Source organism: Mastacembelus armatus, chromosome 17 (genome assembly GCF_900324485.2).
Source record: "Mastacembelus armatus chromosome 17, fMasArm1.2, whole genome shotgun sequence".
NCBI classification, from domain to species: domain Eukaryota; kingdom Metazoa; phylum Chordata; class Actinopteri; order Synbranchiformes; family Mastacembelidae; genus Mastacembelus; species Mastacembelus armatus.
This window is the reverse complement of record NC_046649.1, coordinates 2,957,157-3,101,335: the sequence shown is the minus strand read 5'-3', so window position 1 is coordinate 3,101,335 and position 144,179 is coordinate 2,957,157. Positions and strand designations below refer to the sequence as shown.

The window sequence follows — 144,179 nt, the reverse complement described above, 5'->3', positions numbered from 1 at the left end:
AATTTTGGGAAAGCAACTCTTATGGCTGACGGAGGATCCAGTTGTGACGGTCGCCTATCACCTATTTCCACTGGCGGTAGTGCACATGACGTCAGGCACTCTATATTTAACTATATTATTTATAGGCTGTATTGTGTTGTTTCATTGACAGAAGTTCAAAAATAAGCATGCAGGTTTGTATGGATGTTATAGTATAATTTCTTTCTTTTTGTCATTTCTTAATTTTTACATAAAATTTAAATTAACTTAAGTAGGTTTGAGGGAAATTTACACCTTGACAGACATCACGTCTGTCAACTCCCTGTGTGAATGTGTGACCGTTGGGTTTCTGCGTTGAAGTGACGATGGTGACACTAGGATCGTGTTTGGAGGCGATCTCCATTTATTTTCTGACAATAAAAAGAAAAAAAGAAAAAAAACATGTAAATATTCTTCCCGCTCCAGCTCCTACACAAATAAATATAAACAGACAGGACGGGAGTTAGCACCGTAGCTTTAAAGCTAGCAACACTTGTCTATTATTTATTATTTAATTATTTATAAGCGCTCATGTGCCAACACATTCATATCAACAGGTAGTAACAAACATAATGATGGTGAGGATGATCTAAAAAAAATGCAAAACAATAACAAACAACAGGATGCATTACGATGTTAATTGAACTGAGAAAATGGCACCCACCTCTCCCACAGGAGAATTGTACAAAAGGGGAGAGGGGAAGTGAGCGCCCAGAATTTATAGGGGGGTACCACAGAAGAAGAAATTAATGAAAAGGGGCTCTGAACTCAAACTTTATCAACAAAAACAACAGGTTAGGAGGTCCTGACAGTCAGGTATAGAAATATTTGGGATAAAAACAGATTTTGTGTAATTATATTATTACAAATGCAACAGACATCATGTCTGCTACCTCCCTGTGTGACCTGTGTGAATTCAACAAAGACTTTTGACACCGCTTTGTACTTCATTAAGGAAGCAGACAAAGAGACAGGTAGTCACATGGAAACGATAATAATATTACATATGCCACCCTGCCAGCATGATTTACATGTGAGTGACTCTGATGTGTAAATTAATACTGCTGAGTGGATATAAAGTTGATCATTTTCTGTGTTCGGGGTCAGTCTGTATTGACCCGTTCTGCAATCATATACTCTGCTATGACTTTACTGCTTTTGCCTGTTAAACTTGCCATCCTATAACCTGAGATTTGCCTCCTAGGGTACTTGGTACAGAACATAAGCTCTAAAACGTTTAAACAGTGAGGAGTTAATATGATCATGAACACGAGTGTATGATAAATGCCGTTGTGTTGTGTGTCTGCGATCTTTTCTCTCTCAGTCCAGAGGTACAGTGAACTCGAGTTTCTGTCATACACATAACCTTTGTCATTTGTTGTAAAATGACATTTTTACCGGTGCTGGTTACAGTCGCGCGCGTTCAGTGAAACAATAACAGCACTTCGTATTCTGTCACCAATTATTTTATGGTGTCCTGTCGAGTTGTACTACTTATTGAGATTTGCTACTTTGCGATTTTGCATGGAGTTAAGTGTAGTAACATATAAGACAACACTCACTCCATCTATACGGTAAGAATGTGGGGAGCATGTTTTGATACTTTAGTACATTTAGTTAATATTACAGTGGTAGCATGTCTCAACAAACCATAATACCCTATCAAATTATGATCCAAATAGAAAATCTTCCACTCACTCCATCTGAACTGTAAGAATGTGGGGAGCATGTTTTGGTACTTTTTTAGTTAATATCCATCCATCCATCCATTCATTTTCTACCGCTTATCCGGGGCCGGGTCGCGGGGGCAGTAGCCGAATCAGGGATACCCAGACTTCCTTCTCCCTGGACACTTCCTCCAGCTCTCCCGGGGGGACACCGAGGCGTTCCCAGGCCAGCCGGGAGACAAAGTCCCTCCAGCGTGTCTTGGGTCTTCCCCGGGGCCTCCTCCCGGTGGGACATGCCCGGAACACCTCCCCAGGAAGGCGCCCAGGAGGCATCCGAAACAGATGCCCGAGCCACCTCAACTGACTCCTCTCGATGTGGAGGAGCAGCGGCTCTACTCCGAGCTCCTCCCGGGTGACCGAGCTCCTCACCCTATCTCTAAGGGAGCACCCGGCCACCCTGCGGAGGAAGCTCATTTCAGCCGCTTGTATCCGCGATCTCGTTCTTTCGGTCATGACCCAGAGCTCATGACCATAGGTGAGAGTAGGAACGTAGATTGACCGGTAAATCGAGAGCTTCGCCTTCTGGCTCAGCTCCTTCTTCACCACAACGGACCGGTACACCGACCGCATCACTGCTGCCGATGCCCCGATCCGTCTGTCAATCTCACGTTCCGTCCTTCCCTCACTCGTGAACAAGACCCCGAGATACTTAAACTCCTCCACTTGAGGCAGGATCTCTCCCCTGGCCTGGAGATGGAGTTAATATTACAGGGGTAAAATATAAGATGATTTTCTACTGGAAGCATAATTTGATAGAGTAAATTGGCCTGTCGAAATATGGTACCCCTGTAATATTAAGTACTTATGTTACAATCGAGTATCAAAATATGCCCCCAACACTCTAACAGTACTATTACCCTTTTTGAAGATTCAATTCAATTCAATTCAATTCAATTTTATTTGTATAGCGCCAAATCACAATACAAATCATCTCAAGGCACTTTACAAAAACTAAAACTAATGTTAAGGCCTGACACTGTCTGACTTGGTTTTCTGTTTAGTTCTCTGTTTTCCCTGGTATGCGTGTGTGTCTGTGGGTGTGGCTGTGTGGGTGTGTCTGCAATCTAGACAACCAGGAACACCTGAGGCCTGAGGAGCCGACCGTCTGCCAGCCCGTCATCTAGGACTACTTAAGCCTCGGCCTGACTGATGGCTGGCGTCAGAAGTTTCCCAGTCCCACTGGAAGGCGACGACTTTCTAACCTACGTATATCTAATAATCTGTGTAACCACTGTAGGCAAACTCCCTGTGTGGAGAATAAAAGTTTCAGCTCCGACCTCCTGGTACTGCCTCTCCTCTGCTCTTGGGTCCACGCTTACCTGGTCCTAACAGAAACTTCTGACCAACATGGACCCAGCGGAATGGGAGCAGTTTCGCTCTGCCCTCTCGGCACAGGGGGCAGCGGTTCAGCAACTGGGACAGGTGTTACAGAGCCTGGGGGATCAACTCCGCGAAACCCGGGACGCGGTTTCCCACTTGTCGATCCAGGTCGCCCCACCGCCGGAGGCTCCTCCTGCACCGGCCACGGCCGGCGCTGCACTCCCCGGCCGCGAGCCATACATCCCCACACCATCCCGCTACGCGGGCGACTTAGCCAAATGCAACGAATTCATTCACGCCTGCACCCTGGTAAAGGCTCTGCCTCCCAGTCTGCTTTTGGAAACTCTGGGAACCACAAGTAGACCTGCACTCTGAGAGCGAAGTGGTCGATTGGGATAATATGGTACTATGAGGTCTTTAAGGTATGAAGGAGCTTGATTATGAAGGGATTTGTATGTGAGAAGAAGGATTTTAAATTCTATTCTATATTTTACAGTGAGCCAATGAAGAGAAGCCAATATAGGAGAAATATGAGAAATATGAACCAGCCGTTCCTTTACGATGACTATGGCGGGTTCGTCCAGGAAATGCGTCAGGTCTTCGACCATCCCCGACGGGGACGGGAGGTGGAAGATCGACTACTCAACCTCCAACAAGGGCGCCGCTCCGCAGCAGACTATTCGGTCGCATTCCGGATCCTGGCGGCAGAGGTTGGCTGGGAGGACCGCGCGCTACAAGGTCTGTTTCGGCGTGGGCTACGAAGCGAGCTTCGGGCGGAGCTCGCCATCCGGGAGGGTTACCGCTCACTGAACGAGCTCATAGCCCTCACTATAACCTTGGACGACCAGCTCTCAGCCCAGCAGAGGGAACGGACGCTGGCGTATCAAGATCCGGCCCGGCTTGGGTACCCCCCAACCGGCCCTCGCTACTCCGACGCAACGCTCGGCCCACAGCTGTCTCCAGCCCAACCGGGAGCCTCGGCCGACCCGGCGCCGATGGACCGTCTCTCGTTGGCAGGGGAGGCCATGCAGCTGGGGCGAGCCCAGCTAACCCCCCAGGAGCGGAAACGCCGCCTCACCATGGGACTCTGCCTCTACTGCGGCCAGTCTGGACACTTTAGAGCAGGGTGTCGTTTACGACCAAGGGGCCTAGCCCCCCCGGGGGGAGGGGGACTTCGAGTGGGCCACGCACAGAGCTCCTCGCCGCCCTTGGGGCCAGTTACGCTGGATGCCACGGTGAGTTGGGACACCTTTCATATTAGCACTCATGCACTAGTTGATTCGGGTTCTGATGACAATTTTATTAGTTCGTTTTTAGTGGCTAAGCACCACATTCCCGAGGAGCCCCTCACAGTACCCCGTGAGGTTAGGGGACTAGACGGATCCACACTGACTGTAATCACTCGCCGCACAAGGCTCCTGGGCTTAAAAGTATCAGGCAACCACCACGAGCCCCTTCAGCCCTTCATTATGGACAGGGCCTCCGCCCCCGTACTTTTGGGTCTTCCCTGGCTCAAGGTACACAACCCCACCATTGACTGGCGATCGGGACTTAAAGACTCATGGAGCCCCTCATGCTATGCTCGCTGTTTAACGTCAGCGCGGCCAGCCCTGCCTAACCCGGAAGTTAAGAAGGACGAGGTGGAACTGTCTGCGGTCCCCAGCCAGTATCATGACCTAAGGTCGGTGTTCAGTAAAGATCGAGCCAAGGCGTTGCCGCCACACCGGCCGTACGACTGCGCCATCGACCTGCTGCCCGGATCCACACTGCCCTCCAGCCGGCTTTATAACCTGTCCAAACCAGAGGTCGATGCCCTGGAGCACTTCATTAATGAGTCCTTGGCTTCGGGTCTCATTAGGCCCTCTACATCAGCGGCCGGGGCAGGCATCTTCTTTGTTCCTAAGAAGGACAGTACACTGCACCCCTGTGTGGATTACCGGGGAATAAATAACATCTCGATTAAAAACAAATACCCGTTGCCCCTCATGGAGTCAGCCTTTCACCCCCTCCACTCGGCGAGATACTTCACGAAGTTGGACTTACGAAACGCCTACCATCTGATTAGGATAAGAGAAGGGGATGAATGGAAGACAGCTTTTAAATCCCCTTTTGGGTCTTTTGAATTTTTAGTTATGCCCTTTGGGTTGTCTAATGCTCCTGCTGTTTTCCAAGCATTGATCAATGATGTATTGCGGGATATGTTAAACCATTTTCTGTTTGTTTACCTAGATGACATTCTGATTTTCTCTGACACCATAGAACAACATGTGCAACATGTCCGGATGGTCCTAAAAAGACTGCTGGAGAACCGGCTCTTTGTGAAGGCTGAAAAATGCGAGTTTCACAAACACTCGGTTAGCTTCCTGGGTTACGTGGTGGAGGAAGGCCAGCTTAAGACCGATCCTGCCAAGGTTCAGGCAGTGGTCGACTGGCCGACTCCGACATCAAGGAAACAACTGCAGCGCTTCCTTGGGTTTGCTAACTTCTACCGAAGGTTTGTGCGCAACTATAGTTCAGTTGTTACACCTCTCACTGTGCTTACCTCTCCCAAGGTGCCGTTCGTCTGGTCAGCTGCCGCGGAGCGGGCGTTTCAAGGATTGAAGCACCGCTTTACCTCCGCCCCGGTGCTGAGACACCCGGACCCCTCCAGGTAGGTCGTGTTGGAGGTTGATGCATCAGACGTCGGGGTGGGGGCGGTCCTCTCCCAGCATGCAGAGCACACGGGTAAATTGCATCCCTGTGCTTTTTTTTCCAGGCGCCTGTCAGCCGCGGAGCGGAACTATGACGTGGGGAATCGAGAGTTACTGGCTCTCGTCCTAGCCTTGCAGCAGTGGAGGCACCATCTGGAAGGAGCAGCGCTCCCCTTTTTGGTATGGACAGATCACAAAAATTTAGAATACCTGCGCACCGCCAAGAGACTAAGTCCACGCCAGGCGCGATGGGCATTGTTCCTTACCCGGTTTAACTCCCAGCTCACCTACCGCCCGGGATCCCAGAACAAGAAACCAGATGCCTTGTCCCGAATCCCCGAACCGGATGGTCCCGAGTCATCCCTACCGGGGTCGATTCTCAAGCCCTCCTGCATCCTCGGCACCCTGGAGTGGGGAATCGAGGCAGAGGTTCGGCGTGCCTCCGAGGGGATCTCACTCCCAGACAACACACCCGAGGGGAGGGTGTTCGTTCCACCAGCAGCCCGCTCAGCCGTCATCTCTTGGGGACATCAGGCACGAGTGGCTTGTCACCCAGGGGCCAGACGCACCCTGCACCTCATTCGCCAGCGGTTCTGGTGTTCGGGAATGAAACAAGACGTGCAGAAGTTCGTCGCCGCCTGCCCTGTCTGTGCTCACAATAAACCCTCACACCGGCCCCCTACTGGACTCCTCCAACCGCTGCCCATTCCTCACCGCCCCTGGTCTCACATCGCACTGGATTTTGTTACCGGCCTTCCCCCTTCACAAGGTAACACGGTCATACTCACCATCGTTGACCGCTTTTCTAAATCCGTCTACTTTATTCCCTTACCTCAGTTACCCTCGGCGAGGGAGATGGCTGACCTTCTAGTCCAACATGTCTTCTGGCTGCACGGCATCCCTGTCGACATCGTTTCGGACCGAGGACCCCAGTTCACCTCGCGGGTGTGGAAGGGGTTCTGCAAGGTTCTGGGAGCCACTGCCAGCCTCTCCTCTGGCTACCATCCGCAGTCTAACGGTCAGACAGAGCGAGCCAACCAAAGCCTGGAAGCAGCCCTCCGTTGTGTGACGGAGAAAGACCCAGCTTCCTGGTCGCACCAGCTCCCCTGGGTAGAGTACGCTCAAAACTCCCTCGTCTCGGCGGCATCAGGGGTGTCCCCCTTTGAGGCAGCCATGGGGTTTCAGCCACCGCTATTCCCATCTTCGGAAGCCCACATCGCCGTTCCCTCCGTCATCGAACACATCCGCCGCGCCCGCCGGACCTGGGTGGAGACCCGGAGAGCTCTGGGGCGTACTGAGGCCCGAAACAGACTCATCGCCGACCGTCGGCGCATACCAGCGCCCACTTACCTGGTAGGCCAGAAGGTTTGGCTCAGCACACAGGGGTTGCCCCTCCGCTTCCCCAAGCGCAAGCTCTCTCCACGATTCATTGGTCCTTTTGAAGTGATACGGGTCATCAATCCCTCAGCAGTACAACTGAAGTTGCCCCCGACCATGAAGATCCACCCCACGTTCCACATCTCAGCGGTCAAACCGGTTACTACCAGCCCGCTTCATCCCCCGGCGGAGCCCCCACCACCTCCCCCACGCCTGGTTGATGGAGAACCAGTCTACTCCGTGCGTCGGCTCCTGCGGGTCCGGCGGTGGGGCAGGGGCTTCCAGTTCCTAGTTGATTGGGAGGGGTATGGCCCGGAAGAGAGGAGCTGGATCCCTAAATCTCAGATCCTGGATGACTCCCTCCTTAGGGACTTCTATGCCCGTAACCCAGAGGCGGTCGTTGAGGGGGGGGCTCTGTTAAGGCCTGACACTGTCTGACTTGGTTTTCTGTTTAGTTCTCTGTTTTCCCTGGTATGCGTGTGTGTCTGTGGGTGTGGCTGTGCGGGTGTGTCTGCAATCTAGACAACCAGGAACACCTGAGGCCTGAGGAGCCGACCGTCTGCCAGCCCGTCATCTAGGACTACTTAAGCCTCGGCCTGACTGATGGCTGGCGTCAGACGTTTCCCAGTCCCACTGGAAGGCGACGACTTTCTAACCTACGTATATCTAATAATCTGTGTAACCACTGTATGCAACCTCCCTGTGTGGAGAATAAAAGTTTCAGCTCCGACCTCCTGGTACTGCCTCTCCTCTGCTCTTGGGTCCACGCTTACCTGGTCCTAACAACTAAAAACCCAACAATTCCCTTATGAGCAAGCACTTGTCGACAGTGGAGAGGAAAAACTCCCTTTAACGGAAGAAAAAACCTCCAGCAGAACCAGGCTCAGTTTGGGCGGCCATCTGCCTCGACCGGTTGGGGTGAGTGGATAGAGCAGAGAGAAAAGAACAGCAACAATAAACAACAAATAGACACTGCAGGTTGGTGGGACCAGTAACTGCACATCAGTGATATACAGCTCCAGGACCAGGGACACCTGCAGAAGGTACAGAGAGAACAGAGAGAGAGGGAGAGAGAGCACAAACTAGGGGAGAGAGAGAGCACAAGGTTAGTGAAATTCAATGGTGGAATATACATGAGGTGGGAGGAGAGAAGGGGGGGGGGGTTAGGATAGGGGAGCTCAGTGCACCGATGGTCCTCGGGCAGTCTAGGCCTATAGCAGCATAACTAAGGGATGGCTCAGGGTTGCCTGAAGCCAGCCCTAACTATACGCTTTGTCAAAGAGGAAGGTTTTAAGTCTAGCCTTAAAAGTACAGAGAGTGTCTGCCTCCTGAACCCAGGCTGGGAGCTGGTTCCACAGGAGAGGAGCTTGATAACTAAAGGCTCTGCCTCCCAGTCTGCTTTTGGAAACTCTGGGAACCACAAGTAGACCTGCACTCTGAGAGCGAAGTGGTCGATTGGGATAATATGGTACTATGAGGTCTTTAAGGTATGAAGGAGCTTGATTATGAAGGGATTTGTATGTGAGAAGAAGGATTTTAAATTCTATTCTATATTTTACAGGGAGCCAATGAAGAGAAGCCAATATAGGAGAAATATGAGAAATATCATCTCTCTTGCTAGTTTCTGTCAGGACTCTGGCTGCGGCATTCTGGATTAATTGGAGGCTTTTTATGGAGATATTGGGACATCCAGATAGTAATGAGTTACAGTAATCTAGCCTTGAGGTAACAAATGCATGGACTAGTTTTTCTGCATCATTTTGAGACAGGATGTTCCTAATTTTGGCAATGTTGCACAGGTGAAAGAATGCCGTTCTAGAGATTTGTTTTATGTGTGAGTTAAAGGACATGTCCTGGTCAAAAATAACTCCAAGGTTTTTTACAGTAGTGCTAGAGGCCAGGGTTATGCCATCTAGAGTAGCTATTATTTGAGAAAAGTTATTTCTGAGATTTTTTGGCCCAAATATAATGACTTCTGTTTTCTCCGAGTTTAAAAGTAAAAAGTTACTGGTCATCCAAGCCTTTATGTCAGTTAGACAGGCTTGAAGTCTGGTTAACTGGTTTGTGTTAACAGGTTTAATAGATAGATATAACTGAGTGTCATCTGCATAGCAGTGGTAATTAATAGAGTGCTTCCTAATGACATATCCTAAAGGAAGCATGTACAGGGTGAACAGAATCGGTCCTAGCACGGAGCCTTGTGGAACTCCATAACTAACTTTTGTTCGTGTGGAAGGTTCATCATGGACATGAACAAACTGGAATCTGTCCGATAAATAGGATTGGAAGCACTTTAGCGCTGTTCCTCTGATACCAATCACATGCTCCAGTCTCTGTAATAAGATGTTGTGGTCAGTGGTGTCGAGAGAAGATCGTTGGTAACTTTCAACAGTGCTGTTTCTGTACTATGATGTGCTCTGAATCCTGATTGAAAATCTTCAAATAGTTCATTCCTGTGTAAGTGGTCTGATAGCTGCTTAGCAACAGCTTTTTCTAGGATTTTAGAAATAAATGGCAGGTTGGATATTGGTCTATAATTAGCCAAGACTCCTGGATCAAGACTAGGCTTTTTGAGTAAAGGTTTGATTACTGCAGTTTTAAAGGCCTGTGGTACGTAGCCTGATACTAGAGATAAATTTACCAAGTCCAATAAAGATGAGTTGATTAATGGCAGGGTGTCTTTAAGCAGTCTAGTCGGGATGGGGTCTAAGAGACACGTTGATGATTTCGATGAAGCAACTACTGATGTAAATTCAGAGAGATCTATGGGAGAGAAGCAGTCTAAACATAACTGAGGTCCTATAGATGATTCAAGAGCTACTGTAGTAGACGATTCATTTATTGCAGGTATAGGAAGCATCTGCTGAATTTTATCTCTAATAGTTGTGATTTTATTTGTAAAGAAACTCAAATTCATCACTGCTGAGAGCTAAGGGAACACTGGGCTCAACAGAGCTGTGACTTTTTGTCAGCCTGGCTACAGTGCTGAAAAGAAACCTGGGATTGTTCTTATTTTCCTCTATTAGTGATGAATAGTATGCAGTTCTGGCTTTACGGAGCGCTTTTTTATATGTTAGTAGACTGTTTTTCCAGGCTAGAAAAATTTCCTCTAAGACAAATACTGGTTACAGCCTCGGCCAAACTTCCAACACTTGGTATTAAAACTATTTTATGTTTTAGCCATGCTTGTGGCATGGTTCTGAGTATAGCACTGTTGGTCTGGTGGTTCATTATCATTGACTGAAATGTCTCAACAACATGGAATGATGTTTTGTGGTTCCCAAAGGATAATAACATGCCAGAAATGTAAGCAAATATTTAATTTGTCCAGTAAATTACATTATGACCAAATGCCTGAAAATACTCCCTATCAGCCTGTGCTCTGTTTAATGCTAATTGACAAAGATTAGCTGCAAACCTGCTATATGAAGATGAAGAGCATGTTAAATGTCATTGCTAAACATCAGTGTGTTCATATCTGCATTGTGAGTACTGAGTCTGTCAACTCCACACTGCTAGTATGGCGGTAAACTGTTAGCCTTGTTAATACTAACACTGAAATTCTTTGCGTTTTTTTTCTCCATCTACCTTTTTGTGCTGGTGAAAGAAAAAGAAAAATCCACAGAGAACTGAAACTTCTTCCAAGACCAGAAAAGTGTGTACTACACTTAATTTATGGTTTCATTCTGAATTCAACCTTTATTGCTGTGGCGCAGCATAGTGGAGAAAGTAAATGAGCTGAGAGTCATCAACTCTCAATTCATCAACTATGTCAAGGTGCCCTTAAGCAAGGCACTGACCCCCCAGCTGCTGCAGTGGAGCTGCTCAGTGTGTGGTTAGACTGGGCTGGAGTGGCAGCATTGTGTTGAGCAGAATGTAAAGCAGCATGTAGCTAAAATAGAGTAGGGAGTTCATTAAAAAAAAAAAGAGAGAAACTAGAATGAAGTAAATAGGAAGTGAGATAAAGCAGAACAAGGTTGTGAGATTTTCAGTGAGCCCACAGCATGCCATGTAGTTAAATATTGTACTGCCAGCCTCAGGTTTAAACTGCTGCTGGGAATTGGTTTAATGTATCTGCAGTGCTGTGTGTGTGTGTGTGTGTGTGTGTGTGTGTGTGTGTGTGTCAGAAATTGTTAATTGCAGTGATCATTTGGCCAAATATTGACACCATAATCATGCTCTGTTGTTGCTGGTCAGTGACCAATATTATAATGGTGAAATATTATACTAGTATTAGTTTTAGCTTCTATATGTGAGGCCCTTTTGCCCAGTTTTTTAAACTTCAGATTGTCGTGTAGTTCTAAGTTTAGGTAAGGAGTTAGAATCAGGGTTAGGTTAAGCATCTCACTGTAATAGTTAAGGTCAGTGACAGGATTAGGGGTTAGGGTTAGCAAATGTGCTTGTTGTTGTTGATTTCAACACTTGTTCTCCAACTTTGCTAGGTTCATGATGGATAAATTCTTCTGGGAAAGTAAAAGAACATATTTCACACTAACTTGCATTTACTTTTTCACTTTTCACTCCCATAAACTTTAGTCACTTCTCATCACTTTTTCATCTGTAGCCTGTTAAAAGAAACAAAGTGTGGTAAGGGTTAAATTAAAAGACTATGCAGAATGTAACTGTGTTTTTCAAACTTATGCATTGACTCCAGCAGCAATTTTCTCCTTCTCCTCTGCTGTTGCAGCTGTTGCTTTCCTTTTGAAGAATGTCTTCATATAAGAACCCATAAGAAATTTGTATGATGTTGTATGGTGAACGTATGACCAGATGTGAACATACTGACCAAACAGGTCACCAAAGGCAGTTTTCACTGGTTTCTGAAAAGGTGAAATAGAAGCAAGGAGAATAAACAGGGTATTCTCCACTGAACCATCCACATGATGTTCCATGCTCAGGCACAGTTAATAATCACTGTGCATACCATACCTAATTCTACCTGAACTGTGCCCAGGGCCATTACTTCAAGCGGACTAGGGCACAGTTGCATGGACTGCCAAGTGTAAGTACAACGCTGTGTGGAGGCAGGGCGATCTGTGGGATGGGAGAGGGGAGATGGGTGGCTATGGGTGGTTACATCAGGTGGGCGTATGTGTGTTTGAGTAAGAGAGTGTGCAAATGATTGGCGCAGCTGAGACTAATTCTGTAATTAAGTTCTGCCTATTTAGTAGCAGGAGACAAGCTGGTGGAGCAGTATTGACAGATAAAGTAGAAGAGCTCTTGGAGAAGACTGACAGCGAATGCCTGAACACAAGCGGCTTGTGAAGGAAGGCAGCTGCTATTAGACCACAATCAGATTGTTTGGAAACAGATTAAAACTCTCTTTCAAAGGGTGTCGTTCAGGTTGATCTGTCCCACGGTTTGATTTTTGGCTTTCTCACCTGCTCAAGAAAACTGCACTAACAAGAGCCACAAGAATGACTTTTAACCAAACTAAGCTTGTCAGGTTTGAAAACATCCTAAGAGCCAGTCCAATTTAAGTCAGTTACATTTATTTTAGCCCTCCATCCACACTATGTCGGTATTTCACTCTCTCTCAAAAGTGTTTTTCCAAAAAGCCTCTAGATCCGGTACTTGCTAAAACACTGGCAGGGTGGTTCAGTGTGTGTGAAATACAAAGCTTTTCCAAAGCAATGGTGCATGAGTGTGTGTTAAAATTGCAGATTTAAAAGGAGAGAGTGGCGTTGGAGCCATCAGTTTTCAGGGAAAAGATCTATGCCATGTTCCTGGAGAGGCACGTGCACAGGTAGGGCTCAGCCGGTGCAGAGCACATGCCCTTTTTGCTTTTTTGTCCTTACACTTTACAGCATTACAAACAATCCCTACTGTGACCATCACTGAGACCAACAAGCTGATATACACCACGGCAACAGTGATCCTTGAGATGCTTGGCCACAAAATATACACCACCACCAAGGAGCAGTATCCTGCATGGAGAAGAAGGTTGGAGGCAAAAATAAGGGCAACAAGGAGAGAAGTTAGCCAACTATCAGAACTGCAGAGAGGTGGAATGAAGTTAGGTAAGAAGTACAGCAAGCTGTCCATACCTGAGGCCCTGGAGACTGCCAAGCTGGCCACATGCCTAAAGAGGTACACCAGAGAAATAGAAGCAAGGAGAATAAACAGGGTATTCTCCACTGAACCATCCACAGTGTACTCCCAGTGGCAGGGTAGTAACATGAGAGCAGACCCACCAAGGCTGGAGACTGAACAATATTGGAAAAACATATGGGAGAAGGAGGCATCACATAACACCAATGCCCAGTAGCTGGTGGACCTGAGAGCAGACCACAGCAACCTCCCTGAACAGGAACCAGTAAGAGGAAGGAAGCAGGTTGAGGACTGATGAGCATCAGAGCCACCATCCGAGATGAAACAGCAAAGATCCATGAGTACATCAGGAAAATGGCCCCGAGCGATGGAATACTTAATATATCAAAGGTATGGTAGATATGGCAGATATCCAAGAAAGGGTTTCAAGCATGAAGAACTGGAAAGCACCGGGGCCTGACATGATCCACACCTACTAGCTAAAGAAGCTATCTGCACTTCATGAGTGCCTGGCAGCTCAAATGACCCAGCTGCTAAGGGATGGGACTCACCCAGAGTGGCTAACTGAAGGTAGGATAGTCCTGATCATGAAGGACCCCCAAAAGGGAGCAGTCCCATCCAACTACCGCCCGATAACCTGCCTCTGCACAACATGGAAGCTCCTGTCAGGCATCATAGCGGCTAAGATGAGTAATCACATGGCTCAATACATGAGCGGAGCCCAGAAAGGAATGGGTGAGGACATCAGGGGAGCAAAACATCAACTACTTGTAGATAAAGCAGTCACTTGAGACTGTAAGACCAGACAAACCAACCTGTGCACCGCATGGATTGACTACAAAAAAACCCTACGATGCAATGCCTCACACATGGATCTTGGAATGCCTGGAGCTAGACAACATCAATAGGACTCTAAGAACCTTCATAAGGAACTCAATGGAACTGTGGAAAATAACCCTAGTAGCCAACCTCAAGCGGATTGCACATGTCTCTATCAAGTATGGCATCTACCAAGGAGATGCTCTGTTCCCGCTGCTGTTCTGCATAGGCCTGAACCCCCTTAGCCAGATCATCACTAAGACGGGCTTCGGATACCGACTGCGAAATGGAGCAACCATCAGCCACCTCCTGTACACGGATGACATCAAGCTGTACGCCAGGAGTGAGCGAGACATCGACTCACTTATATACAGCAACAACACTGGAATGTCATTCATATTGGACAAGTGTGGTCGAATGATAATGAAGAGAGGGAAGGTTGTCAGGACTGAAGGAGTTGAACTTCCAGAAGGCAGCATAGATGTTGAGGATAGCTACATGTACCTTGGAATCCCACAGGCAAATGGTAAGCAAGAAGAAGCCGCAAGGAAAGCCACCACAGCCAAATACCTACAGAGAGTAAGACAAGTCCTAAGAAGTCAGCTAAATGGGAAGAACAAGGTCCAAGCCATCAACACCTACGCCCTGCCAGTCATCAGATACCCTGCTGGCATAATAAGCTGGCCAAAAGAGGAGATAGAGGCCACTGATGTCAAGACAAGGAAGCTCCTCACAATGCATGGAGGGTTTCACCCCAAATCCAGCATCCTGAGACTGTACACTAAGAGGAAGGAAGGACGCCAAGGACTGGTAAGCGTCAGAGCCACCATCCGAGATGAAACAGCAAAGATCCATGAGTACATCAGGAAGATGGCCCAGAGCGATGGAATACTTAGTGTGAATAGTGAATATCTCAGGCAACAGAAGCCCGATGCAGAGGAAGAGGTGCAAGAACCATCATGGCAGGACAAACCCCTGCATTGTATGTACCACCGACAGATAGAAGAAGTGGCTGCTATCAGAAAGTCCTACCAGTGGCTGGAAAAAGCTGGACTGAAAGACAACACAGAGGCACTAATCGTAGCAGCACAAGAACAGGCCCTGAGCACAAGATCGGTAGAGGCTGGGGTCTACCACACCAGGCAGGAACCCAGGGGCAGGCATCTTTGCACAGCCTGCACAATCCAGCACATAACAGCAGGTTGTAAGAGGCTAGCAGGCAGAGCATACATGGAACGCCATAACCAAGTGGCCGGCATCGTGTACAGGAACATCTGTGCCGAGTATGGGCTGGAGGTCCCAAGGTCAAAATGGGACACACCTCCAAAGGTGGTGGAGAATGACCGAGCTAAGAGCCTGTGGGACTTCCAGATACAGACCAACAAACTGGTGATGGCTAACCAACCGGACAGAGTAGTGTTAGTAGTGGTAGATGTAGCAATCCCAAGTGACAGCAACATCAGAAAGAAGGAACATGAAAAGCTTGAAAAATACCACGGGCTGAAAGAAGAGCTAGAAAAGATATGGAAGGTGAAGGCAACAGTGGTCCCCGTGGTAATCGGCACCCTCTGGGCTGTAACCCCCTAACTGGGAGAGTGGCTCCAACAGGTCCCAGGAACAACATCAGAGCTCAAGCTTATGGTATGATTGTTTTTCTAAATATTTTTCATCTTTATTGTGTTTAGTCTTCAGTTTTGGCCAAGCAGACCTGGACTCCACATATGCTGCCCTGCTGATAAGAACAGTTGCTGAACAGCATAAAAACCGAACTTTGGTGTTCATTATGGCAAGTCAAACTCTGGTGTTAGTTCCTTTTGTGATGTACATTTTGTAACATTTGAATATGGACCTTATGCATGTCTTGCCCAAGGACACTGACATGGACCAAAGAAGCCCTGGATCAAACCATCAACCGTTGGTTCATGGAAGACCTGCTCTACCACCTGAGCCACAACCATCCACCAACAGGGTCACCAACACAAGGCAAATGTGCATTTGTAGTATCAGTGGAAGCCTGTTTGCCATATTCTGCTTGCCTGCCTGGTACACCTCTAATTCACCTATTTTTCTTTTACTTCCACCTGCTTACTTCAGGAAGAGCGCAAATCTGCATTTTTTCCACATCCAAGTAATCTGCATGTTTCTTAACACACAAAGCAGAAAATGCTTTGTCTTCAGTTTTAATGATGACAAAAAATCCATAAATATCAGTGAAAGAGCCTCATTCTTTCCTTGGCTAGTTTACCTGACAGGTGCAGCATCAAAGGTCTTTACACCATCAGCCAGTGGTTAAATCTCACCTGCCCATGCTTCTCACTGTCAGCCAGCAGGCACATTTTGTCCCATAATAATCTTTCTGCCAATAAGCAAGATTGTCCACACCACCATACCACCAGTGAGGCCTGAGTACAACCGTACTGACATATTTTCATGCTCCTGCTCTCTTCCATTTAGTCAGACTTTCAAAGAACGCTATCGTTCTCACACTTTTTATGGCATGTCATTTTTTTTTATTGTTTCTTCTTCCTGAAAATCAATGGGAAAAATCATCATCACTTGTTTTTGCAGCAACTAGCACTCTATTTCTATACCTTAAATTTCTGCATAGTGTAAGTGTGAAATTCAGCATGTGATTTTAGCTTTTCCTGGACTCTCCTTAGTTTTCACATAATATATTGTGTGCCAGACGTTTTCTGGTACCAGCTAGGAAAAAAGAGGAATGTCCATGAAGGTAATAGTTTACTGCTTCAAAATTGTTTCTGTTGAGCACATACAGTGGTTCTTTCCAAATTTCTTGTTTTGGCATTTGAAATAATGTCTCTAAAATAATTTCAGTGGTAGAACAACTCTTAACCGAACGAATTCTACTACCGCTGCAGCCTGAATGGGCTTGTATCAGCTGCAACAGCACTATGCAACTTTCGTGATCAGGTAGGATCACTCAGGCCATCTACTGCCAGTGGAAGAGTGCAACCTGCTTTATGGCCTGCTTTATTTACATCACATGGTTAACTCGTAGCCTGGGTGGAGTTAGCCAACAGCTAACTATAAGACGAAATGATCTAACATGGAATTATCAAAACCAACCCCATGGCAGAGCCAGCGAAGAAACCAAAGGGGGTTTTGTCAGAGGAAGCAAGGAAAAGAAAGAGAGAGAGTGATCGGAAAAGAGCCCGATTACAAATCGGTGTCGGATGGGCTTACACTCTGGATTCCATGGTTCCGTCAGCTTAGTCAACAAATTTACGTAGTTACATAGTGTTGCTTTAAGAAGACAACCTTCTGTGACCCATAAGCTGTTTCTGTGTTGATGATTATTTTAGATGCCTGTGTAAATGATCACATATAAAAGCATTCAGGGCACAGAAGGAAATAGGTTCTTTAGTTCAAATTCTCCCTGGAAACATGAAATGAAGAATGGTGTTATGTAAATGGAGTTCTGTATGAAAATGTTTTGACTGCATGTTGTTATTTTACAGACAGCATTTACTCAAGTCTCACTATATTTAATGTTCTATTTCAAGACCTTTCTATGTGGATTTTATGATTCAACAAGTTAAAAAAACAGTGTGGGACCGTGGTGCTAAATAGAGACCAGAGACAAGGAAGAAGTGCTCAGCACCATCAGGCATACTGAATAATTAGATAATACTGATTATTAGAACTGCTTTTTGCCCATTGCATTCTGGGATGTGTTCCAAATCTCTGAGACCATGAACAGGATAAGCAGTATTGAAAATGGATGGATGATTGAGTTAATAATTTTAAATGAAGCAAACGATATTAAGTAATTACAGTATGCAGTATACACAGCAGCAATCAGAATCTTGAGAGATATGCATTTGAATGATGAAATCTGATAAAGTCTGTTACGATGGCAATTTATCTCCACTTCAGCCAATCACATAAAAAAGATGTTGAACTGTTTAAAAAAAGTAATTTTTTTCATCAACCTTGAAAAATTAATTGAGTCCATTTGGAGTAGCTTTGGATGAGTGAGTTTACTATTTTTATCTCTGAGTGCCATCATATTTCAGTAATAGTATGTTGTAGTTTATCCATAACATTTGCACTGTTTTTTTTTTTTTTTAAACATAGGAACTGCATTTTTTGCTGAGCTGCTTGGTAATATTAAAACACCCAATTAAATGAACAAAAAGACAAATATCAGGGAGAAAGCCTGTCTTCAGTGTGAGCCACTGAGAGCCGACCTTGAAAAGGTCAGTCTCTGTTCTCACAAAGAAGTAAAATGTGAGGACCTATTCCTTTTACATGTTGTTTAGGCCTTTAAATTAATATTTGAATTCTTTCAAAATAATTTACCATGAAAATACAGTGTCAAAACCCTCCAAATAAACTTGTTCCTTATCAGACCTTTAGGCTATTCAGCCCAATTATGAAAATCTGTTGTTCAGTATAGACCTAGGTAAAAAATCTAGTGCTAGGTAAAACACTAGACAACACTAGACTACTAAAATATGTATGACATGCAGATGCTCGTTCGATTGACATGAACATTATCATAAATGTTTATGGCAACATAACAAAAAGTGAAAAGAAGCTCTTGAGAGACAACATTTAGCAATTTATCCATCCATCATCTATACCCGCTTATTCCTAACCAGGGTCACCGGGATCTGCTGGAGCCTAATTAGCAATTTATTTTATATTCAAAATGTGACAATGTGAAGGCTTATTATCATAAAGATAAGAATGGTGATAATGGCCATTGTTACTAAAATGTAGCTGACTGTTTATTTTCATATTGTGGTTTAATGTTCTCTCATTGGGCAGTTACTTTTTTATTATTTTTTCCTTATTTTATTGTGTCTATGTTTTGTTTTGTTTTCTGGTTTTTAAAGTTTTATGCCCTGCACCTGTAGTAAAGTCCATTTATATCAAAGTCTGGCTCAAGGTTGCAGCAGACTTAGTAAATCAGTCTAATTATACCTCTGACCAGCCACTTCCCCCAGGTTATACCAGGAGATGCCAGGTGTTCCCTGGCCAGATGTGGTATATAATCCCTCCACTTTGGTCTGACCTATGTGCTCCTGGGCATGCATGGAGAACCTCCAAAAGGGGGAAGAAAGGGAAAAAAGTATCTAAAACAGAGTCCCAAAACATAACAGATGACACCTTATTAAGAAAACAAATTATGGTTCTACATCAAGGTCTATCCAGGATTCTCACTGGTAGAGCCCATTCAAAGAAAAGTCATTCTTCATACACTCATCATTCCCTCCCAGGCATGGTCGGGCACCAGTGGTCAGGGATTGATGACACCAGCAAAATTACATCTACATGGGCAAAACCAAATTACCAATCAGGACATGTTCTCTCGGCCATATCGCAAGATTCTGTCCATGAAAATTGCAAACACACATTTTTTTCTGAGAATACAGGTACACTACACACTGTTATTAAAGGACCAGGTAGTTGTAGTCTGCACCCGTAGATCAATTTTGCTAATAAATGTGGTATGGATATCCACAGTCTGCAGAAGAGGAATCTGTGTGACTTTAGTGATACCTTGACTTTTTATCTTGATATTTTATTTTACCTTGGAGGTCAAAGTTTTCATTTATTCATTTCAACACCTAATAAATGGATTAGCAAAAGTTTTTTGTACATACATGTATGGTTCCTAGTTGATGAATCAGAGATATGGCTACATTTGTTACTGTAGTACTCATCGCACAAAACAGATATCTGATCTCAATTTCTGGTAAAATAAAGGTGGAATTTATAAAATAATTACATGAAAATCAATTTTAAAACCTTTGACAATATTATTGACTACCTGCATTCCCATCAGTGTCAGCTGTATTTAGTACTAATTAGCAAATGTTTGCACACTAATACACTAAGCTACAATGCTGGAAGTTTTAAACATTATCCCTCCAGTGTCACTAGGAGGGATTGTTAGCATACTGACATCAGCATTTAGCCCAGAAGCACTTTGTGGCTAACTCTTAATTTTGTTTTAAAATGGGTGAAACCCAGTATTTATGAAAGTGTGTAAAAAAAAAAAAAAAAGATTTCTTGAATCTTTAAATATTGTTATAATGTCTGATATTGATATGTACTATCCATATCTAAAGTTTAGATAGATATTAGATATATATATAAAGAGGGAGAAGTTTGTTGCCTTTAAAAATTCATCTGAATGTTGTTTTAACCTCATTAACATTGTACTGAAGTTACAGAATGAGCACATATTTCTGTGTCATTGTCTGAATAATGATGGAGCTGCCTGCAGGAGAGTACAGAATTATATTAGCTAATAAAACTGGGCAGGATAATAGTATTGATTTATGGCTGGCTTAATGACACAATGGAACAGGGCCTACAGGCTTGTGGAGGATTTGGCAGTGACCTGTGTTTGTTTCTGTGTTACAGTAATTTGTTGTGTTTTGATGCTGTCAAACAGGTCCACTGCCATTAAGACACTGAGATGAAGACAACTGATTAATGAGGGCTAAAACCAATAAACAACCAGTGTATAAGAAAAAGGAATAGGGGTACAAAGACAGATCTTCAATTCGGTGTGTGTGTGTGTGTGCGTGCGTGCGTGCGTGCTTGCGTGTGTGTGTGTGCATGCGTGCGTGCGTGTGAGATTATTTTTGTGACACTGATATTGTGGACCTGTGAGAACTATGACATCAACAGACCCGACCTAGCAATTGAATGACTTAATCAGAATAGTTTAGATAAATAGTTTGTATAGGACTGCACATGTGCCCATATGCATCTGTGTTTGTATTTTCATCTTATTCTGTCTGAATGGTTCTTTTTTCAATCAAGAAAACTAGAGCAACTTTTCCCTCTATCCCAGATGGCAGCAGCAAGGTAGCATGTTATATAAAATCCTGCTTTCTCTGACAAAAGCATCTTTTAATAGCCTCCGAACATCATTAGCTCTTCAGAAACTTCCTACCTACTCACCTTTCAACTAGAGTAGAGCAAAGTAATTGAAATGTGATGGAGATATACTTGTGTTTTCCATATTTTGCATACTCAGCAGTGTGAGGTCTTGAAACTCCTTTCATCTATACAACAGGCAAAAAGACTGATCATGTCTTCATCAATTTGTAGAATCTTCCATCCTTTTGATTTCCTAATTTGACTTTACTCTGAACAGTGAATGGTACACTTAAACAGCGTGCATCTTAAGCTTTCTGCTCTACCAGGGTGGCACACCTCAATGTGGCTCGATCCAAACCTCAAAGGGTAGTTGTTAGAGAAATTAAAATGTTACCCTCAAGTTTGTTAATGCACTTTACTTTAATGTAAGTCAAAAACACTTTTGAGTAGGGCCTGTTACCTCTCGTCTCTTCCTAGGGTCAGTCTGTTCTGACCTTCACTTTCTGATAAGACACTTAGTATCGAAACCCATATGTTTTGCAGTTTCATGGGAAACTGCCTCCTCTTTCTTCTTCTATCACATGACTGTTTGTATTATAGCATTAAAATGATGTGCTGCCCAGCTAAGAGCCAGTGATTCTCATGCTGTACCAAGGTGCTGTGTGACTGTTACTCCTTGCAAGTAAACCTTTTATATAATCTTACCGAAGTTTGTCCACTGAGTCTATTTGTTAAAGAATTTACCTAACAATAGTTTAGTTTTTTCAGCTTGGACTTGGGTATCATTTCTCTCCATCCTAAACACTTTATTAAATTTTTAGTGAACTGTCACAAATTGTGACTACAAAAAACTGATGTTATGTTGTATAAACCTCATTACAACTTGGATTTCAAACTTTTTAACATTCACAAAACTGTTTGCCTGCTCATGTGTATTCACGTTTGACTTCCAAGCATGGATGCATTTCAAATCTTGGCTAATGTTGGCTCAGACTCGTTTGCAGAAGCTGCAGAAGCTCGAGTTATTGAGTTACATAATTCTTCATGAAGATCTTCTGGTTGGCTGAATCACAAACTTCTAACTATTTAGTCATGGTATTTTTTTAATGTATGCTTTACTAATACTTTATCCTTTGCTTCACTTTAAACATGGGCACAAGTCTCAATGTTAAATTATTCTTTGATGAAAAATGAGAGCTATCTAAAATGTCCTCATGCTGAGGGTGTGAAGCTTCAACTGAATTTCAAAAGAGGTACGCAATCACATACATTCATGCACACGCATATTCTCTGTTTGGTGTGTCTTTTATATCTAAGGCTCAGAGTTCAGTTTTGTCTCTGTGCAGATGAGAGGGATTTGTAGCAGCCAGTCGGTAACAGCCATTTGCATTGGTCTCTGGCTGTTAGCGGAATAGAGGGAAGCAGTGGGAGTCTTAGTTTCTTCTCAGCTGCTCATCCAGCACCACTGACCTCTCTCGTCTCAACTCCCCCCATGCAGCTCATTCCAATTTTCACCCTCCCCGACAGACTAACACACAGGCTGCGAGCTGAATGAGCAGCGGGAGACAGGCAAGAGGAGGGGGATTAAACCTGCGAGTGGGAGGACAACATAGAAAGACAGGCAGAAGGGGGCAGAGGGGGAGAAAGGAGGATGAGACGGAAGCTGTGTTTACTGGCTTTCACTGAATTGACTAACAAGCCATCCACAAAGGCAAGGGAGCCAACAATGCTGACTGACCGACTTTAGCTGATGCTAATTAAGCTGAATACTTAAAAAACAGGACCACATTATAAAGTATAAAGTCAGCTTATTTTCAGGGTGTGAAAATCCAACTGAAAATCAAACAGTGAAAAGTAAATTAAAACAATTTATAACACTATAGCTCTTTGTATACTTTAACAGCTAATGTTACAGACTGTACATTTACCAAAGTCTAATAATGTCAGGGAAAAAACAAGATAAAAAATGTAAATCAAACTATATAAATGTTATATATATCATGTTATCATGTTAATAACATGATTATACTGTACCTCACAAAGAAACCAGAGAATCTGAAAAGTAACATTAGCTAAATACGTTAGGTAGTTTAACAGGTAAGCATAAGCAGTCCTTGTCCACATCTAATTTAGTGCATTGTTTCCTAAATAGTGCAACACATAACTGCCCCATTTTTGAGTAATTTAGTTTTTTTTTGTTTGTTTTGCTTGTTTGTATTTTAGTCATGAACAGGAAACAGGAAGACAGACAGAGAGAGAGAACCACAGACATCATGCATGCTGTGTTCACTCGTGTTGTTCACTACTGGGCTATTTGTAATGTTTGCACAATGGGTTTTGTACTAAATAAACAAACTAAAGCATATTACCAGTTGAGTAACGTCTCATATTTAATGGACAGGTAGAAGATATCAATGCATATACTGAACCCTGCCAGTAAGCGAATAAATGTATTTCCCAACTGTCATGTGATGTGATGAAATACTCTATCCCAGGGTGTAATTCCAAGAGGAATTGGATCAAGTCATTCAGAGATTTGATTTGATTGCTTGGACACTCGGGGTAGAAACACAGAGCAGAATCGGGTTGCTTGAATCTACAGCAACAATAGTGCAAATAACATAAACCACATTTGTATTGACCACAGAGCTTGTTTTTGCCAAGTGACATTGAAAGACACACATAAATACACACACCTCTCCCATGATATAGTTTCACTAGCAAATAAATACCCATAAACTATTGAAGTCAAATGGCTATACATAGTTGGAAATCTGCTCATCATCAGAAAGAACAGCAACAATATTTTAACATATATTTAAACACTGTAAAGAGAGGAAAAGAGGGATATATGATAGATATATATATATATACAGATTAATGAACTAATGAAAGTTTAAGTTTCTAAGTTTCTCTTCTATGAATGCCATAGCAGGTGAATTAACACAAACAGAAACAAACCAGAGTCTCACGTTACACTTACAAGGGCTCAAACTCTATTTCTCATGCCAGTAGTTCACACCAAAATAACATTTAAGGTGTGATCACACCCTTATGGTTATCCTTAAAGCTGATATTACAGCTAAAACACATTACAAACCACCAGTCAAAGTGTTAATGGTCATATACTCCCCAAAATAAGACACTTGGTAATCTGTCTGTCTTATGTGGCTCTGACTGTGAACCTCTAAAAATACAAACACACAAACACAAACTAGAACTTCCATCTACCTTTTTTATTTCTTTTATTTTTTCAATTTCTGTTTCTCATGATCACTTTTCAGTTATATACAGTGGGTACGGAAAGTATTCAGACCCCTTTAAATTTTTCACTCTTTGTGTCATTGCTGCCATTTACCAAAATCAAAAAAGTTCATTTTATTTCTCATTAATGTACACTCAGCACCCCATCTTGACAGAAAAAAACAGAAATGTAGAAATTTTTGCAAATTTATTAAAAAAGAAAAACTGAAATATCACATGGTCATAAGTATTCAGACCCTTTGCAGTGACATTCATATTTAACTCACATGCTGTCCATTTCTTCTGATCCTCCTTGAGATGGTTCTGCTCCTTCATTGGAGTCCAGCTGTGTTTAATTAAACTGATTGGACTTGATTAGGAAAGGCACACACCTGTCTATATAAGACCTTACAGCTCACAGTGCATGTCAGAGCAAATGAGAATCATGAGGTCGAAGGAACCGCCCAAGGAGCTCAGAGACAGAATTGTGGCAAGGCACAGATCTGGCCAAGGTTACAAAAGAATTTCTGCAGCACTCAAGGTTCCTAAGAGCACAGTGGCCTCCATAATCCTCAAATGGAAAAAGTTTGGGACAACCAGAACTCTTCCTAGACCTGGCCGTCCAGCCAAACTGAGCAATCGTGGGAGAAGAGCCTTGGTGAGAGAGGTAAAGAAGAACCCAAAGATCACTGTGGCTGAGCTCCAGAGATGCAGTAGGGAGATGGGAGAAAGTTCCACAAAGTCAAGTATCACTGCAGCCCTCCACCAGTCGGGGCTTTATGGCAGAGTGGCCCGACGGAAGCCTCTCCTCAGTGCAAGACACATGAAAGCCTGCATAGAGTTTGCCAAAAAACACATGAAGGACTCCCAGACTATGAGAAATAAGATTCTCTGGTCTGATGAGACCAACATTGAACTTTTTGGGGTTAATTCTAAGCGGTATGTGTGGAGAAAACCAGGCACTGCTCATCACCTGTCCAATACAATCCCTACAGTGAAACATGGTGGTGGGAGCATCATGTTGTGGGGGTGTTTTTCAGCTGCAGGGACAGGACGACTGGTTGCAATTGAAGGAAAGATGAATGCGGCCAAGTACAGAGATTTCCTGGAAGAAAACCTCTTCCAGAGTGCTCAGGACCTCAGACTGGGCTGAAGGTTCACCTTTCAACAGGACAATGACCCTAAGCACACAGCTAAAATAACAAAGGAGTGGCTTCGGAACAACTCTGTGACCGTTCTTGACTGGCCCAGCCAGAGCCCTGACCTAAACCCAATTGAGCATCTCTGGAGAGACCTGAAAATGGCTGTCCACCAACGTTCACCATCCAACCTGACAGAACTGGAGAGGATCTGCAAGGAAGAATGGCAGAAGAACCAATCAAATCCAGGTATGAAAAACTTGTTGCATCATTCCCAAGAAGACTCATGGCTGTACTAGCTCAAAAGGGTGCTTCTACTCAATACTGAGCACAGGGTCTGAATACTTATGACCATGTGATATTTCAGTCTTTCTTTTTTAATAAATTTGCAAAAATTTCTACATTTCTGTTTTTTTCTGTCAAGATGGGGTGCTGAGTGTACATTAATGAGAAATAAGATGAACTTTTTTGATTTTGGCAAATGGCTGCAATGACACAAAGAGTGAAAAATTTAAAGGGGTCTGAATACTTTCCGTATCCCAATCTGACAGCTGCACATAAATCATGTAGAACATGATTCTTCTATTTCTTTGTGTTAATCTTCCTTAACGCATATACCACAAAGAGAGAGATGCACCTTGCAAACACAATGCACAGCCAAATGTGTCACATCTGAGCCTAATAAACATGCACAAAAGCCTGTAAATCTGATTCTGGGTGTTTGGTACTGACTAAGTCTCCATCTGTGCAATGTGCACTCACACAAGGCCACAGTGTGTCTTAGCTAGGGCAATACTGCATCACAATTTTCCAATTTTTTTTTTTTTTTTTTTTTTTTTTTTGTCCAAAGATCCATTCCAAAGCTGTCAGGACAGCCCTTTGTGCTTCGATTGAACTTAAAAAAAGGAAGAACTGGGGGACTAAATTGTCACTTCACCAAGCCAGGTTTTGTACTGAGACACTGAACATCTAATTATATAAGGGCAGGTCAACGGCCAGGGTGAAGACAAGAAAATCTACATGTTACTTGTGGGTGACTAGACTTCTGAACTCTTCTGGTACCTGTTCTAACTGTTCTATACTGTGCACATACTGGGCAACACTGGCTGAGTGCCCCAGTCACTAACAGTGATGATGGAGGTCTGGCAGTAAGCAGCATGTCCCCAGTTGCTAATGAACCTGATTGCCTTGAGTACCAACACGTGGAGATGTGAGACCTACTGATGAATGGAGAATATAAAGCATGAGCAAAAAATAAAAAAAGAGTAAATGAGGAGACAACACACACACATACTCACGGACAGCCAGTGAGTCCAGTGGTCTGGTTAATGAGATTAGATAAGTTGATGTGAAGGGAGTCAGTAATTATAGCACAGCTTTCTGTCCTCATCTAACCTGATAACCCAACTACCTTCCTTCATTACACCAACCTCATCTCAATGTTTATTTTTTATTTTATTTATTTATTTATTTATGTTTGCATGTCAGTACTGACTCTTCCTCTACTATATGTTGTTATATATATTTTAAAAACTGCAGATATTTGGTGTTACATTTGCCATGTGTTTATTGTGTGTTTGCCTCTATTTGTAGGAGGAGTGGGTGTGTCTGCGGTCTAGCCTTGATTTACTGGTACCTTTATAAGGAGGCTGTTCACTCTGGGTACCCGGGTTTGGCTCCGCCTCCTGTTTGTTCGTGCTCCTGCTGCTGCTGCCAGAGCCAGCTTAGCTTTTCAGCTTCTTTTTTACTTTGTTAATTAGATCTTTTAGATGATGGGCGCGGTGGTCCTGTTCTCACAGATTGTTGTTTTTTCTTTAGGTGTGAGACTTTGTTAGGTAGGGACAGGGGAGGCAAGTCGGGTACAACGGTCCAATGGCGGGCTGGCCCGGTTTGTTTCCCTCTTTTGTTTAGTTAGGCCGACCCATTGCCGCCTTTTTGTTTGCCTTCGATCTTTATTTTTAATAGATATTTGGAGCTTCAGTCGTGTAGGGCTTGTCCTTAATTATTTGTTAAATTAATAAATTATGGATTTGCCTTACATTTGGTGTGTTGTTTGAATTTATGTTATGATCCCTTTAGTTCAGCGGGGGTTGTAACATTTGGTTACAAGTGAATATCATGAAGCTATATAGTTCATTTGCTATATCCACAAAGCACTTTTTTTGTAAGATTGTCTGTCTGTAGTAATTCATAGGTATATGTAACTGTGAGACATTTATATTTCCTGTAATGCATGTTACCTGTGCTTTTACATGTTTACATAACTTTGTCACTTTGAAATGGAAACACAAAAGGCTGGGAATGTGCTTTTACTTATCAAGAAGATCCAAACCACCATAACCACCTAAAAAAGTTATGTTATTTATTTATTTTAAAGCTGTCCTGTCCTGCTGCTTGGCATACAGTATCTGGATTAGGGCAAAACAAAGGAATTAGATTATAACATACATACGAACGTGCATGTTTATTTTTGAACTTCTGTCAATGAAACAACACAATACAGCCTATAAATAATATAGTTAAATATAGAGTGCGTGACGTCATGTGCACTACCGCCAGTGGAAATAGGTGACAGTCACGCTGACATTTACAACCCCAGTCTGGATCCCCCGTCAGCCATAAGAGTTGCTTTCCCAAAATTGCTGAACCAACTCCTCTTGAGGAGTTGTGTGTGTGAGTAATTGTCTGGGAGTTCATTACTAAATGGCCCCAGATGCAGACAGGTGTATGTAGGTGTGTTTCACCAGTCCTGTGCATACATACATTTGAATTGCTAATACCCATTCTGAACATCCTTTGTCCTGTGTATGTATTCTGTGGAGGATGTTGTACTGTATGAGCTGTAAATTTAGGTTTTTAACCATTTTGAAGGTCTGTAAGTATGTACAGATAATTACGTTTTGATCTGGACTTATGGATAGATCTGCCTCCCACTTTGAGGTTGGGAGATAAATCACACCATCAGTTTTAGATATTAGAACATAAATTTTAAATAACAGTTTAGGGGTTGACAGTTTGATGAATTTGCTTACCATTGAATGTCTGGATAAGTCAAGCTGAATTCAATTAAAATTTAGCTCAAATAATGTGTTTCCATTTTTGGTATTCTAGAATGGGATGAAGGTTCCAGATTGAGGAATTCCCAACAGGTTGTCAGAAAAATATTTATGTTATTACTTTTTAAGGTCCGTTTTAGCTCAAACCATATTTTGTTACGATTGAGAGACAATTAGTGATGAGGGCCAGTAGGCCAAAGGCCATAACAGATGAGTTTTCAGACTCTTGTTTTGAATAAAGAAAGCAAGTTTCACTTGGCTGTTTTTTCATGCTGTTTTTGACTCATAATGTAGTGCCACCCCTAAAAGATCCCTAAATGAACATCTATGACCTACCTTTCATCAGCTCTACTATCCAACAACATAATTCCTTTAACAAACGGTTTTGTGCATTCACAAAATCAGCAGTGCTTATGTACTGGACGTTGGAAAAATCACTTTTCTCTTTGTAATTATTTTGGCATTCTGGCTTTATTTGATAGACAGGAAACAAGTGCAGGAGAGACAGCGGAGCGTGACATGAAACAAGGGTTCCCCAGCCCAAACTCTGTGGTATGCATTTATTTGTTTTGTTGCAGAAGGTGAACCTCTACAAAGTCAAATATCTCTGATCTGTCTTTACAATTAATGTGCACAAACAAATTTTTTAACGACATATGCTCTCAACATAACATTGAGAATTATTCATTTTATATACTTCAAGGCCATACAATGATGTAAAATGGTGTTATTTATGTTTTATTAAATAAAGCAGGAGTGTCAGGATATGTGCTGTGCTTCCTGTTCAGGGATTGTATTTTGAAAGGACTTCCTTTTTCTCCCTTAGTGTTTCTTGGTTTGTCATTACTGTTTGATTATGTTCAGTTGTGTCTTGTTAGTGTCCTTGAGTGTGTGTATCCCAGATCCTTGTATGTGTGATGTGTGTGCACTACATGTGTGTGTTGCCAGTAGCGAAGCATTGTTTGTTACGGTTAATGTTAATGTTGTGTTCATTACTGTAGTGTTGCATTACAGGGTGTGTTGCCTTCATTATCTGAAGTGTTCCCAGTTATGCTCTTATGTTTGATTTGGATTTTTACATAGTAGGTAGTATTCTTTGAGTTTCTTGTTACTTCAGTGTGTGTTCCCTGAGACACCTTTAGTTATAAATCAATCGTGTTTAGTACCTCTTGTGTTGTCCATGTTCTTGATCTTTGAACCCTGCCAACAACCAGTCTCTTAACACTGCTGTGCTAGAACATGCAGATATACAATATCCTGGATATGTTTTTATTGTGCTTTCGTAGCAATTAAAGATGAATATTGGAGGCAATTCTTATAATTTGGCTGAAGTAACCCTTCAAGACTTGAAATAAACAGATGATTTTATTTCTCAGACCACCAATCACCACACAAACTATTTTGTTTAATTAAGGCTGTAAAAGCCTTTATATATACATTTACTGGCCACTTTATTAGGTACACACTTCCTAGTACCAGGCTGGACCCCCTTTTACCTTCAGAACTACCTTAATTCTTCATGGCATAGATTCAACAATGTGTTAGAAAGATTCCTCAAAGATTTTTATCCATATTGACATGATAGCATTATGCAATTGCTGTCGGTTGCACATCTATGATGCGAATCTCCTGTTCCAAAGTGCTCTATTGGATTGAGATCTGGTGACTATGGAGGTTACTGGAATATAGTGAACTCATTGTCATGTTCAAGAAACCAGTTTGAGATGAATTGAGCTTTGTGACATGGTGCATTATCCTGCTGGAAGTGGCCATCAGAAGATAGGTACACTGTGGTCATAAAGGGATGGACATAATCAGCAGCAATACTCAGGAAGCCTGTGGCATTTAAATGATGCACAATTGGTACTAAGGGGCCCGAAATGTGCCAAGAAAATATCCCCCACACTATTACACCACCACCAGCAGCCTTTACCGTTGATACAAGGCAGGATGTAGCCCATCTGCTTCAAGGTTTGACGTGTTGTGCGTTCAGAGATGGTATTCTGCATACCTTGGTTGTAACGAGTTGAGTTATTGTTGCCTTTCTGTCATCTCGAACCAGTCTCCTCTGACATCAACAAGGCATCCACACAGCTGCCACTCACTGGATATTTTGTCTTTTTCAGTCCATTGTCTGTAAACCCTAGAGATGGTTGTGTGTGAAAATCCCAGTAGATCAGCAGTTTCTGAAATACTCAGACGAGCCTGTCTGACACCAACAACAATGCCATGTTCAAAGTCACATAAATCCCCTTTCGTCCCCATTCTGATGCTTGGTTTGAATTTCAGCAAGTTGTCTTGACTAGGTCTACATGCCTAAATGCATTGAGTTGTTGCCATGTGATTGGCCTATTAGCTATTTATGTTAATAAGCAATTGAACAGGTGTACCTAATAAAGTGGCTGGTGAGTGTATAATAAAGGGAAATTTCTGTCATATGAACTGTGAGAAAAATGCTTGCAGTATACTTTGACAAGCAAGTTCTCTGGTTCCAAACTATGGTCTACACATAAATGAGCCACCAAGGAAATGAAATCTGGTTAATAAGTAAGGACTACTTAAGGACACCAGCTTATTACAAAGTGAATATTTTAGGACCGTGGGTAAATTTGTGTAGTTGCTTGTGATTTTTTTAAAATGCTGGGTTTAAAGTTGCACTAATATAACAATATTTTATATGAACAGTGGAGCCGTTGTAATATCAACAGTTTTGCTCAGATTAACAAACCCACCAACAATTGTGACCAGATCCTGCGGTTCCCCAAAGATCTGCATTTCCAGATGCAGCTTATTATAATGTGAATATTTTAGGACCGTGGGCAAATTTGTGTAGTAGCTTGTGTGTTTTCTCTGCCATGTCTCAAATACATGAAGATTTTTTTGAAATTCTGGGTTTAAAGTTGCACTAATCAATATGTTATATGAACAGCGGAGCTGTTGCAATATCAACGGTTTTGCTCAGAGTGACAAACCCACTGACAATTGTGACCAGACCTTGTGGTTCCCAAAAGATTTGCAGAGCACTGTAGCAACTCATCTTTACTCTTTTCATTTTTCAGAAAGTAACTTTACAGTTTTGACTGACTCAGTCACTGTATTCTACCTGCTAAGCAGCTGACAGACAGTCAGTAATTAGCTGGTGAAAACAGTGGAGTATTTAGCAGGAAAAAACCCAGATATTTCTATCAGAACATGGAAAATAATATATAGTATGCTCAAATGCACACTGTAACATCAAGCGTCTTCCGTCTTTGTGAGATGTCTCATAATTCAGATGACTACTTATCATGCAATTTATCAAATGACAAATACTGTCATTTTTCTCATCTTCAAGAGCTGGCCTCACGCTTCAGCTCTCACTTACAGATGAACTCGCATTCCTACCCAAACTACCAGGATGCCAAACATCCCACCTAGAACACTTACACTTACAACTTGTGATGGGTTCTGATAACTGGTTGTCTACTGTTTGCAAGTGGTCTGGTAGGGCAAACAAGATAGACTTTGAGCAGGTAAGGTCAAAGGCCATGCAAGGGTAAAAATGACAGGCTCTATTTTGGATCGAGTCCAAGATGGTAAAATGCCCAAGCAAATAACAATAATAATAATAATAATAATAATAATGGTGGCACAAATGCAATATTGGTTATCAAAGGTTATCAAAAGAAAATGGAGGAATATCCATTATTGTCACTGTTTATCATCTAGCATCCAACATGTCTGGCTACAAAATCATTAGCATAGCACTTGGTGTTAGTGTGACACATCAGGTTTTGAGCCTATAGTAGTGCAACAAACAGTTCACACAGGGAAAGCATTAAACTTGTTCATGTAGAACATCAGGGCTTTATTTCACTGCATGAAAAAGTAAAACCAGTATTGTTTTTGTTTTTGTTCCTTCTACTTGTACAGCTGCAGCACAGCCTCCCAATGAGGAGCAACACAGCAAAGGAAAAATGAGAGACAGGGTTAACAAACGTCACAGAGCAATAACAAAATATGTGGTGAATGTCTGACATCTTTCAGCCCAGAAGAACATCCATAGTTTAGACTCATTATGGTAGATTCTTTTAGTTTCAGAGTATTCTGGAAATTGAAAATTAATAAGAAAACCTAGATTCTTAAATATTAAGTAGAAATAATACTATACAAATATGCATTAATATTACACATAACAGCTTAGATTTTTGTTGCTTTAATAAATATGAGAAAAGGATTCCAATTAAATATGCAGATTCAGACCCAGATTCAGCTTCAGTAAACGCCATCCCTGCTCACAACAAATCAGATTAACACTAACATGCCATTGAGTCTATTGCATTTCTTATTCAGGCCTGTTGTGCTGCATTGCATTAGCTTGCACAGGCATATTTAGTGAAATATGAGTTCTGAAGTGACCTCTCTTACTCTTACTCCCTTACTCAAAATCTGCTAAACCTTAGTACTAACAGAAGCAGGCATCTGATTGGTGATTCTGTTATACAGTTTCCAGGTTTCTCTTCACATACATACCTTTGCTGATATTTAAAGAGGTCTGCATTTGACCAAAAAAGTCAAGACTTTTACCACCTTGACCTTAAAATGCTTAACCCGGTCACACTACAAAATGGCACAGCAATGTTAACTTCAGTGTCTCTAAAATTGTGTGTTTCTAGAAGCTTGGTGATATTGTGAATGTCTGCACCTGACAAGCTATCTACTAACACCTTTGTCATGTAGGAACATATGAGGGGAAATCACAAACTACTCTGAATCAGACCAGTAAGACTCAAAGACTCATTGATTACGTAGTTTATTTTTTTCACATTCTTTTCACTTATTTCTATGCTAAGCATCAGTTCAAAGGTACTTTTTACAGTTAGTAAATGCATCACCATTCACACATACACACAAGACTAATTCAGACCTCAGTTCACTGCCATATTCTAGTCTATGCTGATACATTCAGTTCAATGCAAAACTTACCAATACAAGAGCTGTACGCAGAACTTTGTTTCCAGGTAGGTTCATAGCTCAGCAGCTTATTTATGAGTTATCAGCTATCAGATTTTGTTTTTGTGCCTTCCAAAATTCCAATATGCTTTAAACCAGGACAGTAACATAGACTAGTGACAAGGTCCACTGCTAAAAGCTACTGATTTGATGGAAATGTTTGACCATGTTATTAATGTTTCCTCAAAAGTCAGCAGTATCAACATGGTTAAATGTTGATTAAGGGCATACGAGGTGATTCCATTGACTTCACAAATTCAATGCTGGTCTGTACTTTCCTCCTCTCTGGCACAATACTTCCTGCAATGGCAAGAAGACACAGGAACAAAATCATGACCTATGGTGTTGACCAATATAAGCGTAATGACAGAGCAATGGATGGATCCCTTCTGTTATCGCACCTTTTGTGATTTAAGATGAAGAAACAGCTAGGTTTTCTCTTTCTCCTCTCATTTCCTCTACTTTTTACAGGAAACCAGCTGCTTCTTATGTTCCTGCTTTAAAAATTCATTTTAATTTTAGCCTCCCAAGTGGAAGACCTTGACTGCATCAGCACTTTTCCCATTCTTGTCCTGTGCTGAGTTTGAACAAACATTTCTCCCCACATTTGGAGGCACTTTGCTTTTCACAGGAGACAAGAGTTGTTTGCCAAAGATTAGGGAATTATTAATGTAGTGATGAGAGCTGTGGAGAAGCCAGGGAAAGCCATATTTGCATTATTATCTTTGACTGTTTGATTGTATGAGGCCTGGAAAAGATTGTTTGTGAAGCATGAATGCTCATTTTTTCCACCCCATCTTTCTCCTGTGGCCCAGCACTCTGAATCAGGATATGTTTCTGGTTACACAGTGTTTTGTGGTCATCTCAACACATCTAAACCCATCTATGGTGCATTCAAGACGTCAAGACACAGATAGTACTGTTTTGTTCAAAATAGATTGCATGATTGGTCATTTACTAATAAAAATAATGTAGAGTCCTACTTGCTAACTGGAATCAGTACTTGCTTTTTAAGGTTGCGTTTGAACCAATGGCCTCGGTACAGACATTAATCTTTGTTTCTATTAACATTGATACATCAAACACTAGCTTAAGTCAATGCAGCACCAGCCACCATCGTTTTTAAAAGTTAATTTTAATAGCATAAATAATGTCTTTGAATGTGAAAAAAACTCACACAAATAACCCAACACCAAAGTCCAGGCTTTACTGAGCTTTGTTGTTGAATGTCATTCAGAACCAACCATCAGCCAGCTTTGTTACTTCAAGCTTCATACTGGCGTTGTAAATGCGAACAGAAAAAATGCCCTTAAGGTTTGTAGTTCTCGGGTCTGTAGCTGAACGGAATCTGCTTGGGAGTTTTCTTTTACAGGATCTGAGCTCCACACGCTAGAAATATTGAATGAGTTTAGGCACTAGTCACTGAAGAAGCTGTAAGATGATAACTGAACCTCTGTAATGAATATATTATTCTACTGCCTTGGGCAGATGAACATGAACACCAGTGTAGATGATCTGTGCCTTTAGGCAAATATCAAGAGTTGGGAAAATCCTGAAGGGTGTTATTGACAGCGGATCTCTACGGTGCTGGGTGTCAAATGTTGAAGATTTACTGCAAAACTTGGAGGAGATGGAGGAGAGAATATTAAATAACACTTAATTTGGTCCACTACTATGAATAGTGAAGCCAGACAAAATTATTAGTAGTACATTCTCAGTACATATCTAAAGCAGTGCTAGTGGTGTAGTTCTAGGCATGCCAGTGTCAGTTGGGTTGTTGGTTTGCAGGATGGCTGCACTTACCCTTAAAGTGAAGACTTGCTGAAGGAATACACATTACCTCTGTTCCTCCTTACTTAGTGTTGTGTGTGTCAGCTTTCACAAGTGAGTAGCATATGTTGCAAAACTACTATAATATTTTGTTCTGCTACATCCATCTATCTACAGCAGGTATAAAATGAATTTCCTGACCCACGACTACACCATTATTTGTTATAACTTCCACACCGTTTTTTATCCCACCTTGGCTGGAAACATACCAACTCAAGCACTATTCTTCACTTTGGGAGGAACCACCTGAGGTAGTTTGAACATCTGATAAGGATGCCTCTAGGACACTTTCTTTAGGCGGAAAGGGATTATAAACCCTGTGTGACACTGTGATCTGAACCCAGAAAAAACCATGGAAAAAGAATGGATGGGAAAAACCAACACAGTGGCTCGAAACCTTTAGTATTAGTCAAGTGAAATTACAACTAGTTTTTTTCTACAGTGTTTGCAAATATTCAGGCTCCAGTGGGTGCTTGGCCTTAGAACGCTACCCACCACATTAAGTCTGGTCCTGCTACCTACTGCCGCAAAAACCATAGGACCTCAGAGTATGAAAATTCTGCACAAAAACTTGACATTAAAATTATGTCGAAAGCCTTGCAGCTGCCAAGCCATAGAGGGATTGTAGCATGGTGGCTGAGCATGCAGTAAGTTGAAGGGTTTATCGTTTACAATTTTTGCTTTACAGCATTTGTCTGTCTATTTGTGTGTGTTCATGTGTGTGTGAAACTCTGCTCCACAGTAAATCTATTATCACTACAGATGGTTCCTGATGAGCAATAGGCAACACAGATTTTCCAACACCAGCCAAAATAAGTCAAGGGCATCCACACACACAATGCTGAACACATACACCAACACACGGATATATTTCTCATCCTCTCTGGGGACTTTACATTGACTTACACTCACATTTTGTAGAGATTTATACTAAACTGAACTCGCCTCTACACTACTTGCTAAGACTAACCTTTAAAGTAACTTTAACCTAACCCTAACCCATTGGTATTAAGATTGTATTTCCTAGGAACAGACAGCCTCTTGACAAAAGTGCAGCAGCATCATTCTTCCTTGAAAAATAATTTTAAGTCAGTCTTTAATATTTTATTTTAATATTACAGTCTATTTCTATGTATTTTTGGACTTATGGTGATTTAGGGATTTGTATGAAATTTGTATATCTTAAATTATAAGTAAGGGACTAACAAAAAATCTACCATTTTTGACCTAATTACATTCACTGGCCCCATGAATAACTCACTCTGTTGCTAGCACTCTAATATCATAAATCTGACTTCTTAAATCTTAAAACATATAAAGCCCACCCAAACCATAACCCTAACCCTAACTTTTAACTAAGTGATCACACTATGATTCAGTGATGGCGACCAGATGCTGTTCCCAATGAAATGGCTCAGTCCCCACAATGTAAGTGTGTCAACAGGTTTAGTGTCCCTAAAATGTGAGTAATCCCATGTGCAGTCACACACACAAATAATATTAATGAGAAATCTGTGGCAGAGTCAGGCAGTGAATAAACAGGGTGTTATTCTATATGATGAAGTATTGTCAATAAAGATGAAACTTGGGCTACAACTTTCATCTTTATTGACAATACTCAAGTTCACTTTGATGCTGAACTGTGGGGAAGTCAGAACAACTGGTCCTTCTTACCTACAGACCATGGGCAACCTTACAACATCCACCCATCCATCATCTCAGGGCCACCCTACAACATCAGGGCAGAAATTTTACAGCACATGATCTAAAAAAAAAACCTCTAAGTACATGTACAGAAGTACTAAACATGCTCTTACTTGTTAAATGAATGTTGAATGCATATTGCAGGTATAATTGATAAAGCTTTAACATAAAAGGAAATGTGGACTGTGTTTTTTTAGAAAAAAAACTATCATTACTGAAGAGGTATAGAGCAAAATGTTGTAAGTCATCTGCAATTATGAAGGTAATAGAGTTTGCAAACATTTGTCAAGTCTGCTCTTATTAAATGTTTCAGATGTCATCAATAAAGGGCACTTGCACTAATCCATCAAGTCTCAAAATGTAAATGTTAAGAAGCCAAAGTGTCATTTTGGAGAAGGCTTAACACCAAGAATTCCACTAATGATTTATCAGTCAATAATTACGCACAATATGTAAATTCACACTCAGGGTAAATGCTTTGTATATGCTAACATCTGTTTATATTACACTTTTTAAAAGATGTCTTGAGACTCAATTTAATGGAACTTCTCCTATAAGACTTTGTCATTTCTCACAACTGTAATAACCTAATTGTAACCTAATTTTATATTATTAAAAAAGTATATGCTGTTGAAATCAAGCTGTGAGAGTATTATCACCATATTTAGCCAAGCTGAAAAATACTGGACTTCTACTATGATAATAGTAGTACTCTGATGGGGCTATTTTCTGTCTGTCATATCTTGTCAGTTGAGTTTTTTTTTTTTTTTTGTAGTTTTTTCCTCTTAACCCCTGACTGTGCCCTTCTTTACTTTGCATTTTATTAGCTCCACCCATGAATATGTTTTGACAGCTTGAACTGGGGAATATGATTGGCATATGGCAGACAATAGTCTCTGTGAAATCTGTTGTGAAGAGGATCAGCTAGTAGTTTGCAGCCATGGTTTCATATTGCAGATGCAATGTTGCTGTTGCTTTAGCAACGTGAAGGAAAGCTTACTGTGTAAATTTAGGTTATTAGATTGCAATGCATAGAATTTGAATATTTGTTATATTGGGCCTAAAATGGCAAAAATATGGCAATGAAGTATACCCACTTGAGTTTATTTTAAGGTTAAGATAGTTACAGTAAATTTCGCACCCTAACTTATTTATACATGCATTGATTGAATGACAGGCAGACAGACAGGTACTATGACAATGTCAAGCGAATCAGTATGTGGCTGTCAGAAGCAGTGGGGGTTTTAGTTCTCTGCAGAATCAATGGATGGCTAGATGGAGGGCAGACAGTCACTCTGACAGCTGACCTAGTTTGTCAGAAGAGAAAATGAGGAGTAGAAAGAGTAAAACCAAAAGGGAAAGACAGAGAAATGGATAGAGCATGATTTCACCTCTGCTCTGTTGTCCCTCTGTATGAAGGATCATTTGCTCCTGTCTTAAACTCTAACACAATTATGTACAAACTGTAAGCTTAAAAATAAGATTTAAATAAGACAGACCAACAGACAGACTCTACTTGAGTAGTATACATCCAACTGCTCCCAGCACTAAAAACAGTCAATACTTTCTATTCAGAGAGTCAACAGCACATGCATGGCATTTCTGAGCCATTTACACTAGCTTCTCACATTATTAGCTTATTTTAGAAATACGATGTATACGACACATTTCATGAAGAACAAACATATTACCTAGTGCAGCAGTAAATTAAGTGTACTGTGGTTTGTTGGTTTTAAAAAGAAATTCTGATTTTGCTGAAAAAAAAAATCTGAAATGCAGTGACTTGCAAAGCAATGAATGAGAAACCAGATTATTTTCAGTACTCATTTACCATTTACTGCATTTATTATTTTATTTGAATACTAGGATATTTCAGATCCTTCTGATTGCTATATTTTAACAATATTTCATCACATAAAAAACTACTTTATATTTCTATACTTTTTTAAGCATGTCAGTATGGACCAAATAAAGAATAAACATCACAACTTCATATTGAACCCCCTTTTAAATGCGGCAAGTTTGATGACATAATAGCTCATGGCTTGCAGTTGTCATAGCAACACAACACACTTTGCCTCACAAAAAATGTTCCAGGTGCACAGCAGTCACAAATAGCTTCTTTGAGAATAGGAGATGGAAAGGTTTGTCACTGTAAGAACAGCTCAAACAGATGTGAATATATCTCTGTCCACAACACCTTTCTGAGTGAATTGAACCTGAGCCAAATACAGTCTGACTGTGCGGTGCACCAAAAGCTAATTGGCATCCAGCTATAAATTAAAATGCATTCATAATTCCTTATGCTAATGCATGTAAGTGACATCATGACAGTTTAAGGCATTTTAAGGCAGCTGTTGTTTTTTCTGTATTTGACTGTACTATGAACACTTGTGGAAAGAAAATATGCATGAAATAAGTAAGTTATTCAGTAAGTAAGTGTGTTGTTTGCTGTGGTAAACACGCTACAAAACATATTTGCAGTGGCTTTTTAACATAAAATAATTTAACATCTGTAAATGTGGAAAACCAAAATGCAGTGCTTCTATGTTAGAGTTGGTCTGTTACAGATTCATGATCAGGTTAGTTTCAGGCTGTACAGTATGTGTCACTGAATTAATTTAACAGACAAATGGGAAGATTTTAATTAATCTAACATATTATCTAATTGTCATGATTGAAATATATAATTAAAGATGGAGAGAGTTTCTGCTCTATATTTCTAGTATTTTTCTTCTTCGTCTCTCTATCTGCTCTCATTTCCTCCCTGCTGTGTCTCTGCTCTCTGTGTGACATTTAGAGTCAGGAGGAAGGAGCTGCTAATGAATCTGTGGGGATTAGCTGGTCAGATGACAGGGTGGAGTCATTGCTCACAGATGGAAAGGGAAAACATAGAATCATGTTAAAAACCTGCATTCACAGTCCTATTTCATGTTTATCTAATGCATTTATCTTACTATTTCAACTAACACTGTGTACTTTTAGCTACTGCCACTATTTCAGATGTTAACTCATCACTTTTTAACTTATTCCTTTACTAACTGGTTAGCCCACATTTTTTCTCTAACTGGTTTTCATATGTTCACATGATTTTAAGGTGGCTTTTTAAGGTTTTCTTAATTATATATATATATACAGTGGGTACGGAAAGTATTCAAATTTTTCACTCTTTGTGTCATTGCAGCCATTTGCCAAATTCAAAAAAGTTCATTTTATTTCTCATTAATGTACACTCAGCACCCCATCTTGACAGAAAAAAACAGAAATGCAGAAATTTTTGCAAATTTATTAAAAAAGAAAAACTGAAATATCACATGGTCATAAGTATTCAGACCCTTTGCAGTGACACTCATATTTAACTCACATGCTGTCCATTTCTTCTGATCCTCCTTGAGATGGTTCTGCTCCTTCATTGGAGTCCAGCTGTGTTTAATTAAACTGATTGGACTTGATTAGGAAAGGCACACACCTGTCTATATAAGACCTTACAGCTCACAGTGCATGTCAGAGCAAATGAGAATCATGAGGTCGAAGGAACTGCCCAAGGAGCTCAGAGACAGAATTGTGGCAAGGCACAGATCTGGCCAAGGTTACAAAAGAATTTCTGCAGCACTCAAGGGTCCTAAGAGCACAGTGGCCTCCATAATCCTCAAATGGAAAACGTTTGGGACGACCAGAACTTTTCCTAGACCTGGCCGTCCAGCCAAACTGAGCAATCGTGGGAGAAGAGCCTTGATGAGAGAGGTAAAGAAGAACCCAAAGATCACTGTGGCTGAGCTCCAGAGATGCAGTAGGGAGATGGGAGAAAGTTCCACAAAGTCAACTATCACTGCAGCCCTCCACCAGTCGGGGCTGTATGGCAGAGTGCCCTGACGGAAGCCTCTCCTCAGTGCAAGACACATGAAAGCCTGCATAGAGTTTGCCAAAAAACACATGAAGGACTCCCAGACTATGAGAAATAAGATTCTCTGGTCTGATGAGACCAAGATTGAACTTTTTGGTGTTAATTCTAAGCGGTATGTGTGGAGAAAACCAGCCACTGCTCATCACCTGCCCAATACAATCCCTACAGCGAAACATGGTGGTGGGAGCATCATGTTGTGGGGGTGTTTTTCAGCTGCAGGGACAGGACGACTGGTTGCAATTGAAGGAAAGATGAATGTGGCCAAGTACAGAGATATCTTGGAAGAAAACCTCTCCCAGAGTGCTCAGGACCTCAGACTGGGCCGAAGGTTCACCTTTCAACAGGACAATGACCCTAAGCACACAGCTAAAATAACAAAGGAGTGGCTTCGGAACAACTCTGTGACCGTTCTTGACTACCAACGTTGACCATCCAACCTGACAGAACTTTACAGATCTGCAAGGAAGAATGGCAGAGGATCCCCAAATCCAGGTGTGAAAAACTTGTTGCATCATTCCCAAGAAGACTCATGGCTGTACTAGCTCAAAAGGGTGCTTCTACTCAATATTGAGCACAGGGTCTGAATACTTATGACCATGTGATATTTCAGTTTTTCTTTTTTAATAAATTTGCAAAAATTTAGGTCTGAATACTTTCCGTACCCACTGTGTGTGTGTGTGTGTGTATATATATATACTGTATATATACACACATACATACATACTACCGCTCAAAAGTTTGGGATCACAGAAATTTTATTGTGTTCCAAGGAAACACACACAAAATTAGTCTGAATAGAAAATATAGCAAAAGAACAGGACTTGCTGACATTGTCAGAGTTAGAAATAATAATTTTGATGGAAATGATGAATGTGTTCTTCAAACTATGTCTTCAAAAAAAAACATATTTTGCAGCAATTACAGCCTGGCAGACCTTAGGCATTCTAGCTGTCAATTTTTCAAGATAATCTGATGAGATTTCAACCCATGCTTCCTGGAGCATCTCCTACAAAATGGATTGGCTCGATGGAGTCTTCCTCCATACCATACTGTCAAGCTGCTCCCACAACAGCTCAATAGGATTCAGATCTGGAGACTGTGCTGGCCACTCCATTACAGTCAGAATTCCGGCTGACTGCTTATTCTTCAAATATTGCTGACACATTTTGGAGGTGTGTTTTGGGTCATTATCCTGTTGTAGGATGAAATTGGCCCCAATCAAGTGCTGTCCACAGGGTATGGCATGGCGTTGCAAAATCTTGTGATAGCTTTCCTTCCTCAAGGTCCCTTCCACTCTGTACAAATCTCCTATTTTACCACCTCCAAAGCACCCTCAGTGTCAGGACTGGGGGAACTATTATAAATTTTGGACCAAGGAAGCGCCCACACTGGTACCTAATGTTCAACACAAGACTTTATTAACAGGACTAGGAAAAACAAGAACAAAACTCAAGGCAAAAGGGTATAGGTCTAGGCAGAGTAGCAAGGACAAAACATGAACATAGGACAAGGACACGAGGGAACAAGGCCGGAGGAGTCTGGGTCACACACACTTGGGAGATGCACCAGATCACACAGACACTTGAACATGAGAGACGGGGAGTCAGGGCATGAAGGTCTGGGTCACACACACACAATTAGGGAGACGCACCAGATCACACACAAACGCTTGAACATGAAAGACGGGGTCGGGGCATGAAGGTCTGGGTCACACACACACCTTGGGAGACGCACCAGACCACACAGGAAACATGAACGTGGACAGGGGATCAAGCATGAAGGGATCTGGGTCACACACACACCTTGGGAGACGCACCAGACCACACAAGAAACATGAACACATTAAGGGAATTACAACATGAGGTAGTCTGGGTCACACACAACTGGGGAGACGCATCAGACTACACAGGGAGCAGGAACATGGACACAAGGGTAACAGGGCATGAAGGGTCTGGGTCACACACATTTAAGGAGACGCACCAGACACACGGGAAACGAGAGCATGAATACGGGGAATCAAGGCATGGAAACAACAAGGGCATAAAACATGAAACGAGACTAAGACACATGAACAGAGGACATGGGAAAAGGACCAGAAAACTAACAAAGACCAAAAGAGACAAAATACTTAACTCTGGGAGAACAAAAGGTAGTCCACTCAAAACACTGTCTTGGCAGCACTCAAAAGAATACATAACAGACAACCCGGCCACTAAAACAAGAAACAACCAAGGTATATAAAGACCGGGCACAAAACAAGAAACAGGTGAAAATAATCAACTAATTAGGTCAACATAAAGAAACTGAAATAATCAAAAACCAGTTCCTGTCAGGATCCTTCAAAATAAAATAACAGGAAGTCCAGAGAAATGGATCCTGACACTCAGACCATCACACTGCCTCCACCATGCTTGACTGAAGGTATTAAGCAAAGTTCTAGCATCTTTTCATTTGTTCCACATCTCACAAATGTTCTTCTGTTTGATCCAAAGACCTCAAACTTGGACTAATCTGTCCACAACACCTTCTTCCAGTCTTCCAATGTTCAATGTCTATACTCTTTTGCCCATCTCAGTCTTTTTTTTTTATTGGCCAGTCTGAGATACTGTCAGGAGTTGAGGTGCTGGCAGGAGGAAGGAGTGACAGGACCCAAATGCAGGACAGAGGTTTTAATTATTTTCCCCGAATGTCCCAGGGATGAGGAAAAGGAACAAAAATTTACCTGTAGTAATAATATAGAATCGCCGACAGGACGGCGTGGTGTTACAAAGACGAATAACAAAACCAACACTCTCTAGCACTGGATAAACAGGTTAACAAAGAAACAGGGTAGACAGGTTAATGCTTCTGCAGCAAACAAAAGAACACCAGGAGAACTTATAGGAGCTGGGACAGCAGATAATTGGGAACAGGTGAAAACAATCAGTGGGAAACATAAAGCTGCCGGGGACCGAGATGGGGAGGAAAACAGGAAGTCCTTTCAGTATAAGGTCCCCTGGGAGGAAGTCCCAAAAGGGGACTCATAACAGATACGACTTTTTCTTGGCAATTCTGCCATGAAGTCCAGCATCCTGAAGTCTCCTCTTCACTGTTGATGCTGACACTGGTGTTTGATGGATACTATTTAGTGCAGCTGCCAGTTGAGGAACTGTGAGGCATCTTTGTTTTAAACTACACACTCTCAGATATTTGCCGCTCTCTGAAGGGAGTAGTCATTGAGTAAGCTGCCTTTCTAGGACTCCAGATGTGCTAACTTCCAACTAATTTTAATAATGTAATTTACCTGGTAGTTCACATACTTGTGTGAACAGCGTGAATGTTTGAATGATGTATTCGATATAGACAAGGACAGTCCAGTGAGATTTTCATCTCCACAGTCACCATGTGGTTGCTCATAAGGGATTTGTTGAGTTTCTATGTAAAGTGCCTTGAGATGATTTTATTGTGATATACAAATACATTTGTATATGTATATATATATATATATATATATATATATAATATTTGTATATTGACTTTGTTAGCCTTCCAGTTAGCTTAGCTAGCTAGTAACTTGGCTTCTCCCTTTCTCTCTCTTTCCTGCTTGGTGTGCCACATGTTTAGTTATTCTTCTGCCTCCTTTAGTGATAATGATACCTGTAATAAATGTAAGGTCCTGCTAGCTTTGGAGGCGAGGATCACTGATTTGGAAGTGCGGCTCTGCACCTCTGAAGAAAAGCCAGCTAGCCCAGCCCCTTTAGCAGGTGTGGAGCCACCAAGCTCAGGGTCTGTTAGCGGTCCAAGGGCAGCTCCGGAGCTCCCCAGAGAATTAGCCTGGGCGACGGTCCGACGGAAACGTACTCCTAAGCAGAAGCCCATAGCTCATTACCTGCCTGTTCACGTTTCTAACTGATTTCCCCGCTGAAACCAACTCTGATAATTAGCGATTCCATAGTCAGAAACGTGAAGCTAGAGACACCAGCGACCATAGTCAAATGTTTCCTGGGGCCAGATCGGACGACATCAAGTCAAATCTGAAGCTGCTGGCTAAGGCTAATCGTAAATATGGAAAAATTGTTATTCACGTTGGCAGCAATGACACCCGATTACGCCAATCGGAGGTCACTAAAATTAATGTTGAGTCGTTGTGTAATTTTGCCAAAACAGTGTTGGACTCTGTAGTTTTCTCTGGACCCCTCCCCAATCTGACCAGCGACGACATGTTTAGTCGTTCGTTCCGTCGATGGCTGTCTAGGTGGTGTCAAGCAAACGATGTGGATTTCATAGAAAATTCGGCCACTTTCTGAGGAAAACCTGGTCTGGTAGGGAGGGACGGCATCCATCCCACTTTGAATGGTGCAGCTCTCATCTTTAGAAATTTGGCCCAAACCACATAGAGATTGTGTCTTCTCCCCGAACGTCCAAATCACACGCATCAGAAGATAACACAAGAGGAGTTATTCATGAAAGCCTAATAAAAATTAAGACCACTCCTCTTATTGAACAGAAAAACAGAACAGTTAGATGTGGATTATTAAATATCAGGTTTCTTTCATCTAAATCTCTGTTAGTAAGTGATTTGATAACTGATCACCAAATTGATTTACTCTGTCGTACTGAAACCTGGCTGCAGAAGGATGAATATGTCAGTCTGAATGAATCAACCCCCCTCAGTCATAAAATTGTCATGTTCTTCGAAGCACAGGTCGAGGTGGAGGAGTAGCTGCAATCTTCCACTCAAACTTATTATTAAACTTTCATCCTCAGAACAGTTATAACTCATTTGACGGCCTCACTCTTAGTCTCTCACATCCAAACTGGAAAACACAAAAACCAGTTCTACTTGTCATTGTGTACCGTCCACCTGTCCCTCACTCAGAGTTTTTAACTGAATTCCCAGACTTCCTGTCTGATTTAGTGCTTAGATCAGATAAAGTTATTATAGTGGGAGATTTTAACATTCATGTAGATGTTGAAAATAACAGCCTCAGCATTGCATTTAATTTTATATTAGATTCAATTGGTTTCATTCAAAATGTTAATAAACCCACCCACTGTTTCAATCACACCCTTGATCTTGTTCTGACCTATGGCATCGAAATTGAGCATTTAATAGTTTTTCCCCCAAATCCTGTTTTGTCAGATCATTCTTTAATAACTTTTAAATTTAAGATAATTTATTATGCAGCATTTGGAAGAAAATTCCACTACAGGAGATGTTTATGACAATGCTGTTAATAAATTTAAGAAAATGATTCCATCTTTATTTACATTTATGCAATGTGCCAACATAGTGGAGGGCAGCTGCTTCAATCCCACTCCCTACCAAATTGATCATGTTGTTGACAGCGCTGTAGCCTCACAGCGTGAAACGCTTGATTCTGTAGCCCCTCTGAAAAAGAAGTTAGGGCATCATGCAAAGATTTTTATCAAGACACCAGTTTAAGCTAATGATCTAAAGCAGCTATTTGTAAGTGAAAACAAAGATTAATGCTGTAATCATAATGGACTGGGGTTCAGACAGATGAAGCTGTTGATTCGCACAGCCCATTCAGCTGCTCTACTGCTGTACCCAAATAAAATGAAAAAACTAACTGGAAGCTGGGAACACTGAAAATGGTCTTTCTACAAATTGCCTATTCAGTAGGCAGAATATTTATTTAGTCACTTTTTATTTCATTTATCCTCGATATTCCCCAAAAAAGTTTGAAAACAAGCTTGCTCTTACATAAAGGGGGGTTTTGTCTAGACAAAAAAATTTAATCATTTTCAATGTCAGCAGCAAAAACTTTCTGAGCAAACTACACATGGCCATGCCATGGAAATGAACATTCCATCTTCCATCATCTATTCAAATCCTGTGACAAATTTTCCATAGTTAATCAAATTTTTTAAAGTGACAGTGAAATGCACTGTGGGAACTTTGTTGTATCTCACTAGCTAGTAAAAGCTAAAGCCAGCAGAGTGAAAGCTCTCATAACTTGCTTTGGATGGGCATTCTGTTCAGCTTTGACTACAAGTTTTGTAGCAAAAAAAGTCATTTTATTTAATACCTTCTGAAGTTGCCATGAAAGGCTGAGCTTCATCAGCCATGCTGTTAGTAGGAACTAGTCATCTTACTTTGGCTGTGATCAGTAGCTAATGGAAAAATTGGCACCACTATCTGTGACATCCAAGACTGTGACAGTTTGATGGCAAAACCCATTCAATTCAATAAGCTGTGATGTCAAACCCAGAAGACAAGACATGAAAAATCATGGTATGAAGGTTTGTGTCAATTTAGTTGTTTTGTGCTAAAGATGTTTGTCAGCCAACTCTAAAAGTGCAGGTGTTGGAGTGTCCTTGAAGGCGCTAACAGAAAGAAACTTTCAAAGAAGACCCTCTTCTTTACAAAATCGCAGCCATGTTATTCACTTTTTTTTCTGATACAGAAATTCCAGCAGAAAAACATGAATAACTGAAAAGAGATAAACCACGTTTTTAGGATGCAAGTACTACGGCTAAACCAAAATTGGGCTGTTTATTTTTTCTTGTTTGGATGGTTTAATGTGAGACTATGTACATGTTTTGCTGAGGGACTTACAGAATACTTGTATTTGTTGGTCTGATACATCAGGCTTTGTTCACATGATGCAGAGTGCCTATCACACTAGGGGTGTGCCAAGAAGACTTTGGTGTTGCCATAGCCAGCCCTACCTGTGAAACAGGCTTGGATCTGGAGTAATAAATTATCATACAGTCAGTCAGTTGCTCACTGAAGCACAGGATGCAGCAGATTCCACAGGCCCCTTCACAAATCATGAATTTTTTTTTTTTTTTTGTAGTGAAAGAGGCTGGTATTTCTACACATTGTGTAAACATTTAAAAAATGCCACAAAACTGATTTGAACCAATGTTATATCCCCTTTTGTAGAGTGTTGTCCAAGTCTAATGCCCATTGCACACTCATTTTCCACCATTTATTTTGGCCTAATTGCCATCTGCTTTCTTTATAATAAAAATGAATGTGGTACAAATATACACAAGGCACCTCTCAGTGCTAATCTTGGTATTAAATACATTTAATTTCCTTGGACTGCTTCAAAATTAAAGTTACCCTGTGTCTCTGAAGTTTGTTTTTTGATGCAGCACTTTCAGCAGATATAAAATTTCAAATGGTAACATTGGATGATGATTCTTGTTGTTCTTGAGTCTTTTGGGCATAGGTAGGAAATTTCAAACCAGGGTAACTAGCCTTTGGTGGACTCTGCCAAAATAAAAAATTGTTATGATAATATTATTATAGAATAGAAATATGTAGAATGGCTACTGCTAAATAAATAAAATGAAAAATTGCATCAACACAAGTTTTAATTTCATGAAAATGGTAACTACTTATAAGAACATTTAGCAATTTATATACTTTTATTAAAGTAAAAGATTTTTATTTGCAATAGTTTTTGTGTTGTATTGGTACATTTTCCTGAGTAAATAATTTTGTTCAATCACTGTAAATCACTGTTTTCTTATAAACTACTTCGGGTGTCTTCCAGTACTTTTTGAGTTAAAGTGTGTGTCAACTGTAAACCTACTGTTACTGATATCTCAGTTCTGCTGAAGGGCCTAATAAAGTCAGTGGCCTGGTGCAATCCAGGGCATCCCACAGGCACATCAGTGCTCAGAGACTTTATTTTTCTTATGTTTTAACAATGCTTTATGTTAACAAAAAGAGTGGAACCACACAAATGTGGACAAAATTGCCCCTCCATTAAAGAAAGAAAAACCCACAATGGTCACTGAAACAACTTGAAACTGGCTAAAGTAATAATAAATAAAAATTTACTGAAAATTAACTAATGAAACTGGCCTGGACAAAAATGATGGTACCCTTAACTTAATATTTTGTTGCACAACCTTTTAAAGCAATCAGTGCAATCAAGTGGTTTCTGTAATTCTCAATGAGACTTCTGCACCTGTCGACAGGTGTTTTGGCCCACTCCTCATCAGCAAACTGCTCCAGCAGTCTCAGGTTTGAAGGCTGCCTTCTCCAGACAGCAGGGTTCAGCTCTTTCCACAGATCTTCAATAGAATTTAGATCAGGGCTCATAGAAGGCCACTTTAGCATAGTCCAATGTTTTGTTCTTAGACATTCTTGGGTGTTTTTAGCTGTGTGTTTTGGGTCATTATCATTTTGGAGGACCCATGATCTGTGACTGAGACCAAACTTTCTGACACTGGGCAGCACATTTTGCTCCAGAATGCCTTAATAGTCTTGAAATTTCATTGTACTCTGCACAGATTCAAGACACCCTGTGCCAGATGCAGCAAAACAGCCCCAGAACATAACCCAGCCTCCTCCATGTTTCACAGTAATTACAGTCTTCTTTTCTTTGTATGCTTCATTTTGTACATACTGTAGATCTGAAGTGACTTGGCAAAAAGATCCAGTTTTGTCCAGTCTGGTTTTTTTATAATTTGCTTTCAACAGTGGGGTCTTCCTTGGTCGTCTTCCATTAAGTCCACTTTGGCTCAAACAGCGATGGATGGTGCGATCTGACCCTGATGTACCTTGACCTTGGAGTTCACCTCTAATCTCTTTGGAAGTTGTTCTGGGCTCTTTGGTTACCATTCGTATTATCCATCTCTTCAATTTGTCATCAATTTTCCTCTTGTGGCCACGTCCAGGGAGGTTGGCTACAGTCCCAAGGACCTTAAACTTCTGAATAATATGTCAAACTGTAGTCACAGGAACATCAGGCTGCTTGGAGATGGTCTTATAGCCTTTACCTTTAACGTGCTTGTCTATCATTTTCTTACTAATCTCCTGAGACAACTCTCTCCTTAGCTTTCTGTGGTCCATGTTCAGTGTGGTACACACCATGATAAAGTATATTTTACTTCACTATATACAGTAGCTACTCAATCATACAAGTACACAACATAATTGTCATTGACTTTGATTTAACAATCACAGCACTCTGAGTCTGATAGGGATCATTCACCCATGTGTGTTTAGGCTATAACACATTTTCAGCTGGAAGCATACAAAAACGTTAAGTTGGAGCTAACTTTCAATATACTGTTCCAGAATGTTTGTACTGTGTGTACTATTTTTGAATGACAATTACTGAAAAATTCAATGTATTCACTGTATTCCCATCCATCCATACATCATGTATACCCACTTATTCCTATTTAAGGTCCCAGGGATCTGCTGGAGCCTATCCCAGCTCTGTTTGCGTGAAAGGCAGGGGTACACCCTGGACAGGTCCCCAGTCCATCACAGGGCCACATAGAGACAAACAACCTCACACACTCACACTCACTCCTATGGGCAATTTAGAGTCACCAATCAACCTGACATACATGTTTTTGGACTGTGGGAGGAAACCAGAGTACCTGGAGAAAACCCACGCAAGTACAGGGAGAACATGCAAACTCCACACTGAAAGGCCTCTGCCGGATTTCGAACCAGAAACCCGCTTGCTGTGATGCAACAGTGTTGTCCACCAATCCACTGTGCTGCCATAGTCCCTTACATTGTTAATTTATTTGGCTGTGTGCTATGGCATGCTATATTCTCAGACAGATTCATGTTAAATAAACAAATAAATCAGGTGGCTTCATTTAATCTACTAAATGTCAGGATCAGACCACTCAACATTCTGAGACATTTAAGACTGTCATAAGTCAGACTATAGAGGATCACTGTCTAACATGCTGTCATGTTTGACACAACTGTAGGAAGTAGCAAAGTGAGAAGGTGAAGGAACTGGGAAGATGAACAGTGTCAAAGAAGACAAAACATTCAGCTTTTTTCCTGTGAGAAAAACACTGAAACCAGCCGCAAAGAAAGACAAAAACACACCTTTCTTTTATTTCCTCACTTCCTCTCTCTCGCTCTTACCATCTCTCTGCTCATTTTCTCTCTCCTCTCTCTCCTGCCTACCCACCATAGTCTAACAACATATTTTCTTTTCTACTTCTTATCTCTGACCTCATTCACCCATGTTCCACCCACACACACACAGAGACACAGACACACAAAAGTGTGTTTGAATAAACGTGGATTGCTCAGGTCTCTATTGTTGTGTCCAAGGTGATGAGATAAGATAGAATTGTTAAAACAAAAACTGCATTTATTCTGTTTTCATGTGGACATTGACCGGTTAACTTAAAAAGGTCAAGATGGCCAGTATTATCTTGATAATAAATAATGATAAAATAACTTCTCTTAGCCTAGTCATTACAAGTGCTTATATAAAGAGAGTAACAATGTTACAGAGGATAATTAAGCAAAATTATATATGTGAAAATTATATATTATGAGTGGAACCTATAAAGCCAGAACAAAAATGTGATTTTTAGTTTACATTGAACTCTAGCTTTTAGCTAACTCTAACTTTTCTTCTATTTTAATTTTTGATATTATATATGGTCAACATTTTTTAAATGAAATCCATTCAATACATGTACATTCTATAATTATTGTACTGTTCACTATCGGTGGCAGAACACGCAATTGAATTCCAATTGCCTGCATGAAGAACTGACAGGAAACAATGCAGCATGACTGCTTCGAATTTGATCTCACTGACATCTGTGGTACTGTTGAGTTATTCTCACAGCTGAAACACAGGTCTGTCCAGTTATTGCTAATACAAATCTAACATTTCCTACTGCTGTTACTTCATGTTAAAATCATACAAATCATGCTGATTTCAGCTTACTCATGCATTATATTTCTACTATTTAGTTCACTGTGAGGAAAGATAAAGACATTTGTCTCTGTGATAACTTTCCACAGTTATAAAATTCTGTCTGTAAAAACTGCTCTGCTGTTGTGGTATTTAATAACTTTAAAATGTATAAATCTATTCCTTCACCTAGACTTTCCACTTTTTCTGGACTATCTAATGAGGTGCAAGGACAGCACCAGACCAAACTATCTTTATCACTCTGTCAGATATACCAGAATCTGTAGGCTTTCTCACACATTTACTAGACAAATAGATGTAGATTTAATATTACCTTTGGGTCTTACTGTTTCATTGATTTTATTCCTCAACCACATTTCATATTTTGCCAGTTTAACAAATAAAAGATTTTAAGCATAAAAATTTTAGAGTTCTTGTGTTAATATGCATGACATCTACATCGCTGCTTGATACATTTAATAAAACTCTGACTGGTCCACCTGACTGGTTTTGCTTGAAAAGCTTAAATGGACCACAAAATGGCACAATGTGAAATAAACCTTTTCCCACAAAGGGACTCATGTAACTAACTAATACCATGGTCTACTGACAATGGTCCCAGTAATACATCGAGACATGCAGCATTTTCTAAGCATTGTCATTTTAAGACAAAGGTAACATAGGAAATACTATAAAGAAAAATAAATATATAATTAAATACATTTGATCTTCTCTGTATTTGTTAATATAGTATTCCTGATTCAAGAGGAATATACTGTATCATCACTTTTTTGAAGGATTGTGCAAGATTTTCTTTCAAAATGAGAAAAACATTTACTTCTTTTTCAGTCTGGTTTTTGAGCGTGCATTCATGGGTACCATTGGTAAGCATGAGCAACAGGGTGTGCTAATAAAGACAAGCAGACAAGATGTTAGAAGTGGTATCTGGAACAGGAAAAGGTGATCGTGTTTTCAGAGACTAAGGGACAGAGAAACATTCACAAAGTTTGGACTGATAGAAGAGTTTTATGATTTCAAACTCTAAATGACGGCTCACATTAAAGACAAGAAATTATGACAATTATCGTCAGTTGCATCTAACAACATTTGAGGTGTTATTCATCACTGGGATGCACATATATACAGAGCTGTCAACTTTTCACAAATCCTTGGAGTAAGATTTAATCGGGTGACTCTGACTGCTACATACAGGGCCCCACTCAACTTCATGGAGTCCTCATATGTAGTGGTTGGAAGTACTGCTGCTACCTTGTGGTAGGTATGTGACACTTTAACCCTGAGGTGTTACGAGCAGGACAGAATCAAGGTTTGGTTAGATTTGGTAAATGGGCCTCATATTGAGTGTAATGTCCGATGGCTGTCTGAACTGTTTACAGTGTGTGAAAGCTACATGACTTACTGACCTAACACTATTCCCTACTTTCCCCACATCTAGCAGGACAGATGAGGTGCACCTACCGCCTGGTTAGGTGACCAGTAGTACTGAATTTGTGAGGAGAACATACGTGATTTATCAATAAAGCTAATTCCATGTAATTAAACTAACATTACTACTCTATACCTTTTCACAATAGCCAGTATAGCCTGTCTGTGGATTCAGTTGTTTTATTACCTACACAAACATTAAATTAAATCAAACATCCAGGTAAAGTAGACTTAAATTGCTTAAATTAAACAATTTAAACCTGCGATGACCGACACCAAGGAGCGTGACTGAAGCCTCCAAACCAATCAACAGCTTATTATTCAGGTCAATCTGAAGGATGCAGAGTGAATGGTTTGCCACCTAGTGGGCTTTGGCATAAACGACAATCACATGGTTCCCCTACAAACAAATATCTTGCTATGATTACAGGCTGAATGTCAATCAACATTTTATCAGTGATATGATTACCCCTTATGAAGAGCATGAGAACAAGGACCGTGATATCGCCCGGTACGGCAAAGCCCGAAATGAGGACGTGGGGCCACCCTTCTATGGGTACACCACCAGCTGGAGGATCCATAATGGGCTGGTGCAATGTGATCCCTGGACACTAAAACTCGCTCTAGGGACATGGAATGTCACTTCACTGGGAGGAAGGAGCCTGAGCTTGTGCGAGAGGTTGAGCAAAACCAACTAGAAATAGTTGGGCTCACTTCCACGCACAGCCTGGGCTCTGGAAGCCAACTCCTTGAGAGGGGTTGGACTCTCTTCTACTCTAGAATTGTGTTATGAGAGGGCTGGGGTGGGCTTGCTTATAGCTCCCCAGCTCAGCCGCCAGGTGTTGGAGTTTTCCCCATGGAATGAGAGGGTCACTTCCCTGTGCCTTCAGGTCAGGGACAGGTGTCTCATTGTTATTTCGGCCTATGGGCCAAGCAGCAGTACAGGGTACCCGGCCTTTTTGGAGTCCCTGTGAAAGGTGCTGAAAGGTGCTCCAACTGAGGACTGCAGGAGTTAAAGTATCTTGGGGTCTTGTTCACAAGTGAGGGAAGGATGGAACGTGAGACTGACAGACGGATTGGTGCATCGGTATCAGCAATGCGGTCAGTGTATCGGTCCGTTGTGGTGAAGGAGCTAAACCGTAAAACGAAGCTCTTGATTTACCAGTCAATCTACGTTCCTACTCTAACCTATGGTCATGACCCAAAGGTCATGACCGAGAGGACAAGATCTCTGCTGAAATGAACTTCCTTCACAGGGTGCCGGGGCGCTCCTTTAGAGATAGGGTGAGGAGCTCGGTCACCCGGGAGGAGCTCGGAATAGAGCCGCTGCTCCTCCACATCGAGAGGAGCCAACTGAGGTGGCTCGAGCATCTTTTCCGGATGCCTCCTGGGAAGTGTCCAGGGAAAAGGAAGTGTGGGCATCCCTGCTTAGGTTACTGCCCACACGATAAGCCCCAGATAAGCCCCATTACTCTTGGACAAACCAAGGCTTATTATATCCCCCAACTTACATTTTTTATGCTAAGCCAACCTAACAGACTGCTGCTACAGCCTCATGTTTAGGGAAAACAAATGAGAGTAGCGTCCATCTGAATGTCTAAACTCAAAAAGGACAAATGTAAAGAAATTATTTATGAAGTCCACAGAGGTATATTGTTCAGCAGTGAGGAAGTGAATTAAAGTGGCACTGCACCATAAGTTTACATAAAGGCTAGTTTAACCTTCTGTCAGGATTCTTGACTTGACTTCCTCTGTTACGCTTTTGTTGTGAAGGATCATACAGGATCTGGTTCTCCGCCTTGTTTATGCCTTGATTGATTGTTTGATTGTTTTCATCTGTGTACTGTTCATGCTCATGGTTTATATACCCTCTCTCTGCCACAGACAAACCGCCAGGTTGTCTGTAATACTTCTGCCAACCCTGCTCCTGACTTAATGTTTTTGTCTGATTTTGAACTGCTCCATGTTTTCTGGTCTCATTGTGGATCTTGCTGATCATGGACCTTCTCGTCTCGACATAAGAAGCTAAGTAACCTTGCTCTAGTGTTTGGAAGAGACCAAGAGCCCCATGACTTCTACCATGTTCCATGTTGCCTTGATTAAGGAAGATCTTGTGGTCTAAGTTAGAGGACCAAGATTCCCATGCCGAGCCTTGCACCTAGTTCTATGTTTTCTTGATTAAAAAAGATCTTGTAGTCTGGATTGAGAGACCAAGATCCCCAGGCCAAGCTTAGTACCTCGTTCCATGTTTCCTTGTTTCAAGAAGATCTGGTAGTCTATTTTAAGAGACCCAGATTCCTATGCAAAGCCTCGTATTTACTTCCATGTTTCCCGGATTGGAGAAGAGAAATGTTTAGCCCCAAGTTAAAAGACCATGAACACCATGTCAAGCTATGTTTCTAGTTTCAGGTTTCTATGTTTTGTTTAATGAAGTTCTTGTTAGTTAAAATTTAAGAGCCCGAGGTCACCACGCCAAGCCTCGTACTTTATTTCTTGTTTTCGTGAATAGAGAAAGGGATTTTTGTTTCGATAGGATTCTAGTTTTGTCTTTCCCTGAGTTGACTGGTTATTTCACTCCTTGCTCGTTTTCTGTCATTTTCTGTTGAAATAAAGTCAGACTTTTGTACCTGAGTTACCAGAGTGGGCAAATTATTGGTCCTAATATTCCCCAGATCATGACACCTTCATGTACTGTTTAGGATGTTTTCATCCACCAAGGGTCATTTTTCATTCTTAATTTTTTCACTGTATTTCACCAAATGGAATGATTTTTGTTGACAAACCTTAATTTGACAAATTTTGGAAATATGATTTAGAAATTTTCCATAGGTCAATAACACACTGTGGGCAAAATCGCTACCCTTTCGTCATGTTCGGGATGAAAACATCCACTAAAATAAACTGCTGTAAAATTTCAGAAAAAATCCAGGATTTTAACTCTTTAATGCCAATTTCATAAGTGATGTCAAGGATTTGAGGAAAAAAACACACAAAATGACTTATTTTCAATATAAAAGTGATTGTGGACTGGATATTTTTTTTACCTTACCGAACAGTGCACAATGGTTAAAAGTAATGGTTAGTACTAACAGTAACATAATATCTTATGTTGTTCTGTAGAAGCTTTATCAACATGAGTTTTGGTGTATAGTCTTGGGCTCCAGGAAACTTTGGTCAAGTCATGCTTGCCCAGGTTAAACTTCACATCTATCCCCCCTTACAGACACACAGTCCTACCTGTGATTTCTACACATCTCTTTATTTTATTCTGGTTTTGATCATATTTCCTTTAGGCCTTTTCTCTTTTCTTCTGCAGCTGTTGCTCAGACCCAGCCTAACCAGTAGCTAATGTTTTTTAGCTTCTCTTTTAAAGTCCTCTTTCCTCTTTCTACCATTAGATAATTTAATTAAATTTGTCTGGTTCTCAGTGAGAAGCAGTTTATCCTTTGTTTGATTTTTGTTACACTAACAATCCTAGCGCCAAGCTCTCTTAAACTCAGGGTCAGGCACTGTTGCCTTACATACAGTTCAATACTGGCATAATGTAGAATAGAGAAAAGATATCAATGATTAGGTATTTGTATTAAACTGGAGTAAAAGTGAAGCCACAATATTAAACCAATCATAACAATGTGAAAATAAGTAAATGTTGCCAGTGATAGTATCAGAGCTATATGATAGAAAGCAATGAGACTTAGCTTTGGAGTCAGAGTTAGCCAAATGTAGTGAGGCATCTTCGGTCACATACTGCCTTCTTAAAAATAATAGGGCCATTTCTTGATTTCTTTGGCAAAAACAAATAAATATCCAATATATCTGACTCCATCCAGTCATTGTTGACTGGCTCCTTTATTGTTCTGATGTCCTGTGTTTGTCGTAATTTGAACTTTTATATTAAAAACCTTATAAATAGAATTAATAAAAGCACTGACCCAACATAAGGCAGTATTTTCCTTCACTCACTACTGTCAGGGCAGTAACTAACTGTGGTCACCCATGTTAATTTTCTCTGGCCTGTGTGCAGTTACTGCCCCCCCAGGATTGTGATTTGGCTCTATTCAAATAAACTGAATTGGACTGTACTGTCTGTCACTGTGCTCACACAGGAAGCATCAGGACAAAATGGACATTACAGTGAAATTACAGATTATAGATCAATCAAGCTTTATTTATAGAGCACATTTCGTACATTAAATGTAGCACAAAGTGCGTTACAGATTAAAAATAATACCAATAATGCCCCCCCACCCCACCCATATATACAGACACACATAAACATACACACAAATATGCGCACACACACACGTACACAACTGTTGGGGCATGTATCAAAAAAAGTCAACAAGAAAAGGCTGATAAGGCTTTCGACATCTGACATGGTTTGCAAGGAGGAACCACAAACACTATCATAGGGAGCCCCCAGCAACAGGAGGCAGCCACGACCCCCAGCAACCTGAGCCACTGGCACAACAGCCAAAACCAAAGGCCATCCCTGGTGCAGAGGGCTCCCACCAAGGAAACATTGGCGGTAGTAAAAAACTAAAATGGATAAGAAATGAAAAATATAAGATAAACTGAAATAGATTAAAATAAGTTAGAATGAATACAATTAGCTAAGAAGTAATAGCAATTGTAGATTATATAAAATAAAATGATGTGGTTGCCACAGTGTCTGTCTGGTTTTATACAGAGATATCTGCCTCTTTCCTGGGTCTAGTCCTTTAAGAGGATTCAGATTCATTTAAAGGGTCACTTCACCCAAATTACTGATAAATAAAAAATAAATTTAACAAATTAAATAACTGAAAAATTACATGTCCATATTTCTCCCAAATGGTATCTGGCATTTCAGATAGAGTTTGAGATGTAGGTGAAATGAAATTACCTTGTACAGCATTAAGAAAAGAGAGAGATTTATAGCAGCATGTGACAAAGGCAACTTGTAATGTAAAGAAGAAACATATTTCCCTAATTAAGATATAGTGACTATAGCCCCCTTATTTACCCAGGTAGAGGTCTCCTGGAGTACATCTGTTTATCTGCCCTGGTTGCAGATACACATAGACTACACACAAATAAAAGCAACAGGGTGGAATGGCTGGACTAAAGCAGAGATCCTTTTCCTTGAAGCTTTGTGAAGCTCCTTACCCTGGAGCTTGTTTGTTGGACTGGTTTGTTTGTATCACAAAGGAGTGTATATCCACATGTTTATTTGGTTCTATATTTTGCCTTTAGTGTGCATGTAAAGATTTGGTGTGGATGCTACACATAGTTTTATGCTGAAGTTGAGCACCAGGATTGCAATGGCTAATGGTGTCATGTCCAGTCTGAACCAGTGGGTGTGTCAGAAAACACCAGCGTGCATATATCCCGCTCAATCCCTGGCATAACAGAGTTCCCAACACTGAGGTCCTGAAAAATCCTTTCCAAACCAATCCCAAACCTGTTCAGCCTGCTCACCCAGAAATGCCTCAGATGCTCAGGACATCTTTTGGATAGATCCAGGACATTTCCCCAAAAGCATTCTGTAGAGCAAGCTCAGTATAGGCACTCACCTCATTACACAGTGGGATTCACTTGCTACTCTCATTTTCACATACCTAACATACCATGTCACACCATCAGCTCCTGGGACAAATGAATGCAAACACACCACAGATGAACATAGCTGTTAAATTCAAACATTTCATTCTGTGTGTGTGTGCTCTGACAAAGACACATAGTAAAAAAAGGTAGAAAGTACTGTCATCTGTCATTATGTAGTTGATATCTCCTCTATCCACTCACCCCAACCGGTCGAGGCAGATAGCCGCCCAAACTGAGCCCGGTTCTGCTGGAGGTTTCTTCTGTTAAAGGGAGTTGTTCCTCTCTACTGTCACCAAGTGCTGCTCATAAGGGATTTGATGGGTTTCTATGTAAAGTGCCTTAAGATGACTGTATTGTGATCTGGCGCTATACAAATAAACTTAATTAAATTCAGCTGAATTGAAAATGTAAGTGCATTGATTAATTGATTGTTAGTCTGGACAATCCTCACCCACAGACCACAAGGTTTATAGTCTTCATGGGCACTACTTTCTGCTAATCAAATAGCCCCTATTAAAGCTTTCTACAGTTAACACATCTCATCCCAGTCAAATACAAATGCTTTGTCAAGTACCTTTGTAGTCAGACAGTAAATAATACATTTGCAATAGAGAAGAGTGTGATCACAACAGTGAACTCAACAAAATACCACTAACTGCCCAGCGGATGACTTTGCAGGCTTGCCTACTTTATCACACCCACAATTAGTTTCACACTGTGTTACTTTAGTTGATAAGACAGGACACAGACCGTAAATGAGTATAGATTTTAAAAGCCTAACTAACATAAATGGTTGGTAAGTATTCTGGAATGAAGATAACTTAGCCCTACTCAAATCTGGCTCATAACCAGTAGCTCTAAGTGGTGTAGAATATGGTCAAAGCCTCTAGACTGTCAAACCCAGCATCTCTAATGAGATAGATTAAATGTGCTTGAATGACCTAGGATCAAGCAAAGATGACTTCTCCAGATTAGAATGAGTTCAGCATGAGCAGGGCTTTAACCTTTTTTAACCTCATTAGTACTGTTGAGACATTACACAGCAACAAGTGAGTGAATAAGTAAATAAAGTGAATCAGACTAATTTCAAATACATTTCTTTTTTACATTTCTGGAGAAAACTGAAACACAGAGACAGATTTACTGCTTTTAATGGTCTAAAGTATCAACACCGCCTATTTGTTTGTAATGGTGTCCTTAGTACGTCGAGGTTTCATGATGGTTTTTCACTATTTAAATAAAAAGTGAAAGTTGTGATCGTTTCATCAATCATCATTTTTAACATTTACAGTTTAGCATCATGAGGTAACCTGTTAGTTCACTACCTCAATGTGCCAGCACTCTGTTGACTCTATTGTTTCCCTTGTCTGCTAAGTTTCACAGTTTTTAAAGGAGGTTGTAGGCATTTCTGTGTTTAAATTGCTGTCTTTCTCTTGTCTGTCTGGTGACACAGTGACTAAACAATGGGAAGAATGATGTAAAAGGAAGAATATAGTCAGTAGGAGGGCAAGGCAATTGGGGAGAGGGATGTCTGTAGGGCATCACAGAGGGGGAAGAAAAGTAGAGAAAGCTCCTGACATGGAAGGAGGTAGTTAGAGAGGGCTAAAGCAAAAGAAAAAGGAAGGTAGGGGGTTAATAGTGGGTCTGAATAGAGGATTAATTCTCCCACAATACAAACCCAACACACGCACACACACATATACTGGATTAAGACTGTACACCATAATCACAATTGTCCAAAGTCTTGCACACATACAGTATTCTCATGCTTCCTCTATAGTTCTCAAGAAATTCAGAGATCTATTCACATAATTTTACTTGTCTCAAATCCAATCTGTTGTGTCACACTTGAGAGGATATTCCATAGATGCACAACAAAAACAAATAGGGAGAATTCTCTTCAGTTCCACCATGAAAATTCCTCATCAACTTCAGAATAATATCCATTAGCAGTCATGGAAATGGTGGCATGCAGCCCCACGTTTGGTGGTATGCATGGTTGGATTTTCATTCTTTGTTCTTTTTTTTTTTTTAGTTTTTGTGTATGTGTGCTTTGCAGTGTTAAAAAACATCTTTGGCTGCTCTTGGAAAGAATTGTCAGAGATAATCTGTTCTTGGTGTGGCTGGGTGCCCAATGCCTAAAGCAAAGATATTGTACAGTCTTCCAAATGCCAAAAATACTAAACACCAGATAATGAAACTGTAAGCAACTAGTAACAACAAAGCTTGTCTAATGTATTTTCCAAGGACAGTGTTTGACCAATTAACCATAGAAAACTGATATGTCTTTGCAGTGACGTGAGGTTTTTATATATTTATATACCAGATTGATTTGGTTGAGACTGCAGGCTAATATTAGCCTCTGCTTTCATCATGGAAAGGACTGTGGGACTTTGGTTTATGATCCTGTTTCTCACAGTGTAGTTGAGCAACAAAGGTTTTGCTTCATGACCAGTAAAAAACAAAAGACCAAACCACCATAAGACCAAAGCAAATACCCAGTTTGAAGGATTATCAGACACTTCATTAATTAACATAGTTAATGGAGAATTGTTAAAGCAGTGGGGTTTTTTTCAACGATAATGTTTGTTTGGAATAGATCATATTAAAACACACCATTTTAAATAATGCACCATTATTAAATAATACCTACTTACCCTGTGATTAATTCATAAAGGTTTTGACTTAACATTTCCTGTCTATCTTTTATTAGTTTGGTTTACGCAATTATCATTTGGATTATTATGGCCTTACTATTCTTAAAGAGCTAATGGTTTGGCAGTGATAAACGCTTGGTCCCACCTTAAATATATAGAGTCTATCTGCACTAAAACGTCATGAAAATAAAATAATTCAATAAAACGAATGTGTACTAAACAAAAACATTCTTAAAGCTTGTTCAATGTCTGTAGGTTACAGATGGTTAGGGTTAGGCAGGACCAAACATGACCTACAGGACAGTCTACAAAAAATGTCATGTACTCCTTTAGATTGAAGTTAACATTTATTCACAAATAAGTATTTTTCAGTGCATACCAGCTGTAATATGGTCCTGTTACTAACCACTCTGGTGTGGTTTGCAGTTCTACTTCATGGACAAAAAGAGTAGTGTGTGATCTGAAAGGAATTTAATGGCAGGGGGATGGCAGCGTCCATCTGTAGCATCAGAGGGGGGTCTCTAATCCTGTCTCTGAACCCCCCATGTCACATCAGAGATGGATAGAGGAAATACTGTAATATGGGAAGAAGAGAGAGGGCTATTATACTCCAGCAGTGGGCCTGTTTTGAAACCTCAGAGTTTTTATGGGGGTTTAAATATCAGGGTGGGTGTGTTTCTGACTTGTGTTCAGAGAACAGAATGGCGTTATTGTAACCATTTGCATCTGAAACTGAAGCAGCAAAATGGACTTCAGCCATCATTCAGATTATTACTTACATCTGTGCTTTTCCTACTGTAATATGTCAAAATGTCTTCCATGAAACCAGCCTATTAGAGAAACAGTGTCTATATTAAGGAGTTTATATTTTAAAATGCCATTTTTATATGAAAGGGATTTGGGGTCATGTTTGGCCTTTGTCCACAGTGAAACACATCTGAATAACACAAAAAAGACAAAAGCTCTTCTTATTCACCTATTCATTTAGCTAAGAAAAAAGCTGCATATCAGAACCTACATTTTGTAAGATTTTGGACATATCATTTTTTCATGGTTGAGAGAACATCTGATGAAATCAACACTAATACAGGTGAATAAGACCTTTCTGAATTTTCTGCCATAAAGCCCTTGGCTATAGGCTACTCACTCGTAACTGGTTACTTTGCCAAGTGGCAGCTCATTTCCACCTCCACGCATCGTCATCCTGCTCTCTGTGATCAACTATACAGTGTTTTAAAGCAGTCAAATTCACAATTTAGTTTTTCTCATTTGCAGATTTTCTTGCTTAAGTTTTGCTTATGTTTTGTAATCAAAACTGAAAATGCTCCTGTATGCTACATCATAATCATAATGCTGCAAAAAATGTGGTCTGTGTTTATAGTGTTATAAGTTTCTCTAAGAGGGCTGGAACTCTCCACTGGTAGTTTTATAGCAATTTTGTAACCCTTTACTGAATTTATAGTTTTTATAGAAGCATATGTTCACCCTGTGTGCAGCACAGTAGTGAACTGGTTAGAACTGTTGCTTCACAAGAAGTTGTTGCCGGGTTTGACCCAGCTGCTGACAGGGGCCTTACTATGTGGCATTTGCACAGGTCTGCAAGGGATCTCTCCGGGTACTCCAGCTTCCTTCACAGACCAATTACATGCAGGTTTTGCATAACTGGTGAGTCTATAGGTGTGAATGTAAGTGTGAGTGTTTGTCTGTCCCTGTGTGTTAGCTCTGTGATAGACTGTCCAAGGTGGACCTGGCCTCTTGCGCATTGCACCTGACAATGCTGATAGGAATGGCATAAGCAGTAGAGAGGATAGATGGATGAATAGATGTTCACCCATTAGTACCACACCAATTTAACCTGAAAACATCCTGGGTCATTTACCAGCCTATAGAGATTTCTGTAAGACCTGCCCATTATTTTTATGGCTATGTGCACATTGAGAAGGGCAATTTCAGGAAATTTCTAATTAACAGTTGGGCAATATGAGTATGTAGTTTAATTATAATCAGGAGTACAAACTGAAAAAACATTGTTTTCCATGGAACCCCAAACTAGAGTACATTTAGTAGTGTAAAGGTGTAGACATTACATTAGTCCTGCTCTGCCATTTAAATATATGATTAAACACCCATGTTCAAACTGCTTTCTCTCTGGAGGAAGAGTGATGGGGGCTTGAAACACAAGACAAAGGACATTCTTACCTCATCCTCTTTTGTGGCCTCAGGTACCTTCCCCCCCTTGGACCCTGTGTGTGTGAGTCTATGCCTGTGTGTTTGTCAGGAATCTTGCAGGACATCAGAGGGCTCCAAGATGCTCGACTCAGTGATTAGCTGTGCTCAGCAAGAGCTGCTCAGACACACGCACACGCACACACGCACACACAGAACTAGCCAAGCTAACAGAGACAGGCAGACTGGCAAGCCCACTTGTCACTGGCTAAGCTGATAAACTGACATGTGTGTGTGTGTGTGTGTGCCCTACTCTTGCATGGTGAGTATGAATGATGTACACATCTTTATATTGTAAGTTTCTGTATAATTTACATAAGTGTACATTTTTCATTTACTGTGTGCAGCTGTGTACATAACATACTTGTGAGCTTGTGAATATGTTGAGTGTGTGTGTATTTAGATATTAACCTGGTGCTTTTTCAGAGACTGGCTGTGGCTAAGCCAAAGTCTGAGCAGGACCTCAGTACGGCAACTGACACTGACAGACAGATTGAGCACATGATGAAAGTCTCAGTATCAGAGTCCACTGCTTTCAACTGTAAATATACTGTGACAGGGCCGGCAAAAGCCTTTTTGGGTGACCTAAGTAGGATTTTAGTACCCCCTCCCCCACTCCTCATAAATACATTATCAGTGACATGATTTCAGTGCCTGGTGAATCCTGCTCTTGTTGCAAGGTAATCATCAAAAACCTTGCTACTGTATTTTGTACTTTTAGTAGATGGGTAGCATCAAAGGATTTTGTACTGCCAACATAAAATCAGCCTTCATGTTGACAACGTCTTACTCTCTTTGCAAGGCCTTCATAAATCCCTGCAAGAGGATATTAAACTTACCAACACAACACAGCTATTCCATAAATTAGGCCAAATCACCAACTATAGCTCATACACACTTTCAGCCAAAGGAAGCTTCAGTTATTTAAAACACTACTTTCAGACCTTTCAACTTGTGCCTTTAACACTGACCCATGCTGATGTAAAGTTATATTATGGGCTACTCTTGTAAAATTGTATCATTAATAACGAGCATATCATTTGCACTGCTTTTAACACTGTTACCTCACTGCAACAAGGTTCTGGATTTGAACAGTTTGAACTGCTTCAAAGGCCTGGCTGAAGCAAGTATCACAATAGAAGCAAAATAAATCTTGCATGGTGGATAAATCTTGTTTCTCATGACAAATCCTTACTTGCTGTTTGCTTCTATGAGATTTCTCATTTTTACTGCACCTGAGTGACTACATTAAATTAAACCCTTTGAGTGTTGGAATTAACAACATGTAACAATTAGGGCTTTTTAATAACCTAATCAACATGGGCATGGACAAACATGGATGTTTTATGCAAATGTATGTTTATTATTAATGAAATCACCCTAAACATACAGCATAAAGAACTTAGACATGTTTCAAAGTCAGTAGATATGTTTTTCAAAGAACTTGTTCATGTCTATTAAACACATGGAAAAAAAGAACATTATTCCCATCCCATTATTTTTGTTCAAACAGACGAGTCTGTTTACATTTTCAGATGACAGGGCAGCTCGCTTTTTCTGAACAACATGCCCTGACAGTGAAAACAATCTTTCACAAGGTATGGATGTGACAGGTGTTACTAAGTATCTGCAGACATCGTTTTGTAATTGAATTTACCGTTCAGAAGAACTTTTTCTTTCCCCATTTTTGTTTGCTGCTGCACTCTTTACTGTCTTTACTTACATGGCTAGGCCACAGGTCAAACTGGAAATGCGCGCTGCATTAAACACGTGTTAAAATGAGTTTGCATTAACACGTTAATTTTAACAGCCCTAGTAACAATAGTTTCCCACAAATACAGCAAGTGGGAAGGTAAAGTATGTGCATGTAAATACAAGTGCAGGCACAAGTGCTATGTGAACAATGTTTGAAAAGTTGGGTTTGTCCAGATTTTCCCTCTTTTGTGATATGTCAATTTTGAGACTAGGACCTAATTTCTACCTGATATTAAAATGTGATGGATCTGTATATCTTACCTGGATAGAAGAATAATACACTTATGCCTGCATTATTACAATTTAATGCGGGTGTAAACAACTATGACTCCCAGTGAATGCTAATATTTCTTTCTCAGTGCATTACAACTGTTTGTTAACTCATAAATTATACTGGCCCAAAGTGGATAGAAGAATCCACTTTTAATATATCTACAAAAAACAACAACAAATAAGCAGAATCTACTGTGTAGTGTTCAGAAAACAGTTCAGAGCTGAAAGGTGATTTAGGCATATTGACAAAAGAAGATTTCTAGTGAACATGCTCTGTAATCTAAACAATGCAGATGCCCATGGAGACTTTGTTTCATAGGAAATAGGGTGCCATCTTGGAAGTTTCAGTTAATAGTGTGATCCATATAGTGCTAGCAGTTTTCTTCTTCACTGATTTTTGAACGCAAGTTCCAATAATTTTTCTGATTAAATAAGATGAATATTGAGAAAATGGATATTGATGGATCCCTACAGCATCACTACTGTCAATTTTATTTTCAAGAAAAAGACTTTCTGAAATTGTTGCTATCATGCTGTGGAAAATGTTCACCCCCACTAAAAGCCTGAATGAAAAGCTAATTTTTCTGCTTCCATCCCAGCATCCTTATTCAGTAAGAGATCCAGTTTTTCACTTTGTCTTGGCAGGGCACAGTAAACAACACTGCCAACGCCAGCCAGCCAATATGGTGTAACTGATTTAAGGCGGATTAGAGATTCCTGTGCTAAGCCTGAGAGAATCCTCTCAAATATTCACAGACAGACTGAATTAGTGAAAGAAACAATAGCTATTTTCAATATATCTTATGTAAAATGTTTGCATCCTGTGCTACCTACAACCACTATAGATGAGTGGCTTTAAGTTTCAAAAACACGTGATTATATTTTCAAAGTCCAACATTTCTTTATAGTGTTTGGATAGAAACAACATTTCAAAATACGAATCACTTTCTTACAAGAAAAAAACTGTTGTCCTCAAGCCTGAAGTTGTTCGTTTGGCTTGTTCCTGGTTTTCCCTAACTCCGACATTAACAAATTCCTGGAAGAGCTTTTGGCTCAAAGTAAAATTGCCCCTTAGCTTACAAATGTTGAAACATGCTCCGCAGTATCTTATTTTAATTTGCCTTTCTATTTACACACAGGACAAATGCTAGTCATTTCTGAAATCAATACGCAGTAGCTCAAAATACAGAAGGATGAGTAAAGGAAACAGTTCCTATATTTGTAAGACATCAATTATATCTTCAGTTCAGCTAAGTCTTTTAGATATGAAAATGGTGAATTCATGAACATGAGCTATGAGGAAAAGGAAATACATCTGGGCAAACTTCCTTTTTATTATGATTATTTCAAACACACACACAGTGAATATAATTTGAATGTATTCTCTAATAAGACATGCCGACTACTGAAAAGACTTTCAGGAATGACCTTGCTTCATGCTATAGAGTGAAGCAGCAGACAGACAATGACAGTGATTTGCAAAATTAAAATTTGATGAGATCTGAGAATTCCTCATGCATCTCTGCTTGCCCACCTGTACATAGGCCTTTAAAAAAGCACTTGTTCTGTTTGATTCACACATCCAAGAGGCATCCCCTCTCACCAGGACAGTACACCCAAAAACAAGATACGTTATCACACAGAATAGTGTATATTAGTCATAAAGTTTAGTTGGTATAACTGGTAAAAGAGTTATGGCAAATGATGGCTTCCTTTTCCACAAGTAAATTGGGTCCCTATGTAAATGAGAACCGTCACAGATCACTGTTGTTTGAAGCACTGTTGAGTTGATGACACTATGCTCACTACCCAATATACAGTCACTGTGCAGATAAATGACAAGAAACTAGATATAAAATAAATAAATCACAACAATGAAGCAAATAGAACACTGTCAGCCTAGACTGCCAGAGGACTGCACCGAGCTTCTCTTCTTCACTTCCTCCCTCTCTAATCCTCTTTCTATGCATTTACCCCAACCAGTCCAGGCAGGTGGCCGCCCAAACTGAGCCCAATTCTGCTGGAGGTTTTTTCTTCTGTTAAAGGGAGTTTTTCCTCTCCAAGTGCTGCTCATAAGGGATTTGTTGGATTTAGTTTTTGTAAAGTGCCTTAAAATGATTGGATTGTGATTTGGCACTATTCAAATAAAATAAACTGAAACTGAATTGAACTGATATGATTCAGTATAGTATTTATGATTTTTACTCTTTGTACTTTTACTTATTACAATCAACCTTTGCAGGCCCTGTCCCCCCATGTTATATTATGTTAATTGTAAATTCAACTAAAATGTGTGCAGACTGTACTTTGTTTGTGAGCCTGTTGATTGTGGCATGTGCTGAAATATAACTTTTAAATAATGATCATGTTTCCTCTTATTTCTTGTTTTAGTTATATCTTTATGTGTAGAAAGTATGCCCATGTACAGAAAGTGTCCTATGCAGATACTATAGATATGAAGTATTTACAGAATCACTTGCAGATCCACAAGCTGCTTAGACTTGTGTCTTCTACATCCATTGCTGCCAACATCTGTCTGCAGTTGTTTGGGTGTCCATTAGGGCTGTTAGACGAATTTACTTCAGAGCTCAGTATGACTCTGTACCAGCAACACACTTACTTGGTCGGATCGTGCTGTCTGAGATCATTGTGGTGCAAATTTGCTGGCTTTAACGGAACATCTCAGTCATTTGACATAGATTTTGTGGTTAATGCTGATGGAGAGTAGTCAGAAGAGTCATATTTGAATTTCCAGTTGTATTTATTTATTTAGATGTTAAGGTGAATGTTATTTGGAAGTTGTAAACAGGCTATTGCGGTAATGGTGGCCATGTGTGAATTGTTTGAGTGGGGGTACACACTAGACAGGTTAATTAATACTACTGTGTAATCAAATAATTAGCAGTGTCTAGGGAAATTCTAATGTGACATATTTTATTTAAAGCTACCTTTTAAAAAATCTAAGTAAATGTACTTTCAAAGATTTAAATGGTCGAGGTACACAGCACAAATTTCTATGTACCACTTTATAAGTAATTACAGTTTAATTTTATATGTACCTGAAAATATTATTCTGCAAAACAAAACTGTTCATAAAAGCTGAAAGAAGACGAAGAGATATGATTGAAAGTTACCTTTGATCTGATATTTTTTACTTAATTTTGCATCTCTTGTCCACTGCTTATTCCTGCTACCCAGGGTAAAAGGGGGCGGAAGCCAATCCCAGCTGACTGGGTGAGAGGCAGAGTAAACTGTGGACAGATCACCAGTCTATTACAGGGTTGACACATTGAGAAAGACAACCTCAAATTCACATTCACACCTACGTCCAATTTATAGTCACTAGTTAACCTCAGGTGGAGTTGGATTCAAACCCAGAACCCTCTTGCTCTACTAACCTCCACTACACCATGTCGTCAAAAACAAATGTAAATTATTATTATTATTCTTGTTGTTGTTGTTTTTGATGCATACAATATGATAAACTGTTCCCAAAAATTGAGAGAGTTCTCTGAAAAATTACTTTTTCAAAAAATGTCATTTTTTTCCTACTGGAGTAAAACTATTAAATTTATATTTTTAGTTTTAAGGGGTGACATCTGTGTCTTTGTTTGATGTTGTTTTCTGTGCTACTGCATCAAACCAAACTGTCCTTTAGAATTCAGGAGCCATAAAGTGCCTACGTGACAAACGTGTCATCTCAGAACTTCATTAAAAAAAAACTCAAAGAGAAAAGTTTAGTTCAGGAGGATATCCACACCTCTGAATACTTCATTCCTAAATAATTTCAGTCTCTTTTGCTGATTGAATTCTGTATAGCACAGATTTCAAGTTAATGTTTATATCTAGCACAAAAGATTTGTTAACATAAGTTAAAGTTACTGCGGTAGGATCTGTAAAGCTGGTGCTAACTGTCTTAACTGTCACATTAACAATTATTGTTGGTTCTGATGTCATTTTTTTATCAGAGCAAAACATAATGTAATTTCAGATCAGTAAAGTGTTCAGTTCCTTACAGTCTGTATGAGATGCAGCACCCTCCTGACACATTTAATCTGCACATAGCTCTCAGAAAGTAGTAAGAGATAATGCAAAAAACAACTTCATCATAGCTAATGTACAATGTTTCTTCTATTAGGAAATCTGTTGATAGAGATTATATACTGTAACATTCTCTCTCTTGAAGTTGGCACATCATGCACGCTGTTAATACAGAAAACTCACATGAATAAAATATTGTACTCACCAGTAGTGACTTGTGTAAAAGAGAATACACTCTATGGTCTGCTTGTTCATTTAGCATGTTAGTGCAAATTGTCATTCTACAGGGAAATGTTCTGACTCTGAAGTATCTAATATTGTACTTCCATATAGTATCTCATCATTAGAGAGTTGTAAAAAGAATGGTCACCATTGAACTCAGCAGAGGCTGAGCTGCCCTCGGGTTTAGTCCCTTGTTAGGCCCACAGTGGCTGGTAAACCTTTTCCAACTGCACACATCAATTCTGTTACAAATGTCTTGCCTCTTATACTGAAGCTGAGAAAACCCTAAACACATCACCAGGATTCATTTCTCATCTCCACAGAAAATATTAATCAGCTGTTTTTACAATTCAGTATCTCTCTTTGACAAGCAAACTGACCATAGTGTGTCAGATTGTCATTTTTACACCATATATACAGTATATAAGATAAGAATATGTGTATATACTTTGATATACTCTGAATTTGTATATGGTATATACAGTATATATACAGTATTATGAGGCTGAATAACATTAAAGCCATGGGTCTTAGAATCAAAACAATAGTTGTAGAGACTATAAAAAGCTTTAGAAAAGGCTGATAATTACCTGTGGGTTTGTGCCATGTCTTCTGTGCAATAGACATTTGATTCATTGCTAATCTAAAAATTTTGCCTATTGTAGCTTGAAGTTAGAGGATATTTGGAAATATGGTGTTTGGTGTTATATCCAGCTAGCCTTTCACAAAATAATGTAGTGCAAACCTGTGCCACTCTCTACAGGTTAGAATGGCCAAATTCATCTGTGGCCTGCAGGCTGTGATGTACCAGCTTCTGCTTATTAAAGACCAGTCAGAAACAACCCCGCCATTTCACATGGTCTCCTTGCACAAAGAGCTTCTAATATTCTCCTTTAAGAAAGCAGTTGGCCTCCTTATGGCTGATTGAAACGTGTCTGTTGGTTGGAGCTGGGGACGTGGTCCGTGTTCCTGTGCGTGTGAGCGTGCATGTGCCCCTTTAATCGCTGTAATGACCAATCAGCAGCCATTTTAGCTCCTCAATTTGTTGCTTTTGGGAAGGGAGGGGATGTGGGGCTGGTAGAGCGAGGCGGGGATTGTTGGAGAGAGCGCGGCGGAGGCAGAGAGGGGAGCATCAGTCCGTCTCCGCTGGATTCACTGCTGCTTCTTCTTGTTAGACCTCCGTCCTCGGCGCACAGCGGTAAGTGGCACTGCTCTACCTGCGTTTTTCCTGCACGGCTTCAGAAAACACCAAAACAGCAGCTCACATTTTCTCTGACATACTTCTTTCATTTTCCTGTTGTTGTCGCAGTGCTTGCAAATTTAGAAGCTTCGTCTTGTTGGACATGCGTAATTTAATTGAGCCATTAGCCGCCGCCGCTGGGTATTAAGTCCGTTTCGTGGTCAAAGTGGTGAGAAAATCTGGCAGTACGCTACCTGGAAACTTTATTGCAGGTTTCTTCATAGACTTTTGGGCTGTTTTTAAATAACCTGCATGACTTTTAGAAAATGAGCAATTTCTTTCTAAAAACGATTCCAAATCCCCCTTTCCGCTTATTCCTTACACTTACTATGTGGAAGTTAGAGTCGCGCACCGTCCGTGCAAAACGGTAACTTGAATGTAAGTTATCATGTTCTTTAAATGAATTCCTTAAAAACAGTGACGTTTTCTTTCTCAATTCCTCTTGTGTGGGCTATATATCTCTGTATGATGAATCCATATCAAATGTGCGCAAACAGGTTCCAAGCTGTCTGTATTTGGGAAGTGTTACTCGAGCGCAGGATTAGACCTGCTGCAGAGTTGTATGGACGCTGAATTACGCAGAATTAACACAGACGTACAACAACTTTAAAAACAAAGATGGTTTAATGTTTGAATTGTTGGCCAACTTTTCTTTCCTGTCGACTGTGAGGATTTTTCTCTCGTTGTAACTGTTGTAATTTTGCGTCTTGTTAGTATGTATGTGGAACAGACGTGCAGTAATCCAGGGTAATGTTATGACTCAGTGTGTATGATATTTAAGATTTCACTGGAAACGCTTTAAATATTAATGATATGGCGCTAGTTCTCTGTTTCAGCCGCCGTGGTTTCTTCAGTACAGAGAAAGATGAGAGACTCAGAGAGAGTGATGCTGATCCGTTCCGATCTCTGCCCCTCTCTCTGACTCCATCTTACTCCTTCCATCGTGAAGTTAGGATCTAATTAAAACATGTAAAGTTACAGAGGTTTTTTTATATTTCGCAAACCTCACATATCCAGTCTCATCAGTCTTGCCGCATGGAAGAGGAACACAGCTGTAGGTTTACTGCGTTACCTCGTGAATTCTTACTCACATATGTGGCTTTGTTGACTTGCTGTATTAACTGGCTGGTACCGAGAGGCTCTTGTCACATTGGTTTAGCCCCAGCTGGAAATGCAGTAGAGTGTGTGTGCCCCCAGAGTAGCTGGTTTGGGTCAAACTGTGGCAGTACATCGGGCTGTTGGCTGTTGTGTTTGACCTGCTTGGAGTGACAGATGGGTGGGGTTTTCAACATCTGGCCAGCTGTGACAAAAACGTGGAAAAGCCAGCATTTAGCCAGTATAAAAATCCTCCGAATAAACACTAATGAAATCGTTTGGGTACATTTAATTCAGAAGCTTTTAAAGCAGGATGGTCCATGATTTTATATATGAACACAGAAAATCTGTCAAAACAAGAGTAGGCTATATATATTATTATTATACAATATATTTTCTAACTTTAAATCAAACACCAAAATTAGCAAATATGTTCAGACTGATATAGGAATATATCTTTTAAAAAAAAACAGCCTATAAAAACATAACAGATTACAATGTAGTGAAATGTAACCTTTATCCTCAGTTAAACTGTGGAAACCTGTAACAGGCCATTGGAATTTAGAGCAGTGGTTGGCAATTCAGACCCCTTAATGAAATCCATCACTTTATACTTTGGAGGATTCTGAAGTTTCCCAGCATACATGGAAGTGCCTTAGACATTTATGTATCATTGGCACCATCATCCCTATTACATGGGTTAAGTCAGTTCTCACATTAGACATTCCTCAGTGACTCAGATCACCTCCCCGAGCCTAACAGCACATCACTTACATTTTTCCCAGAGTGAGAGTCAAAAGTCGGCTGCTGAGTTTATTGTAACTATACAGCTGATTTGATCGTTGTCTTACTATTGAATAGGCAATATCTGCATACATTATTATAGTCTTATAAGGAGCCCAAACTGGCTATTGCATAGAATGACAACATTCCAACCAGGTGAACTATTAACCCAACTAAAGACCCAGAAACTTGGTATGCATCCAATCCAGTGAACAGTACCTTGTTCAACTGTGAGAAGTGGTTAGTGTTATTCCCATGATCCTCTTCCGACTCTACACTTACCCAGGCAGCCGTGACTAGTGTGAATTTGTTCTATTAATTATAATGAATCCATTTTTAAAAGTGAACCCTTTAAATATGCTGAATTTACCAGAAGGTGCCAGTTTGTAAAATGTTTGAACTCTAGTTCTTCCAAATGTCCTTGCCAAAAAGCAGGGATGTTATTAATAGACTTTTTCCTGATATGTGGACACCCAGTTAGTATAAGTGGGTCTGTGTTGTCAACAACTTGGTTTATTCTGAAGCTGACAGAGAAATCTCAAAAATCTGTCCCACTGTGCCTGCATGTACCAGGATGTATTGTTTGTGACCATAATAGTCAGCTACAATGGAGGGGCTTTGTTTCCCAAAGCTTAGTGAACTGCAGGGTGGTATGACCCCAACCTTAACTGTCTCTAATCTTAAGGATAATCATAACGAGACAATTGTGGGTGCACACTTTGATTCTAAGATCTGTCCACTTACTTCAGACTAGCTAATTGTAGAAAAAAATAATAACCAGCTCCACCAAACTTCCCAAATTACTCCTATAGTCTTAGTCAGCATGTGAACATCTTGCCATTTACAATACAGTGTCCATCCATCCATTACACGCTGATTCCTAACCAGGGTCCCAGGGATCTGCTGCAGCCTATCCCAGCTGTCTTTGGGTGAAAGGCAGAGGTACACCCTGGACAGGTCACCATGCAACAATATACCAAAAATAATGTTATAGCACAGCAGAAATATATGTAAAAGCCAAATACAAATAAAACTGAGGGAAACATGGGACACACAAAAATACAGGGAAACACTTAAAGAACAAACCTTTAAAACAGTGGTTCTGGTTTTCATTCATATTTGCATGCATATTTATCAATTCAAACATACTTTATTTACATTTTTTAATAATTAAACATACCTAGGTCAACATGTTTGCATTTTCATTACAAAGAGAAATAAAGGATAAATGCAGTGAATAAAGGTTGGTGAATGGCAGTGTGAAAAATAACACAAGTTAAAAGTTAATAAACACGGTAACTTGAATTACGTCAAGAACAAGTACGTCAACACAAACTGTAGTTTATTTAAGGTAAAGAATGATTCATGGAGGAGGACACCAACACTGTAGATCTCTGTTGTTGAGGCAGGCTGCTGCAAAGACACAGAACCATGATGGCAAAACCTCAGCCACCTTTAGTCTTTTAACGTGGACACAGTCCACAGTCTCTACATGTCGGACTCAGGTCCGACATGCATTTTGTAGTCTGTTAAGCAGTGAGATGTTCAGAGAAACACCCAGAGCCAAGCCATTTGCACATAGTCACTACAAAGATCGGTGAAGCTATCAATGAGAGAGAGAGATATTTGGTCCTTCTCTTTGTGGTAGGTAAAAGCCTTGTTTCAGCACTCTTGCCACATCTGAGACATTCTTCTTTTGGTTAAAGGGAAACAAACAGCATCAGTTAAGGCAAGAAGAGATAAAAGCATATAATCCTCTGTATTGCTGATACTCAGGATGGATCTAAGTATAGCAGTGCTCCTGAGATGACCAGAAAAGCCTGAATGAGCAAGTATTTTAGTATGTCATGCCAAATTAAGGCTTGGAAGCAGGCCTAATGTGTTTATTAAGCTGACTGAGGGCAGCTTCAGTTTGGCTGAACACATGGATATTTTTTCTTCAGTTTGTCAGCTGTGCAAAGAGGACAGTTTATTAAGTTTAGTTGTATGAGGGAAGATAAGCCTAAACTGGCACAAATGATCAGTATAGAGATAGGATAAGAAAGTACATGGATCTGCTGACCTTAATTTTATCAGGCACCAGGGAAGAGGCTTTCACAGTGAGACTGATAAGCACTAAATAAAAACCTGGGATTATTTTTGGTCTGTTCAGAAGCATTGCTGTATGTATTTAGGGCTTACATCTTCAATATAAATATGTGATCTTAATATGTCTTTCATTAGCTGATGATTACCAGAACCTTTGTAGTTTTTGTCTCGCAGCTTCAATCTTGAATTCTGTCATTCTTAAAGAATGTACTGCCATGTACTGATGGCATTTTGTTTTAAGTAGACCAGTATCTAAGACTGAGGAGCTGGTGTGGTGGTAGATGTTGGTCGGAAACCAGCATATGGCTAGGGTTTGCACTTCAGTATGTTGTTATAATTTGAGTTTACACTTTTAAATGAGCAAACATGAGAAGGCTAATATATTGATACCCTTTTTATGGATGATATTTCTTATTAAGCAGCAGCCTGTGAAAGTGCCATATACTGTATTTTCAGACTATAAGTCGCACTTTTTTTACTGCTCTGGCTTGTCCTGAGACTTAGACAGTTAAGTGTGTATATTAACAGTAAATTTGTTAAGTAGTCACTAGCATTAGATGGCAGTCGTGACTCAAATGAAGATAATATTGTACTGCAAAAGTAAAAACGTTTATTTTCATGTTACAATCCAACTGCTAGTGTAACAACTGAAAATGCTGTCCAAAAGAAAGAGCTACACTGCTGACTTCAAAGTGCAGGTAATGAAGTCTGCAACTGAAACCAAGTTTGGAGTGAGTGTCAGCATTCAAACACAGGCTGTTTTTGCTAAAACTTTGGTTCGACTTATAGCCCAGAAAATATAACATCAGTGGGTAAATCAGTTGGTGATAAAACATGAACAATGTCAGATCTATTAGGAAGATCCAGATGCATCACAGCTGGATTACTAGCTGAGACCTCACACCCATACAGGACAAACATGTCTCAGGTTGTCCCATATCAAGTAGCTGTAAATATACTTGTCTTATACTTGTATAGCACTTTTCTACACTCAAATGTACTCAAAACATTTTACACCATTTGTCCATTCACACATTCATATACCGGTGGAACAGCCACCAGGGGCAACTTGGGGTTCAGTGTTTTGCCCAAGGACACTTTGACCTGTGGACCAGGGAAGCCAAGGATCGAACCACCAACCCTCTATTTCATGGTTGACCCTCTGAGCCTTCCAGTATGAGTTGTAAAAGAAATGTAGCACAAAGGGCTAAGTTGTCCATGATCACTTATTGTATACAGTTCATCAGACAGCGCTACTGTCAGAGCAGCCAACCATGCTGTTGGTGCAAATGTTATGATATCAGTAATGTATGGTCTTATTAAAGCAATGAGAATTAAAATCCCTGAGTACCTGATGTCATCAGACAGAGCAGCCACTCGCATACATTTAATTATAGAAGCTCTGGATGCAAATGAAGCCCTGAATCTGCTCTGTGTGCTAATTTACTTTGTAAATGGCCGACAACTGCCTTGACAATAGTCTTTGAGCTCTGTATGTGTTTGTGTGTGTGTGGAAAGTGATAACGCTGATTAGCTCCAGGTGCATTGTCACATCCATTAAGTGGATTAGCGAAAATGTGACTGTAGTAAAGGTGTTTACAGTGACCTTTTGATCATCATTTTTCCATGGAAAGTGCATTTCCTGTCCACACTTTCCCGGATAATTTGCTGATTCAAACAGTGCATTGGTCTGTTTTTTTAACCTGGAGAGCTCCGTAGCCAAAACATTGTATAATCGGCTGGAAAACACAGACTGAAGAAAAGTTATGCAGCTTGTTCATAGTCATGATAAACTGTGAGACAACCATAATATGTTGCCATTTCCTGCACCTCCATAACTCCAGCAGATACCAAACTGGTGTGCATGTGAATAGCAGCAGCTTTTAACACACTGCAGAAAGCATTCACATCAAATGAACAGTTTTCCTCTGACAGGTGTTCAGCAGCATCTGTCTGGAAGAGTGCTGCTAAATTGTTGTTTGAAGACAACTTCAGCCTTCCTCACAGCTGACTTGACAGCTCCTCCAATTACAACCCTCTAAGCCCAGTGTGTTGTGTTTGCAAATACAGTAGATTGCTGTTCAAAGCGGGGGTCAAAAAGAATGAGAGGATGTGGCAGCATGTCGAAATTCTCGACACTACTTTACCATTTTGACTAAAATCGGATGAGAGGCTTTTTTGATCCTGCAGCAACTTGCAAGACATCTAATTAGTGTCTGATAGCTAACCTGTGGTAACACAGAGAAGAACTTTGCTGGAAATAGCAGCCAATAGCAATTAAAGGAGCAATACTGGTACATGACAAGAACACAATATATAGTCTCAGTCTGGAGCTTTGCCAAGTTGGTCTGTGGTTCAAAGGCTATTTTCACCCTCACAATACAGAACACTACTAAAGTGGAGACATTTTGAGCTTGGAGGGCAGCAGCCTTTATCACATACTGCCAACAAACCTCTGAAAATAACTGCTGTCATAGCTGGCTTCAAAACCGTGATCTTAACTCCAGTATGGTGCACATTGTTGAAACAGTTGCTGTTTTCCGTAGCAGAGTAACGCTCAGACAACGTAAAGCAGCACTATTTTCATTATGTTGCCTTATTTTATTTGACCTCTTTGATAAACCTGAACTAGCTGTAAAAACATCTTCAGATACATTACCACTTTAGGAAGGTGTTATGTGAAATGACAAATAGCTGCTTATTTACATATTCAGTGCTGAAAATGTTCTTGATCAGAATGAATTTGGAAGTAGGGAAAAGCGAGTAATAAAAATGCTAAAAGGTCCCATGATGATGCAGAGCTATGATTTTATACGGATTGTCTGCATGATTTTTGACATTACACATAGTCATTTATTGTTATTATAAAAACACTGATTAGTGCAACTTTGAAAGAAAACACTACCAAAATGGGATCTTTTGAAATGAAACGACTTGCCTTGCTTTGAAAGATTTGTAGCTTGGATACAAATTTTAAAGTATAGCAGCTGTAATGAGACTCAGGATGTTCACCTGCCATTGGTATGGTCAGTAGTTTCAAAACAATACACTTTCACCAGAGCTTCAAAACTATAATGAGCCAATAGCTCAGCTCAGAGGAAGTGTAGTTAGATATAGTGTGGTGGGGCTTTTTTTTTTTTTTTTTTTTTTTTTTGACATGCTGAATATATGGATTAATAGCAGAGACCTGGATCATGCTGCAGGATTCATTTTGTAAGGTTAAGTCAGTTTTAACCAGTACCCCAAGCTGACTACATCTGCCATCCTTTACAAAGGGGTGGAAATTTTGGAAATTTTTGGGGCATTTGATGTTTTTGTCACTGAAAAGTCTTATGATACTATTAGTCACCGTTAACACCCTCACATTTTAAACTCAGACATGACAATTTAAAAAATCCCCATTATAACCTAACTAGTAACGAGTGATTTTTTTGTAGTTTTTTCATTTTAATTTCCTCTAAGCCTAAAATCAGCTGTAGAAAATCTGAAAGCAGTTTGCTGAAGTTTGACAGAAATTTCCATTCATTCAATTAGACTGAAATGTCAACTGACTTTCTCAAATAATCTTCTGATGACAAACAAGAGTTAACGGTTGTGTTTTCCTCAACTATATCTATGCTAAAATGTTTATGGTTTTATTTGTCGTGACTGAAATTCCCAGTTTTATTCAGTTTAAAACTAATTAAGCTAATAAATAAATAATAAAACTAAAAAAGGATAGGATTGACTATACATGAATAAAACCAAGAAAGACTTTTGATCTCAGGCCTAAGGCTGCATCTAAAAATAGCTGACAAAACACTACAGTAAAAAGCCTAAAAAGACAGACCTGATATCCACAGAAACTTGTAGGAAATGACTCGTAACTTACATATTTATCCACATCTTGTTTCACAGGCTGTAAAAAACAAACACAATAAAACACAATCACGTCTTTCCACACATAACTGTCTTATCTGTTTGGTGTGTGCTCTTAATCATCAGGCTTTTGTCTGAAACAGGATAGGTAACAGACTCCCTCAGAATTGAACCCTGACTGTTGTTAACTGTTTAATTATCTCTCTCCCTCTCTCTCTCACTCCCAACACACACACACACACACGCATATATATATATATAAAGTGATTATAACTCACTTTCATTATATAGGATTGCACAGGACTAGGTATTTCAGTGAGGGTTTTTATCACTTCAGACCCACTATATGTCTTCACTATATTCCCTTGTGTCCTGCTTCAGATAGAATATACTACCCATTTTGCTACCAATGGTATTTATATGGTTGTAATATGTTAATTACCTCTTATTTTAAAGACGACAGATATTGTTAATAATAGTGGCTGTGTTTGTGTATTTTTGTGATCCATCTAAGTGAGACTGAAGTAATGTAGTTCTGTGATGTCGCTAAGTCAGGCTGAGTTAATTAACAGGGCTTTAATCCCTGAGGACAATAGCGACCACATAAAACCAATGTGCTCTGTGTTGGATAATATGCTGTACTGTGTATTCCTCTTCTTGCCACCACCCACTGCAAAGGCTGTGAACTCCTCACTTACTGATCTCTGATTTCTCATACTGCTTATGTGTAGGGTCACAGAAGGCTTGCAGGCTATCCCAGCATGCAGCAGGTAAGAGGTGTGGTACACAGTGAATATGTAGCCAGGGTGCACTTGACTTCATATAGTTTAAATTTATGCTGCTGATACAAATGCCTTCTGAACTCGGTGAATGAAAAGAGAGTATGTAAAGTTTGAACTTGGTCGAAGAGCTATGGAAAGACAAGCGTTAGCAGTAACACAATCAGTAATTTATTGCCCTTCTCCGGTGATGTTGGCTTTATCTTCTGTTGCAGTTTGCTGCTCATTAGTGCTTCATACTCAGGTCATTTATTAAATGTTGGGTGGTGAAGATGACAGGAGGAGATGCCTTTTAAAACCTGGTATAACAGGTGCTGAGGAATTATCAGGGGTATAAACATTTGTAAGGACAACATACACTGGAGGAACTCAGTACAACACGTGCACAGGTGTCTTCAAAACTGTTTAAACTACTAAACTACATAGTGTCAGCTCTCCAGAATAAAGAGAGTGTTATCACATTCACTCCCTGGAGCAGCATGTCCAGACCTGCCACTTGAATTTGTGTTGTACTTTTGGTTTATTTTGAAAGCAAAAAGCAGCGAACTACAGTTCTCACAGACCATAAAATTAGTAACTTTTACATAACAAAATGCAACTGAGCCTGATTCTATTGGTAGTGACCCCATCGGATGTTTACCTTCAGCACATAGAGGTTACGAGTATTTGCTTTATCTTCTGAGCTAGCCTGGTCAGCAGAGTGCTTAATACTTGTCACTTAGAAAGAAGTGACCTGGAAGCTAGAGCTGCTTGAACATTGACTATTTGAATGTGTTTTCTAACTATACACCTCAAAATATTCAAATTATTTCATAACTAGTCAAAGAGATTAAAATAGAAACTACAATGATTTGTGAAAAGAAGGGTGTAATGTACATAAAAAGACTGGGGTGGGACATGAGCTAAGATAAGAGGAGGTGAAATAAACTTAATTAATTAACTTAATTCCTTAAAACTAATAAAGTCATTAATTTATTAATTATTATTCAATTTATTAAAACGTGGGACATGTGTTTATTCCTGCTAAAGCAGGGGGAATTAAGTGAATGATGGGATCACATATTAAATGTTCATCTCAACTGGAGGCTTTCTTTAATCCATCATGTTTTTACATTTATGTACCCATATCCTTGCTCCATACACACAACTGTAAACACACAGTACTTTATAAGGGTAGATGTTTGCTCATTTGCATAGCAATGGCCTGCTACATTCCAAAGGAGAGTAGCAAAAGCTCTGTGTCTGTCTGTGTGTGCTCCTGCTATTTCCTGACTCTGTGGCAGCCATAAAACAGGGGTTCTCGTCATCAAATATCCTTGTGAATGAAAGAAGAACAAACAGAGCACCACTACACAACCTCATAAAGACACAGTCACACACAATGAGAAAACACGTATTTACACTGGCAGATGGAGTAGGAAAAGTTTTGCTGTAGAAACCTTAACAAGTAAGTGTTAGCTCTCCGTTTGCTTTGTTACAGCATTTTTTGCTGCTTGTGTTAATGATAGAGTAATGTCTGACACAACTTACTGTTCCCGACAATTCCTCTACTTTTGCAGTTTAGGTAGGTTTCCAAACTTAGCAGTGAGCTGGAAGGACTTTTTATTTATTTAGGCTTAATGTTACAAAGTCAAGTATACCTTTAGATTTCACCTGTTTTCTCTAATTTCAGAATGTTGTTGGCGCGGCCACTGGTATATTTTTGAGTAAAATCTAATGCTAATCATTATGTCATTGATGAAGCAACAAGACCAAATATTTGCAGCAACAAATCGAAGTTGAACGATCTTTTTTAAGGCAGATTCAGGTATTCTATTTAATATCTCGACATTTTCCTTTTTAGACAAACTATTTAAAATTGGTTATGTTAATGGGAACAACAATTTAAAAATTGATAATAAAAATGTATGCTATATAATATTTCGTTAATTTTATATCAATTTCTAAAGAACACCATTAGGCCATTGAATTCTATGGGGAGGTCTGTGAGGTCCAAATGTCAGTGAGACTCTTTGTCTCTATGTGTCATTCCTGTGATAGACTGGTGATCTGTATGTCACCTCTTGCCAAATGTCTGATAGGACTGGCTCAGCACAGGCAGTGTAGATAATGTATGGAGGGAGGGAGGACACAGTAACCTTAAACATAAGATTTTTGCTGCTAACCTATAACACATGGAGAAAATGTCTCTGAACCAACAGCAGTTCACAGCAATTATGTGTTTCCTTTGGGAAATGCAAATTATTCCAGTTGTTAGTTGTAGGCCTAATAAAACCCAAATGTCTCTTGCTGTCTGTCCTGTGTGGACAGTGGAAGAATCTCTGATGTCACCTTTCAGGTCAGCAACTTTCCAAACTGTCTCCTGCTGTGTTTTGGGCCTGCTGATGTGTGATAATGTGTCAGGTCTGTCATCTTTCTCAGTCTTCCTGCCCTGCCCCCCTGAGCCCTCTCTTTAGTTACATAACATTGCAAATCCTAAAGTACCATCTGGTACCAGCAACACTATCCATCACTAATTGTTGGTGATGCACATGGGAACAGTCGCCAGAGCTCCCGCAAACACTGAAATATATGATTGTGGGGACCTTGCTTTAATGGCAAAGCCAAAAATACAAATTGACACAGTCAGTTTCACACACTACGAGGGCGTATAAGACATGGACTGGTTCTTGGATGGACAGCAAAACCATTATTACCACACACACATTTGTACACATTATACACATTTGAATATCTAATTCATGTCCTAGCCTATTTCAGTATTTCAACAATTATCTCCCCTTTGTTAAGATTAAAGCAGCTCAGGTTGCATAGTGCATTAGGCTGGTTAGGACTTTGTAATTGCTGGGACTGGGTCACTCATTGAGTGCCTCTATGTATATGAGTTTGTTGGAGTCAGGCTTAGGTGACAGGGATTACATGACCCACACTGTACATATCCTGTTGTGTGCTTTGTCAGTCCCTGCTGACTGCTACACTCCATTAAAAGCCTGCTCTTTAATGACCGCTGATGCAGAGCTTTAGATCAAATGGTTATGTCCCATTCACATCAAACCCTGGATGACATTTAGTTTTGCATGCAGTAAAAACCTTAATATCTTTTAAAATGATGATGTCATCCTGCTTATTACTTGTGAATACACTAATTACAAACAGGAAGCAGTGCTAGATAAAACCACATTCAAACACATCTTAATGATTATCCCAGCAGCCGCTCTGTTTTGGCATGAGGGAACAATGCCGGTTGACTGACTCCAATCACTAAACCTGCTGTCACATTGTGAGCAACCTAATCAACAACTTCATTAATTTCCTTAACAAGTGAGTGACCTCAAAACCTAGGCTGAGCTTGCCATAGTGGTTTTGTCGTATGAGAAGTGGGTTTAGTAAGTATGTGCCAGATGTATGAGCTGTTTATTAAAGTCATTCAAAGCTACTTCATTTCTAAAAGTTGAATTTGAATGGCTCAGAGTAATTATCACAGAGATAATGCTTGGCAGGAGAATTGATTTAAAGGTTTGAAGTATGCAACAGACTTTAAATCTGCAGTCACTGTTTTTTTTTTAAAAATGTATTTATCTATTTATTTTTTGGCCACCTGGGTCACCAGCAACTTTGTGATAACATCTTGAGACAGCAAGAGGACGCAGCCTAAGGTGACCTTTTAACAAAAAAAGTTAGACTTTTTTTCAATCATTAATGATTGACATTTCTGGTCATGTGGGGCCGTGCAACCACTTGAAAAACAACATTTGAAGTATTGCCATGTTAAAAAGTTGTTATGGTTTTTGTGTTACCAGACAGTTAGCTCTAGACACATTGAGCAGAAACAGCAGATGAGCATTCATTTGGACTGTCTACCTAATGCATTAAGTGAAATCATCACTCTTCATTTAGCTGTGGTTTGGTCGCTACCAACTGCTAAGTGAAATATCTGGTTCTTTAGCTCCACTATGTTCACCCACTAGACTCAGACTGTCTGTCGCTATTGGTGCTTATTGTAATGTTTAAAAGGTGTGGAAATTATTCCCTGTTAATTCAAACTGCTGCATAGGGCATTACACATTTCAGAATCAGTAGAGAGCACGGAGGAGGGTGTCATGACAGTTGAACATACATGGTAATATGATGTCTTTTAACTACCATTTTCACACCAGTAACTTCAGCACTTGAAATTTCAAGGTATTTTCATCTGAGTAATTGAACCATGGACATGTAGTATAAATAGTTACTCTATAATGGATACAACACTATGCTTGTCTGTTTTGTAACTAGTTTAGGGAAAAGGTTTTGTGTCAGAGGTGTGAAAGCCTTCAAATGGATAATATGACCATGCCATACACAGCTTGTTTTTTTTGTTTTGTGTTAAATATGCAGAAATCTTCTTAGTTTTTATTGATGGTTTTATTAATGCATCTGCAGTACGTTGTGAGAATGTATTGCAAAATAAACCCATTTATTGAAATAACTATTGCAATGAACTATGACTAACACTGGTCAGACAGAATGGCCTGATTGAACATTCAGTTAAACAAATGAGACAAATTTCTTTCCCATTGGCATCACATTGTAAATATTCTACTTTGTAACGTTTTATGTGATATTTCACAATGTTATTTAAAACACATATAAACAATATATTTTCTAGATAATTGAAGCAACAGTGGTCATTTCTGAGGCACATCCAGTCATACATCAAACATGTATTAGCGCTGCAGACTTTTAGCAGAGAATAGCTTCAGGTCAAAAGCAACAGTGCAACTCAAATGAGACTTCAACACATTCTTGATATTACTTTGAAGTAGGCAATTGTGTTTTTCAGTATGAAATAGCACTAAGCCTTTTCTTTGTATTTTGATGTGCCAAAAGAAATTAATGATACATTTAGTCTATTGTTTGCATACAACTCCATGTTCCCACATAATAATAGGTTGAAAGGGTAGACAGAGAAAAATAATTGTTACTTTTTCCTCCTCTTAACTGCTGAGCATAGTTATGCCATCTATAGGTAAACAGTTCTTTTGCATAGAGGGCTTAAATAACCTGATAGCTATCTGACAGTTATTGCAACCCTTATTTGCAACCCTTTAAAGATAAAATGTATGTAGTCCAAAGATTTAGGGAAGCCACTGCAGCATAGTGAGATGAGTCGTCCACTGCAACTGCTTCTCTGATCCATCAGGATGTTGTGAAGGGGATGGTCAGTGTGTTCCAGGATGGTCTTTTTCTGTCTGCATCTCTCCATCTCAGCCTCCTGTGAGTCCAGCCTCATTCCAGTCACTGAACCAGTTTTTTGTACCAGTTTGTTCAGATGTCTTGCATCCTTGTGCTTCATGCTGCCTCCCCAGCAGACTGCAGCATCAAACAGCACACTGACTACCACAGTTTGGTAAAACGTGCAACATCTTCCTGCAGATGTCTAAGGACCTAAGTCGCCTTAAGAGGAAAAGTTGTCTCTGCCCTTTTTTATATAGCACGTCTGTGCTCTATATTAGGGCTGCAAACAAATAATCAAGATAATCGATTAATAAAATAGTTGCCAGCTATTTTATTAATCGATTACTTGCTTAATTCATCTTATCGCCTCGCTTGGCACGGCAGCACCACAGCCTTAGATGAGCATTAAAAACTAAATCATGTTGGCTGCACCGTGGAGGAAGAGCCACAATGGTAAGCTAACATTTAGATGTTAAATGAAACTGAAACGAACAGTTATGACATGGCTTGTGTTTAGCGAAAAATGCTTCAGTCATGAAATAATTCAATGACTGACTGACACGAAATAAATAAAAGTTAAAATATGCGATAAGGCCATTTTGCAGTGGTTTAGCTGCTAAGCATAGCATTACTCTGTGTTTGAGAAGCTGATAAGCGGGTATAGATAATGAACAGATGGATGCAAAAGCAACTACACCAAAGTGTGAGTGCCCGCTACTGTCCAAAGCTAAGCAGGGCCATTCCTGGTAAGTACATGGATGGGAGACCAACTTGAAAGACCAGGGTTCTACTAGCCTCAGCTACCGAGGTTGTGTCAGGAAGGGCATCTGGCATAGAATTTGTGCCAAGCATGCGGATCAATAAAACTTTGTGTATGAGCTATGTGAGAAAAAACAGAAACCGTATGAGCTGCACCTGCTACATTTTGTATTTTACCATTTACCACCTAAGCAACTTGGCTTGGTGTATTATCTGTTATTAGTTCTTTCTTGTTTTATTGTTACCCCAGAAAGTTTACATTAGAGCTGCTACTAAAATATACAGTGGGTACAGAAAGTATTCAGACCCCTTTAAATTTTTCACTCTTTGTGTCATTGCAGCCATTTGCCAAAATCAAAAAAGTTCATTTTATTTCTCATTAATGTACACTCAGCACCCCATCTTGACAGAAAAAAAACAGAAATGTCGAAATTTTTGCAAATTTATTAAAAAAGAAAAACTGAAATATCACATGGTCATAAGTATTCAGACCCTGTGCTCAGTATTGAGTAGAAGCACCCTTTTGAGCTAGTACAGCCATGAGTCTTCTTGGGAATGATGCAACAAGTTTTTCACACCTGGATTTGGGGATCCTCTGCCATTCTTCCTTGCAGATCCTCTCCAGTTCTGTCAGGTTGGATGGTGAACGTTGGTGGACAGTCATTTTCAGGTCTCTCCAGAGATGCTCAATTGGGTTTAGGTCAGGGCTCTGGCTGGGCCAGTCAAGAACGGTCACAGAGTTGTTCTGAAGCCACTCCTTTGTTATTTTAGCTGTGTGCTTAGGGTCATTGTCCTGTTGAAAGGTGAACCTTCGGCCCAGCGTGAGGTTCATTAGCACTCTGGAAGAGGTTTTCTTCCAGGATATCTCCGTACTTGGCCGCATTCATCTTTCCTTCAATTGCAACCAGTCGTCCTGTCCCTGCAGCTGAAAAACACCCCCACAACATGATGCTTCCCACCACCATGTTTCACTGTAGGGATTGTATTGGGCAGGTGATGAGCAGTGCCTGGTTTTCTCCACACATACCGCTTACAATTAACGCCAAAAAGTTCAATTTTGGTCTCATCAGACCAGAGAATCCTATTTCTCATAGTCTGGGAGTCCTTCATGTGTTTTTTGGCAAACTCTCTGCAGGCTTTCATGTGTCTTTTACTGAGGAGAGGCTTCCATCGTGCCACTCTGCCATAAAGCCCCGACTGGTGGAGGGCTGCAGTGATAGTTGACTTTGTGGAACTTTCTCCCATCTCCCTACTGCATCTCTGGAGCTCAGCCACAGTGATCTTTGGGTTCTTCTTTACCTCTCTCACCAAGGCTCTTCTCCCACGATTGCTCAGTTTGGCTGGACGGCCAGGTCTAGGAAAAGTTCTGGTCGTCCCAAACTTTTTCCATTTGAGGATTATGGAGGCTACTGTGCTCTTAGGAACCTTGAGTGCTGCAGAAATTCTTTTGTAACCTTGGCCAGATCTGTGCCTTGCCACAATTCTGTCTCTGAGCTCCTTGGGCAGTTCCTTCGACCTCATGATTCTCATTTGCTCTGACATGCACTGTGAGCTGTAAGGTCTTATATAGACAGGTGTGTGCCTTTCCTAATCAAGTCCAATCAGTTTAATTAAACACAGCTGGACTCCAATGAAGGAGCAGAACCATCTCAAGGAGGATCAGAAGAAACGGACAGCATGTGAGTTAAATATGAGTGTCACTGCAAAGGGTCTGAATACTTCAATTCAATTCAATTTTATTTGTATAGCGCCAAATCACAATACAAATCATCTCAAGGCACTTTACAAAAACTAAAACTAAAAACCCAACAATTCCCTTATGAGCAAGCACTTGGCGACAGTGGAGAGGAAAAAACTCCCTTTAACGGAAGAAAAAAACCTCCAGCAGAACCGGGCTCAGTTTGGGCGGCCATCTGCCTCGACCGGTTGGGGTGAGTGGATAGAGCAGAGAGAAAAGAACAGCAACAATAAACAACAAATAGACACTGCAAGTTGGTGGGGCCAGTTGGTACTTATGACCATGTGATATTTCAGTTTTTCTTTTTTAATAAATTTGCAAAAATTTCTACATTTCTGTTTTTTTCTGTCAAGATGGGGTGCTGAGTGTACATTAATGAGAAATAAAATGAACTTTTTTGATTTTGGCAAATGGCTGCAATGACACAAAATTTAAAGGGGTCTGAATACTTTCCGTACCCACTGTATGTAGTTGTTTTGCTGTTTTGTTTTGACAGCAAGTTTTGTCTGAGCGTTTTTTGCTCATAACAAGTGTTTTTGTTTAGAGAAAGGTCCTTATTTATTTTTTTCAGCTGTTATTGTTGGAAAGAGAGTCATGTCAAAGTTTGATACAAGGATGCTGTTACTGGCACTTTTATAACAACTTCACCTCTCCTCCCTGAGAGGAAAAAGTTATTACGCACAGAAAAAAGGTTGTGGGTGGATCGACTGGTAGAAATTATTCGGGAAGGTACGAGTCATTTAAAAATATAACTTAACTTTATCTATCTTGCTAACAAAACTATAAAGTAGTGCTATATTAAACAACCTGTATCTATCATGCACTGTGGACAAAGAATGAGACCCCAAACGAGGGCTCCATTCACTTTATATATTCTTTAAAATAAGTAAATAATGCAATCCAAAATATACCCCTTTTAGCATAACAAAAAAAAAACAAACATGTAATGTAATACCCCAAACCCTCGTCTTTACTTAATGTTCATTTCAGTCCAAAACACTTTACCACTGAGTCTGAACAAAAGCTTCAATGGCAACCCGCACTGGAACAAAAAAAAAACAAAAACGTGTGGGATGCCAGAAGCACAGTCTGTCTTCGCTTAGCCAGCTGTTCCACAACGATCTGAATCCTCCGGGCATGAAGTCCTCCGGGTATAGTATCCACAGTCCAGTAGCGTCCAGAAATTATAACCTGCTTAGCAGAAGTTAATTTTGAAGGTGCCTTACAGAACATTTTATTGATATATCCCTGGCGTTCTCCAGCTGCAGGATTTCACCTTGTGGTGAGTCATACTTGACTACGCCCCCACCGCGTTTATTTCCCCTTGTCTAATGATGTTATTATTGATCCTGGGTATTAATAATAATAACGACAGTAATGACAATAATAATAACAATAACAACTATAATAGTAAAACAATGACAATGCCAGACAATAATGACACAGATACCAACAAATAAGGCGGATACTCCGCCCCGGTAACTGGTTACATCCTTGGCTGACTGCAAGACCCGTGACCCTGCTCTGAACAGGTAAATGCCGTATCCCATTACCTCACTAGGGCCCCAGTGGGAGATGCGGAGTGGTTCCTTACAAAGCAGATTGCCAAATTAATAATTAATAAACATTTATTGATTCTTATTGCTGATTCCTGCAGGTGTTAAAAGTAGCAAGCATTTCATATGGATAAAATATGTATACAAATACTTCATGCAAAAATGATGTATTGAAGCACCAATGCATCATTTTTGCATAAAAATCGGATCGAATTGTGGAATGCCTAAAAATTCCCATGCTTAGGTTAGACCATGTCTTCTTCACAAATAAAGCCAGTCCTCTTGCCACTTGCCTCAGCATCTCTGTCTGCACATACCAGGTCTCAGTAAAACACATCAGACTACACTTATGAAATGCTCTCTGGGTCTTAACCAGTGCCTCCACCTCAATGTTCAGTAGAGAGTAGACATTCCCCATGATGATGGATGGTAGGAAAGGTCTGTATTTCCATCTCCCAGCCTTTAGTTTAGCACCAGCTCTGTATCCACAGAGAGACTCTTCAGGTCAGCTGGAATAGGCTGATATACTCCAGATTTGCTCTGTTCTAGTAAAACAAGGTCATGTCTTGTCTAGATTCTTCTCCCCAGAGTAATATCCATAAGTCTTTAAGTGAAATAGAACAGTCGTTCTCAAAAATATATCAAAAAAGAGCTACCATGTGCTCAGGCACAAAAACAAAAAAAAAGTAGTTGAACGAGGAAAAATACACTCCAACTGTGGTTCTCAACAATTTCCAGTCAACTGCAGTCAACACGGTTGTAATTTTCGCAGGTGTCAATAGTGAAGAAATCCTAGCTCACCACAGGAGAATGAGACATGAAACGGTAGTAAAAGGTAAATATGTTTTAAACTCCTAGATCATGAGATCATTCGTTTATATAGTAAGAGAGAAATAATGACCCTTTAAATGAGAAGTACTGATGCTCTCTGAAATGACAAACATTGATGAAACACTGCTCATTGCACAATCAACCTATTGTTTTTTTTTTATATGAGGAACCTCTTGTTGCTGGAAAATGAATCATGTTGTGGATTCATCATTATTTTCATTCAAAATCTTTGTTCTCTCACCAAATGTCATTGAGTCCATGCTATTCAAAATAATATGGACCCATGAGAGTTGCAGGTCTTTGCTTTGGCATTTTTGCACCCTACTCCATCAGCTCATAAAACCAAGCCATTTTTAAAGAAAGAACTGATGTGTGGATTTTGTATTCTTTGTTTTATTTTGAAGCATCAGAAAGCAGGGTGATGAAAGTGTCTGGATCACAGCAGGAGCGTTGAGAAAAAAATTAAGATGTTATGTGATGGCCTGTAGGCCGCACACTGTCTACACATTGCCAACCCTTCATACACAAAGAGCATTGCTGCTGAATGTGTGAAATGCAGTATGTGTGTATAATGATGTGTTGGTATGATCAATCTCTACTTTTTAACACAATGTCTATAAAGTCTGAGCTGGGTGACAAGTTGACTATCGGAGCACAGAGAATGCTAGATAATAATGTAGTTCATGCAGTTTGTTAAATGAGCTTTCCTGTCTTAAACTACAGCTCGGAGTCTCTTGAAGTTGAGAGGAGTTAATTAGAAGAGAATTTATTACAAAATGTATCAAAACCCAAAGAACATTAAGGTACCATGTAAGGTGTCATCCTATTTTAGACTAGATCCTAAGTATGGAGGGACTGAGTCTTTTTAAAAATTAGAATCCAGAGGAATAATGTGCACTTGTGTTAGAGTAATTTAGAGTATAATTAAATGAATCAGTACTTTCATCCTGGTGCCATAAATACTTATAACTCACTAAATCTGTATTGATCCATGGCCCAATGTTTGCTCCCATGTGACTAAATTCTCTTATAATCTAGTGTGCCCAGCTGTTGTAATAAAATATTTGTAAGAACCAGGTGGGCTTTGGGGTTGAGTGCCACTGATAAGGTAGTGAAGTCAGAAAGCATTGTAGTGGTTAATTTATGTGTGATTCATGCTAATACATGTAACTACTTTAATTTTTTCATAAAAGCTGAACTCTTTAAGGACATCCTTTGAAAAATGTTCTTCAGTTGTTTATAACAGGTATTGTTCTCATGATCAAAAAAATCTGGTCAGAAGGCAGCTAAGGGGCTTTCACAGTTCAACAAAGCCCTGGCTGACCTTAAGTGTCCACTGGTATATCAAGAAGAAAAGTCTGTCACTTTATAAATCTACTGTAACTGTAACAAAAAAGGTTTACTTAAGTCACTAAATTCAATCAAAAGATTGTTGGCAAAGTGCAGCTTCAGTGTTAAAATAGCAGATACACTAAGTCTGTTTGAAGTCAAAGGCACATGAACACTAACTTGTTTGTCTTTTTATTAGAGCCCGACCGATATGAGTTTTTTGGGGCCGATGCTGATATTATGAAGTAAAAAAAATCTGATATCGATATATCGGTCGATATTATTTATGTGTATATTATAGTACAGTACCAGTCAAAAGCTTGGATACAATTGCACAGGCAATGGCATTTCAATTCATGTGTCCAAACTTTTGACTGGTACTGTATATAGAATACAGTATACATAAACAGAATATATATACATAAACCCATTTTAAATGCACATTAAAAAAATTTAATATCGGCAGCATATCTGCGGCATATTTGCTGATAAAAGAGTAAGAAAACCTTTATTTGTCCCACAATGGGGAAATTGCATTGTTGCAACAGTAAGTACAGTACACAGCAGAGAGCCAGAAGCAGCAAGATGTGAGATAAATAAGAAATTAAAAATATTTAAAAAGTACCAAATGGAATAAAACTATGAAGCTACAAAAACTATAAGTATATACAATATGTTCCTATGGGTATGTACAGTATATGGACATCACTGGATATATAAATAAATACCAGGTAAAGTGACTACAGTATATTGCACTGACGTGATTACATTATACTACACTATTGTACATGATCACAGGAGATGGATGACAAATGTACAGTTAGTAGTGATCATTGTAGAGTCTGACAGCAGCAGGAAGGAAAGACCTGCGGAATCTCTCCTTCACACAGCGATAGGCTCATATGGGCCAATAAAATCGGCAAAATCGGTCAGGCTCTACTTTTTATGCACAGTCCTCAGATTTGAACTACGGTGAACATCTTTTAGAGAAAGGTTAAATATCCAGATCTCTGGAATTCAACTGAACAGTACTGGAAGATTACATAGTAAGAAATGCTACAGTGTGGAATATTAAATATGTGCATACATTCCCACCACAATCTGACTTTGAGTAAATACAGCGCCACAGCAGTAGTGAGTCATTGGGTCCTTCAGGCTACCACTTTGGTTCAGAGTGAAATCTGACCTACTGCACACACTGGCATGACATGGTCTCTATGTGATGAATCCTAATGAGTTATAGTTTTCTGATGAACATACTAACATGATGAAACAGGAAAATGTATGTCATGTTTGTGTGATCTCTACTATGAGACAATATGGATTTGTCAAATGTTGTAACAGTAGAACAAAATGAGATTTTATTATTCTGTTTATACCGTGGTGACTCTCCCCATAATATTTTTGAGTGGGTGAGAAAAAGCTTTATGAGAGTTTTTCATAATCAAAACACAGTTATGATGTTTTTACATACTCCAGGCCAAAAACTAGGTTACTGACTGGGTTGTTTTTCTATGTGCCCTCGCACTGGCTGTCTGACAGTCTAACAGACTGACTGACTGGTAAATGGATCAGGGAGGCATACATGTATTCACTGTGACTGTCCAACATACTCTGACCGAGGGAGTTGCTAAATGGCACCATGTCTCCGTCTTCCTGTTTGGTGTATATTAAAGAGAATGATTAATGGTGATTTCACATGGATTACAAAAAACTTCCTGAAAAGTTCATTCTTTAAAAACTAGTAGTCAAGCGTATAAAGTCAAGGTGCAGCTCCTGCACCTCGTTTATGGTTTATTCATAATAAGACTTCACACTCCCAGGAACCAGGGACTGGACTATCTGATGGGTTTGTGTGTTTGTGCCACCATGTGTGCGTGTCTGATGGAGAGACAGCAGAAGTGTGTGAGTTAAAACTGGACAGGCGAGGTGGGTGCTTTTGGCTGCTTTCACACACACATTCATGTTTGTACAGCTATCTTTGTGGGGGCATACATACCCTAAACCCTCAACCTAATATAAAACGAATTCTAACCAAAGCCCTAAAACCCTCAAAAAGCACTATGAAGTTTGGGTATGGCTAAAATGTCCTCAGAACTATGGTATAAGACTCAGAATTGTCTTCATAATGTAAAGCCATGAATATAAACACACACACACACACACACACACACACACATACAAGCTGGTTGGTGGCTGACATTCTCCTTTTTTCACCTCTAATTGGTCCTCTGGGACTTGTCAGAGGTCTCAGTGGCTGTCTGCAAGGTGGCAAAACACACACACACTAAGACAGTCATGCATCAGGAAAAGTAGGAAATAGTGGCAGAATAGAGGTGCTGTGATTGTCACGTGAAGGTCATGAACATCCCTCACTGTGCCTAAAGACAAAAGAGTGGAGACTGCAGAGAAACTATCACGTTGGCCAGGGCTGCTGTTTTAAATGGGTTTGGGCATAGAAACTCATGTCACCTACAGTAGTTATAAGTCTGTTGACAATCGCCTATGGTACCTTACATGCGAAGTGTGGCTCTCTCTGGCATCTATGATCACATTTCTTATTTTACAGCTAAAGTTTATACATAATTGAACAGAGTGAGCAGTTTATTCCTTTGCTGAATCTGAAGTGGAAGTCCACTATGCTAAAACTTCTCCCTGAACTATTCATTCATGCACTGCTGTCATGCCGTGTAGTGCAGCAGTAGGCGGTCAGACTTCTTAACTACACACAAACGTCTGAATAAAGTTTAGGTACAACAAAGTTTTTTTGGCCCTGGACTCTTGTGACCTAAGTAAGCCACTACTTAGATCTTAAAATTAAAAAAGATATTTTGGAGGATTTTAGTAAACACTTACTGTAGATGTGTAATAAATCCAACAGATAGGCAGGTATCTGTCACTATGCAACATAACACAGTCTACATGAAAGATTATTTTAATCTAAAATGAACACTATACTGCATAAGCCTAGAAATCAACTTCACCCTAGCATGAAAAAATGCAGCCCCCTCTTCATGTGAAAGGACCCAGTCTGGTGGCATAATGGGGGTTTCTGGCAAAATAAAATGCAGGATTGTCTGTAGATTATTTTGTAACATCTATTCATTACCTTTCTCTTATTCCTGGTATCATGGGTTACATGCGTGCTGGAGTCAATTCAAGCTGACACTGGATGAGGGGCTCCCTCTTACAAGATTCCACCAGTATCTCAATACAAGGTCCACAATTGTTTATAGCTAGATTTCTCATAATATGATAGTGTTGTTAAAAACATATTTGATTTGATTCAGTTGATGTTCTATTTTAATTTAGCTTGTGTATGTGTTAAGGTTAGGCAATTAAAAAGAATTAGAATTTACTCAAAGCAGCATTTTATTTCCAGCAACAAAAACCAAAATATAGCTTTTTCAGTGATGCGTTGTTATTGGGTACTTCAGCTGCAGGTCAGTCGCTCCTAACATTAAGGCTGTTACTTGCCTCAAACTGACTGCTCCCACAACTGAATGCAATGTAACTGGTGTTTTTTTTACCCAATTTGATATCATCTCACCTATGTACGCAAGGTTTGTTATACTTCATGGGTACTTGATACAAGCACTGCATGTTTTGCATGCTGCAGTTGTTTTATTAAGAATCCCTTCACTGTTTTTGCAGGATCCAAAAGTTTTGGCTGGTGTGTTTACCACAATGAAGTGTTGAGGGTATCTGTGCTTTTGAACCACCTGTAATGCAGCTATATCTCTAACACTTGGTTTGCTTTTTCAAAACATGTATGTATATCATCACACCTCTAATTCAGATTAGTGCAATTTGATTTTCTAGATTTGATCTAGAATCCCTGGATGCTTGAAAAGGCAGTGTGGAATTCTAAATCTCATGAAGTGAACATGTGGTTAATGTCACATATTTTTCCATCCAGTTGTGTCAAGGTTTAATGCAGGATATGAGGATAATTTTGGTGCATACTTTTAAGTGACTGGACTGAAGTGGTTTCATTGGGATAGAAAAATTGCGCTGCCCTGCTGCTGACTCTATTACCACAGTCATTTTGTCATGACTGATGGTTGTGAACCATTGTTGCATGTCAGAGCTGCACCCTAGTGCTGAAAATGTGTACTGAGGGTTTGGATTATCCTTTGAATCAAAGACTACACAACCAGTGCACAATAAATGCATCTAGTGGATTGGTCCATTAATCATTTTACTAAGTTGGTTTATGATCATGTGTGTGCTTCTTAGAATAGCCACGAAGAAAGTCTTCCGCACTCTGTATTGTCTAAAAGTCTTTCTGAATGTTAAAAGTGTGACACTGATCTGGTGTGAACAAAGTGTTGCCATGCCTTGTCAACAGAATTAAATGGGTGATATTTGTATGGAAAGAAGCTCAGATAGAAAATAACATTATTTTTGCTTGTTGCTGCAAGACACTGACAGAGCTCTGTGTGGGAAGATAAAAGCACATTTCCTTTCTGTGGTGTAATTGCAGTGTAAGCATTCCTTCCAGATCCTTCAGTGTGAATGCAAAATGTGGATTTATTGATCTGGTAGTTTTTAAGTGTACAAAGGCAGTATTGAGGTGTCAGTAATTAATTTGATTTTGAGGGAAATTGTTATTTAAAGCCAAAAGAAATGATGCATGCAGGAGAGAGGAACATGCCTTCCCTCTGAAAGATCTGTGTTGAATATTTAGATTTACCTTAACCACTGATGTAAGGCCACTCATTAGCTCTTAAAACTACAGACAACCTGTTCTCAGCTAAAATGACATTTCTCATCAACAGACCGTTAATCTGTAAAGACAATTCCCAGTGAAAGATCTGTTCTCCCTGAATTACATTTACATCCTTTGCATAAAGAAGAGGGGGAAATGAAGAACAGGATAGCTTTGTCATGAAGGAGTCAAACAAGTGAGACTTGAACCAGGTTCAAACAATAAGCCCCAAGTTAAGTTAAATCTCATAATTTAAACATGTAAATGTGAAATGAATCTGTATGAATGAAACTGGGAATAGCATGATTGACCCTATATTTTTTAAGATGTTACTTTTTAACAGCTTAAAATCTGGCAACTTTGAGATGTTAAAAGCATGTTTAAACATTCCTTTAAGCCTGGTTTCAGATAAACAGTTTATAAAACAGACAGCAACATTAGCATTTATTTTTTTATGAATGTAAGCAATATTCATTCATCTATGGCCTTTTCAGCAGAGTGTTTGTTGTCTTAATGTGAAATGATTTCAACTCTATTGCTTTTGTTAAACATCCTTCTGTGTGTGTTGTTAATGAGTATACGGCTGGGCGGTGTGAGTGTTGAATGCATCTATGTGCCATCCTATTCATGCCAGGCAAAAATAAATCTTTGTTTACAGTGAGACTACAGTGGTAAATGGGAATATTCACAAAACAGGAAGCAACAAGAACAAAATCAGTGCCTCTGTGACATGTATAAATTGTGAAATACCGGATAAGACCTTTATTTACCTCAACAGGCTTAATGTTTCAGTCAGATCTTTATTGTTGAAAAAAAAAAAAAATTCACATTAACCATGTTTTATACTACAGGATGATGCACTGAATGAGTGTAGACTGGATTACTACATTCATGAGTACAGTATTTCTGTCTCTTCATGCTTGGAGCTTGTCAGTGTAAACTAAGAAATTGTAATTCAGAGACTGGATCTGTACTAAGTTTTAAATTTTAGTTCTTTGTTGGGTGAAGGTCTTGTGAATCCCACAGCATCATTTATGTATAGGTCTTACATCTCTTCACTTCTATTACATTTTGCTCCATTCAGGCATCAAATTCATATACATCAAAGGAAAGAGCTGTATTTAACCAATATCATTTCACATAGGTTGCTCCTTTCAGGGTGGTGCACCTGTGCTGCAACTGCAAATGTTAAGAAGCTGTTTGTTTCTGTAGTGTTTCTATTTACCACAACTTGATTTGCATACATTTCCAAATTATTAAGATTGATATTCTATACATAGAACTGTTTACCAAGAAATCCACATACTGCCCTGAAAATGCAATTTTATTAAATCTAGAATTCAGTGTTGTAATGTTTAGTCCAGCCATGCGCTCACCTATATGTGTCTACCTCTCTTGCAGCTGTATTGTCTGGTCAGTCAGAAGGTGAAGGACTATGACATCTCCCAGTTGAACGTGATCCAGCTGGAAACATAGAGCATTTGCGACCAATCCTCCACTTTCCTACACATCAACATGAGGACTATTTTACTGGGCATCATATGGCTTTGCCTGAGCCTGTCTCTGGATGCAATGTCTTTGAGCAGACAGAAGATAAAGACAGCAGAAACAGTGAGCAGAGGGGAGAAGATGCTCAAAAGAGTGAGAAGAGGCTGGATGTGGAATCAGTTTTTCTTGCAGGAGGAGTATACAGGCACTGACTATCAGTACATTGGCAAGGTAAGAGCTGTGCCACTGCCTCCCGATTTTCCATTACAATGAATAATGACAGTCCCATGTGGTATAAAAGAAAATTCCTTTGATTAGTTGGAAAGACACTCATCAGTCATGTTTTTCTAAATTACTGACTTTATTATTATGAATTTATACCAAGTTTAATCATCCTCTAATTTTACTCATGACTTCTGTGCCTGCATCCATAATAAATTACCACTGCTGATGATTATTACAAGTTTGTTTAAATGCTGGGGTGCATCTACCATTTAATACAGTTTTCACATGAAGAGTTACAGACCAAACTATCGGTTTTTCATTAATCTGCACTTCTTAGCTTTACAGCACGTAAGAAGGCTTTAAACTGTTATACAAAGAAATAATATTTGTCTATGACATTCATAAACCAAATTTGACATTTGTTCTACAAAGTGGAATGTCTAGATTCTAAAGACAGCTTTTACTTTGCAGATTACAAATGTGGTTGTAATGCTTATTTGAATGTGAAAGTTTCTGAGGCAGTGTCATGGCAATGACTCTTATGAATGAATGGCATCTATTGATATACTCAAGTGAACACAATGAATACAATGTGCCTCATACAAATTGTGTGAAGGAAAAAAACATATTTACAAACTCAGCAGTATTTAGGATGTTGTTTCATCCAGTTATTCATATGTGAGGCTGCAACATGAAACATTTTTGCTGATGTATTTCCACTGGTAATAAGGTGTATGCTGTTCACTCACTTCGTACGGAGATAGTAGGGTCATGCAGGGATTTTCCATCTAACTGGCTGCTGTGTTTAATATCTAGAGGAGATTCTCACTCGTAGGCCTATTAGTGAAGTTAGCACACAGTGCAGCATGATGATAGTTAGTGTTTGGCTGTTTGATCAGCAGCCAGATGCCGGGAGGTATTGTGCTGCTCTGTATGAAGGCTGCTGTCTGACAGCACAAAAACAAAGTAAACTTTGAAAGAAACATGAGTTTGCCATGATTGAGGTAAACACAGAGAGTACAGCACACTTCTCCTCCCTGCTGGGCTGTTGCCCTAACTGCAGGGGATCTGCTGGGTGCTTCAGATATGCTTTAGTGAAAGCAATATGGTTCAGAGCCAGATTAGCAGCTACCTTGAAGTGTTTAGCAGAGGCAACAATATGGTTAGAAAAACATTAATACCATGGGTCTACGTTTGACAACATGGAGGGCAGACATTTAACAGTTGTTCAATACAAAATGTTCATCTGATCCCGATTCAGTTTATTCATGTGCAGTTATCCAGCCATGCAGCAAACACTACCTTTAGATGTGTGCTGCTTTACATCATCCTGTTGCCTGCAAGTATAGTGCAGACAATAAATAACAAACAGCACAGGACTGAGCTGTTTTCATCATGTTTCAATCCAGCACCATTTGTGGGAGTTGAACCTCAGTATTTAGAATATTTAGAAGACCAAAACAGAAAACCCTAACAAAAGTGGCTTTGTGTCTATGTGATGTGGTGCATTCATGTGCACAGTCAACTATATTCATCCAAAACTTAAAAGATAATGCTGGTTTAATACATCTTGGTTCCGCATTTTGTAGTTTGGTCAATGATATTAGTAACAATTACATTGCACGAATCTAGTTGATTGCTGGGAGTTTGGGAACAAGATTTACCTCCAACTGACCTACTGGTCTTTAAGTTCATGGACACCAACAGTTAAATTGACACGTATGGTGTTGTCATATCCAACAGATTATATGACTACAGTGACAAAAATAATAATAATCACATGATATGGTTTAAGAATATCATACTTGGAAAACATAATAACCAAATATATTCAAACACATCCAGTATCATGAAATGGGAAATTTGCAGAGCCAAGGTGATGACTTTGAAACGTTATCATTCTCAAATCTTAGTATGTATTTGCCTAAATGCTTTGTACATGTACAACATAGTTGGTATAGTTGACCAGCAGGTTCTTCAGTCAAATCAGCTCCAGGTTCTTAAAATGTTTAGCTGTTTTATTATTAGAATAGCAGAACTCTTACATTTGTTTTATGTGGGAAATTTTTCCTGTAATATGTAAGTTCAGTATAGTAGAACTGAGTAATACTATAATTGATGAAAATAACAGAACATTGGCACAAAACTGTATATTACAGAAAATGTACTTTGCCTTTGTCGGGTAATTACGTGGTTCTCAAGTGTGGACACATTTCAAGGAGGGACAGTTTGATGTCTTATCTTCAATTGCTTTGCCTTTCCCTCTATTCTTCTGTGTTCCTTCCGTTTTGAATTTCTAGTAATTTTGGTGTACTGAAGATATATCAGTGTGTGTGTCAGTAGCCATTTAGTATACGGCAACATAATGGTGATTGGTAGGGCTGCAACAATTACACGAGTAAATCGAGGAACTCGATTACAAAAAATCCTCAAAGCAAATTCTTTGCCTCAAGTATTTGTTTAATTACTATCACTTGCATTATCAGACCTGCCTCGCCTAGGGATCATTGTTCCTTTCCATTTCAAAGTTGGCACTATGGTAGAAAGCAAAAAGCAGAAAATGTCCAAAGTTTGGGATCGTTTCAGACTTAAAAAAGGTGACAACACGGTGCAGTGCGTGTATTGTAAACAAGCACCCCACAACAGCACTTCTCCAATGCTTTAACATCTGAACAGAAAGCATCTAGTTGTGAACCAGACCAGCTCACCCAGCAGAGCCGACACAAGGTAACGACATTTCAAAGTAACCTGTCGTTTCTGTCATGCATTACACTATAGTATTATTGTTTAAAAATGCAAAAGTATATCTTATCCGATTACGCAAGTAATCGCTGAAATATTTGGTAGAATACTCAACTCACAAAATGACTGATAGCTGCAGCCCCAGTGATTGGTACCTTTGCAAATTTGCAATTTTGTTTCCCTACCCTGAACACACATCCATAATTCAGATCCATCCACATCCTGCACATCCATACACACAACCATTTTAGCCAAATGCAAAGTATACAATTGCAATAGACTACTTGCACCACTGAAAGCTCACACTGCAATTCCTATCCTGTAAACCAGATATCTTTGGATTCAAACCACCACATGGGCCCCTGACATCCTCCGGGCTCCAGTGTACTCCACTGGTTGCACCACCAGGTCAAGTTAAACCTGACAAAAAATGAATCAATATGATTTCAATTCAGTTCAGTTTATTTTATTTGTATAATGCCATATCACAATATAATAGTCTCAAGGCACTTTACAAAAACAGAAACCCAACAAATCCCTTATGAGCAGCACATGGTGACAGTGGAGAGGAAAAACTCTCTTTAACGGAAGAAACCTCCAGCAGAACCGGGCTCAGTTTGGGCGGCCATCTGCCTCGACCGGTTGGGGTGAGTGGATAGAGCAGAGAGAAAAGAACAGCAACAATAAACAACAAATGAACAATGTGCAGGTCCTTTGATTCAAATCACATGCTCCAATCTCAGTAATAAAATGCTGTGGTCGATAGTTTCAAATGCAGCACTAAGGTCTAGGAGGACAAGTATTGAAACAAGTCCATTATCTGAGGCTAAGAGAAGATCGTTGGTAACTTTCAACAGTGCTGTTTCTGTACTATGATGTGCTCTAAATCCTGATTGAAAATCTTCAAATAGTTCATTCCTGTGTAAGTGGTCTGATAGCTGCTTAGCAACAGCTTTTTCTAGGATTTTAGAAATAAATGGCAGGTTGGATATTGGTCTATAATTAGCCAAGACTCCTGGATCAAGACTAGGATTTTGAGTAAAGGTTTGATTACTGCAGTCTTAAAGGCCTGTGGTACGTAGCCTGATACTAGAGATAAATTTACCAAGTCCAATAAAGATGAGTTCATTAATGGCAGGGTGCCTTTAAGCAGTCTAGTCGGGATGGGGTCTAAGAGACGCGTTGATGATTTCGATGAAGCAACCACTGATGTAAATTCAGAGAGATCTATGGGAGAGAAGCAGTCTAAACATAACTGAGGTCCTACAGATGATTCAAGAGCTACTGTAGTAGAAGATTCATTTATTGCAGGTATAGGAAGCATCTGATAATTTTATCTCTAATTGTTAAGCTAAGGGAACATTCGGCTCAAAAAAGCTGTGACTTTGTCAGCCTGGCTACAGTGCTGAAAAGAAACCTGGGATTGTTCTTATTTTCCTCTATTAGTGATGAATAGTATGTTGTTCTGGCTTTACAGAGAGCTTTTTTATATGTTAGTAGACTGCTTTTCCAGGCTAGATAAAATTCGCCACTTCCTTTCCAGCCTTCGTGATGACTGCTTTAAGTTACGGACATGTGAACTGTACCAGCCGATAGGAGTGAGTGTGTGTTGTTGTTTGTCTCTATGTGGCCCTGTGATAGGCTGGTGACCTGTCCAGGGTGTACCCCTGCCTTTCACCCAAAAGAGAGCTGGGATAGGCTCCAGCAGATTCCTGTGACCCTGGTTAAGGAATAAGCGGGTATAGATAATGGAGGGATAGATGGATGAACTGTACCATGGAGCTAATCTCCTCTGATTCCCTAACTTCTTTTTCAGAGGTGCCACAGCACTGTCAACAACATGACATACTCCCTACCATAATCAACTTGATAGGGAGTAGGATTGAGGCAGCTGCCCTCCACTGTGTTGGCACATGGTGTAGAAGTAAATAAAGATGGAATAATTTTCTTAGATTTATTAACAGCATTGTCAGACAAACATCTGCTATAGTAGAATTTTCTCCTAAATGCTGCATGATCAATTATTTTAACCCTCGGGGGTCGACGAATGCGCCGGCGCCTTTTGTGGCATCTAACGCCGAAACAAACTTACTCTGTCAGTTTTGAATGTACAGATAAGAGCAATATATCATTCGAGTATGTAAAGGGCCTGGTTTTATTTGTATACACTCACAATAACAACAAAACACTGTGCTTTTGTTAAATAAAGAAAGCAGACAGAGTGTGCTCTCTCTCATCCACATTGCTGACTGAAAGGCTTATTATGCAGCTCATTATGTGGGTTTTTGTCTTCTCAGGTAAAGTACATGATTATTCATGATCGGACACACCTTCCTGCATATGTCTTTTCTAAACAAAAAGTGTCTTAGAAAAATTACATCAGTGTATTTTTTTTGGTGAATGAAAGTTGACTTTCACATTTTGAAACAAACACTCTAGGCCAAAAGATACAGTTCTCCAAAGTCTTGTGAACCAATGTTCTGTTTGTGTTTTATGGTCTTATTTCAGTGAAAATTGTAGTTTTTCACTAGCCATGCATAAACACTTTTTTCTCAAAAACACAATCATGTATAAACTTGCTGCTCACATATTATTGTAGCCAATTTTGTGCTGATTACAGTGTTATTAGACTTTAGACATTAATATGTTTAAAAGACACTGAAAAAAGCAAAAATGTCAGGGCATGTCAAAACTTGTCCAGGGCCCCAAAACCCCCTCAGACCCCAGAGGGTTAAATTCAAAAGTTATTAAAAATGATCTGACAAAATAGGATTTTGGGGAAAAATTATTAAATGTTCAATTCAAATGCCATATGCCATATAGAGGCTGGGTACACCTGTGTTTTTACTGTGGGAAGAAACTAGAGTACCCAAAGTAAACCCACACAGACATGGGGGAGAACATGCAAACTCAGAACCAGAAGGCGTTACTGCTAACCACTTTATCAGCACACCGCCCTCATTCTCAGCATGAATATCAAAATTGATAAGGACAGCAGTATGGTATGGTAGCAGAGACACTGATCGGGGACACACAAGGATCCCAGAATCATACACCACTCTGAAAATGTACTGTGGTGAAATGTCCGCAGGCTTCGTCAGCTAGTGTTAGGTGAAAGCATGGAGGTGTTGCAGCCCTGCAGACTGACAGATCAAATCAGACTGAACACTGCTGGAGAGAAAAGGCAGCAAGGATCAAAAGGAGACAGAGAGGGATAAAGGGAAAAAAGAGAGTGAAGGGGGGAAAGGGTAAATGGAAGAGGAAGCAATGGAAATAAAGAAAGGGAATCAACAGAGAAAATAAATATAGGCTTTGTAATGTGAAAATATTCACACAAAAGGTGTTGACAAGAAGAGGACAGGTAGAACAAAAGAACAACAGGAAAGAAATGCGAGCAAAAAGTCAGGTCTAAGAAAAGGTGAGAGGTGGCAGAAAGAAGGTCTACAGAGAAGTAGACAGTGAAAATGTACAGGATAATTCAAAGAGTAAAAATGTCTGAAAGGTAGTCTTTAGTATAGCTAGTTATGGGTACAAATTACTTGTTTTATCCCACAAGGGGAAATTTGTTTGGACCAGCAAAATCTTAAATGAAAAAGAACAGGCTGTGTAGTGGTTAATTTTGATAAAAGGCTCTATCCTTTACCTACAAGGTTAGGGTTCGCAATCTCAGTATGCGTCCTGATAGAGTGAATTTCTCATATGAGAAACTAATTTCGCAAATATAATTTTTTTCTACATGGACCAAGTGTTAAAGCAACTGGAACTTGTTTTACAGAATGAAAAAAGCCTGCAGGACTTTGTATTGTATATTATTCAGTGTGCTATGCATTTTTTCAGCATTAAAGATTGTAGTATGATGAGTTGTAAGTGTTGAGTATTTTGTTTGACTCGTGAAAAATATATGCATATTTAAAACAGCTGGATAAACATGGATCACACTTTCAAGAAACCTCAATATTCTACCTTGAGTACTCCAATAGAAACTGGTATGCAGTAATGACCCCCCTGTTACAATGATTCTCCCTTCACTACTATCAAATAAAAGCAAAAAATGCCTCAGAAATTCTTCCACTATTGTTGATCAGAAGATCCTAAACCCAGCAGAATACACACAGCCAGAAACCAAACTTACTTTATTCCAAAAATACTGAATGACATTGATTTGAAATTACATGAGATTTAGTGGATTTGCAGAAGACAAACACACACCTGCACCACTGCTGACAACCAGAAAATATCCTTAGAATCAAGTATTTTAGCATGTGAATGACCAGGTCTGTCCTCAGTATGACTTTATAGCCTTTGCTTTTCTATCTGAATGGCACAAGGTGTTTCAGAGAAAAATATATAAAAATACAAAACATCAGAAACTACAAATACTGAGAATGTCTTTTTGTCATGTGGCCTAATTGACACATGAACATAGAAGCAATACTCAAAAACTAGAGAAAAAAAGAAAGTAGAAAGAAGAGACATTATTTTGACATAATCACCTTTGTTCTTACTGCTCTTGAAGTTGGTAGTTTTCAGTTTTCACACATTTTTCCTTTGACTGTCAGCCTGAATTTATGCTGAGTTATACTGCATCTGCTCTGCAATCTGTTCAACAATTCCTCACTCACTCAAGAAAAAACATAACATCTAAATTTTCCCATATCATCATAAGCTGGAGGAGGAGCTGGGAATTAAACACACTATGTGAAGTATAGTTTCTTCATGGAACTGAAGATTATGGTAAGGCCACACAGCAGCAGCATCTGTTTCTGTAGCTGTGTGGCCTTGGTGGCAACTGAATTGTGACCCATCCCTCCCCTCCCCTGATTTGCAATGAGTGTGTGTGTGTGTGTGTGTGGGGGGGGGGGGGGGGGGGGGTGCGGGTGTGTGGTTAAGTGGAGGGTTATCAGCAGTGAGCCAGGGAGACCCTGAGGGAAAAATAGCTTTTTACTGTCTTTAAAAAGTGTTGCAAGTGTAGAAGTGTCTAATTGTTCCCTCAGTCTCATCTGAATTGTGCAAAATTCTGTTCAAAATGGTTTGGTTGGCCCCAGAAAATTATCCATCAGCCACTAAAAGAGCATGTAAAGTTTTATTAAAATCATTACTCCGCTAGAGAAGTTATTTTAATTCAGTTTAGTGCAGCATTCCAGTATTTGTTACTGAAGTTATAGCACTGGAGTTTAATGCTTGGCTACTCTTGATAAAATCTGCTGTAAATTCTGTCATTCATTTGTCAGCCATCTGTCTATGAGATCTACCCCAGTTTTTCATACCAAAGAACTTGGGCTTGGAAACTACAAGTTAAGAACAGAAAATCTGCACCTGATTGAGAGGGAGGGTCATTGACAGGCAACATAACGTAAAGACATAGTATGGTTGCATTTTGTGAGATACAGTGCAGTGGCTCTGATGCTTCATCCACACTAGAGAACAGCTGTCAGAATATTTGAGCATTGTTGTTTCAATGTGAAGTGGTCATGTCTGTATATCACCTCACAGTCACCTTTACATCTCATCTGTGCTTGTCTCTATTTTTGTAGGTTTTTCTGGCTCTGGCACTGGCTGATCACATTGCTTTAATCACACCTACAAAGCTCTGTCATATTTTTCAACCATGGAAACAGTTATCGCTAAGCACAAGATCAGAGCTATTTTTATTGCTGAAAAAAAATAAATAATGCAGGCTAGGAGATCTTATAGAGGCCTGGACTTTGGCTATGTTGGAAGGTGTGCCAAGGTGTATTGAATTGTGTGGTGGCCCAAAACCTCACACTTTATGTTCTGTTTTTGTTACTGCTCTGGTGGTCACGTGCATAAACCAAATGAAATCAGTGTCACACTAAGCAGGGCATAAGGGCATAATGTCATCAAAATCAACGCCCAGAAAGATGAAGAAGGGCAGGGCCTTGGATATGTTTAGATCCCATGTTAAGTATGTGGAATAGGCAGTCTTCCTGAAAAAAAGGATTTTGGCATTGTAAGAAATAGGGAAATCCTCTCCTTGTCAGAACTCCCAAGAGGCTGTCTGCAGATTTGGATTTTTTGAAGTGGAAGAAGAAAAGGTCTTGAATCACCTTTCCTGTTTTTCACGAACATTTATTGGTATGGACAGGAAAGTGAGGTTTGAAGTTCAGAGGGCTCAGAAGCTGACCTAGTCATTGAGTTATTGGTTATGAGAAGAGCTCATGCTGTGAGCTCATGCAAAGCTCACTTTTTTTCTGTTTTTAACAAAGTCCTGTATCTTTAACTGCAGATTCCGTAATAAAAAAAGTCACTGAATAAATGAAACATGAGCCTAGTGTTTTTGCTGTGTTAGTGGATGATGACTGATAGATCTTTGATCCTTTTTGCACATATCTGGAGCTTATACATTCCATAAGTGTCACAAGATAATGTACAGCTACGGTATTTGCCAAGTCCCTATACGCATAGAGCACTGCAGAGCTGTAGTGTTCACCATCTATGGTTCAGAATGAAGTTCTGTTCCTGAGGTTTGGTAGAACAGATAAGCTCTCTGCCCCATCTTATATTCCTGCAGAGGTGAAATCCTGAGCATTCCAGCATGTGGCACAAGATTGTCATCAAACCCAGCAAATGATGTCTCTGGAATTACTTTGCACATTATAGATTTAACAATCACCATGTTAATACATAAAGAATATTATTATTAACAATCCTTAGTGCCATATGTATAGTGAAAGTAACATTAATATATTAATTATATTAATAATATATATATATATTTTTTAATTGTTTCCAAAATTAGTTTTGACATTTAATTCAGCCTAGATTTGCCTGTTTTACATGGAAAGACGCCTGCTGATAACTGACAGATCTGAGCAGGAGTGATTGCAGTATCAGACTTTTCAAAGTGCTCAGCCCCAAAGGAGAATGTGACATTTATACAGAGCCTTATGCCCAGTCATATATCTGGTGACTAAATGCTGCTCTCTTCCCTTATCTCTATCACTGTCCTCCTCTCTTCCTCTTTGTGCTGTCAAACAAATAGCAAGTGTAACATCCAATCACAGAATCAATAATCTAATAAGAGGGTTAAATTGATCCACGGCTTTATAACATTATTCAAATTGAATATTGGGTTGATATGAGCAATGCAGGTAGTGTCACCTGAACCTGGTTGTACATCCATCTATGGAAGAACAGATTTCCAGTTATTGAGGATTTGCCTGAATTCACTGTCCATAAATGTGTCCATAAATTCTCTGTGTAGCTGCATGGCCAATATGTGTAACGCCATCATAAAACTGCATTCAGCTTAGCAGTGGTTTGTTAATTTGCCATGTGGAGCAAAGTTACCCTTATGTCTACTGTAAACACACAACTGACTTTTCTTTGATTTGTTAATGAAGAATAATAATTGTAATAAAATGATAATACTGCACAGGTTTGGTATTTTATCGCTACTTAAACTAAAATAGTGCATCAGTTACAGTAGCTTGTAACCTTGCAAATGTGCAGGTAAGTCAGCTAATGTTGTTTGACAGTAGTCACACCAGTATTAATGATCCAATGTCCACAGTCAGAATAGTCAGAACAGTCAACATCTGGATTTGCTTTTCAGCTTACTTGTGGATTAAACCTCCACCATGAAATCCACCACTACCTTCTTCTTCTCTTACACTGCTTTTACATGTGAGAACAAAGATGTCTATTGTATGAAACAGTCTGGTGCTGGATGCACAAAACTTTGACAGTGTCCAAAGTCATTCCATTTACACATTGTAAATGTGATAGATATCTGAAGCAAATGGTGAATGTAGCTCCAAACTCTGCTGTGCCTCTCACAGAGATACTAAATCAGTACAGTCAAGGAAATAACCTCAGTGGGCTACAGAAAAATACCACTGCACTGGTCCACCACTGTACCTTGTGCTGTGTGGCAGCATAAAAATAAAGTCCTTAGAATCAGTTCAGATTATGGACCAGTGGAATCAGTTCTTAAGCACATATAGTATGTGATTAGATCATATCCAGCATCTAAGAGGTAGAAGTTTTGATTAGATGTTTTATAGGCTCAACATAAATCTAACCAGTCAGTGTTTGTATTTCACACATTCCACAGGTAGTGAAAAAAGTAGCAGCTATAATAATTCTCACATGGATGTGTGTAATCAGAGGCTTCACTGAAACACCTGGCCTGAAGGAGTAAAGCAGGGATGAAGGGATGAAAGGTGAACAGTGAGCCACTTGAGGTCGAGTGATACAAGACGAGCGAAAGCACGCTGGGTTATTGCTGCAGGTATCAGAGTAAAAGTAGCAGATCTCACAGCAGATCCGATAGATGTTTATTCCTTCAGGCACAACACAAACTCAGACTTTCTGCTGCTGTTTCTTCATTTTCAACCCTAGTTTTTTGCCTTCTGAACATTTTTGGTTTGTTTCTCAATCTAGAGCTGACTCTTGGACTTTCTTTTGTGTTTTTGCCTTCTGCTCCATCTTATATAAACTTGCCAGTATCATCTACTGGTGTTTTCATCCTCTTTTTTTTTCTTTCATACGTATATGGTATTTCCTTCTTCATTAGTAGAAGGAGATTATATTTATTATTAACTATATTGGATTTCAGCCTACTGAAGTGAAGCTGAAAAGACTAAAACACCATGTCTGATTGGTCCATATGTAGTAATGTATTGTAATACAGTAATGAGCTGTAGAGTTTCATGTTCTTCACTGACACAGTAAATTGAAAATGTCCAGAGGTTCTACTAATGAGCACTGGCTCACTGCACTAATTCATTTTAGTCTGCTGACGAAGAAAAGCAATGTTAAAGACACTTGTTCTCACATGTCCAAGTCCTTGAAACCCAGTGACTAATTATTTAAGAAATCAGTACCTTCCAAACCATATGATCATGTTCCAATCTGACAGCCCTCTGCACAGGGCATTGGTTTAAGAAAAATATATAATATCTAATCATCCATTGTCAATACCAAGTTAAGTTTCTACAGGGCAATAGTGCAAACCACTGCACCACCATGCTGCCCTAAAACTATATATTATATAGGTATAAAATAAAATACTTCTTAAGTAACCAACATTAACTGTCAATAGGAAGCAAGAAACTAAACCACTCTTTTTGTTCACAAAATCAATAAGGTAACTCTACTTTGGCATTCGCCTCTGAAAGGCAATAGGTGATGATCACAAGTGGTCACTTGTCTGGAAAATGTAAACATAAACTAAGTTATTTAAGGTGTTTGGAAGAATTACCAGTGCTGCTGTTTGTCTGGAGAGAACAGTTTCTCTGCATGTTGGAACACCATAAATGTAGAGATAGAAAGTAAAATTAAAATTCTAAGAATGTACATTTACAGGTGTTCAGTTTGCAGGACAGTCTTTCTACCTTACAATGCCATTAAAATTTAGTATGCTAAAGCTCTGAAATACTCTAATGTAACATTCACACAATGCATAATAACCAGGCACTTAAATATGTGTGTGTCCATCCACAGCTCCAGTCAGACCAGGATCATGGTAATGGCTTAGTCAAATATGTTTTGTCTGGCGAGGGGGCCGGCACCATCTTTGTCATCGATGAGAATAACGGTGACTTGCACGCCACTCGCCGCCTAGATCGTGAGGAAAAGCCTTTTTACATCCTCAGAGCCACAGTGGTCAACAAACGGACAGGTCAAAAGCTGGAGCCGGAGACCGAGTTCACTATCAAACTCCATGACATCAACGATAACGAACCTCAGTTCATCAAAGAGGTGTACACCGGCAGTGTACCTGAGAGGTCTGATATTGGTAAGGACAAGCACTGGACCTAAGGGAAGACAAATTGGGCACTTCTAATTGTTCTCTTTTATTTTATAATTGTGAAATAATGTACTGTATGTGAATCACCATTGCAGGAATAATCCAACTGTTGTGAAAATAAAGTTGTCAGTAATAGAGTGATAAGAGTAAATGCAAACGCCTCTCTTTCAGGTACATCAGTGATCCAGGTGACAGCTACAGATGCTGATGACAGTATGTATGGCAACAGTGCCAAACTGGTCTACAGCATCAGTCAGGGACACCCATACTTCTCTGTGGATCCAAACACAGGTAATCTTAAGGAAATCAAACTTTAAATCCCAATACATAGAGTTTTGTTTACAGTTTTATGATATTGGTTTCAACACAATATAAGTTCTGTTTTACCAATTACCAATACCAAACCTGAGTTTAAGGAGCAGACATATCTTCCTACATTTTCCAGTTAGAACCCAACACATATTCATTCAGAGATGAAACTGGTATCAGTCTTTATATTTGACTCTGGGTAAGACAGCAAACTAACATATCTCAACAAGTGAGACTGGTAGTTTTAACAGTGTATAACTAAATAAGTGCACTTTGGCACAGTGAGGGCATGACATAGCAGAAAAAGAGGAACAAAACCACTCCATCCACAGCCTACTGTGCTACTTAAACCTACAAAATAATAATAAATATGGCATCTCATTTATAGATGGAATGCTAACTTTAATTTCTACTAGTACCACTTTTGGAGCCCACTCCTCCATATTCATTCTATCACATTGATTTTATCAGACTTGCCAATTGATACTTTCCACCAGTGCCTGTACCAACACAAGAATTTAATTAGTGTAAACAGTGTGAATCGTCCATGTCTCAGGTTACAGGAGCAAGCTGCCTTTTGTTGCAGCTCCATATCTCATTTTAAGCCAATGCATTTATTTCCTTCTACCTAAGAAGCTACAAAGAACTAGTAATGCAAAGAAAATATGCACTTAGTTTACCTTCACCCTGCATATTTATGCTACTGCCACACTGACAAAAGAAAAAGACACATGGGTTTGTTGGAATGTCTGTTATCATAAAATAAAACACAACTAAACTCAGCCTTTTCCCGATCTCATGTACTTTCTTTGTAAATAAAAAAGGCAGCCATTCATTTAGATAATCAGCACAGTAATCTCTCTCTGTCTGCTCATCTGTTTGTTTCTAATGAATAGAAGAGTCAGGGCCCTTTTCAGATTACTGCTGGCTGGAGGGAGAGTTGTACCATGTTCTGTCATGCAGAAAGTGGAAAGTGAAGACAAACAAAAACATGAACGCAAAGTACAAATTTCTGGCTTATGAACTTAAAGTTTCTGGTGAAAAGAGAAAATTAGGAGCAAAAGTCAAATGACAGAAGCTGTGTTATTTTTGTTCAGGTGTGATCCGGACAGCCTTGGGTCCTGGTGACATGGACCGTGAGCAGAGGGAACACTACCAGGTGGTGATTGAAGCCAAAGACATGGCTGGACAGAGAGGAGGGCTCACAGGGACCACGGTGGTTAACATCACTCTCACTGATGTCAACGACAACCCTCCGCGCTTCACTCAGAGTAAGCCAATGGCACTGAAGGAGGACAAATTGCATGAAAATGAGTCACACCCACGCATTAATTGTGGAGTTCAAAAGCAGGAAATGGCTGAGTAACTGTGATGCTTTTCTATACCGTGTTAGAAATGAACAACATTTCCACTGGAATTAAATTAATGTAATCATGTCTGAAGAAGTTTCTTTCTGAGATTGTTTCTGTTAACCTTTAACTTCTATAGTCAACTTTAAATTGAAAAGCACTTACTTGGCTGCAGAAGGAACAGACAATGTGGAAACACAACACGAGAATAGCTAAAATTTCACACATTTTATATTCACAAATCATATTTCCCCTCAGGAATCAATAAGGTGCTGCATTCAAATGACAGCACAGGCCACGTTATATTAAAAGTGAGTACTAGAGGCAAATTCACAAAAACACCTTTAACACACAACAGTCACTTCTGAAGGCTTTTGATATGTTACCATTTACAAGAACATTTTATGATATTACAGGAGCAGCACAGTGTGGGGACACTAATGGAAATCTTGGCCACTTGCTACATATTAGTAATTGGAGCCAACAGTGCTAAGATAATGCTGAGGGAATTTCTCTTTGGCCTACTAAATTATGTTTTAATGTTAGCAGACAACACTTGCTGTAATAATTGTGCTGTACTGCAAACAGATCAGCATGTTTTAAGCCATGTTAGTTTAAGTTGAATCAAAGTAAAGTCTTTTTTGTCATTTCAATCTGCCATAAATACAGAAAGAGTTTAGTCCAAATCACAGCAGAGATTCTGAGTTTGAAAAAACACTGATGTTAAAACATCCCCCAAAAGCCCATCATTTTTTCTGTTGTTTCTGAAGGCTAAGTAAATTTATACAGTGTAAGCATGGCAGGTATATTGCTTTGATATAGATCTTCAGGTGTAGGTGTTAAGATGCTTTCAGACAGTGATCAATTGCTCTGTTGTTCTTGGTGTAAGCATGACATTTGGCAGCAGTAGCACTGGAAGTAAAGATAGATGTTCGAATTGCCAGTGTGACTCTGTGTGTGACCACAGAAACCACACTAAGGAAAACGATGCTTATGCTGATTTTACTAGTCTGGGTTCCTTCATTCATCTTGTCCACAGCAGTGAACAGAAGCAGAAATATGTCCCACAAACTAATGTTTTAATATTAGCAAATCTTGCTGTAATAATTTTGCCATATTGCTACCAAATTCCTCTATTTTAAGCTATAACCTGTTCTATTGAGCTATATAATATGGGCTACATGAAGACATTGTAGAAAATTCCTAGGAGCAGTTTGAGGTGGAGTATCAGAGGTAGCCAGGTGCTGCTGCCTTTCATTCAAAACACAACCTGTTGTGTTTGAAAGAACCTTTTTGGTCAGTTAATACAGTAGATTCTATGTTATAGCGTCTACAGTATTGATATTATATTGAAGGTTAAGATAGAGGTTTTTAAGAAATCATTAGACTGTTTTCCTGTTCCTTGTCAAATTGAATCAAATAATGGATCAACATATGTCACTCAGAAAGCAAATCCATAAAAACAATATTCAGCATGAACTGAAAGTTTGGGTACTCCACTGACCTTTTTTCTGCTCACAGTTCCTGCTCACAACATCGTTATGGATCAGTAAATCATATTCAGCTCATACATCCAAGGCCAGAAACTGCTGCACTGCTGACATGCAGTAGACCTAATTAGGTTTCTAACTAACACTATAACTCACCCTGTCCATCACAGCAGGAACAGCATTTACTCCCAGCATGTTGATCTGTTCAAAGTCCAGTCCCTTCAGCTGAAGAAATGAAACACGTCTCTGGAAAATGATTTTGTCAGCAGTGTAGGTCCTTCCAGGAGAATTACTCCAAATGACATTAATCCTCTCCGAAAGCTTACCTAATTAATTAAATGTAATTAAACCTTAATTACAGGTACAGACTTACTGTAAATGTGTGGGCTTTGTATCAAGAAGCACAGTGTATAAGTTAAACAGCAATAACTTGTGGATTCAACAACAGCTATTTCCTATTAATAAAATCCTCTCACAATCTAGCCTTAAATTATAGTTTAGACTGCCATAGTTTAGGGCTTCATTATCTTCATTATTGTCTGCCTGTAGATTACAATTTAGAATAATCAGTTAATCATTTAGTCTCTTAAGATGTCAGTAAATAGTTAAAAAATACCCATTACAATTTACAATTACAGAGGAACATGTTCAAATCACTTTAGTACAACAATCAGTCCAAAACCCTGACACATTCTGTTTACAATCATATAACACAGAGAAAGTATTTGACAAGCTGGAACAAGACAGTGTCCTAATTAATACTGGTAAAAAAAATGAATACCTTAAAACATGGACTGTTAACATGTTGCAACTTCCCCTTCTAGAAAGAGAAAGATGGGAACAATGTCATATTATTGCTGCAAGTATCTGAAAGTATCAGTTATTAACATGCATTAAAAAGGAAAGTTTTACAGCAGCTGATTTTGTATTTTTCTTATGTTGGGAAGGCAGATTTAAAGAAAAGTCAGAGCAGTGGAGGTCAGTGTATCCCGACTATAACTAGAGGTTCACCCCAGAAACACTGCATTCTGCATTTGCCATAAGACAAGGTCTTGTCTGGCAAATGCCCATGTTTATCAGTCTTCACACCCAAAGTTTTCTTATGCAGGCTTTCTGACTAATCAGCTATGATTATTTTTCAGGCTTTAAAAGACTTTCTTTAAAGCCACACACATCCTTATACAACTGTTTTCAAAGGCTGAGTAGTACTCTGCATGACTAGTACATAGAACTTGATGTCCTAACAGGAAAATGACTGTGCTGCATTTCTCTCACATGTGTCAGAGTGACACACACTTTTCATGTGAATTTCAGGTAGGGAAAAATGGCTTTGGCACTGATTCCTATCACAACTGATCTACTCTAGTCGGCTCAAATAAATAAATAAATAAATAAATAAATAAATAAAGGCCTTTATGGATCCAGAATACTTCATTAAGTAAAACTAATGTTCAGAGTGAGAACAGATTAGCTTGTCCAATTTTGCCATCTAATGTTCATGTCTGGAACTTAATCTATAGACCTTCATAAAAAAGATATTGAGGAATATGTCCAACGTTATAATGTGAGCTTGGTAAATAAACCACAGCTAAGCCAATTATGGAGATATAATGCTGCAGGTTTTTCAATATTTCACCAAAATAACAATGTAACATGTTTTTACTTACTCAACCTCCAGTTATATATAACAATACAGTCAGTTTAGTTTTTGTTAGTTTGATAACTGAATAATCCAGACCTGGCAGCAACATATTTCAGGGTAGCTACTTTTAGCTGAAGATATAGTCCCTGTGAAAACTTGTCCTGTGGATTATCCAGAGTAACAGGAGTGCTGTCTCTGGGAAGATGTTGCTTATGAATTTTTTAAATGTCGCTGTTTAGTGCTGCAAGCCAAGACAGGATCAGGGCAAAGCAGGCAACTGGCCTGAGGAAACTAGACCCCTCTGGGGCTCTAAAGTTTTACTTTGTGGAATTTAGTTTGTGGTAATATGGTTAGCTGAAAATTGACTGCTAAAAGAACATGTAACCAGAAAATGACAAGGGCCTTAAGGTTGGCATTTTAAACTAGCGTTGAGGGTCTCTTTAGTTTTCACCCCAACTGGTCGAGGCAGATGGCCGCCCAAACTGAGCCCGGTTCTGCTGGAGGTTTCTTTTGTTAAAGGGAGTTTTTCCTCTCCACTGTCACCAAGTGCTGCTCATAAGGGAATTGTTGGGATTCTTGGTAAAGTGTCTTGAGATGATTTTATTGTGATTTGGCGCTATACAAATAACCTGAATCAAATTATTTGAATTGATATTTATTATGCTTATATGGTCTAATAAAATTATGTTGTACATTTTGACTGTATATAATAGCTTAATATAAGTTAATTATATTGTCAAATGACTTGGTGCTTGTTAGCAGAAACCTCACAGACCAATCCGACAACATAGAGAAAAGGCTGATTTTCCATCTTTTTCTGCAGTGGATTAACATTTGAAGAAATGCCTATTTTAAATGTCTGTCTGCTCCTCAGACTGCATTTACTTAAATATTTCTGTATAAGTCAGGGTTACAGTGAGGGCAAATTTATTTTGCTGATGTACTGATGATAATCATGTGGTATGAGAGTTCTACAGCACGTAGTTGGGCTAGGCCATGGACAGGATGTGTTTAAGTTGCTTAGAAAAATATGTTGCATTGTCACTCTTCTGTTCTCTTCTGGAAGTCTTCTAATGTACCTACAGTATGTCTTTACAAAATGTCTCTTGGTATTCTTAGTTTTTCTTAGATGTCAAGATGACATTTTATTTGCTGTTCTGATACAGCACAGCATTTGTCACAACTACTTTGTTTTGTGCAGTTCACTTTAACTCAGTGCTAATCTCAGTTTAGTAGATGCATAATAACAGTTGATGCTTGAGCAGAGCAACATCTGCTGCAAATGTCACAGCTTTTCATCAAGAGTCTGTGCTAGCACATGGTAATGTGTGTGTTTGTGTGTCCATCAGTAGTGATTCAGTGTCCTTAGTGGTGTAAAAGAAGTAAAAGGCTGCTCCGTTGTCTTCAATCACATCAGAAATTTCTCATCTAATCCCCTGTTATTGACATGGAGGCAGAAGATCCTCCCCTTTGTTTTCTGGCTCTCTGGCTTTCTGTAGCCATCACTTCATTTTCTAATTGCTTTCTGCCTCTTTCTCTATCTCTGCCTTGTTCAATCATAGTAACTGTATCACAGTGTCAGTACCTCCCTTCTCCTCTTTGCACGGCATTAGCGTGCACTTGCCCACTGCTTCCATCTTGAGAGCAGGGTGCAAAACGAGATCACCCTAGGATCTGCCGAACAGATTGCATGTGGCAGCATCGTTCTGTTTAAGTCACCACACGCACACACACATGCTTCTGCTCATTCCACTGAGGACCATCTGCTGATTACATATTATACGTTTCCTGTCAGTTAAATGCAAAACTCTGTCCTCACTCCGAAGGTCAGAAACTGGTTCTTACAAAGGTAGAATACACACACACACAATCACACACACATGGTGGTCCACGCATGTCAATTGATTTCACGTCACACCAGGACTCCAATCAGTGCTGTTGGTGTCAGAGCCAAGAGGCAGCACAATCTCCAACCAGCCAGAAAGAAACCTGAGTGGAGATGAAACCTGCTTCTGCTCTCTTTTCCTCTGGGCTCTTCAGGGTTTCTCCAGGTCCCACTTGTTTGTCTTAGCATTTTGCAAAGACATATGATTATATTATTTTAGAATATGTTGCAGGGTCTAAATGTGCGAAGGTTTCCTACATTGGGGCAGCTAGCCTGATATAGAGACACATATGCAAATACACATGGCTTACAGAAGCTGTGAAATGATTCTTTGCTAAATAAGATACTGGGATGTTGGCAGCTGCAGCTGTGGTGGTGTGCTTCCCCTATCTCCTGATAATATGTGTGCGTACTGTTTAGACACATGAGCACATCCTTTATCTCACAGTCCTTCTCTCTCTCTGGGGCTACACACACACAAACACACATAAAAGTGCCAAACCAGTGGCTGGGTAAGGACTATGTAGCTGCCAGGATGCATGATGCCTGCTGTGTCTCAGCAGCTTATAATTACTCACTCAAGTAGTTTATACACACCACTAGATCATTGAGGTGGTGCGCGTACACATACACAGCCTGAATAATGGAGGTATCCTGATCTGAAACTACCTCAGGCTCATATAGCATGGTGACATCTTATCTGCATTAATTTAGGTATGATTGTGTGCTTGGACTGTGTGCAGTTACTCAGAGTAGCTGCTCTTTTATACAGGCCACGGCTGCATTTGTTTCACAGTAAAGAGAGAAAATCTTAATAGCAATAGCAGCCAGCGAATACTTTTTTAAGTGATCATCAGCAGTCTAGCTGAAAGACTGGCTTCCATCAGCTTTTTTTTTTTTTTTTAATTTTTGGACCAAGAAGTCCTATTTTGTTCTTGCTTTCTACCTAAGTTTCATGATGTTCTGAGACAATAGAATGTTTTTCTTTCAGTTTATCCAGTGAATCACTGTTATTAATCCAGTTTAACAGTGCCAGTCTCTACATCCTCTGTCACACCACATCTGACTCATTGACCATATGAAAGGGTGGAATAAATACCAGTCAGTCAATGTCTACTTACTGACTCCAGAGTTGATGTTCTGGCTTGTTAATTCAGGCTTGTTTGTGCAGCAAAGGGCTTCACAGGGCGACATCAAGTAAGAAACACAAGCACCTGCTAAAGTAGACTACAGAATGAAATTCTGAAACAAATTCTCAAAGTAAAGCTCAAAGAAAACCTGAGAGGGAGACATGATGGACTTCCAGGCTTAAAAGCTATCAAAAATTGAAATTACCAACACAGTAAATTACCAACACAGTTACACAATGTAATATAGAACAAATTAGAGAAAATTAAAAGTTTCATATACATATTATGTATTATTAATGTAGATCATGTCCCCCATTGAATTTAGATGATCTAGTAGAGATATATATTCTTACTTATGTCATACACTTGGCTATATATGATGAATTTGTTCAATCTGTTTATGAGCACAAATGCAAACCCAGAAACTTTAAAGCAGCTGTAGGATTTAAACTATTCTTTACTTTGAAAGACGATGCAGTGAGCAACAGCCTTGCATGCTGCCATGGCATTTTTCTACAAACAAGTCATACCAAAATTATTCTGTCAGAGGACTCATCTGAAGAGACCATGATCGCATAGCGCCCTGAGCACTGACTGGCTTACATGGCTTCTCAGCCAAAGAAAGTTTCATAAGGATCTCCCTTGTGACTTGAGCTAATCGAAACCTAATCACATATAATTAGACACCCAAACGTTGTAGTGTAGTTTACATTATCTATAGACTGTGCTTTTTCTAAATGAGGCTGTGCACAGCAGCTGTGCACAAATGGTCTTGATTTTTCTGTAGATAAAATACTATACTGGCAACATTAATATAAATGATAAATCAAGGTAAATATTTGACATTTAATGGATTTTTGGTATAAGCACATTGTAATCAATGTGCAAAAAAACTCTCAAGCCAAGCTTTAAAAAAATACTCATGACGAGTCAAAATTATTTGGAATGATTTTAATGAATAATCACAATTCAAATACGGAGAATACACTTACAGTTTATTGTATGGCAAACACATGCAACATGGCACTTGACAGTTTTTCTGTGTTTTCAGGTATTTACCAGTTCCGAGTTTCCGAGTCATCCAAGTCTGGCACTACAGTTGGGAGAATTCAAGCCACTGACAGAGATATCGGGAAGAATGCAGAGATGTATTTCACAATTGTCAGTGGAGACGGCATGGACATGTTTGAGATCTCCACTGACAAAGACACTCAAGAGGGAGTGATCACTGTCAGCAAGGTGAGAGGGAGCACGAGTGAAGTACAGTCTCCAAGTAATAATCAGATTTGTCACATTAATCTGAAAACTATTGTGAGAAAAAGATTGTGAAACAACTTTGCATGTAAGGTGAAGAGTAAGTAGCAGGAATCACAATAAAATAATGTTTTCTGAAAACAGTTCAACTAATATAAAAGCACATAAAATGTTTAAATATCACAGAATGTAATATACAAGCAAACTGATCTATTGTAAACCATATGAAAGCCGTTGCTTTTCTAATGCCCATGTTCAAATAAGGCTGGCTTTAATTATCTTGCAATTTTTCTCACGGCATTGGTTAAAGTTAATTAATTCTAAAGCAATGATTCAGCAGATCCCACACTTTCAACTCATAAGGATCCTGCCCACGTAGTCTGTTTTACACATACTCTTAAATATGCAAAGCCTGGGCATGCTTGACAGATGAAAGAAACCAAATTAAACGTATTCATCTTTACCTTCACAACCCCCAGTCCAAGCCTTTGCAGGCACTAATACAAAGGACTGAAGCTTTTTATGTAGCTGGATTATAGAAATGATTCATGGTGTCCTCACAGAGAGTGTGTTTACTGATGTACAATCACAATTGATATTTAGAAATTCTTTTGTTCCTTTTGCTGACACAACCAAAGAAAGTCTGCAAGTTTCAACAAAGAAATAATGATATTCTGTCAGCAGGATACAAGATGAGGACAATATCCAGCATTTCTTTAAGGAAGCAAAAGCTGTGCATGTAGAGCTGCTCAAGTTAATCTGAAGCGTTGTTCTTGTTAGAAACAACAACCATGCAGCAGTCACAGCTGGTGTCAAAGAAAAGATTTCATCCACATTATGCACTTCTGAAAAACTATTATCATTTGTCATCAGATTACATCTGTCAGCTGCTTTATATCACATTTTTATTAATGTTAGATTTTTCTTCTGTAACAGTATATGATGTTCTTTTCATTCCTTCATCATTCAGACAGTTGTAGCCCTGATACAATAAAAAAATTGTGCGCTTACATTCCATGAATCCTGCTTTTGATGCTGAAACCCGCAGCCATCAAATAAGATTATTAATTGAATCAAATAATTCCCTTGCTGGCTTACAAGTAGTGTGGTGTTCTCCATTGTGTAAAGCCTGTCATTACGAGGAGTATGTACAGTATAATAAAACAGCAATGTAAAAGAATAAAATAGCAATTCAGCCTTTGTTTTAGACAATAATTGTACTGTATGTCCCATCCTGCAAAACATTAGAAAATCTGTCATGGATATTGAAAGCTGCACCTTTATGTTTTCAAGTGATTGCCTGCAATGTGAAAGGTGTCTCTCACAGTATATGTCTATTTTTTAATTCATAGTTATTTTTGGCAGGTACATATTTTGTCTCCCCAACTTTTGGCAATACAGTCTTAACATTAGTTTTATGTTTACTGCACTACCATTACCATTTCAACAAATAGTCCTCTTCAATCTCTTCTGCATCTCCTGTTTCTTTGCATTTGCAGCCTTTGGATTATGAGAAGAAGCAGTCATACACGGTAGAGATCCAGGTTCAGAACAACCAGGTGGACCCTCGCTTCTTGTCGGCAGGTTCCAAAGACATGGCCACAGTTAGGATCGGTGTTGAGGATGTGGATGAGCCTCCATTGTTCGACAAGGCAAGCTATCTGATGGAGGTGAAGGAAGACGCTATGGTGGGCGTGACCGTGGGTTCAGTCAGTGCCATGGACCCTGATGGAGCTCGCAGCATGGTCAAGTAAGGCCAAACTTCAGTATGAATTGATTCATTTTTAAAATATTTTTAAAATAGCTTATGGCCTTAAACATCAAAAGTTGATAGACAACCTTAGCATCTACTTTTAAACTTTGGATTATGTCCAAATTCCCTGGACATTAGTTAATTTTCTACATTTTTCTCACTACAGATTATATTTACATTGTTAAATTATAAGATATTTGTAAATTTTCTGATGTACAAGTGAACATTGTTTTAGTAAACTGTAAAATCCAGCTTTAGTTTCCATTTACTGACTACAGCTTCTGTCAGCTATATTTTGTGCTTTGTCTGGGAGATTTAATGGGTACTGCCTTGTAAACACAGTCTATTTATTATTTAAATCACCACCAACCACCATGTTTTTTTTTCAGTTACAGTAAGCAGAGTAGCCAGATGGGACCTGTTGCCTGTTTGAATATATTTTCCAATTTAAAAAAAAATTAGGTCTCAATAGGTCACCACTCTGGTAAACACTTTACCTGAGACTTTCTAAACTCAAAGTGGATACATTTCCCTCCAGTGTCCTACTGACTTCAGGATTTAGATAAATCTGAACCAATAAGATAAAGCTGTGGTATTTCAGTTACTGAGGCTGGGACAGTCTTTTCAGTTGCAAACCTACTTTGTGGACCCAAGTCATGCATTTTTCAATAACTAAAATTCAACTGAAAATAAATTGCATGTTTATTATTCTGCTACAGCATACATGCCATATCTGCTCAGTAAATAGCATGCCTTGTGCTCAGCTTGGATGTCTCCAGAGAACATTTTTAGCCTACAATCACTCAGATCTATTCAATCTAAACTGCATCTGCATAAAGGAATATCATCACTGTTCTACCATACACAGATAGTCGCTAACAACAGCTTGAAAACCATGAAAACAAAAGAACCAGATTTAAACAAGCACTTTAAAATTAAGTCTGTCTGCATGTTTTTCTGCTTGTTGAATGATCTAATAAACAAACAGCCACCAGGTGAAACTGCACAGCTCCTGTCAGTTTTCAGGCTAGATATGTCATTAGCTGCATTTTTCATTTTTCTTCAGTAACACAGCTAAGAAAATACTGTCTGGACGACAAGCTACAGTTAGCAGCACACAGTTGTTTCTGTCCTGCCTTTGTCAAGCTGCTGTCAATACAATAGACAAAGAAAAATGGAGCATTTCTGATATTTCCTCGTTATTTCAATAATAAAAAGAAAAAATTAACAATGCATGTTTTAATAATTGATTTATTGTGGTTTAAGTTGGAGTTACGTGTATCAGAATGAAGGGAGGAAGACTGACATATTGGAAAGCTTGCATTGCTACACTTCCTACTCTGCTATTTTAAAAGTCTAAAAGAGGTGGTAGAGTAGGAAGTTTGACTTCAAATGGACATTGATTCTCTAAAAGCTTGTGTGAAAATAGGATGAGAGTTAAGGAAAAATTGGAAGATTAAAAGATAGGTGCTATAGTGATCACTGATGACATTATAATCTGAGCCATCTGTGACGTCTACAGCTGTGTACGGAAACTACTGAGCACATACACAAGCCTTCACCTACAGGCTATATTTAAACTGTACTATCTCACTGTAGTACTGCTTACTGATGCTTGGCATCAGGATAGTTTGAGATCGTCCTGTTAGTAATTGTCCATTACTCAAATGGCGTTGATACATCCTGGGAATTTTCTGATGTTTACAAAATAAAATGTAAACTGTAAAAGTCCTCAGTAATTTGCTCTGTTCCAGCGGGTATTACAGGAGTGTTAAGAACTGTTATAAGTTGAAACATTTCTAATCTTGGAGGGCAATTTGAGTCACTGCCAAAAAAGTAATAGGACACAGCCATAAAAAGACAAATTTAGAAAACAGTGCTGTGTGAACGGAAAAAGATGAGTTGGGATGAAATAATCATTGCACAGCCTAGTGTGATGTAGTGTGGTATCAATGAATTACCATAGAATTGTGTCTTAAACTGACCTGTGGTAAAAAGGACACAGGTAGGCGCACAGTACTAACTGGGGCTGAGTCTGTATTTCTCAGCATTTACAGACAGACAGATGTTGCAATTATTCCTATGTTCCTATGCGCATTTGTGACTGTATCATCTATTCACACTGTGTCACTGAAACATGACGCAATTTTACTATTGAGTGCTTGCTAATTATGATCAAGCCTGGAGGTACAGAGGCAGTGTTTTTCAGATTCATATATCTCTTAATGGAAAACAATTATAAGAATATAATAAGATTCAGTGGTACACAATTAACAGCTAAAAGCAGTTTGATGTTATGTTTTTGAGTGAAGAGTGAAACCGGCCTTGATCCAGGCACGATGTTCATATACAGTACAATATGGGGTTCCCGTTCACAGAGCAGCTTGCCACCGCTTTGGAAGACAGAAAAAGACAGAAGCAAAGGCGTCTCAGGTCTATTATCTATGAAGTGCTGTGAAGCTGTGAATAGCTACATTCAGCAGCTAGTTCAAAAATAGAGAATGCTCTGTGAGCAGTCCACAGACAGTGGTAAGAGAGTTTCAAGTAGCTGTGATGTTTTGCGCAGGCAACACAGAGACTGAATAGGAGGAGAGGACAGAATGCAGCAGCTTCCACTGCAGCACAACTATGTGACTGCAGTTGTTAGATGATCAAGATTGGCTGCTGAACATTGCTTTTTCTCCAGTCTTACAAATCAAGTTTGTACATTCTGTTTTTTCTGTTTAGAAACTCAAAAAGTGTATAAATTTTAGGTACATGTTGCTGCTTGTTCTGTGCTTTTTGAACTGTTTATTCTTCACAGAAAGCCACGGTACTAACTGTACTGATGTTGTAACTGGGTAGGTGTCTGTGTGTGTTTCTGTGACAGTTCATGCTGGGTGGGTTCATGCCGTCCACTAAACAAATACAAGGTGATGAATTTGTGGAACTTATCCAGGAAGCAATAACAGTAGAATTAGGTTCTGTCTCAATGGGGCACTGTCCTCTGAGCTATTGCTATGAGTCTTATCCAGTTTTCTTCATCCTCCTTGGGAGGGCCCCACCTCCATCTGAACCAAGTGACCTCATCACATCTGTTTAGACTACCCTTTCTTTTCTTCAGCTGTTGCACTAAGATCACTTATTCTGTCAATATTTTTCATTCCTGGAAGATGGCTTCATGAAAGTATAGTGGTGCCAGGTTCTGCAGCCAGTGCGGGTCCAGCTGCATCTTTGGGGATGACCTGCATTTACTCTGCATGTGGTGCAAGAGTTTTAACAGCATGTGGAGTGTAACTCCCCAGTTCCTGAGGATTGTGGGTGCACCAAGTAAGCATATCCTCTGCTTGCTCTGGTGCCCCTTCCGCCACCACCCATTTGCTCCCCAATGGAGCTGCTTCTGTCCTGCAAGAAGACTCGGCCCAGGTGCTTGAGCTCACTTTGGATCCAAAACTGGATGTTTCCGCCCCTCTCTGGAAGGCTCTCCAATTGCACCCCTATGCATATGGGTAGCTACAGCAGAAGCATACTAGCCAGCATGGTAGGCAAGTGAGCTAATGTCATGTAGGCCTCCACCTCCACCTTGTTGCTGGCTATGGGCCAACTGTTACAGGGCCTCCCAGACAGTGGCCAGTTAGCATGATTTTCCGTTTTCCCCTTAAGTTGACCCACCCCTTCCTGGATTCTCAGTTAGGGCCAGTACAGACTGTAGCAGGTGTAACGCCACGTGTTGGTCTAGCCTCACTTTCTTTGCCGCATCTAGCAATCCTCTTCTTTTCCTTTCGGCTGCTCCCTTCGGGGGTCGCCACAACGAATCATCCACCTCCATTCAACCCTATCCTCTGTATCCTCCTCCTCACCCACAACAACTATCCTCATGTCCTCCTTCACTACATCCAAGAACCTCCTCTTTGGTCTTCCTCTAGGCCTCCTTCATGGCAGCTCTAACCTCAGCATCCTTTTACCAATGTATTCACTGTCCCTCCTCTGAACATGTCCAAACCATCTCAATCTGGCTTCCCTGGCTTTTTCTCCAAAACATCTAACATGAGCTGTCCCTCTGATGTCCTCATTCCTGATCCTATCCACCTCCTCCACCTCTCAAGATTTTCCTCCACCTGCTCCCTGCTCTCACAACAGATGACAATGTCATCTGCAAACATCATGGTCCACATAGATTCCTGTCTAACCTCATCTGTCAGCCTGTCCTTCACCACAGCAAACAAAAAGGGGCTCAAAGCTGATCCTTGGTGCAGTCCCACCTCCACCTTGAACTCCTGTCACCCCTACACACACCTCACCACTGTCTTACAGCTCCTACTCTCATACATGTCCTGCACCACTCGAACATACTTCTCTGCCACTCCAGACTTCCTCATACAAAACCACAGATCCTCTCTCGGCACCCTGTCATACGCTTTTTCCAAATCTACAAAGACACAATGCAGCTCCTTCTGGTCTTCTCTGTACTTCTCCATCAGCATTCTCAAAGCAAATATTGCATCTGTGGTTCTCTTTCTTGGCATGAAACCATACTGCTGCTCACAAATGCTCACTTCTGACCTCAGCCTAGCCTCCGCTACTCTTTCCCATAACTTCATTGTGTGACTCATCAGCTTTATTCCTCTGTAGTTTCCACAACTCTGCATGTCTCCCTTGTTCTTAAAGATGGTCACCAGTACACTTCTCCTCCATTCCTCAGGCATCCTCTCACTCTCCAAGATCTTGTTAAGTAGCCCAGTCAAAAACTCTACTGCCACCTCTCCTAAACACTTCCATACCTCCACAGGTATGTCATCAGGACCAACTGCCTTTCCACTCTTCATCCTCTTCAACTCCTTCTCACTTCATCCTTACTGATCTTTGCTATTTCCTACTCCACAACAGTCACCTCTTCTACTCTGTGCTCTCTAACATTTTCCTCGTTCATCAACTCTTCAAAGTATTCCTTCCATCTTTCCATCACACCTGTGGCACCTGTCAACACATTTCCATCCCTGTCCTTGATCACCCTAACCTGCTGCACATCCTTCCCATCTTTGTCTCTCTGCCTCACCAACCTGTACAAATCCACCTCTCCCTCCTTAGAGTCCAGCCTGTCATACAAATCCTCATATGCTCTTTGTTTGGCCTTTGCCACCTCTACCTTCATTTTACGCTGCATCTCCCTGTACTCCTGTCTATTCTCTTCTGTCCTCTCAGTGTCCCACTTCTTCTTAGCTAACCTTTTCCTCTTAACACACTCCTGAACTTCCTCATTCCACCATCAAGTCTCCTTATCTGCTTTTGTCTTTCCAGATGACACACCAAGTACCCTCCTACCTGTCTCCCTGATCACTTTAGCTGTAGCTGTCCAGTCATCTGGAAGATCCTCCTGACCTGCCAAAGCCTGTTTCAGCTCCTCCCTGAAAGCCACACAATACTCTTCCTTTTTCAACTTCCACCACTTGGTCCTCTGCTCTGCCCTTGTCCTCTTCATGTTCCTCACCACCAGGGTCATCCTACACACCTACACACATCCCTACTCTAAGTCCTACACTCCTGCCTCTTCTCTCTTTGCCTATGAACATGCCTTCCTCCTCTCCTTCTTTGACCAACAGTAGTCCAATTTCCACTGGCACCCTGTAGGTCAACAACACCAGTGGCGGTCGTTGTTAACCCGGACCACGACCGATCCGGTATGGAAGTCATATTTGTGATTTGCATATTTGATTTGTCTTAAATTTTACGTCGGATGCCCTTCCTGAAAACCGTCTGCATTTACCCGGACTTGGGACCGGCACATGGAGACACTGGATTGTGCCCCCTTGTGGTTGCATTTGCCGCAACTAGCAATCTAACAAAGCTAAAGACCTTGGCCTCCACCTTCAAAACCACTATCACCCATGTGACTGGTCTGGAACTCCCCACCATCCCGTCACTGGGGCAGAGCCAGGCCCTGCTGCATCTTTCTCTCTGAAAAAAAAACCCTCTTATTGGCTTTATTGTTGGCAAGTGATCTCTTGGCTCTCAGTGTCCTCATCTTGCCTGCAATTTAGGGAAGCTTGCAGTTCAGCTGTAATGCACTCTGATCCCACTCACATGCCCTAATGCCTCAACACCTCACTCCTTCAGATCTAGGGTGATCACTCTGGAGGGATTTGTCCCCGCTCCTCGTGTTTCTGAGAAGGAGGCCCAGTGTCTCCTCTGATGTGCTATGTGGAGCTCAAAGTGGATATTTGCCAGTCTGAGCAGTTTTTTTTTTTAATTATAGAGAGTTCTCTGGGCTCCACTCTCACTGGAACATTTGTCTCATTGGCTGTGCGACACTATTACACAGGTTCACACCTTTGTTTTTAGTTTAAGGACATTGTGCATTTTCACATGTCCTGGGTGCTTCGTAGGCATGACTGAGGGTGGGAAACTGAGGATGCACACTCGATTCTCCACTTGTGGCTTATGGTCCATTAATCTGGGCCATTGCTGTTAAGTGCTTGGTTCTATGGGTGTACTTATGGTGTTTGGTTCAAATCAGGTTGTAGTGTAGTGATAAGAGCACATTTTTAACTTTCAAAAACAAGTTTTGCCACCTAGATGGAGTTTGAACACATTTACATATACCTTTAAGTATTTAATACATTTATTTTAAAGTGGCTACACCGTCCTGCAAATGCCCAATTCCATCAGATCTCAGAAGCTAAGCAGGGCTAGGCTGGGTTAGAACTTGGATGGGACCCTGCCTTGGAAGACCAGGGACTGTCTTACACAAGGCAGTACGATCTTAGTGTTGGTCCCAAGCCCAAGTAAATGAGATGGTTGTGCCAGGAAGGGCATCCGGGAAAAAACATTTGCCAAAATCAATCATGTGCATCAATAGATCTGCTGTGGCAACCCTTAACGTGACCAGCTGAAAGAAGAATTGTTTGCTATCTTTCAGAGAGATCAATGTTAATCTAAAATACAAAGTTGAAGTGAAGTGAGGTTGGTTAGCCTACTTAGTATAGAATGAAAACTGAATGTAGGAAGAAACTGTTTGGCTCTGACAAAAGTAGAAAATTAAATGTGGATATGACAATGTTACAACACATAATTGTCTCTGAAAATATAAGTTGTTTCTACACTGTAGTTTATTTAAAACTTGCTAGTAGCACGTTTTAGGCCACACAGTTCAATGGGAAGCAATGAAACAGCTTTACACAGGAGTTAAGGCCCACAGTAATGCAAGAGTTCACCACATCACTTTTGAATGGGTTCTATTCACCATGAGCTCTTGTCTATCATAGATTGGGAGAAATCAATTATTTTTCCTCCTGGTGAGGCTGTACAGATACCAGGGTTAGTGTAGTGTGTAGTTAACTCGGCCCTTTCTCACCTTCTCACTGTCTTGCTTATTACAGATACTCTATTGACCGTCGCACAGACATGGACCGCCTATTCAATGTCCATCCAGGGAATGGGTCTGTGTTCCTGCTCAAAAGCCTGGACAGAGAGGAGACCGCTTGGCATAATATTTCAATCATCGCCACTGAGTTCAGTAAGTCCAGCAGGCCCAGGACTATTTGCAGAGATGATGTGATGTACTTACTGATCTTCAGTACAAATGTCTGGAGCCAGACAGGACGTCTGGTGCCACAGTGCATCATCACAGTCACCATGGAGGGAATTTATATTTAGTAATATACCACTAAATATAATATCCAGGATTGGCTGAGTGAAAAACATTAAAAGACATTTTTTTCACAAATTACTAAAAGTTATTTAAATATAAGTTAATTGATACTTCTCTAAAAATGACAGTTCAAAGTAAATTGTCTTTCCAGAAACAATGTCCTGGTTAATCTGGATAATCTACAGTCCTGAACCTGAACAGTTTTCACTGGAACTAATTTCTACAGCAGAAATAGTTACTGTTACATCAAGAAAGTGTAAAGATTATCTGAGAAACAGGAGTGCAGTTGGTGGTAGAGGCATTTCCTCGTTCACACCAGTACTCTAATACTTCTTTATCAAGCCATGAGCACCTCAGAGAAACTTCCATTTAAAATGCAATGATTCTGCTCATCATGCTGCTCCCTGTAAGTTCGGATGAGAAATTAAGTACAGAGCACAGGAAATGGCTGATACTAGACTACATTAACCAGCATGGTTTTCCTGGCTCAACATTCTCAGTCTATAGCCAGTGCAAAGAAATGAACATACATCTTTGTGAAACAGAAGAAACTATATTGCAGTGTTGCTAAGTGTTTAGTCCCTGCTGGCCACTGATGATTTTCTTATAAACACAATTAAAACACTGAAGCATGCAAGATTAAAAGAATGGAATCCACAATATATTGCTTTTGTTTAGATTCTGTTGAATTAATGGTTTTTCTACTTTGAGTTTTTATTAACATCAAATAACCTCAGTTTCCACAAACAATTTGACAGAGGCACAAGTGTGAAATGGAAGCCTGATTGGTTTCCTGGCTTGAACTGAGACATGCTGTGAAAATTACAGGACTGTACTTGGACTTGGACATGGGCTCAAAAATAGTTTTTGGCCAATTTTTATGTAATCTATTTTGAAAACCTATTGTGTTTTCTTTCATGTTTTCATCTTTTAGCTTTTTACTTTTATGTGCGAGCTCTGAGGTTAAAGAGACAACGTGAGCAGGAGGGAAAAGAAGTTAAGATGTGGCTCAGAAAAGTGGCTGAATAGTGCTCTAACTACATCCCCCATAACTGCTGACAAGGTGCCTTTAAGCAAGGCACTAATCAAGCTATAAATAGAAGTTATGGTTGTAGTGGATGGCTTGAAGTGTTCTCAGCATGAAGTCATTCCTGTGCTTGCCTTCCAGATAACCCCCGTCAGAGCAGCCATGTTCCCGTTTACATCCGCTTGCTGGACATCAACGACAATGCCCCCACCTTCGCCACCATTTACGAAACCTTTGTCTGTGAGCGAACCAAGGCTGGTCAGGTACTGTAGCTGCATCACTTCACAAATTTAAAATATAAAGCTACCATATCAGTTAGATAGAAGGCCTTCCTTTCAGTGACTGGCAGTCACATATAGTGACCCTCTTGTTCCCTGGGGACAAGAAGAGAGATGTTTTGTGTGTCTGTGCACCAAACCAAACAGTAGTTCAGGGTCTCTCTTCAGAATCTGGGTGTTTTCTATATTTCTCTTTGACAAATGAGAAAGGAAAATGTAAGAACTAATGGATTCCTTAAAAACTGATGATCTGCAAAGCTCAGCAAATCCAAGAATTATACCTGATCCCGAAAAGAACAGAGCCTAACTGTGAAGACCCATGCTTCTTCACAAAAGAGTAATAACAATAAACAACCACAGTTTCATTGCATCCAGTTTTAAACACTGGTTATTTCCTCAGCAGTGGTCTGATTAATACTACTATGGCTGCTGAGAATTTGTGAAGAAGCTGCTAATTATTATTTCACCTCAGTCAGCAGAGGGTCTCTGTTGGGAGAGATGACAGACAGACCACACAGTGGAACAGGACAGAACTGCACTGCAAGGAAGAAACTAGATTAGATTTTAAATTGACATACTGTAATAGTCCCATGCAATAAACACTGGCATCACCTTTATGGTGCAGGTTTATAAACACTTTGTTGCTATAGCTGTTGTTAAGAATGTGGAACTGCATGTATGTTGTGTCTGCTTTCAATTTATTGGTCTTATAAGCAAACTTAGCACGGACAGTTGGGCAGCAAGATTAAATGATTATTCTGGTTTATTATTGCATCTTAATGGAATAGTTGTGGCTATCATTTTAATCAATAATAGCCAAAACATTTCATTCACCCGCCAATCACCAGTGACAAAGCGCAATAAAAGGTTCAGTGGGTAAAGACTTACAAGCTTTCAATTAGTCATTTAAAGAAAGTCACAGTTAAAGTTATTTGAAAGAGAAAACTAAGGTTATTATCCAAATTGTTTATAGTTTATATCTATCAAACCTCACAGATTGACGTTTGACTACCAAACTTCTGTGCACACAGTTTTCCTGAACAATGATGGATTACTAGCAACATTCCTGCTTCATCACTTTTCACCCCACGAATCTGTTCATCTGTTTGAACATCTCTGATTGCTTGTGTTCATTGAGCCACGTTTTGTTATCTTGCCACATTTGCACATCCTAGCAATACTGTCAGTGAGTACAATTTTATCAACATAACTGATATAAATGATTGACAAAGCTGAAGACTGGCAGCACCACACCTAGATTTTACAAATACTAATGAGTCGTCCAACATATCCACCACATTAAACTGTAACTTTAAGAACTAACCCTAACAGTACACACACAAAGTGGTATACTGCCATTGACTGCTAATTCAAAAGGGACTGTTATGTGCCAATACTGCTGTATGAAACATCAACCTTGAATGACCTCCAGTACAGAGCCGGCTTTACAGCCTGCCCGGAGCAGGGGTTACTCTAGTTATTGTGCAGCGATGTGCAAGAGGCTAAACTGTGTGGGTAATCCCTTTTATGAATAGAAAAACACAGCATTTGCACAGAATCAGCCATTATGACCACAATGAGTTTGATGCTTTATGCTTCCTGTTTTTGTTTTTTTTTTTTACTTTTTTAAATTTTATTTTTAAATACATTTATTTCCTGATTTAGGTGTGTGTGTGTGTGTTTATGTTACACAGTAACAGGGCAAAAATTGACATATAATGGATAATTTTAAGTAGCTTTACCTCATCGTCCTAATTGACTAACTTTACTGTTCAATGGTAAATGGGTTTTACTTTGTTAAACATCTGTAATAGTAAATATTAATATCCATCAAAAATTAGAATTTGGACAATTTAAATAATATTGTGGTCGTCTGTAATTCCACTTGATATGATTCAGTGTAGATTCAGCTAATGTGATTAATACATTTGCACATAATAAACACACACACATAACCCCAGTCCTACTGCTAGGAGGCTGATTGGCTCCGCTTAGGTTCTTCTTTTGTAGTGGCTGATGAGCTAATCTGTCATGGAGGCTGTAATTTTAAATAGGGCACACACACATCATGTATTTAATATCATGCAACAATTAGTAAGATAAAAACATAAATCTGTGTGTAACATACATTTTATATGGACTTCATATCCTGCAGACCTTACGTAAAAGGCTTCAGCTTCAGTAATACCAGACATGCACTTACAGTGGGTACGGAAAGTATTCAGACCCCTTTAAATTTTTCGCTCTTTGTGTCATTGCAGCCATTTGCCAAAATCAAAAAAATTAATTTTATTTCTCATTAATGTACACTCAGCACCCCATCTTGACAGAAAAAAACAGAAATGTAGAAACCTTTGCAAGTTTATTAAAAAAGAAAAACTGAAATATCACATGGTCATAAGTATTCAGACCCTGTGCTCAGTATTGAGTAGAAGCACCCTTTTGAGCTTGTACAGCCATGAGTCTTCTTGGGAATGATGCAACAAGTTTTTCATACCTGGATTTGATTGGTTCTTCTGCCATTCTTCCTTGTAGATCCTCTCCAGTTCTGTCAGGTTGGATGGTGAATGTTGGTGGACAGCCATTTTCAGGTCTCTCCAGAGATGCTCAATTGGGTTTAGGTCAGGGCTTTGGCTGGGCCAGTCAAGAACGGTCACAGAGTTGTTCCGAAGCCACTCCTTTGTTATTTTAGCTGTGTGCTTAGGGTCATTGTCCTGTTGAAAGGTGAACCTTCGGCCCAGTCTGAGGTCCTGAGCACTCTGGAAGAGGTTTTCTTCCAGGATATCTCTGTACTTGGCCACATTCATCTTTCCTTCAATTGCAACCAGTCATCCTGTCCCTGCAGCTGAAAAACACCCCCACAACATGATGCTCCCACCACCATGTTTCACTGTAGGGATTGTATTGGGCAGGTGATGAGCAGTGCCTGGTTTTCTCCACACATACCGCTTAGAATTAACGCCAAAAAGTTCAATCTTGGTCTCATCAGACCAGAGAATCTTATTTCTCATAGTCTGGGAGTCCTTCATGTGTTTTTTGGCAAACTCTATGCAGGCTTTCATGTGTCTTGCACTGAGGAGAGGCTTCCGTCGGGCCACTCTGCCATAAAGCCCCGACTGGTGGAGGGCTGCAGTGATAGTTGACTTTGTGGAACTTTCTCCCATCTCCCTACTGCATCTCTGGAGCTCAGCCACAGTGATCTTTGGGTTCTTCTTTACCTCTCTCACCAAGGCTCTTCTCCCATGATTGCTCAGTTTGGCTGGACGGCCAGGTCTAGGAAAAGTTCTGGTCGTCCCAAACTTTTTCCATTTGAGGATTATGGAGGCCACTGTGCTCTTAGGAACCTTGAGTGCTGCAGAAATTCTTTTGTAACCTTGGCCAGATCTGTGCCTTGCCACAATTCTGTCTCTGAGCTCCTTGGGCAGTTCCTTCGACCTCATGATTCTCATTTGCTCTGACATGCACTGTGAGCTGTAAGGTCTTATATAGACAGGGGTGTGCCTTTCCTAATCAAGTCCAATCAGTTTAATTAAACACAGCTGGACTCCAATGAAGGAGCAGAACCATCTCAAGGAGGATCAGAAGAAATGGACAGCATGTGAGTTAAATATGAGTGTCACTGCAAAGGGTCTGAATACTTATGACCATGTGATATTTCAGTTTTTCTTTTTTAATAAATTTGCAAAAATTTGTACATTTCTGTTTTTTTCTGTCAAGATGGGGTGCTGAGTGAACATTAATGAGAAATAAAATGAACGTTTTTGATTTTGGCAAATGGCTGCAATGACACAAAGAGTGAAAAATTTAAAGGGATCTGAATACTTTCCGTACCCACTGTACACACACGCGCACACCTACACACACACACACACATACAATCATAACAAGTTAATATAACAAAGCAAAATACAGTTAACTACACACAAGCTAGTTGCTATTCATCTCATCATGTCCTTGGTCATCCTGACACCTTTTCATCTTTTAATTCCTTGTTCCTTGCCTGTTCTTGAGTGTTACTCATCAGTATTTTCCTCTGAATACCTTAGGATCTATTTTTTTCAGGGTATGTGTGCATATCTGTGTGTGTTATTGGCATTGATCTTTAAAAATGACAAAAAACTTATTAACAGAGTTTCAAACCTGTTGTCTAAAGTGTCATGTCACTGAAAAACTAGTTTTAAGCACCATTCAAGAATCATTAGCATTAACCCATATTTTATTTCAGTGACCTGAAAAAGGTGTTACATTTGCATCATTATCAATTCCTAGCTCTAATGTTGCCCTTTTTTATTAACCGAAAACACATGTACAGATTAGTGGCTTTTCTGTTTTAGATTTGATTATTTCATTTATTATTGTTAATTTCGTAATTGAAACCCATACTCCCAATCTGCTCATGGCTTCTGGAGTTGAACCTGTCGACTATCTACTGTAGAAATCTGTTGAGCTCCCACTGAGATCTGTTGCCAGCTTTTGCTGGCTTAGAGCAATTCTCTATTCAAAATGTATCTTGGTATTATGAAGCTCTCACCCCCTGTAGATTTGAAAGGCAGTTGTAAAAAGTTTGAACAGCAGCTTCGCTCAGCTTGAATTCACCCAGCTACAATGAAGCTCAATAGTTGCAATTTTACTCTGTGGAGAAAAAGTACAAAAGCACCCAAGGAAAGTTCTCAAACTACTACTGTAGCTTAATCCACTTCTCCATATGCTCAGTGTGATCTGAACACACGTAGTGCTAAAATAAAACTACATATGCTAGTTTCGTGTCCTGCTGTCATACTCTTCAAATCTCCATATTTTAAGAAAAATATGGGAAATATTGAAGGATAACAAGGAAAAAATAAACCACAATGTTGTAGCGTGTGTAAAGCAGCAACACAGGAACTTAGTTCATGGAAAAACATACAGTATATGGAAAATACTATTGTTATATTGTTTGTTTTTGTTTTGTTGAATTGGTTGTTGTGGATGATTCAGCAAACTCCAGTGTGAACTCAGTTTCCTGTCCTATTTTACTGTTATATATTATTTTTTTTAGCTGTGTTGTCAACTGAGATACTGATGGTTTGTTTGGCACGGATGTCAGTGATCCTGATGCCATCGAAGCTGTTATGTTAGTAGCTTTTTAGTGAGCACAGCAGTCTGTACTGTCCCTGTGAATGTAACTAACTAATTAACTCTGCCAGTCTTTTTTTTCTTCACTGTTATTCACTTTTATTCACTTTCCTCCCGTGGGATATTTGCATTAACGGATGCTGGTGTCTCTGACAGCGGATCCAAACAGTGAGTGCTGTCGATGCTGATGAGCCATCAATGGGACACAAGTTTTTCTTCAGCCTGGCTTCTGAGGGGATGCACCGCAGTAACTTCACTGTCCGAGACAATGGAGGTGGGTAACACTTTGACAAACATGGTTCTACTGGATAATGAATTATGTTGTATTACTGAAATTAAAACTGCATTACATTATAGAATTATCATGGAACTGTCATTAAACAATGTTAAATGCCTACTGTGATCTGCTTCAGCAGCTTCCAGAAGGAATAGCATTTTTAGCTTCCCCCTTATGGACATGGACAATGTGTGATAAGTGTGGTACTGTCTTTTGTCACCCATCTCTGCTTGATAGTTTCTTTGTCTCAGTTGAATCCCCATGCTTTATCTGCCCTGTGGAACCCACATTTCTCTTATAAATCCTGTATTTAAAGTGTTTTTTTTTTAATTTAAGTGTCATTCACACTGCACTCTGCAGGTGTGCTGCAATGATCTTCTAACAGAATTTTCTCTAACTCAGATAACACTGCCAGCATTCTGACACGCCGAGCCACCTATAGCCGCCTTCACCAGAGCATCTATCTGATTCCTGTGGTGATCACTGATGGTGACTACCCCATGCAGAGTAGTACAGGGACCCTCACTGTGAGGGTGTGCACCTGTGACCGTGAGGGCAACATGGAGCTCTGTAGCGCTGAGGCTTTGAGCAGCTCTCCTGGTCTCAGCACTGGAGCACTCATCGCCATCCTCTTATGTGCCATCATACTGTTGAGTAAGTATGGAAAAGTATCAGTATCCAGTGTTCAGATCAATCAATATGACTACAATATGACATAAATATGAGATGAAAACTCTGATTATATTACAAATTAAAATATATTACACCTGCTTTGTAAGTACAGTGCAAGTACTAGTAGCAGATTTAAATACAGAGGTTGTATTTGATAACATAAATAAATGGAGAAAGGTCCACACTCTCACTGGAATAATTTCTGTGTAAGGTAACATGGGGCCAGAGACGCTATGGCACTAAAAACTGAGTTGGCAGTGCAATATTACTGAATGAATGTGAGTAATGCAATCGCAGAAACAGTTAATTTTATCCTCTTTTATGAACCACAGGTCAGTATAACACAAAATACAAATATAATAGGAAAAATAACACCAATATCATATTATGGGTGTAAATTTATATTATAAATGATTATAATTATTATATTACACATTTGCAAAAATGCATTGTAATATACTAATTGGACATATTCCAAATTATACAGTTATATAATTATAAATGCAAATTACAAAATAAAAGTCACTCAGGTTGTCACACTTCCCCTCTAATTCTTAGGATTACTGTTTCAGTGCCCTGATCTACACTGCTCATCACAGCCACTGATTCCTTTCCAAACGCAAAATGAATTCTTTAGGTTTGCCAAAGAGGACATATTTTCAAGTATTTGTCCAAGCCTGCTTTTATGTAATTTGTCAAAACCAACAGTATTTTAACATTGTACAACCTATGAAGACAGTACAACCCATTGAACTTCTATTGTGTTGTGATAAACCAAACTCCTAATACCAGCAGTACATTTTTTCTGTTGTATCACATAAATAAGAGGAATACTGTTGTGACAAAGATTACATGTGTGAAGATCCTGTGTAGAATGTTTGATCATGCTTGTGTCAGCTTGTGGCTCGATTTGCACACCACTGCAAACACTAGCAGTTGTTGTGCTTTCTCATTTGCTGTAATAAAAAACAATGTAGGTTCAGAGCGCCATTCTGCTCCTGCTCATCAGACTCACACCTCGTATGGAAATGAAGGCATCTCATCTGCCACCACATCCCCACTTATCCTCTTATTCATGCAGCGGTCACAGTCCAGTGGGCTGCTGGGAAAATGAATACATATTTATGCCTCTGAAACTGCAGTCATTGCAGTCTCAGTAGAGACACACGCACACAGACATACAGTATGAAGACACACACAGGAGGCAGACAGTGCTGTAATGCAGTGTCCACACTTACATGAGTACAGAGATGAGAGCAGTCAGCCATAGACAGCCTCCACTTAAATGAACACACACACGCACACACATGCACACATCATGAATAAGTTTAGTAATAAGTCTTTCCAGCCCATTTCCATTCCCAACGCGTCAAATACTGACACTTTGTCAAGTACCTTTTGCATCCCATACAGACCCCAAAGGGCACCTTTGTGACGCACAGGGTTTTCAGTAAGAATAGTGTGAGTGTTAAACCACTCATGTCAGTAACTGAAAGTTTGTTGTGAGTCAAAAACATCAGACTTTTCCATAGGTGAGAGGTGTTGAAATCCAGTGTGAAACATTGTGATTTTAATGGACAAGTTTTTAAGTGTGTAGTCCTTTCTCAGTATGCAAGTGCAGTGTGATTTACAAAACACAATCCAGTGATGCAATGTGACCAATGAAAGGACCCTTTCATTGCATGATATTGTAGGACAACACATTTGCTTAAGTTAAACACCAACAAAAATGTATGTAACTACTGCATGTGAGTCAGAACTCATAGAATGTATTTTGAAAAGGTTATCAATCAGTAAAGTTATGGCCTAAATAATATCAGAAAAAGTTTTCTGTGTTTCATGTGATGCCAATCAGTGGCAGTTTGCTTAAACACACTGAAATGGCTAACCACAGGAAACTTGCATTCATGACTCAAAACTGAGTTTTATGGCACAACACAACACATTAGGATACAATAAATTATGATACAACATGATATAACACTTGCACCATAGCACACAATTAAATATGATGCAACACTAAAGCATGCAGTACACCATAATACAGATGATACAGAATGCATTACAATATGCTACAACATGACACAATAGGATACATGTCACCACAGCATGTGACTCACCACAATAAGGTACAGTACAATACAAAACTAGCACACAGAATCAAAACAATATATAGTTACACCACTAAGAAACAACGTGTGTTTTGTTTTTCTTTTATTATTTTTTTTATTTATTTTTTATAAAGCACACATAATAATGTGGATTTCTATCAATGTCAGTCAATCTGTCAATCATTAATTGACATGTGAGCGTCAAACATCCCCCAGGATTGTGGCTTATTAGGAACGACATCATGTCCACCAACAGCCCCAAAACAGAAGTTTCAGCTTAGGGAAACGCAGGTAGATTCATACTAGCCAGCAGTAACAAAGTAGGCTGAGAATAAAATATGGACTGCTGCTTATACTGTATTAAGCTACAGTAGTTCTTCAAGTGCTTGCAACTGGAATGAACACCAGAGAAAATACACTAAACAGCGTATAGGTCCATCATACCTATCTATAGTCTTGTAATTGCGTTTGTTTGTAGCAGTGCAGGTTGGACTCAAACCAAATACAAATGTACATCAACTTTTTAATTAACATTATAACCAAAATAAATACAATCTAGAAATATTCTAGGGGTGATCACATTCAAAGAACACTGCCCCAAAATAGGTGCAAACATAAATAGATCTTAGAAAAGGCAGAAAATACATTCAGTCATGTTTTTTTTTTTTTTTTTTACTCTAGTGTGAACACTGGAATACTGCAATACTTTAGTGGTTCTGATCGATGAATACATTCAGCACTGTTTTCTTTTCATTCTTTTCTGCATCTGTTCATCTCTCTTCCACAAAACATCTCTGTCTCTGTCATTCCTGTACATAGCATCATTCTTTATCTAAACAAACCTCTCTTGTTTTTTCTCTGGTTGCCTTCCCTTTTTTTAATTCTCTCAGTATCTGATAGTCTTTCGTTCACATCACAGCTCATGCTCTCCAGCTCTGCTGCACTGCTGCTGATTTGCTGTGTTGGTGTATGCATTATTGGATATTTCAGTTCTGTGACCTCAACTCCACCTCTGCTCTTTCTTGTTGCCACTGTGTTCTTGCTTGATTTAAATTCAAACTGGCCTGCATGAGCAAAGCCAATCAAATGCTCTGCATGTTTATTTATGGCTGAATCCTCTCTGTCCTTTCTGTGTGCCAGTAATGGCTTACAATAAATCTATATCTACTCCATGTTTGGAATTCCAAGTGTCAGCCTTAGTTATCTTACTGTTTTACTTGTTTATCTTTGTATGTTAACATACCATTATAATTTCAATTAATAGTGAAGATTAAATGATCATTGATATTTTAAAATTGAAGTTGAAGAGCCAGTGAACTAGTCCACGCAGCCAGCTCCAGTTTGGTGCTACACTGCCACGGCATATTCTCCTCACTGCAGCATATATCTGATGTACCCTTTTGATGTGCAGTACTTAAACTGTCAGTGCTCTGCTTTTCTTTTGCTCCATGTCTGCTGCCATGCCACACACCTGAAAGCCATGCTGTCATTTAATGCTGCTGCTCGTGCATCATTTCAAAAGCCCCACCTCCAACCCCAGCATCCACCTGTGGGCTCCAAATTTTTGCTGCCTTGCAAAAGAATTTAAAATTGTCACTCCCCCATTCTCTGATGTGCAAATCTTGGTACAGCCTAGTGCAGAGTGATTAGGTCAGAGCCTAGATGTCAAGTATTAACACTGCACATATTTCCATCCACATAATTAATTCACAGTGTACACACCCACTTTGTTGAAGTGTGTCTTATCGTACTCACTCAACCGCATTAACACATACAGACTCAAACACTGTGAATGTGACTGCCATTCACTATCAATTTTACCTCCAACAAATAACAAGGAGAATAGAAAATGTAGAAAGTTAAAAAAAAAAAATAAGGTACAGGGTACAGGCTGTTGGTTGTGCACTTTTGATTTGGAACTGCGTGGTGAATGTCAGATAGAAGGTTTTTCTAAATGTAAAAATGAGAAAAGGTCCTTGAGTGTACAGTGAGGAGGAATCAGACTTTTCCAGTCTTCTAAAGAAGATATAAGAAGGCCAACACATCATCAGCCCTGGCTTATGTGAGGACCACAGCACACCTTGAAAGAGTCTGCCATTCAGAGGCATGACATCATCCCTAGTGACATCCCTCTGTACCAAACTACAGACCAGCCCCCACTGCCTCTGACCTCATCACAAGATTCATAATCTCAATGCCTGAGATGAGAGGTTTTATAGACACATTAAATACTTTAAAATTAAAAAATGGACAGGCAGTTTGGGATTAGAGAAGAACTTAAGTGTGATTTGCATAAGATATCACAGGTATTATACTGTCCAGAAAATACTGACCTTGAGTTTTATGACATCAATACTATGTAAGACTTTGACTACAATATGACTTTACTGAGCTATTTGGTGTGTATGTGTGAATGTGTTGCTACCACAAGTGTGCATGCATATATATTTTATTTTATATATAAATTTCTTTTATGTCTATATAAAGTAGTTTAGATAATCTGTCACTGTAGTGATGTAAGCATACTCTCCAATCACAGAAATTCATTTGTTGGTTAACTTGTTCTCATACTGTCTGTTACTACCTAAACACATTTCCATTGGCTGTATATTGTGATGAGTGCTTTTCTAATCGTGCATCTTTCGGCTGTCATCTCCTTCAGTGATCGTGGTTCTCTTCACGGCATTAAAACGCCAAAGAAAGCAAGAACCTCTGATCATCTCCAAAGAGGATGTCCGGGATAACGTGGTGAGCTATAATGATGAGGGTGGTGGTGAGGAGGACACCCAGGCTTTTGACATAGGAGCACTGCGACACCCGGATGCTGCTGTCGCCTTGGAAGAGACTGCCAAACAGAGGCGTGACATCATCCCTACTGACACCATGCTGTACCCACCAAACTGCGGTCCTGCCCCCACTACCTCTGGCCTCATCATACCACCGGTCAGCCTGGCATCACGGGATAATGGGGATGTCCGTGAGTTCATCAACCAGAGGGTTCTGGAAAATGACTGCAACCCAACAGCTCCTCCATATGACTCACTGGCCACCTATGCCTACGAAGGTGCAGGCTCAGTAGCTGAGTCACTTAGCTCACTGGGTTCAACTTCATCTGAAGCCGAGCAGGACTACCACTACCTGAGTGACTGGGGACCCAGGTTCAGAAAACTAGCTGACATGTATGGGGCAGAGGACAGTGACTTCTCTTAACAAAGATACCACAAACACATAACCACATTTGTGTTAACTGGTTCAGTAACATTTTGACCAATGCAAGACCTAGAGAAGCAACATCTAATTGCAAACTCAATATAAGAGATGGATACATTGCTGATGAGCTTTAAGAAAAGGTGACAACTAATTCAGCACACACACTCCAGATGAAAAACCAACAGATGTGCTAGCAGATGTTGATTCCATTAAATGGGATATTTAAGAACACCACTTTTATCTGCCTTCACTTCACATAGTTCCAAAAATGGAGCTCATAAAGTCATCTTAAAAGAAGATAATAGTCCTGAATATCTGTTTTTGGGAATGGAAACTAATGGACATAGAAATGTAAATCAACCAGCACAATGGTGGGGCCAAAGATTTGCAATTCCACCAGTGTGAACATTGTCAAAGACTCATTTCAGCCCCCACTGGAGTTTAGAATTAAAGTTTAAAAAAAATTAATTTTGTATTGAGAATTGGACTTTTTCAGGCTTTTAATGTTTCTGGGTTCACTAAATAACCATTTTGTAGAGTGTTACTTGTGGCTTTACATGTGCCATTCAAGGCAAACTGTGTTTGGAACTAGGTCAGTCAACAAAACCCCAGTAGTTATTTCAGGACTGGCCCAGAAACACTTATCTGATATAAAGTGGTTTTCTTTTTTTTCTTTTTTTTGTGACTAAGTGCCCTTCTGCTGCCCTTTGAAGTGAACTGTGGATGTCTATAGGCTGGCTGAAACTAGGGGGGCTAATGACTCTAATGATTGCTTTTTGTATTTTTTTCAGTCTTGTACAAAAGAACAATTCCAGAGGAAGGATCCTTAGTTGAAAATCGCCTTCTCTAGGACAGTGTAAAAAAAGAGACAACTCGTATGACTAAATGCACTGATTTTTTTAAGTTTACATTTATGTTTATGTTTTTTAGATTTTCTTTTTTTTTAATCATTTTATTGTGCTGCACACAAAAGAAAGATAGCCTATATGTTCACGGCATCATTTCTAGATTTTTAGCTTCTTGATTAACTGTATATTGTGTCAGAACTGTGATTGAATTGAGTTTTGCTGAAAGTATACCAAGTTATAAAAAGGTTTCATTTAAGTGGAGTATTTTTTCTATTTTTAACCTTTATTTATTCAGGGAGAAAGTAACTGAGAGTCATCATCCTTTTTACAAGAACACCCTGATGGCATTAGACATGGAAGCTGCCCAGTACAACTGCAGCCAACCCCACTGGCCACCAAGTACCTCTAACTGGGTCCTGTTTTGCCACCCACACCTAATCCTACTCCAGTGTTTGAACTGACAACCTTTTGGTAGCAAGCTTGCCTCACTAGCCTTTAGGCCACCACTGCCAGGTTTTTCTATAAAGAAATATAACTTCACATATTACACAGACATTTCTTCAACATTGATTTAAAGTACTGTATTTTCATTGAAAATATGATTTATATTTACGTGAAGGGCACAAACAAATTTCAGACTACTGTTCAAATGTGACTGAAAGCCATCTATGAAGCAAAATTGTGATTTTGGTCAAATATTGAAGCTGCACTATTCAATAAATTCAGAATAATGGATCAAATGACCACATGTAATGTGAAGATGGTCACTAGCATTAGGAATTTTCAGAGGCTGTTCAGTTATGCTCAGTTCTATGGAGCGTTTTAGCAAATGTTTTGGTTTCTAGCCTACTTACAGTATTGTATTGGTTTAGCAACTGACCTATGAAGCTGAAAGACCTTACAAACCCAGTGTACAAGCAGCAAACAGTAAGTTCTTGTGAACAGAGCAAAACATTTAGCAATGCTCACCAGGGTGAGAATTTTTCTCAGGGGTTGGTGGAGACAAAACCAGTGGTAAAAGAAGAGGGAATATGAAAATTATATTCAACAGGATAAACATAATCATAACATTACCCATAACATCAATAATATGCAACTCTAGGTACTCCACAACTCCACATGTTTTGAATTAGGCTTTTCCAAATTGTGTGGCTTGCCACGAGTCACTGATTCTTGTGTGTTACTTAGCTTAGCATAAGTTAAAATGATAAACAGCTAGCCTGGCTCTGTCCTAGGGTAGAAATCTACTTGCAGACCTCTAAAGGTCACCAAATTAACTCTGCATATGCCATATGTATGGTATCGCATCTGCGTAGTGTTACTTTTATCACTGGGTGTGGCAGCATCATTGACCACTGGTTGTCTTGCAACCCCATGTTAGCAAGTGGACAAAAAAACAAACAAAAGCTTTAAATGCAGGTTTAACTCCACAAGAGAAGCTAAGCAGGTCATCATGAGAACTGAGAATGTGCAGATGCATTAAAGATTGTGGATATGGCTGTTTGATGCATCTGCTTTACAGAAACATTACTATGGAAACAAATCTAAACCCACCTGTTAGCTTGTTAAACAGCAGAGTCGCTGAAGATCAACAGAAGCTTGTCAGTGTAACATTACCTTAGGATAAGGATATGTGGGTTGCACATAAACAAACTGGGGCAAGAGTTTTTAAAAAATCACAGACCTACTTCACAGCCAGTGTTGCAACTAGAATATATTCAGTAACCTAATTTTAAAATTGATATAATTTCCTGCTGTTTTTTTATTTACTTGTATTGTTTGAGAATATGATCCAAATGTTTTTGCCCAGAGGTAGGCTACTCAGGCATATAGTTTGCCCATCCTTGTCTGAGACATGGACAAAGAAACTGTTTTCCTTAGTTACTGGTTTATTTGTTCAGTCCATCATCATACCTCATTTAGAGATTTTAAATTTCATTCTTATGTTGTAATTCACCAACACTGGAATGCAACATATGCTGTATGTCTCTTGATTTGATGTCACATTATTGAAGCAAAGGGTATTCACAACCATTGACCTCACTTTTAATATAGTTGTTAATTGAGGGGTGAAACTATGACTTCAGGATCATGGCTGATTTAGATGTTTTGTTATTCTGATTTGATATCCGGAGTTTGTATTGTAGTTTTGCCAGTTCTGGTAAAAGCAGCAGTTTGTTCCTATTGTGTTTTGTGACCGTGGTCTGCTCTGAAGGCTTAAAACTAAAATGTCCACATACTTTTCTTTATGTTGTAATTCATTTTTTGTACTGAATATTTATAGGACAAATTATGATATTCTTGGAAGGAAAAAACATCCAAATACTGTCGAGCTTCACTGTTTTTTAATGTAATTTTGGAGGTGTGAAACTTGCTGTGGGCAGTCTACCGTT

The 144,179-nt window shown here is 39.7% G+C and overlaps 1 protein-coding gene across 2 annotated transcripts; it reads left to right on the top strand.

Annotated features, from left to right (window-relative positions):
- The first annotated feature begins 70,696 nt into the window (after positions 1 to 70,696).
- Positions 70,697 to 141,655, top strand: LOC113133949 (cadherin-6-like). Of its 2 annotated transcripts, XM_026313025.1 has the most exons (12): positions 70,697 to 70,793; positions 96,981 to 97,298; positions 109,503 to 109,797; positions 109,981 to 110,100; positions 111,216 to 111,389; positions 118,666 to 118,853; positions 120,368 to 120,618; positions 127,977 to 128,113; positions 129,417 to 129,538; positions 134,825 to 134,942; positions 135,348 to 135,599; positions 140,391 to 140,938. In XM_026313025.1, exons 2-12 carry the CDS (start codon positions 97,095 to 97,097, stop codon positions 140,936 to 140,938), a joined length of 2,409 nt encoding a protein of 802 aa, XP_026168810.1. In that variant the 5' UTR covers positions 70,697 to 70,793; positions 96,981 to 97,094. The 2 variants fall into 2 exon arrangements, with proteins under 2 accessions (XP_026168810.1, XP_026168811.1); XM_026313026.1 differs by lacking the exon at positions 70,697 to 70,793 and having other exon boundaries at positions 97,095 to 97,298; positions 140,391 to 141,655.
- Positions 141,656 to 144,179: the final 2,524 nt, after the last annotated feature.

Coding starts and splice junctions, on each gene's coding strand:
- LOC113133949 (XM_026313026.1), top strand. CDS start 97,095: ATGAGGACTATTTTACTGGGCATCATATGGCTTTGCCTGAGCCTGTCT. Junction 109,798..109,980: donor ACCTGAGAGGTCTGATATTG/GTAAGGACAAGC, acceptor CCTCTCTTTCAG/GTACATCAGTGATCCAGGTG. Junction 120,619..127,976: donor GGAGCTCGCAGCATGGTCAA/GTAAGGCCAAAC, acceptor TGCTTATTACAG/ATACTCTATTGACCGTCGCA.